The sequence below is a fragment of the Glycine max genome, chromosome 10 (genome assembly GCF_000004515.6).
Source record: "Glycine max cultivar Williams 82 chromosome 10, Glycine_max_v4.0, whole genome shotgun sequence".
Classification (NCBI taxonomy): domain Eukaryota; kingdom Viridiplantae; phylum Streptophyta; class Magnoliopsida; order Fabales; family Fabaceae; genus Glycine; species Glycine max.
The window spans coordinates 45,393,463-45,534,698 of NC_038246.2; the positions used below are offsets into that span (position 1 = coordinate 45,393,463).

The following is a 141,236-nucleotide window of genomic DNA, read 5'->3' on the forward strand; positions in this document are numbered from 1 at the left end:
TGTGATATGCTGATACGTCAGACATGTGTTTTGGATTCTGTCAAGAGTAACTGAATGCAACATTCAGGGATGGATGCATGTTGTATGTTGTGGGTTGGGGGCTGATTTTTGTTTTTCTAGTACAAGTGAATTTAATATTTATAGGATTACTTTTATTTGATATGAATTGATTTTAGAGATAATAATTATTTTATAATAATAATATTTAAGTATTATATATATCTTTTTTCATGATTTCGATAAGATATGTTATTATTTAATTTCCGTTTTATTGGAAAGATAATTGCATTATTTTCTCTTTTTAAACAAAAATATTGGAATATCATTTATTTTCTTTTATAATTCTTTATTATTAATTTAAAGATAATAAATTATTGCATTTAAAATCAAATTGACTTTATTAGTCTTTTATTTATACTGATTGAAAATTTAAAATTTTATTAACTCTTGATAAACTTACGAACACAAAATATAAAAAACTAGACGGCTTGAGTTTTGAAACCCGTAAATTAATATTCATTTTTTCTATCATTATTTTGAGTATATTTTCTTTGTTTTCTCCTCTTGTTCTTATCTTCTTATGGGCACTGTATGCGAGTCCATGACAATGATGTTTAACTTTCAGTGCACATATCTAAATACGTTGATTATAAACTTTGAGAAAGCAAATATAATTTAGTTAAAACAATTTACATTTTCGTTCTTAGTTAAATTTTTTTTAATGTGTTGGAATAATGCTTGTTATACTAAAAGGTTTAATATAAATTTAATGATAAATAATTTTTGTTTCACGCAAAAGCGATGTTTTGATAAATTATTTATTTAATTAATATTGTAAAAAATATGATCATTAATATTTCATATGAAAATAATACATATATGTATTAAAATATCTATGCCTACCATTTTTTTTTATTAAAACTAGGGAAGTGCTTCTCTAAAAATTTTAAATAATATAAAATAGAAGTTAAATATAGTTAATAAAAAAGATATAATAAAAAATAATAATATAAAAGTAATGAAAAACTAAAATAAGTTAAAATAAAATTTTGAAATTTAAAAAATGGTCTAAGGATAAAATTATCCAATGAAATATGTATATCAAATTGGATAATTCCCATGATTAATAGTTATATATATCTATGTAGAATTAACAAATATTTTTTAACTAAAATTTAATTCTATATTCAGGGGATGTTACTCTACATAATCAAGATTTTTATTATGTTGAATTGTGATTTTAGTCCTCCTAATTTTATAAATTTGTAATTTTAATTCCCTAATTTTCTATTATAAGATTCAGCCTTCTCAATTTCTTAAATTGGTGATATTGATCATTTCATCAATTGATTTTTGAATTCTCAATGTTGACAAAATATTATGTGACATGACACACTTATCTTTTGGTTATTAATGAATATTTGTGATTAATATGTTTATTAACTTAATACTAAATTAAAACATTTTATCTCTTTATTTTCTTAAATCTATGATTATAATTTTTTCATTTTTTAATTGAGACATTTCGTTTCATACTTTAAAAAAATTCATTATTTCAGTCTTTCATTCTTTAACTAAGACATTTTGCCTCCACTTTTAAAAAATTTATGATTTTAGTCTCTTTGATTAATTTCAAATATTGATATGTGTCTTTTGTCGATATTGGTAGATACATGTATTTTTATTAGTCTCACGACAATTTTTTCAATTATTTAGCTGCTTTTAAGCTTAATTTTAAAAAAATTAAAAAAACACACAGTCAACATTTAAAATTGGTTACACGGGAACTAAAATTATTTTTTTTAAAAATAAAATATCTTAATTAAAAATTAAAGAGATCAAAATCAGAAATTTTAAAAAATAGACAAAAATTACATTTAGTCATATTTTGTTAAGAAAGCAAAGAAAGCCCAAAATCAGGTCAGAAATGGGCCAATGGAGCAGACCAAGCCCACAAATTCCCATAACTCAAACGACTTCGTTCTCAGTGGCCCACACAACAAAACCCTAGCGTAGTCGCAGCACACACTATATAAAAGGGACTCGATCCCAAAACCCTAGGTTTCAGATCCTTAATCGGCCAGGACCAAACAGCATCCGCGGCAGCGACGGTAACCCTCCAACAACAACACTTCCGCTGCGAAAAATGGTGCGCTCTCATTATTTCATCGCACCTCTCCCTTCACAACGTTGATTGAAAAGAAAAAAGATTCAATTTTGAGGAACCCTTAATCGATATCTGATTTTTTTTTTTTGTGTGTGTTGCAGTCTCTGGTGGCGAACGAGGATTTCCAGCACATTCTGCGTGTGCTGAACACCAACGTGGATGGGAAGCAGAAGATAATGTTCGCAATGACCTCCATCAAGGGTATTGGAAGGAGATTCGCCAACATCGCTTGCAAGAAGGCTGATGTTGACATGAACAAAAGGTGCTTTTTTTTATTGGTTGAGTTCAATTGCTCGTTAATTCGCACATTTTTGTGGTTATTGTTGAAATTGGGATTTTTGTTTGTCAGGGCTGGTGAGTTGACTGCTGCTGAGTTGGATAGTGTGATGACTGTGGTGGCGAACCCTAGGCAGTTCAAGATCCCAGACTGGTTTTTGAACAGAAAGAAGGATTACAAGGATGGCAAATACTCTCAAGTTGTGTCTAATGCTCTTGATATGAAGCTCAGGGATGATCTTGAGAGACTCAAGAAAATCAGGTCTATCATTCACCTTTTTTAACTGTCTATCTATTCATTGTTTTGAGTTTTTTTTATTATCAAGTCCGATTTTTGTTTGAATCATGCTGACTGCTAAATCCGTGAGTTATCTATTGGTTGTGGATCTGTTGGTCGTTGGATTTGACGTGGTTTTGTGTTGCTTGTTAGTTTGTTTCATTTTTACTAGGATGATGTAATTGTTTGCCTGTTTCGTTTATCCATGATGATTTCATAGAGATTAAAGATGTGATTTTTGTTATCTAATAGCGTGTTTATCTTAATTGTGGTGTAATTTAATCTCTTTGAAAGAAGCTATTTATAAATCATAAGTGGTTTGCTTGCTTTCTTGGCAAATGACTAGAATTTGGTTTTGTTGTTAACCATTTAGTTGCAAGATGGCAGTGTAACATTGAATTTACAAATATTGCTCTGGTGTGCTCTGAGTGCATATTTACCTGGAGATCAATTTGGGTAAATTGTATTATATTTTTCAAAAGCTTTCTCAAGATGTTGACTAAAAAGCATTTAATTTTAAAAATAAGCTATATTGAAACATTCTCTATAACCATTTATTGTATGATAGATTGACATCATTGCACTCAATTGATGTAGGGATAGATGTGTAATGAAATGATCTAACCCAACCCTGCCATATATTTGTACTAGTCAAATTCTGTAATTTTCCAACTTTCACAAGGATTTCTCTGGAGAATGTGTGCATTGTCTTGTTAATAAAATCCTTGTTGCCCTCAAGCATTGTGTATGCATTGTTTGATTGAAAAACATTGGCTAACGAACTGAAATTGTATCCTTACTATTATGCAGAAACCACCGTGGTTTGAGGCATTACTGGGGCCTTCGTGTCCGTGGTCAGCACACCAAGACTACTGGCCGTAGGGGAAAGACTGTTGGTGTCTCTAAGAAGCGTTAAGCTATTATGTTTGGCTTGGAGATTAGATTTTGTTGAGAAGGAAAGTTTGAAGTACACTAGACATGTTTTGCATCATACCAACTTTGTATCCGTCGTTAAATGGCTTGACAATTTCAATTTTGTTTGTTATTTGCATCAAGATTCAGTTTAGTTAAATGATGTGTTGGTTTTCTTAGTTGTAGAGAACCCTGAATAGTATTATTGAAATATTACGAATTCAGTTTGATCCTGGAAGGGAAATCTCGCCTTTTCCAATACTATATTAGTAAATAAATTAGGAGACAAATTGAATTTGGTTGTGGTTTAGTACGTAGTTTTTACATTCGGAAATGCTGTTGCTTGATCACGGTAGATGTTGAAAAACTATATCCCAACTCTAATGGCTAGAGAAATGTTAAATGTTAGCAATGCTTTTTTTTTTTCTATTTTAGTTAAAATTGATTGAAAATTACCAATTTGTGGGTTTAATTAGTAATTATGTTGGTTTTATTAATTTAATTTTAAAAAGAAGAGCTAAAAAAATGTGTTTTTATGGTTAGAAATCCATGTTTTTAGAATTCGACCAATACTCTTTAAAATTTCAGTTAATTAAAATATATGCAAAAATTTGTTTAAAAAATGTTGTGGCCCCTGGGCAGTGATCAACATTATAAGTTGTTCAAATGCTACAAAAACTGTTTTTTTGTCACTAAGCTATAGAGGCGAAGTGTTTTTTGTCGTTAAGTCAATCATGCAAGACTTTTACCTATTCACCTTATATATCTCTGATAAAAAATGATTGGCCGAGCATTTGAGGTTTTTGCATGTGCTCTCCCTCACTCTTTCGACTATGAGCCCATTCAACAAAAGTAGTTTACTGGACACCAATCCAAAAGCTTGCATGTGAGAATCAAGTGTAGTTTGGCTTATAGGTCGAACAAACCATATTTCATCCCCTATAAGGACGAGATAATTGGAGAAATTGAATGAGGAAGCAAAGGAGTCAGGGTCCTCATAGTACTTCTCCACAAATTGTGATATATTTATTGTCCCATTCTAAGTACTTACTATGATTATCTAAAATTGTTTATAATTCAATATTTAAATAATTTGTTCTTGATGTTTGATTAGTATATATTGAGTTTTTTTTAATTAATATTTGGATATTTATAAGTTCTTTAAATAAAAAATTGAAGATAATGATAAATAGTATAAAAATTTAAAAAGGTAGAGAATAAATAGCCTTATCATGAAAGAGATGAAAATTTTGCATGGAACCTAGTCAGTCCTATGAGGAAATATCCACTGGAATTCAAAACAAGAAATAAAATTTAAAGAATTACAAATGATGTTGAAATAATAAGGTTTTAATTTAAAACAATTAAATACCTCCCTATAAATAATCACCTACCATCTTATGCTCTCAACTTTTGTAAATAAACCCCCCACAAAAGAGTGAATGCTGTGAAAGTGAAACTATCGGTTTTCTATTTTGTTGGTGGGGAGAGTGTGATTCAAACGCTCTTTTCCACCAGGCTTTGATGAGGCATTCCCATACCATATCATTCCAAACACAGCTATAACCATCCCTAGAACCACGTGAACATTGAGACCTTCCCTCCCAAAGAAAAAGAATCCCATTATTAGAACAAGTATTGTCTTCATGTGGCCTAGTACTTGGAAAGAGACAGCAGTGAATCTGCCAATACAGATAAATTGGCTGAGGTTGGTCCCAACTGCTATAGTGCATGACATAAATATGAAAATCTGCCAAAGCCAACACAAAATATAAGAAACTTGGTCAAGGTCAATATCAACAAAAGATCAATTTGTAATTCATTCTCAATTTTGTTCTATAGTTTTTACATCATTTTAAGTTACAGACATTTAATGAAATTAAGACTAATATTAGTTTATTAAAAATCATCACATATATCTTTTTTTTTATCAGAAAATGTTAGTTTATTAAAAATGTTAGTTGGGGGGATTCGAACCACAACCTCTACCCCCTCTCTTCACCCCTCCTCAACCAATGGTCCAACTTCATATCTCCTTCATCACATATATCCTATGCTCACAACATCGATAGGGCAATATTTCCTGGGATTACAGTATATATATCACAAAGCTTCCAATGCCAAGCAATTTTTTAGCACTATAAATAAATTTAAAAATTGAGGCAAATTAAGCAGATTATAAATCTAAAGAAATGAGGCAAATTAAGCAGATTATAAATCTAAAGAAATGAGGCATGCCCAAACACAAAGGCATGCAAACAAGACCATATATATCATATGCAAAACCATATTCTTTACATACATATGAAGGTGAAGTCAATATCGATTTAACACATCAAGTCATGCATTACATGCACATCCATGTGAATCTGCAAACGCATCTACTCATTTTCTCAGAGAAAACGAATCATGTAGGGTTTATGCGTTGAGTTTAATAGCATTGATATGTTTGTTTTCCAGCACTTACCAAAGAACCTGCATTGTAAGCATATCTGTCAACTCTATTGTTTGTCAACCAATAGTCTAGAACAGGGCCTAACAAAAGTAGTGATGCAGCTTGTGCAGGTGCTGTGTGTCCCAAAAGGTTGAAAGAACTTAGTGAATACTTTCGTTGAAGGAAATGAACATACTGCACATGAAACATTTGAAATTTCATTGATAAATCACTGAATAAAAAAAAACAATCAGATTGAAACACCTAATACCAATTTACAGAACAGGAGTGCTGCTTGCTGAAACATGATAACTTATGAAATACCAGAGTTTATCTAAAATGCATTCATGTGGACATATAAGCATAATATGTAACACTTTTAAGACACAGATACATCAAAATGTTTGTCTTATTGCATACCTCTCTTGGTAATGTTGCCGTGCAGGAGTATGAAATCTATTTGAGATTTACTTATGATATTTAAGTTTGAATCTTATAGTGGAATACTGGAATGTCACACTTACATATTGTTGCAGAGAAGTGCTCCACACTGCCATAAAGGCTGAAACGAAACCTTTTGTGTTAACACTCACATCAGTAACAGTGCAAACACCAACACCCAAAAGTACAACACCTATGCTCAGTTTTGTATCTCTTGAATACCGAATGTTGTCGAAAAAAACTTCCAACAGGCAGGATACAGGGATCATACTCAACTTAGCAATCTGCCAATGGTTAAGAAGAAAATTTAACTTCTGAATGCATTAATGGACCTTGGACCAATAGTGAAAATTCAATACAACTCACTTGATAGAATCCAACTGAGTTCCACATTAGACTGACATTCATTCCAACAATGGAGAAGTTAGCAAAGAAAACAAATTTTAGAAGCTCTGGTAAGGGTAAATGAGAAGGTTGGACATATCCCAGAATCCTTAGTAAGGTTGTCATCAAAGTTGTAGTAGCAAAATGAAGACCTGTTAATGTTGTAGCTGCAGGCAAAGGCAAATCATATTTAAAAGACGATAAGAAATTAATACCAAAGCATGATGATATATTATCTGGGACAAGATTATTAGAAATTAGAATACATGGAAACATCTAAAAATATCTTCTCATATCCTATATTGTTCTCTAGGATTAGTATCCTCATTAACTCTCAGGATTAATTACCATATTTCCATATCATATTATGATTTCTTAATTAGTAAGAATTAAGATTAGTATAAATAAGGGTAAATATTCTAGATTTATGAACATAACAAACAACACACTAGTACATTCACAGTTAATATCAATTAATGTTTCATTCACTTTTATCTCTCTTCCTCCCTCTATATATCAAATTCCATAATTCCAAAAACACAATGTAACCCAAGAACAGATATCAGTGAAAAATTGGAAAGTTAATTTACCAAAACTGAAGCCATAAGTGGCCATCAAAGCTTTGTTTACAATGATAACTCCAACAGAAGTGACAACATTGAACACCCATGCAGCTGCGTCCACTGTTGCCTTCTTCTCAGCCTTGCTAGCCGGAGCCATGTTCTTGTTTATTTTTCACAATTTAACACTAATCTCTTCTAACTAGCCTCCATAACATTCCATTGATCCATTCAAATGATGTTCAGGATTCAATCCATTTAAAATAACAAAGCCTGGTAAGGTGGAAGGTATGAAATTGTCATATTTAAAATATATAAAAATACAGATGGAAATGTGACCATAAAAAAACTAGGGTTGAACAATAAATATTCTCAATAAATATATATATATATATATATATATATATATATATATATATATATATATATATATATATATATATATATATATATATAACCTAAAGTCATCTTATGGGCATCAAAAGGGTCAGAAAGCAATTGACAAACAAAGGAATTGTTATGCATCTCATAATCTTCAACAATAACCCACGGATAATATTATTTATCGATAAACACATTGATGCATAACATCTAGCATCTACTTTGTTCCCTTTCTACTACTTGTGAAAATAGTCCACCTTGATAGAAAGTTCACATGATGATAAAATGAGAATCACTAAACCCTTGAGCTTAGATTATCAAATCAAATTTATGAAATTAAAAGTGATATGCAGCAGCAGATACCGTGAAGACTGAAAATCAGGATTCAGAAGACTTTGCAAATCCTTGATTTAAAGTTCAAAATAACCCACACCGTCCCTTCTCAGGACCTTCAGCTAACATCTCACCTCTATTCTCTCACCCAGCAATCACTGCTATTCTCGGAAAATAAAAAATAAAAATAAAAAAATCACCTTGGAGTATAGATTGACAACAAAAAACTATACTTATGTATTGACTAACTAAAAATTGTAAATTCAAGCGAAGGAATAAGGATAAATCTTCACCACAATCACTTTATAGTTTCTTTTAAAACAGGCCCACATGGTATGGTCTTGAATTCATCCCATCATGATATATATAATTCTGACATTTCTGAAGACAGTATAACTTTTTTGAATTAATGGCAATTCCAATTCCAATTTGGCTTTACTGGGTGATTCATGTCAAAACAAAACTCCTAAATTCAGCAGAATGCAATATCATCATAAACCAATTCAAAAAAATTGAACTCCAATTAATCCATCACCAAACGAACCCATAAGATTTGACAATGCAAAACAATTCCCCGCTCTATGGGGAAAAATATAAAATTAAAAACTCGTATTTTTCATATCCATCATAAACAGATCCCAAAAGGGGTCTCAGATCCAGAAGGGTGACACTAAAAAATAATAAATGACAATAATTTATTTTTCTAAAAGAGAGATCAAACACGGGTAAACTAATATTTACCAGGTTTCTATTTTTTTTCCTGTCCCCTTCAAATAAGAAAAATATAAGATTCAATTAATAAATTAAGAAAAGGGTAAAACTTTTGAAGGATTGAGAATGTGAGGCGAAATGGGTTGAGAGAGAATAGGGAAAAGAAGCTAAATGTGAATGAAGAAGGCACTGAGCGTTGGAAATGTTAAGGAAATGTGAGAAAATGGAAATGGAGTTTTGCAGCAGATTGAAGAGAAGTAGGAGTGGCACGCGCTACGCACGGAAGAAGAGGAATAGGAAGAGGAGCATAAGCATGTTAGTTATGGTTGAGTTGAGGAGTAACCATGTTTTCTGAATCCTTCATTCATTCATGTCATGTATCCTTGGAGTTAGTTGGTATGGCCCAACATGCACGTTCCTTCTCGCCTTTACTTTCATTTTGGAACATACATCACGAGTGTAACTGTTATTTGTTTTTTTCTTTCTTTCTTTTCTTAAAAAAGTACAATTATATTAAGAAAAAAACAAATTATACACTAATAATGTAGTATAAAATAATTTCACACGGTTATTTTTATTAACTAGTATTTTTTTAATAATAATAGTTAATCATTAAACTCATTATATCAAACTATGTCAACTAATGGTGTAATTAGGATGTGTTTGTTGTATCATTTCAATCCATCAACATGCATTTTGCATTATTTTGTGAGGAGTAATAATTTACTACTTTTTCTTGCACGTGTTTGGAGTTTGTTGAACGAAAAAATAAACACACTTGTTCCTGTTGACTAAGATATTTATTAAATTATAACAAGAGATTATTTAACTTTAAATTGTATTTATCAAGTGAAAGTGCCTCATCTTTTTGGAATAAAAAATCTAATTTCCATTAAGGAAATGTTCACATTTGGTGTTGGAAGAGAAAATTCACATTTAGTAATGGTAACTTGATGAGATTATTTTTATGGGTATCAACTTGATGAGGTTGCTTCTAATACAAAATACTAATAAGAAAATTAACCGGCTCACATAAAAAAATCTTTTAATTCCATTTATTGCAATGAAAAATTCTGTATTCTATAACTGATTCACTGTACATAACCTGTAAAAATTTCTGATAATACCACATGTTAATTTTTCCTATTAACTATATTATTTTTTTCCTTATTATTTCTTTCACTTGTAATGACTAATAACCATTTAACTTTTTGAGTTTTCTAACCTTAAACTTTTAAATAACAATCTAAGTATGTTAATTTTAAAAAAATTTAAGAATGATGCATAGTTTGTATATACATAAATAAAATTCCCTACAAATGATATTATTTTCACCAATTTATAAATTGTCTTATCAATTTTAATTTTGTTGTTCAGTAATGACTGAGAGTGTTTGAATATATCCCTCTAATGTAAGACCTTCATTAGTAAATAGTAAAATTGGAAGACATACAATATAAGTGTATAATTATTTATCATTGCGTTAATCCTTTCGGATTAACGTATGATTATTTAACTATCTATTTTTTGTATAATTTTTAATATAATTTAATTAATTAGAGCATGATAATCTTATTGACACATAAACCAATTAATTACCACATAAAAAACAGTTATTTTATCATACCTTATCAAGTCCACCACACCTTAAATCAGAGAAATTAAAAAAAAATTCTTGAAAAAGTAAAACAATGGCCACCACATCTAACTAAATTTTTTATTGGTGGACCGTTTATAAGTATGTCTAAAAGCGTGAAGTGGGCCTTTATGGAAGTTGCTATTTACGCCCCCGTACAGTTCTCTTTCTGCTCCGACTCACAGAGTGGGATCACAGTTGCTGAAGGCTTTTCCTTCTGAATTGGTGGGGACAGTTGAGAACTGTCATTCAAGTGTTGCAAGATGTTACCTCCGTCCTTTTCATGCTTTTTTCTTCAAATCAACGAGACCATCACGATGTAGATCTGTTTGCCTTTAAAGGGGTGAGAAAAAATTGGCAGTGAGGGTTAGTTAGAAGGGATAAACTGATAAAGAAATGAGGGTGGGAAAAATTCAAATATAGAAGATGAAAGTGGGGTGTACAAGTAAAAAGGAGGGTGCCGACACCCAACTCATCTCAATTTATTTTTTTAAAATAAAGACAAGGGACAAGCTTTTTATTACCATCCATCATCAAGTCGAATGTTTTGGGTGGAAACCGATGAAAACCGCAACACCCTTCCCTCTCCTCTCCCACATAAAACCCACAAGCCCCTTCTTCCCATTGGGTACCGCAGAGGCATGGCCAAGAAGAGAAAATCCATATCCACAAGCCTCGACGAGGTGGATCGAACCATCTACTCTTCCTTCTCCAGTGCCGCCAATTCCCTCTCTCACCTCTACACTCTCTCCATGAACCACCAGAAACTCTCCTTCCAAGCCGGTGAACGCCACTCCCTTGTATGCAATTCCCCTTTCCATTCCATCTACTTCCTGGACTCCTCATCATTCTTAAAATTAATAAAAAGCTATTAACTTTCTATTATTATTATTACTATTTTTTAAATAATTGTTCTTGAATGAATGGAATTGAGCTCTGGCAGGAGTCCTTGTGTTTAGGGTTAATTGGTGTGAGCTGTGTGTCTGATTTCAGGAAAAACTCTATCAGTGGGTCTGGAGGCAACAAGAGAGTGGATCAAGAGTTGCAACTGTTGATATACTCAGCTACATTCAGGTTGGTTTCATGCTTTTGGTTATTCTCTGTTTTTTTATATCATCGTGTGGTGAACATTGCAACAAAATTAGAGGGAGAGAAAGAGAGGGTGAGGACTTATAGCTGTGGAAGTTAGTGACAAGAAGGTGTGCATATGTGTTTCTTTGTGATGATTTTAAGCCAAGCATAACAAAATGATCAATTTTTGCCCAGACCTGTTTTTAACCGAGCTGAATGGTGTCGTGTAATCCATGTATCCGAGCTCACTTGGTGGTGGAATAAGGCTTTGTTGTTGTTTGCCCATACCACACTCGTGAACAATACTGCTGATGGAAAAGAAAAAAGTACAAGGAAAATAATCTATAAAATATTGTGTTAGGCTTGTTATCTTGACCGTTTTTGGTAGAATTGTTCTCTGGTGTTGATGCTTAATTGATCAGTTGTATTTTGTTTCCGTAGGCTGGTTAATGCAGGCCTTCTCCTTTTCTAAATTGCTTTCCTTTCTGTCCTCTGTTAGTCTTGCAGTTTTATCTTTTTATCATTCTTTCTTCTGTCTGTTCTCTGTGGAATGCCTAATTAGAGTGTTTTTTTCTTCTTCAATTTATTGGTGATTTTGTTAATGAACTGAAATTGATAAAGTGAGTGTTTGTTTTGTTTGCCTATATGTAAGTTGTAACAGAGACTGGTGGAAATTTTTTTTCTGAACGTGTTCCTTTATGCCATATTAAAGATTTGTAGGATAAACAACTTCCTACAAATTGAAATGTCGAGTATTATGATTTTGTTACTTGGATATTATTGTGGCAGTTTAATTTAGATATTTATCTTGTTTCTTGAAGTATATTACATCCTTGTAAGGGTGGCTGGGAAGGATAGGAAAGATAATAAAACATTTTTTTTTCATGCCATTTTAAAGATTTGTTGGATTGGCAGTTATTAAGTAATTATTTCTCAGAAACTTGTGTTGCACTTGTAGCTAGTTAGATATCTTGAAGTTCTGAAAAAAATGGTTGAAAACATAGTAGGTGTTGGGCTACATTTGGATGCCTTTGCACTTCAATAGTTCAATGTAATACTGGTTTATGTTGTTATTGGTTGCAAAGTGCATGTATGAAAGTTGAGTTTTCTGCTAGCAGAATGAGCTGGATTACTGTGGAGAGGAGCCATGCATGTCCCCTAGAGCTCCACTGCATCAACAACAGTCACAACCGGTAATGCAAGTCACTACTGGTGCAGGTTTTCCAGTAACTACAGGATTTTCTGGCCAAACTATTGTGGGGCAGGAGGTCAGACCTGAGCACTGTGATAATCAATCAAAGAATTCTATGTTTTCAAATGCTTTGTCAAACCCTGTTCGTCAAATTGGTGAGGGAGGGAACCACCCAAGTGGTCTTTCCATGGGGAATGGAAACCAGAGCACCGACTCTGCTGCTTTCAGTTCCAATGATTCTGCCATGGACATGCATGCAGACTAGTCCTGTCCAAGGTTTTATCTACTTAATATTTGTTTGATCATCCCTCTACATTACCTGCAAAAGAAGTGAATAACCAATGGAAGGGCATATCTGGTTTTGCTCGTTGCATCCTACAACAAATAGAGCAGTGTGGAACCAGTTTTATTATCTTATTAAATTAGTTAAAATGCGTATGTCATCCAAGTGACCGCTTGGATGTTAAATGTTCTTTGTAAAGTTTTTTCAAATAGTTTAAAGGCATTTAAATTTGTACCTTGATTGTCTCCTCACTCCTCTTTCTCAAAGACAACCTTTTCAATGTAGGGATTGCTTCTATCTGAAGTTTCCTCATGTAAATCTGTCCTTTTCGCAAAATTCTATATGCAGCAATTTACAACTTCAGGCATCTTTTGTATATCCCTTTGCTTTTCATGTCTATTGTTATTCCTTAGCTTGTTCATTGTTCACTGTTCTTTGCTTTGTATTATTTTTAAGGGTGGGTTTGGGATAGAAGAATAGGGTGGAAAGGAAGAGAATTTTTTTAAAATTAGTGAGTTCCACACCTATATCATTCTATTTTAATTTAAATATTTCTTTATTTTCTTCTCTATTTTTTTTTCCATCCTACCAAACTCAACCTATGAGAGGGAATAAAGACACCTATTTAGCTGCAATTCATACAGCTTTTTTAGGATGACTTTAACAAAGTTCCTCCTAGTTGATAATATTCATTATTGTATTCGCTTGGTCAAAGCTTGATATTTCTAAAACATTGCAAGGAAACTACATAAAAAAAAAAGAAAAAAGAAAAGGGTCTACACTTAAAGCACATATACAATTTTAAAGCATGGAATTGGAAAAGGAGGGGCAAAGAAAGAAGTAACGAAAGGTGTTTATAATTGGAGCCTTGGAAGGGACGATATGAAATCGCTTGTGCTGTTTATGTTTATAAGATGGCATTGGCTGGGAAGGCATCTTAGCATCAGAACACTTGAAGCTTAAGGTTGAGATTGTGTCCATGTGTAGAACAAGTATTATTGCCTGTACTACATACCGAGGAAGTTATCTTGAAATTTTTAATATTGATATAAAAAAATTGATTATTACTTTTTTCAGTTTCAATGTAAAGTTTTAACATTTAAAATATATATGTATGTGGATATGTTTACACATGTAATTATTGAATATAAAATATTAATATTGTTATATGTAGTTTTAGTCCTTTAATGTAATTTTGACGGATAAAATTAAATATTCTTATATTTTATTTACTGAAAAAATAAAAAAAGTAATTCATAATTTTAGAGAAAAATATGTTTAAAATAAAAAAAGTTGGTGGTCCTTGTTTTGCTTCCGGCTGATTTTCTTAAATTCCTTGATAGTGCAATTTATACAATTATATTCTAGTCTTTTATGTTTTTAATTAAATGCAATTTGATATTTTATTTTTTAAAAGTTTAATTTTTAAAAAAAATTAGTTAAAATAGTTCTTTTGTCAGTTTAGAGATCATACCGTCAATAATTTTAATATTGACAGTAAACAATCCCCACAAAATAATATTGTTCTAAAAAAATATTCTTACATATGTAATTAATATAGTGATAATTTTTAATTGTCATTATATTTTTTTTTAAAAAAATAAACTCACATTCAACTTATGCAGTATTTCCCCCGCAAAAATTGTCTTATCTTTCTTTCACATTTAGCTGGGTCGATGGAGTAAAGATTGAATACAAAGGGTGTTGCCTTTTCTTATTTATTTATTTAATCTAATTGGAATACAATCAACACATCCAATATTAGTATTTTTTTTGCTGAATGACATTCAATATTAGTATAATACAACATGATGTTTTGTTTGTTAGTAGATTGTCTTTTATTAAAAAATTATCCTCATGAAAATAATCTTAATGTACGTTTTCACAGGTTTTGTTTGTTAATAAATGACAAATTTTAGTAGATAACTTTTCTTTATAAAAAATGGTTACTAGATAGCTACTTGCAGGTGATATAGATTTTGGTTTAAGCTTAAGCATCCGGCGGTGTAGAAATTAATTAAGATAGTATAGAAACTAACATTGAAGCAGTCATATATGCAGAGTAGCGATCGAGATGATGGTAGGTAGAGCAGCCTAATACGATGGCTTTCTGTCATTGACACTTTCAAATGACGTCATTTAGTATTAATTAAGTCTCAAAAAAATAACATGTGATCATGATTTCATAAATATATATACTATGGTTAGAGTCTCTGCGAGGTGATGAGGTTATATGATGTATGTGTTACATTAGATTATGAATGCTAGTCCATTTCACTTGTGCTTTTAAATCCCAAATCATGTTATATGATATTTATTTATGACAGGTGATCAAGATCTAATATACAAATTATCGATATGCTTCTGTGTATCATTTTTTTATTACATAAACTTTAATATAACACTTTAAGCCTTTGAAATTATTTACTGCATCAAAAATGTAAACTGCATATGTTCAAAGTATTGCAAATTCTGAACAATCCTACTTTAAGTATTTATTTACTGCATCAAAAAAGTAAACTGCTTTGAAATTATTTCATAATTCATATGTTCAGAATTTGCAATACTAAAAGTTTTCACATTAAAATGATCCAGTTACACAAATTTTCATGTTGGAGAATTCGGTTTTTTAAAAGCAAAGTCTTACTGGAGTCTAAATTGCGTTTCATTATTTCAATGTCAATATTACACACTAATTCAAATGATAGGGTTGGGATTAAGAGAAAAATAACAGAGAAGATAAAAAATTTGGATAATGATGTCCTCTGAAGACAAATTTTTTTTCCCGATTTTGCCTTAAATATTTAATGATTATATATATTATATTAACCTACCAATAAAGTAAAACCAATAGAATTGATTCAATGGTGAAAGAAATATAGATGAGGTCATAAATTTAAACCTCAGTCCAATCATTACCTACCAGTAAGGCTTTGGAATTCAGATTCGAAGAGTCGGAACAAATCAATGGTCTCAAGATGGTGATTGTTAATACTTATTAATTCTCAATTGCCACTTCCTTGTTCCTTCTTAACCTTGCAATTTGCATCGACTTCTTTCCAATTAAAGGGGTCATTGCCTCTAATTGATTCCTGCTATCTCTTGAACAACATTAACTTGACCCCAAATCCAATATTTATTGATGTTATAGTAGTAATATTTATTTGAAAGCAAATGAACGGTACCGTATTAGCTTTTGACCACTCAATCATGCATGCAACAGGGTAGTGGGCTTCAGTTATGCTTTCACAATCATTACGGGGATGCATAAAAAGGGAATTCACGTTGGAACTTTCATGTTTCACGCTTCACGCGATATGATTTTTTTAGTAATGGAGTAGTATATTACAATAAACTTGATTCAACAAAAAATTATAGTGTTGCTACAAACTTGAATCGAGGCATATTTATAATTGTTTCGGATGGCTGAACTTACTTCTAAAATGAAGTTATCGATGGTGATTTTTCGCATTTCCACTTTGATTAGATACATAATTTAGAACTTGCATTTTGATCCTAGGGAACCATGGTATTTTTAGTTGATAAGTTCGCATTACTAAAAACGTAAGTATGCTATTGCTAGGACTCGAACATACAAGTTACTATCAGCCAGTGGGATTGAAAACCACGGTAATTTTTAGAGCATGTTTGAAAATCTGTTCGTCAACTTCAAACCATTTTTTTTAACATTTAATTCAAGTAATTCGTAAACTTAATTTGAACTAAACTTAGTTAAAAAAAATTGAATAAATTTTTATTACGGTAAGGTAAAACAGATTTAACTCAACTCACTTATTTCCATTATTCCACCAAAAAAAAAAAACTCAATTATTTCCAACTATAAAACATGTTTGGAAAAAAAAAAAATGAAAGAGTACCGATTTAGGCTATTGGTGTTTATTGTAACTGTTTCACAATCACAAAGACTGCTACTTTGTTTAATTAGGATTGTTACTTGCTTTATTTTTCTACAAATTAATCCCTGTCATTTAATAAATTAAATGGTATTAGATATTTGTTGAATTGATTAATTCCTAGTGTCAAGTAGGACAAATGCTCACCAACTTAGCAAACATTCAAGATTTTATTTTATTTTATTTAAAATCTGAGACTTTTATTAAACGCAAGATAGTTAAGACACTGAAGGGTGAAGGCCAATACACCACGTTGGATTAGGGGCATCTCTTCAACCTAGTACCTCAGTTCCCACGAACAAAAAAAACAAAAAAAAAACCATCTAACATGTCTGCAACAAAAAATTGCAGCTTATAGATCAAAAGACAGAAATTGCCTTCACTAGGAATCGTTTAAGGTGGTTATTACTTCAGCAAATGGTAAACTATTAGTTTGTGAATATATATTATATAAGATCGAAAATAAAATTTTTCATGTATAAACCAAAGAAAAAAATAGTTTCAAATATGCAAGTTACTATTTTTTTTCTTCTTAAAATCATTATACTGGAAATCTATATATATAATCACATTTCACGAAAACTTCATATTTGAGTATTTCTCAAATTCAGTAACACCATTATATTGGAGACTGTGGATCATATTTATTTATTTAGACATGGCCTTTTAAAATATTTTAATTTTCATATTCTAATAACACTTTCTACATAGTCAACACCCAATCAACAAGGAGCTCAGGAACTTAATTAAACATTGAAGGCTAACGTTACGTGGTCTAGTGGCCCATCAATAAACTCATTCAATTTAGTTGTTAGTACAGTACCTTATTAATTAGAGGTAGACAATGAACTAGAAACTAATTTATTTTATTTCATGAACTTGAAAGAATGTTTATTTTCTTTTCTTCAATTTTTTTCAGGACAAGAATGTTTCACTCTAAGGCACACATCGTTCTTTCCTAAACAAAAGGCACACGTTGTTTTTTTTTTATTTTTAAAATTAAATGTTTTCAAGGAATTAACCTTGCTTTCAGTGTTTACAATGATAAGCAGTAATTAATATTTAGTTTGAATTTTTTTTACCTTCTTTTTTGTTTTAAAAAGTTTATATAAAAACAGTAAAACTAACTTTTAAGGTCTGATAATTAATTTATGTCATAATTAATTATATTTTAGCTTTATGATAAGTAAATTATATTATAATACAATGTAATTTTTAGTTATTGATTATTTATTTAAAAGTAGTAAAATTTAATTTAGAAATAAAGATAAAATAATATATTAAAAGTATTAAAATATTAAGAAAAACTCCTAAAAATAGCCGTGTTCAATAATGTTTTCTAAAAACGTTTTCATTGGGCTTACTAAAATTTACGGGAAGAGAATGACGTCTTACTCCAATGATTTCTTTAAATTTATCCTTTAGTAAGCTAATAAACTTGAATTTTATAATATGCTTAATATATAAAAAGATAAATAAATATATGATTGTACACATTATAAAAATTAATATAATGATAATACAAACAAAAAATTAATATTTATACTTACTTATATAGATTGGTCTATTAGATCTAAAAGATTTTTTGAATTACCTAAAATCTAACCTGTTTAACTAACTAGGTTTTTATAAAATCTCAGCATAATTTTTTTAAAAAAAAAGTCTAACTCGGTCTAATATAAATTAGTCATAGATTCCAATCGGACAATTTGGTCTATATTTTCGCCCTGCTTAGAAGTGCTTATCATCTTACGGTGAATTAGAAAACTCTCTTATATTTGTTGAGTTTGTTTAAATTTATTTTTTGAAAGAAATATTTTTTTTAGTGTCTGGCTAAAATAGTTTTACTTCAAAAAACCATTTTTACTTATTTTGGTAAATAAATCCTACTTGCTTATTAATTTCTTTAAAAAAAATTATTTTAATTTTGTTTTTTAAAATTTAAACAAACCAGTCATTAAACATTTTAACAAATTAAACACTAAAGTCCCTAGCTATCCAGATGGTACTATGGTAGGCAATTGAATTATTTTCGTACAAAAATTCTGATTTCTCTCTTCATCAGATCACTATGAATCTTTAGATGAATTGATATAGACACTCTTGATTTTCCTCATATGCAATATGTATATATTAGTAAGTGTGATTTGGGTGTCATGATAATTTAAACCCATCATATAGACATTGAAGTATGAATGGGAATGGAAAACTATATTTTGGTGTCTTGTGTAGTAAGTTGTATTGCATGAAAATTGGCAACCATATATGTTTTCTGCCGAGATCTCCTCGTGGAGTGAAAACTCTCATGGAAGTGTGTGCTCATGGCATGGCGAGGAAGGAGGATGCTGTTAACGAGGCCAAAGTCTATTGATCACAACGTCGTAAGCGATAATTTTAGACCCTTGCTTTTCATTTCAGAATGCCAAATTTGGACCTTTGCTTTTCAGAATATATTCCACTGCTCGCCTCACAATTTAGGATCAGTGAGTGTGCCACGAACATTTTGTTAGCCTGCTTGCAAGTGCCAATAGATTGCATTGGTTTGGAACAAATGTACAAAAATTAGAAAAATATTCTCCAAGGAATCCTACCACTGCTTATCATTCAAATAACACTCTTGTGCACCGTTTTAGAAGCTAACATTTGTTGAGAAATTGGGTCCAAAGTCAAAAGCAATTTAGAAAGGTTTTGATGGTTGGAATTCAAATTAAATGATAACTAAATAGACCTAATTCAATTGGTTCAACATCATATATATATGTTATAAAATATCCTTTTTTCCTATATGATTAAAAAAGTAAGTGATCCAGTTATATGAATTACCTTCTATATTACACATAATGTCTACATTTATGCTCGTTATATTATATCTATTCGAATAATCTCACTTAAACTTTAAAAACAATTTCACTTCATCTGTTGCAATAATTGGTTCAACATACTTTTGTGACATTGAATAACAGAAAGTGTTCACTTTACCCAATGGGAATCTGTCAAATAAGATTACGAAACTAATTTGAAAAAAATAAATCCTTACGTATAATTTAAATATAAAAATGTCAAAGTTTATGGTGTACTTAGGGAGACGCTTTGTATCCAATACAACTTGTTCACTGGAGTTCTCTTTAGCAAACATATATTGACTTATCCTAATTCAGGAAGAAGGACATCTTTTTTCAGGTTGACCCCTCTTTCGTTATCAAAAAGTTACAGGCATCAATTTTCACATTTCAATTTTATCGTGTCTAACATTTTAGTTGACGTTTTATCTTCACTTAAAATTCATCACACAAAAAACATAAAGAGTTAAAAGGAAGTCTTATTACATTATTTCATAAATAAACAAATTATCAACTAATTTTATTTTATTTAATATTATTATTCTAAAAATGCTCTCTAATTAATTCAAATATACACATTCTCCAATTATTATAATTAACGGTAATTTAAAAATATGTTTTTTTTGTATAAAACTAACAAAATTAAATAAACTTAACTATTATTATTAATTAGTGAAAAGTTAGGTATTCATGTTTTTATTTGAGTCTCGAAAGAGTTTTTTTTTTCTAGAATTTTTCAAACACCATAATGAAACTAATTTATTATTCTTTACTAAAACATTAGATTTCTTGTTCAACTACTTAAAAGACATCATCCATTGTAGATTTCTTGTCACAATATTTTTTTCTCAAGAAAGAAAGGATAATAAGCAAGCAATTAAACTTAACCGCTCTTGAACTACCAAAGGAATAAATAACGACAGCTAAAAATTAAAATTTATGTTAGACAAATAAAATTAATAAATAAAAAACATAGCATGCCATTGCGCACATTGAAGAATGGGGTCACGTCGCTATCATGCGCCGTGTGGGTCACTATCCTATCCTCCTTTTAAATAATTGGAACCAGAAGAAAAAAAATATACATTACCGTTTTTTTCCCCTTCTTATTCGTCGTTCAGTTCAATTTCTCGCGAGTTTTTCTTCCATATGCTACCAATCGTTGCCGTTGATCCACGCGCCGGCGAATTTCAGTTTTGATTCTCCGCCACCGTTTTGGTACTATAAACTCGCTCCTTCTTCTTCGATCTACGATTTACCGTTTTGTTCCCCGAACGAGTGAGCGAAAACCGACACTTCGAAATCTCGCTTTGCGTTGTTCAATTTGAGTGTGATTTCACTGTGTTCAGGGCTCGGTGTTTCTGATTTTCTTTTCTCGTGCATTTGCAAGTAACTCAGAAGCTTTGTTTTATTTTTTTTTTCTTCCTATTTTTGTTTTTGCAATTTAATTTGTTTTCTCGGAGTTTAAATTGTGTTTGAGAAATTGCTCCCTAACATGTGTATTCGGAGTGATTGCATTGAAACAGAGATCTTACTTACTTTTTTTTTCTCTCTCGGTGTTGAATAAACAGAAATTGATTATCAATGTGTGTCATATGCATGTTCATTAGGTTGGTAATAAAATATACATGACGGTTTATATAAGATGGTTGGGAGTATTGATACAGTGAGTTATGTTTCTATCTCGAGCTTCTTTGTTTTTTCTTTTTTTTTTTCTGTACAACTAGTTTGATGATTTTAGCAAAAAAAACGTAATTCAATTATTTTCTGGCAATTTTAGCTGCGTGGGTTTTATTTTTTTATTTTTAATTTGAACAGCAGATTCACCACGTTTTGAGCATCTTGTGACTTGATGAGGAAGGTTTAAAGTGGTTTTAGTTCTGTGAGTTTGTCCTTGTCCTAAGTCCTAACTCTTAAGGTTTTTGAAATCTGTGTTTTTGATATGAAATGTGCTTTTCTTATCTTATCAGCATTGAGTTTGCTCAACCGAGCATATTTTATCTTTTCATAGATGAAAGGAATAAGTGCAATGGAAAGTATTGTTAAAAATGTTAAAGAAGATATGAGATGAAAAATTTGAAGCTACGGAATATCATTCTGATCTCTGATTACTTTTGGTTTAAAGGCTGTTGTTACTTTGGTTCTTCCGAGAGAAGGGAGCCATATATAGAAAGTATTTTATGGTGCGCCGATGAGCAGAACTGATGTTATTGGCAGTAGAAGGAGGAGGATTCTTCTCTGCTTCGGCTTCAGGGTATACTAAGGGCCTGAGCCTTCTCCTCTTGGGTCAGAGGAATGAGGATAAACCCATGAGAGTAGCGCCGTGGAACCAGTATCAGTTGGTAGACCAAGAATCTGACCCTGAGCTCCAGCTGGCTTCCACAAAGAATCGCCTCTCCCGCGGCTGTGCCTCCTTTGTTTGCTTTGGTCGCACTTCCGCAGGACTTGATACTCCGTCTCCTCTTAAAGTGGGCCCTGCTCAACAACATGATGTCTCACCAGGGCCACTGGTTTCCAACAAGGGAAAGGATCCTTCTGCACATGTAGATGATGAAAGTGATAACAGAAAGGCTACACTAAAAAGTAGCATAAAGAAGCCACAAAATAGAAAATCCGTTCCTGTTGAGGTTGCTAATGAACATGAAGCATCAAGTGGACAGGGGATTTGTACTCCTGGAGGTCAACCCGAAAGAAGGAAAGTGCAGTGGACAGATAATTGTGGTAGTGAGCTTGTGGAAATTCGAGAATTTGAGCCCAGGTATTTGAATAGTTTATCTTCTGTATCAGCTATTATGAAAGGAGGAATCTTTTTATTTTGTTTGATTGCAAAATTTTAACTGTCTTCTTTATCAGATTTTATCACTGGGAGCTCCTGATTCTTAATATTGTGTGATTGATACAAGTGAATCAGATATGCTTGGATGGCCTTTTTTGTTTTTCCCCATCTTTATTGTGATAAATAATGTATGAAACTTTTAGCATATTTGCTTGAGTCTGAGTTGAATGAAATAGGTTTTCATTTTTGCAAAATGAAGTTTTGAACTGAATTCTGATTAGAGATTGAGTGTCTATGGTTTCTCCAAGCCTAAGGTGTTTTACATTTATTCATTCCAAATTCTGTTAGGTCCAAATGGTATCTTGAAGGGTAAGCTGATAGTCTGTGCTTGGTTATTATTGAATGAAAATGTTTGATACATTCAAATACACTTTGTGTTGAAAGAATGTCATTTATGCCTTTCATTCTTGCCTTGCCAGGCACACCCTAAATAATCAAGGGGAAAAGATGTAAGAAATTGAAAAGCTCAATTTTCTTAAAATATGATTAGAAAAAAAGTCAGGATACATGGTTGAGTTCTAAGTTACGGGTTCTAACTTTTAGTTCTACGGAATCCTAGAATTGTCTAGTGCTCAGGAGGATATGACCTTTCTTGATGCTTTATATAAGGCTATAGCTTTCAAGTTTCAACATCAGTTGGAAGCAATGTTGTTAAATAACCGTTATAGTGCCGCCATTGTGGCATTTTTCAACCCCTCCGCCATAGGCAATTTGTGAAGGGATGCTCCCTATGGCTGCGTCATAGGCTGCAATGGCCTATTTATATTGGCCTTCTGCCATTGATAACCTTGGTTGGAAGTCTGATCTTCTTTTCTGGTCAGGTTCTGTCTGATAATCTACAAAATCATCATTTATGACAATTTACTGATTTTGTTAATTTAACTTAAAACCTCGAATAGGTAAATGTGTCTTCTTGTGAGTTTTCTCTCTGAACTTAGAGGCAGCTTCTATGTCCTTGAAGTCTTTCTTTTTTAGATTGCTGAAATCTTGGAATAGTACTAAAGATTTGTTGTAGATTAGGAATAGCCTAAAACTCCTTGTTGTGTCTCTTGCTTTACTGAATCTAAAACTAAAGCCATTTGTTTTTGCATTGTTTAGCCACTTTGTATGCTTTAATGATACTGGTGGTATGACTTAACTTTGTCTTGCAAATTTGGGCCCCATCTATTTGAGCTTTTTTTTTAAATGTGTATTTTTTTAATTAAAAGATCTGTTTTAAATTACTTTATAATAATCATGTAAGTTTCTTTTTAAGAAAAAGCAAAAACTTCAAAAAATCTGTTGTACTGCTTTTCTCATTAGCTAAAAATAATAGCTTCTGAAAAAATGTTCTAAAACAAGATGTATCCCATAGTCCCTTTTTTAAAGCTTAAACAAATGGGCTCTTGGATTGTTTTATTTTAAGCTATTTTTAGAGGTTTTTGATGGTGTTAATAGTGGCGGTGCTGTGGCAACCATCAGCATACCTTTATTGAAGTTTTTTGGAGTCTTGAATTGATGAGGCATGATAAATATTCAGGGAATTTTTACATTTCCTGCACTTGCTTTCCTATGGTCTTTGGATAATGGCTATTGTAATGTGGTTTCTCTATTTGAAGTGGATTTGGAAATTCAAAGGATTTGTTATGGTGATTTGATTTCCCCACTTTGTTTGGTTTTTCTTTTTGACCTTTTATAAGAGGATGCCTTACCATTGTCTTTAATACCATCATAATCAAATTTATTCTTTTGTCCACAGGAAGTATCAAAAATAGATTCCTGAATTTACTTTTTGTTGGAGGTGCAATCAATTAATTTCTGCTAATTTTAATTTCTTGCTCCATTGTTGATCTGTTCTGAGCTTGATCTTATCAATCATCTTTAAACACAGCTGGCTCTTTTCTAAGAGTATATGCACCTACTTATACAAGGTCCTACACCATATTCTTATGTTAGTTATTTATTTATCTTATTGAGCCGTATCACTTTCATGATCTTCAATGATTTTATTTGTGATATAATATGAATCAACTTCTTTTTTTCATTCTTCTCTTTCCCTCTCCTGCGAAACTCTTCATTGGCCCTCGTTTCAACTCCACTAAACAATCAAAATTTCAAATCCAATATTAGCAACTTCTGTATATTGAAGCTTTTTGGCTGAATACTTGTCCTATTCTGGTAAATGTATTTTTTTCAGAGCTGATTTGCTGCCTTCAGCACCATTGTTGTTGCCTTTATGGTGATGGAATCTGTCCACAACCCAGAAAATAGTATCCTCTAGAGTCTACATTTATAATGCTATTGCCTGGTAAACATCTCATAATTTCCTTCATTACCATTCTACGTCCAGCAGAATGCAATTCCATCTGTAAGGACAAAGGTCTTGTTTTTTTGCTCTTGTCATCTTTTGGTTCATTGGTTTCAGTTCAGCAATTCATTGCGTGTTAAGACTTTGGAAAGTCTATGTCCTTCGGTGACTAATGGTCCAATCCAGTGCATCTGTTTCTGGACCTGGTGGTCTTTGATATCACATTTTTTGTTTATTGGATATGGCGAATAATGCATCTATGGTGGATATACCCTAGCTGACTTGTTCTACTGGCCCTGTGAAATGGTTTCAGGAGATGATTTGGTAGTGATCTAATTTACAAGGAACTTTGCAAAGGAACGTATTCTGGTTGTTGGAGCTAATTAGCAGGTTTAGACGTTTAGTTAATTTTAATTGAGTGATGAAAACATTGAGTTCTCACTTGTGATGTTGACATGGAAAAAGTTAGCTGATGTGGACACGTGGCTGTTCACTATGCCACATCAGCAAATCTTGGCAGCTTCTACTTATGTCAGGATCATCAAGACTTATTTAAAATTGCGTGCAACTGCAGGGGCCACGTAAAGCATGTTCTAGTGATATGAAACCTTGAGATTATGTCTCTATTTCGTTCAATATTCCTGTTTATAACTTTATTAAATAGTACTACATCATAAATGAGACCATGCTACAGTTAGTTTGTCAATTACCTGTCTTGTACCCCGTAGGGATGACACACGTTCGGAGCTAGGGTGGGAAGTACCTCCCTATCCCCGTCTCTATTATTTCCCTATTCCTATTCCTATCCCCTCATTGTTCTTCTGTCCCCATCCTGATTCCCACTTAGGGTTAATTTTTTTCCCATCCCTGATTCCTTGAAGGTCCTTGTGGGACCTTGAAATTGTAAATAGTAATAATTATAATAAAGGTATTCAGGTCTCCTTTAACAAATTCAAAATTGCAAAAAATACATTTATATATTGTAATATATATATATATATATATATATAGAGAGAGAGAGAGAGAGAGAGAGAGAGAGAGAGAGAGAGAGAGAGATGGTGGGGGGGACGCTTGTCATTTTAAGAATGTGAGAATAATAAATCTTGATTATAACATATATGGGTGATTAAGATCAAAAGTTAGTAATCACATGATTATTTAAAAAAATCATGTGCACTTATCTTATAATTTTCACTATTCAAATAGTAAGATAGAGTCAATATTTATTATCCATTTCTCACAATAACAAGCATCTTTACGTGAATAAGAGTGATTTTTTTATTTTAAATACATGGAGACTCCTTGGGGTCGGCAGCATGATCCCAAATATACTTCCAAGTATCTGGATAGGTTCACAACCATTAAATTTATGTATTCTGCTGTGCTACATTTTATAATTCTTTCAAGATGAGTTGATTGGGAGGAAAGTTTATAACCTTTTTTCCTTGTCATATATTTTTTTTTTTTGTTTACATGTTTTATTACCTTCTTGTAATTGATTCAATACAATGCAATTTGTCATTCAACTGCAGTGAAGTGGATGGATCAGATGATGAATTTGATAGTGGAAATGACAGAACTTGTTCCTGTGCGATTATGTAAATTGGAGTTTCATTAAGTTGATAGGTTCATCGGGTCATTCACTGCTAACATCCATCACTCGATTTGAGACAAAAGAGGCAAAGGTTTCAGTTCTGTGGAGATATATACACAAACATCTTGCCTGAGTGATGTGTCTGTTATTGCTTGCTGCGGCTTTAAATTTTGCTCCTCTGCCCCTCATCAATTTGTATAATTCTTGTCATGTGTGAATTCTTTGCCTTTGATTCATCATTTTTATGCTACTTTATGTTCTTATTTTTATAAGGATTAACAAAGTTTTCTTTCTATGATCTGGCATTATCTTGAAAAAAGGTAATACAAGTGTAAGATTTTGTAAAAAAATCAGTGTGCCAACCTGGTAACAAACTTGTGATGAGACTAGGATTTGTTAAGGCTTATCTGTTGAAAGTATAAAGAAAGGCTCATGCTCGTGTAATTGCTTTTTAGGCTGTTGAAGATTGTTCGGGATTTTGTCGGGTAAAGTTAACGTTCATTCATGATGTCTAAAAGATGAACCAGTTTTCTTGCATTCGGGGTTGGATTTGGAGGAAAATTTCTTTCCTTTCCATTTCTTTTTCTTTCCACTTTTTTTCTATTTCTATAGTTTTGAGACAATAAATTATATTATCCATTTAATGTGTATCATTTGCATTTCATTTATTTTCTCAAAACTTTAGTAACGAAAGAAATGGAGAGGATCTCAACCTAAATTTGGAATAACGTTTTTGTACTATTTTTCTTGCCGGCTTTATTACTTTTCGGTGGTGTTAAAAGTAAAATTGCTAAGGACCTGTTTGGAGTAGTTGTAAGTCTTACAAATTTTAAAAATAATAATCAGTTTTTAAAATTTAATTTTAGTTTTTTTTTCTCTAATTTAAACTTCAAAATAAACTCTTGGGCAAATTTATGCAAGTTAATATTAGACAAGGTTGGGTTGGTAAAAGGAGACAAGTTACAAATACTATCACAGAAAGGTGATTAAAGAAATACTAAAAAAGTAGTTTTCTATAGTACTTCATAGGTTATTTTATTATTTTACTTTGGTGCCATATAAATAATATAATTTATACTTTGGTTGCTATTGTTTAATTTAATTTTTTTTTCCTGAAAATATCTTTTAAAATAAGCAATTATTTTAAAAATAATATTCTCAAACTTATTTGAATATGTTTAATTAATTAAAATTATTTATTTTAATGATTTATCATGAATATGAAACATATATAGCAAGTGACCCATCGAATGGGCAAGCAATTATACCAAAAAATATAAATAATTAACAAGAGTGATATATTGTGATAAAATGACCGAAAAGCAAAACAAAGGTAATAGGTAATTAATTCTAATATGATATTGGAAACGAAATTTAACCAACTTGTTTACTTAAATATAAGGATACTGTTTAAAGTCATAATCATACAACCAATAATAAACTTGTCATCTAAAAATTGAAATGTCTTATCAAACACATAATTTATAAATTTTAATATTCTCAATTAATTTAATCTTTTCTGTTTTTATAAATGATGGGAATATAAAGAGGAATTAAAAATAAAATGAGAGTTCTACGCTTCCTCTACCGCATAGTCTCTCAAGTCAAAAACACTAGTCAAGATCCAATGGTTGACGTTTACTCACTTGAGAGGTATAAAATATAAACACGACATTGATGGTGCAAGTTACGGCCCTTGCATCTCTCCTCATAACTGGAGCCACCTTCCAGTGGATACTTGGCCAATCCTTGTCCACAAACCCACCCTCTGATTTTGATAAGACATGTCCAACTTTAAGGTTCAAACAACGCCAATTGTTGTTGAAAAAGTTAATTGCATAAAAAAAATTCAAAAACTAACAAAAATAAAATCTAAAGGATTGAGTATCTGTATCACCAATCCAACAAAAAAAATGTCTGTGGCATCTTCATTCCCATGCATCAAAATCCCAGCTTGTTCCTCCTCTCCATCATGCACATCTTCATCAACTTCATCATTTAGATTTTCTTCTTCCAAGCCTTATGCTGCTGTTTCTATAAGGAACTCTCAGACTGAAGGGCCTCTGAGAAGACCAGTGGCTCCTCCTGTGAGAGAACCATCAAGTAGTGTCCCTCAGCCACTGAAGCCTTCACCTCCTTCTCAGGTTCCGCCCCAGAAGGCTTCTCCTGTTGCTGGGGATGATAATAATGTCATTACATTAGAGTTTCAGAGGCAGAAGGCTAAGGAGCTTCAGGAGTATTTCAAACAGAAGAAGCTTGAAGATGCAAATCAGGGTCCTTTCTTTGGATTCATTGGCAAAAATGAGATTAGCAATGGAAGGTAAAAAAACATATTTTTCTTTTGGGACCTTTTAAAGTTGGAGTTTTTCTTATGTGGGTTTATGTTAATTGCCTTTTTTTTTTTTAAATGTTGGTCTTGGTAGTTAATTTTGAGCTGCTATTTGGTTGAATGTTGGTGGTGGTGTGGTGTTGATCAAAATAGTGGCTGAACTTTAAATCTGTCTGTGTTGTGACGATTGGCTAGCAGATTTCAAGAGATAGTACTTCCAAATTCGTTACATTCATTTCTTTTCCCCCTCTTTGTGACAAGGCTTCAAAAGCAATAGCAGCGTTGATTGTGATGATAATCTTAGTTCTGTAGTTATGATGGAGGAGAAGGCAAATCAAAATGATAATAAGAACAACTCACATTTTGTGGTGTCTGCAAACAATTTTGGAGTTCTAGGTCCATTTTTTTGGGTCTTTTCTTCCATTAATTGGAATGGCAAGCTTGTTTTTGTCAACTTTGTGGGAGAGCTTTTGATAAATAAGCAATTATTTGTTACTCTGTTATAGTAGATTTTGTTACTGATATTGCTAAAAAAATAAGGAAGGGAAACAGATTGCAAAAATTCAGTAGTCTAAGAAGAAATTAGTGTAACCAATGGAGGACTAGATTGTAATGTAAATAAGAAAATATAAATTATTTTCATTTGGGTTCATACAGAAGTAAAAAGTATGAATTACCTGTATTTGTTGACACTTTCATCGTTATCTCTTGCAAGAGGGATAACTTAACCTGATCAAATTGTGTGAGTCCATGTAAAGCTTGCCCCTTTTTTCGTTATCTTACTTCCAATTTCCTTGTTGAAGGCCAAATTTCCTAATTAGTTATAACCCCAAATTCCTTTGGTGAAGAACTTTACCTGAACTCTGTCGGTCAAATTAACAAAGTAAGGTCATGAAGTGTTATGGAATTCAAGCAAAGATCACACAAACAAAGCTGATCTATCCTAGATTAACTTCATTCATGGTACTAAATACAACAAACATCCTCATATCTCACTGTTCCTAGCATAAACATGAGTCAAACAACATTTGAATGGTGATCAAGCATTAAGCATAGCAATTGAAACTCAAACAAGGGAAGGTGTTCATAGAATAACTCAATTAAAATAAGTTAAAGTATCATCAAAGCCAAATTAAATCATTACCCTAGAAACAAAGAAAAAGGAAAAGAAGAAACTCCATGAGATGAAAAGGGATGATGAAAGATTCTCCTTCTTCCACCTCCAAGGTAGTCAGAATGCTATTTCCGGATTGTGCATCCAGTGCCATCTATGGCTTCGTGATTTCAGCGCCATGATGCTATGTATCGAAAGGGTAATCCATGCTTATTCCAATACATTGACTTCAAGTATTCATTGTTATGGCATTGGGCCATGCTTTCTTTCTTCCCCTTGGTATTTTTGCTTACCTAAACAACTAAAAACACACATTAAATTCCTAGCATTAACAAGTAATTAACTTGATTGATTGCGTTTAATAATATGCATTCATTTTTATGACACCTTAGCTTTTTCATGGAATATGTGCATATTTATGCTAGTTCTGCTCTGCCTTTTTATTTGACTTTTTAATCTGGAATTTTGTTTCAACAGATGGGCAATGTTTGGTTTTGCTGTTGGATTGCTAACAGAGTATGCAACGGGATCAGATTTTGTTGATCAAGTAAAGATCCTTCTCTCGAATTTTGGAATAGTAGATTTGGAATGAATACCATAAGATTATATACTGTCAATAGTTTCATGTAACTACTCCTAGCGTAAACAACGTTTCATCTTCATATATAGCAACCAAGCTTGCATCTTTGTCTTCACATTAATGAAGTAACAATAATATCATGATTTTCCTTGTCCTTTATGCACAAGTCTTGCTATAAATATGGTTAAGCACCAATATGTTATAAATATGGTTAACCATACGCCTTATGTATGCGATCAGAAGTTCGACCGTCAAGATTGTGGGTATGAAGAAATATATATCGGAAGAGATCAATCTCTTAATTGAAACTTCATACTTCGAGAGATTAGTTTCTCAGTCACAATACATTGGGTAAAATAATAATAATAATAATAATAATAATAATAATAATAATAATAATAAATCAGTGCATTGCTTTTAGCATCAGATACCAAATGAAATGAGTAATAGTCAGTCATAATTTAAGCATAAACTATTCTTTATAGGAACTGCATTATTTATTCCCCTAACCTGAGGATCCTCGTTATACCACCCAAACCTGCAATATTGTCTCTTCACAAATCGAATCTCATTGCATGCCCGAGCATGGATTATCCAAAGAGTATAATTACACCTTGTGGGAGACTCAAAAAGTAGTAAAATGATAGTATTTTGAATGCAGAACATCTTATGCATTATTTTAACATGCAATTGCAACTAATTAAGTTTGAAAATATTACCATTGGATTAGGTGTCCGGAGTCGACATTGATAACTTCATAGTTAACCACACAAAATTATGTGGCTTTTGTTTTATTTTTAATAAAATTCTTTTGCTTGAATTTTATTGACATTGACATTAGACAATAATACATAGGGGGCAAGCATTGATAATTTGATGCCCATGACCTTGTATGAAATGCTGTAAGAATATTGGTTTTTGAGTTTACGTCAAATTGAGATGGATTAGCAAAGAATGAATTAAAAAGTAAATTTGTCAGTTCAGCGGTGATGAAAGACGACCTCTTGCTATTTTCATGGTTTTCTGAATGGTCACATACCTTTTAGAATGCTGGTTGCATGAGGTGTATCAAGTAACAACTGAGAAGGCACATTCGATCAAAATGGAATAATGTGTAGTAATAATTAAAGTAAAATATTAATATATTATTGTATAATCTATCCATCAATTCAAAATTAAAAATGATTTAAAATTACATAATCACTTTTAAAAGTTACTTGTTTTTTTTGTTTATATTTTAATTATTTATACAAAATTTAATCTTTCCTTTATCTATATAATTGATTTCTCATAATGTCTTTCTTTGGTAGAATGCCAAGTAAAAAAATGAACATAAACGTCGTATGTTATGAGTAATTACTAATGTAATTTTATATTTTTTTTCAAGCTATAACAATTTATCTCTAAATTAACATTAAAGAAATTTATCTCAATTGATTAAGAAGGATGCGTAAGTATTTATAAACCTTCTAAAATATCAGAGTTTGATTCTTAATTTCTTGTAAGATAAAAAAAAAATTATGTCTAAAACACAAACAACTTTGATGTTATATTTGGATGTTGTGAAAGGAGGATAGTAGATGAAAGAAGTGAAAAAAGTCATTTAATTTGAAATAAATACTTTTGTTTTTTAAATGATATTCAATGAAGTTATTATTCAAAACATTATCATGTTATTTTATTTTGTCAACCCCCCATGTGTGATAGTTGGAGTTCATTTAGAAAAAAAATCTTAAACATTGAAAAATATATTTAGATTGGATTTTTTTTTGGTTTGAAGGAAAGAGTTAACCAACTAAGTTATATCTCATTCATATTTTGACCAATTTCTTGAAAACTGTGTTATGAAAGTTAGCCGAAGAAATGCTAATAAAATGATCAAAGTTTGAAGTTCAAAATTGAAATCAAATTTGGTCAGATTTTGTCATAAAAACACAAATTCAAATATAAGGGTTCAAGTTAAGTGAAATTACATAGAGTCTGTTTATATAGGTTTATAGAGAATTTTGCAATCGTTTGGGGGAGAAAATCTATAAATAGGATCGTTGCTTCTGACAATTTACTTCATTTTCAAATTCACTTTTCAGTATATTTCTTCTTTATCCTTGTTACAAGTACTGATTATGCGTCTTGAATAATCGATTTTTTCCTATTTCTTATTTTTGTCAACCATCTTTTTCACTTTTCCCCCCTTCCAAACACACCTGTACAAAACTACATGAAATTTAAACAGAAATGTAGTATGATGTTAGCAAGCATGGATATACGGAATCTTGTTGGGTATCCGAATACTGAGAAGATTGCCGGCTGTGGGACCCAAGAAAAGAATAAAAGATCTAACATCTGTGCCAGAGACAGACACGTGCGCCCAACACACACACTCTCTCTCTCTCTCTCTCTTGCTGTCTCTGTGACACACTCCATATGTCTGTCATTGATCTTCTCACTTGCAACTTTCAAGTTTCACTCTTCGCTTTGCTTTCCACATACAACTCTCTCTCTCTCTCTCCCTCCCAAGCACTGCGCAGTCATTTTCTCTCTCTGCGGAAAACCCAAAGAAGAAAAGTTCCCATTGTTTTTGCCCGTGTGACTGTGAGCGAGAGTACCCACAGCAACACTCCAAATGTGCCGTCCATGGTCGGCTTCTCCCATTATTCCTTCTCTCTTTCTATCTTCTCCTCCTTTTCTTTGCATCCATAGTCCATAGAAACTGAACACCCGTTATTATGGGCTGTGTTCAGGCCAAGTCATTGGATTTGGAAGAAAGTCCCGAATACAGGACCCTAGACAGATTGAAGTTGGATAATGGCTATGTCCCAAGTACCGACTTTGTTGCTCATAGAAGATCCACCGGTCAAAGACATCATGAACCTAATAAGGAGTATGAAAGACTGCATCAGCATCAGAGAAGAGAACAACCCAGAAAGCAAACTAATAAACTTATTGAGTCTGGTGTTGCCAATGGTGAAGGGCTTCATCTTAATAAGGGCAAGGTGGTTGGTAGAGAGGGGAGGAGAGTCACACGTCGTGATGATAAGAAGTTGGAAAACAAGTGTTGCTTTGAGGATGAGATGGTTGATGGCTGGCCAAAGTGGTTGGTTGATAATGTTCCTACACAAGTGTTGGCTGGCTTGGTTCCCAGGAGTGCTGAATCCTACAAAATGATTGATAAGGTTTGTCCTTGTTTCTTAGTCCTTTTCTTTATGAGTTTTATATTATCATATGGATTAGGCAAGCTAGGATAGGAATAGGATAAAGAGTTGTGAAAAATTCTTTTTGGGTCACCATGACGTTAGTACAGAGGATCACTAGCTTTGCTGATGACTAATCTGGGTTGTGGCAAATTCTAAGTACAATTGTGTGTTTATAAAATTTCTCTTACAAAATTACTTGTTGTATTCAGTGCATAATTCAGGTAGTTCATTAGCTCTAGTCCATCAATAAATGTTCCACATCGTATTTGAAAAATTGCTTCCAGACATTTTTCATGATGTGACATCAGTGTTCTGCAACTTAGGTTTTTCTCTGCTAGAATCGAAGGAGTTCCAAAGTTATCTAGCCTTGCATTGAGAATAGGTCAGGCGATTATTGTTTGCAACGTAAGGTTGAAACAGATGGTTCTATTGTTTGTGCAGCGCAGGATCGACTCAAAGCATTATTAATCATAACCTTAATAGTATGTACTATGTTTGATATATTATGAAAACTTCAAGTATTCATGTAATCTTGATACTGATTTCTATCTAGATTAAAAAAGTTATGTTTTCCTAATTATTGAGAATCTACCATGCAAGTTTTGTTAAATGTTTAGATCATTTATGGCAACCAAAACTGAAGGGCTATCCTAACTGATAATGGCAGGAGAGAGCAAGCTAATTTAGTTAGCTTATGTTATTTATGTTTTGCAGGTAGGACAAGGAACCTACAGCAATGTTTATAAAGCTCTGGATCGAGAAACAGGAGAAATTGTGGCCCTGAAGAAGGTTAAATTCAATACATCAGAGCCTGAAAGCATTAAGTTTATGGCAAGAGAAATTATGATACTACAGAGACTGGATCACCCCAATGTATTAAAACTCAAAGGATTAGCCACTTCAAGAATGCAGTACAGTATATACCTTGTTTTTGAGTTCATGCAAACAGATTTGGCAAGAGTTATTGCTCGTCCTGAAGAGAGACTAACCGAACCACAGGTTAAAAGATTCCCTTTGATGCTTTGGTCATTTTAGCATTTGGACCCCTTTATTCTCCTTAATGATCTTAAAAAGTGAATGTAGGTCAAGTGCTATATGCATCAATTGCTTTCAGGTCTCCAGCACTGCCATGAAAGGGGAATTCTGCATCGAGACATAAAGGGGTCAAACCTTTTAATTGATAAAAATGGGATGCTTAAGATTGCAGATTTTGGTCTTGCCAATTTTTATGGTCCAGATCGTCACCGGCCTCTCACAAGCCGGGTTGTGACACTATGGTACAGAGCTCCTGAGTTATTGTTAGGTGACACAGATTATGGAGTTGGTGTTGATCTATGGAGTGCTGGATGTCTCCTGGCAGAAATGTTTACAGGAATTCCAATCATGCCTGGCAGAAATGAGGTGATGAAGATAATGGCCGGCTTTTTATCTTTTATTTTTGGCTATCTGTGAAATTCCTTTCTTTTTGTACTGTCATTTATTTCTGCTCTGTATAATTTTGTGTTAAGCCATCTGCATATCTTACTGACTTAAATTTTCTTGATCTGCTAATTATGAAATTTCCCTGCTTCCAGGTTGAGCAGCTTCATAAAATTTTCCGGCTATGTGGCACACCATCAGAGGAGTATTGGAGAAAATTGAAACTTTCTACAACTTTTAGACCTCCAAAATCTTATAGACCTAGCCTTGTAGAAACCTTCAAGGATCTCCCTCCATCTTCTTTAGGTCTTTTATGCACTTTGCTTGCTTTGGATCCTGCATTCCGTGGCAGTGCATCTAAAGCTCTTAAAAATCAGGTTAGTAAAGAGTAAAGACAACAATGGCTACTCCTTACTAAAGTTATTCTGACTCTGAAGTCTGAACCATTAAACTACACAGCTAGCGATACTTTTCTATAAGATTGATTTTTTTTCCAGTTGCAATTTGTTGGCTATGAATTTGCAATTTCCAGTTGCCAATTAATAGAATACATATCTTATACATGCACATGTGTGCTCTCGTTCTTGTGTGTTAATGGTTTAACAACCTTATACATTTTGATTTGACTAATCATTTTCATGATGAGAAGTACAATGTATAGATTTAATGTTCTCATGATATGATGATTCAGTAGTGGCTCATGATCTTGGAGCACTAATAGATATATAAAGTCACACACAAACATGTGGAATAACATTAAGTTCAGCATGCAATTCCTAAAGAACAGCTACGAAATAATTACATGCCTAAATTACACCAAATTTCCCACATACAAGTGTCTTTTGCGTGCAGTTTTTCATTACTAGCCCATTGGCATGTGACCTCTCTGGTCTGCCTGTTATCGTCAGAGAGGATGATGAGCTTGTTCAAGCCAATGAACAGATCAAGTAAGTCGTTTTTAGCTATTAAGGTTTTGAGAATGGCTTCGGTCAACTTGTTACACATATACATATCCTTATTTTTGTAGCATATATGATAGCGATGAATGGTATATCTCTTATTTTCATAATCAGAATCTCAGAATTGTGCCATATGGGTTATTCTGTTTTCAGAATTTAGCAGACTATTGTTTCATTGAAGCAGTATGTTGTTGCAACTAGTTGACTAAAGGATCCTTCTGTGAATTAACTATTCCATGCCATTTTTTTTGTCTTTTATAATGAGAGTCATTTTCTAACCTCTGTTGCCGTCAATAAAGTAGTTCTATTTGAATTTGCCAGATGTTGAATACAAGACAATGTCAAATTCATGTAACTCTATAAATCCTTTTTTTTTTATTATTACTGATGTACTAGAGAGTGGAGATTTTAGGCAACATATTCTGATGAGAGTAACTTCATATAACCCTTCTCTTGCCCCCAAAATGGATAACTTGATTCACAGTTCATACAGAAGTTGTTACTTGTTTCATTCCCCATATTGGTATTTGTGCTTGGGTTGGGTGATTTTGACTTATGTTTATGCTATGGAACTTTGTTCAACATGTGGCATAGAAAAATTAATCCAGATACATTTGTTCTAGAGTGATGATTATATAAAATATTAACTGACTGAAAGATTTAAATTCTTAATTTCAGTACTGGGGAAGATATCTTATTGTTTTGCTAATATTTACAGGTACATGAACTCTAAAATCAGGCGTTCTCGTACATATCTGGAGCGTCGTAAGAATTCAACATCTAAGAGACCAATAGAACATACTGTATCTTCCAAACAGGTATTAAAGCTTGTGCTTTAGGACATCCTATGACTAATGACAAATTGAAACAGTCCACTCTCATGCTTGATGCGGTTAAATTAAAAAAAAAAAATTGTCGACCTTGAATAGAACCAAGACTTCCCTGTTACGTTTCCTTCTATCTGGTTTCCCAATAGCTGTGGTTGTGTTGACTTGTTTCTCATTATGCAAGACAAAGTGTTTGCTTGGAACGCCTTTTGAGGTTAAGCATGCTCGTTACAGTTGGAATATTGTTCACAGTAGACCACATGATAAAATAAAGCTGGTGCTATGTCTTCAGGGACACAACAATACCAAAAAGAAAAAGAGAAATACATCAATAATTTAAAACTACAGATCTTGTACTGTGTTCTATGTATAGGTTGATGTTTATTCATGCTTTCTTTTTGTTATCATTTGGTTATGTAAATGCTACTATTACAACTAATTTCATGTATGCATGTTTCATTGATGTATTGGATTCACATATTATTTCAGGAATTGATAAGGAATGCGAAACCTGAAACTTTTGTTCCAATTGAAGACACGGATAGCACTAGTACCTCATCTAGTGTAAACCCAGGAGGGGCTAAGGACCAATCACCTTTTTTTCTATCTCCATTTGGAGCTTTAGATCAAAAGCTATCTCCAAAAACCCATCACCATGTTAATGGTGGTGAAAAAAACATCAAGAACCTTCCTCCATTACCCAAGTCAAAACCAAATGCTACCAAGAAAGATGATATCAAATACAGACCAGACCACTTTTTCAGGTCAGCTTCCACCAGAGAATTTAGATACTTAAAAAGGGAGGAACGTTTACTCTTGGAAATTGATGATTAGGCTAATACGAGAATATGTAAAGGCCAATATGGTTGTTTTTTATTTTAGTATTTGATGTATTCTGAAAAGCTCTACACATTCTTTGCACTCTTGGTGTGGTCTGATTTGTCAACCCATTCTCCTAACATCTTGATTCTTCTGTTCAATAAGCATCAGCTCAAGTTGCATGCTTGTCCAAATCTATTTGATTAGATTGTAAATGAGCTTTACGATAAAATTATACATTCATTTCGTACGCATAATTTTATGCACATGGTTCAATTCCATGATTTGAGCATCGAATAATTGATACCACAATTGATACTGTATACAATTATCTCTTATTTATCATTCACTTCATATCTTTTCGTATACACACATCTCAAAAATACTTTTCTAAAACTATAGGGACAGCAAATTATTTTTGTACAACTATGGTGGCTGTCCCTTTAATTTTAGAAAAGCATTTTTTATAGGTGTGTTAGGAAAAAGATGAAAGTAAGTGAAAGATAGACATAATTGTATAAATTGTCAAATATAATGTCAACTATTTGTTGTTTAAATAATAAAATTATTACGGGAAAAAATAATATTTCTTGCTACACGCATTTTAGTGCTTATGTTCAGGTGGGACTAAATACAATAAGATGTTTGTAAGTATGAACTGATGTAACTGCAAGTGATGTGTACCTAGCATTATTTTCATAGAAAATAAACAATCATCAACGGAAGAATTAAAGATCTAATATTTTGTTTAATTATTTTGGGAAGAAACTTACACTAAATTGTTCAATCTTTTGCTTTTGCTTTTTTATACAATCTGTAATGGAAGTTGTCAAAGTTTCACGCAATTAGTCACTAAATTGTCAATTAGGAAGAACGAAGAAAGCAATTAATGTAGAGCTAGAGACATAAAATTGGCTTTGGAACTTGTAATTGATCATTTTCCGCAGTGCTATCAATAATTAAAGTAAGTTATTTGCTTATTCATATCATTATAAAGCCTAGGAAATTTTAGTTGTCCACATCATACATGACGAATTGTGGGTTAAGGTGTCACATTCCATGTTAGCCTAGTCTAAATCTCTATAATCCTTCCTACTTGTTTGTTTTAATCCTTTGTCCTTTTCTGTTCCATGATCAATTGATTGAAAGAGTTCAGTCATTGAATTTGGATTCACAGATTTTAAGACATGCAGAGAAAATAGACTACAATGAGTAAGGAACCGTTGAGTGCTAATCACTGGCTTTAGAGTATCTTTCCTGGGACTGTTCAAAAATAAATTGTTGAATAATGAGTTGGAGTGTTAAAATTGTTAATATGAAATAAATAGATGATTATATTAAAAAGAGATAATTACTTGCACAAATAAATGTTAACATAATGAATATTGGACTGACACACATAAATTTGTATTATGGAGAGAAACTATGCAACTCTTCTTTAATTACAGGGTTTCTTAGAACCATGTGTGGTGTATTGAATATTGAAACTCCAACAACAAATATGCAAATTGCAAATTGTAACAGGGCATGTTTACCTTCGTTTCTTAGGCAAGTTTGGCTTGAATGAAAGGAAAATTTTTAGATTAGCTTCTTGAAAATACTTCAGTAGGATATGAAGTTAAATTAGGCAGATTTAAGCTAGACTTGTCTGCATCTTGAAAAAAAAAAAGTCAACAACAGAAATTGAAGCCCATAAAGTACCATAACAAACCTTTTGACAAGGAATTAAGAATTTATGTAAATGTCTTGGGAAAAGTGAATGATAAATCTAAAGTTGTCTCTTATATCATGTGAAGTAACGAATGTTTGGAAGTTACTTTATTAGCTGTATTAGCCAGGTCTAAAAAATTCGCCAAACAGAAAAGCTATAAACAATTATAAAATAGCTAGGCCTCAAATATCAAGTTTCTAGAATATGATATAAAGGAAAGATTCATTGTTAAAATTATAAAGTAAAAAACTATATTAAGATTTCTACTATTTCAGATCATTATAAAAGAAGTTAAGAACACAGCAGAACACATATCCAAGAGAAACGAAATAAACATAAGAATTAGAGTTTATTACTAATCACAATTTTCAGAAACATTTTTGAATTCTTGCATGTTTGATACAAAGCATGCTAGTTTGCTGCTCTCCCTCTTACCAAAAACCAACCAAGAAACCCTTGTTTGCAGAGCATATACATATTCCAACCCAGCTAGTACTCTCATCATTTTTTTATGCATAACATCTTACCTCACAATACACCACTGCAATATTTTCCTTTATAAAGGCCTTACCTTTAAAGTTGATATTACTGAACAACACATGCTAGCCCCAAGGCAAGCAACTCTTATGGTTGATCCTAGTTCACACACCGTAGCGAATGTCGCTGAACTTGTTCTTGATCCACTTGAAGCTGTTTCTGACATTTGTTTTAAGTTTTCCCTCCACTGTCAATACATTGTAGGCCTTGATCCTCTTCTTTCTCTTGATTTCTGGATCACTTGATGCAGAAAACCCATTTCCCTTCTGGTTTGGACCATTAAAATTATATGAGTTGGACCTTTCACTGAAGCCAAATTCAGTGTAGGAGCAGGAGTATTCAGGGAATGACTTGCTTTTCTCCATGACCAAATCCACTAAAGTTTCAGAAAGAAAGAAGAAAAAAAAAACCTTCTCTTCGATCTCTCAGTGCATGAAACAGGAAATATTTGTATTACATAAGCAAAAATGGCACAAGCTGGTTGAGGGTTTTTAGAGAGGGAAGGGCTACTAACATCAACATCATGATCCTGTGTGGTGGCACCCCATGTGTGGTGTTTGATAGTGCCCTTTTGGGCTTTGAGAATCATGAGGGTCATTGGTAGTGTGGGAAGTGGGACACACTTTGTAGAAATAGGAGATGCCACCATCTACACTAGTGATGACACAATATGAATTCTCATGGCCACCCTTTATAGTGGGGGGGACCCAAGTTGGTTGTTTTTATTTAGTTTTTGATACTGAGATAAGGCACTACTAGGCTGTGCCTTTGAACAAATGCTGAATTGCCATTTGCATGCTATGATACATTCACATTTATACTGTTTGGTCGTGCAGAACATCTTATTTCCCAACCATTTCCTAATGAAATGAAAATGGAAGTCATCTCTCTCTCTTTATGTCAAAATCAGTGGCTTAGTGCTGTATGGGGCCATGGATTTTCTTTCATGCAGATCAAAGATTGAAAATATTATCTTCAGCCGTTTGTTTTAAGTGAGAAATTATCTAATGCAATTATAACTGAATATACCATTAAACACGCGGATCAATTGACGTATGATTATTTTAACTTAACAAGAGGTTCTAGATTCGAGTTCTGAATATACAGTTACGTTAAATATTTGGAGGGACAACTTTGTTGCTCTTAATAATCATACTCGACTATGACTATAACATGATTGTCTCCAATAAAAAATATTTGTTTTCTAGAAAAAAAAATTTATGATCTTTTATATATGATTGACCAAATTAATATCATTATTTGTTGCACAAATGAGACAAAACCATCTGTGCTCCACATTTTCTGATCAAATTTTTCATGAATAAATCCGTTTCATTCGAAACTGTCCACTAAATCTTATCCAACCTAATAAATTTTTTACACAAATAATTGTGGGGGTCGCATGGTTGTGCTATCACATATCAAGTTGCATGCTCAAACCTTAACTTTCATTAATAAATTCAATTTAATAATGTTATGTAAATACAAAAGAGAAATCAGAGTGTCTGTATGACTTAATTAGTGTAGACTTGTGGTGATTGTAGAAGTTAGGAAACTGAGAATTAAAGACTTGGATACATGTAGACCCACATGTATTATGGTATGAGTACCAAATCAACTGGCCTATAAAAGCTTTGGTTCTCCCTATTCCTATAGACTACAAAATATATTAATAGCATCCAAATGGATCACTTGGTCGATTTGGTCCATATAGCGATCAGCATCTTCATGAATCTTCTCAAGTTGAAAATAAGAAAAAGAATGCAAAAAAATATATGCTAATGGTAAAGAAAAAAAAATGAGCCTCAATATAGTCTGAATTCTTTAATATTAAGCATCTTATCAATTTGTTGTCTGGAATCCAAAAATAGAAAACCTTGCAAGCCTCGACCAAAAAATATGCTGAAAAGGGACCTTGCTTATTTCTGAATACCATCATGGTTCAATTGGTGGATCGCATGAAGGTTTATGTTCCCCCTTAGCCAATGCTACTGAATATTCTAAATGCTCTGCCTCTGATTTTACACTTCATATACTAGGGATAAAATCCAATACTTTACATCTAAGCACTTTGTTCTTTATTATTGTTGGCAAATATTAAGGTTGCCTATAGTCAATATTAAATATTTTTTTAGAACAACGAACACTACATAATCTTTAAAGTTAAAAAATTATTTACAAATCGAACGTGTCCATTAGTTTTGCTTCTTTTATGATTTAATTAAACTATTTATATACTAAAATATATGATGACTTATAGCATGTTTGCTTCCGCATTTCTACAAAATCGATTCACGAGAATGAGAGGTTAATCTAGCTTCTACGCATTTTAAACTACGAACATGGAGAGAGAAGCTTGGATCCGCGTTTTTTAATCTTTTCCAAACACCCACTTAAACATTATTAATTTTAACTTTAAACAATTCAAATCGTTTCCATTACGTATTATTTTCCAATTATTATGTCAAATAATGATATAATCTGTTGTGGTAAATAATTATATTTCGGAGCAAATTTTTACAATAATTAGTGAAGCTTAAGTCATTTCTTAAAGTTATAGTCATTCGTATGATTGGAGGGCTTCAAGAGTGTAATTTCATTTTGACAAAATAGCATTGTCTGTTGAAGACTGTGTTGAGTGTGTCACGAAGAAGAAAAACCAAGAAGCATGAATAGTACGTTCACAAACTTTATAGTATTTGTATTTAAACTGAAAGAGGAGTGATAGCTATTAGCAATCACTTTTATGAAATCCTTCACGAACAAGGCATAGCACTCATTGGATGGGAACAATATTAATTCAGGACATGGGTAACAAATCATGAGTAGGTGAGGGGAAAAATAAAATAAAAGTGAAAAAACTGAATCACATGACACTTAAAATTCGTAAACCCATTTGTGTTACAATTTTCAATATTTTTACCAAGCTTAATTAAATTTTTGTTCCTAACTCATGATTTTCTCCCTTTTTATTTATTTCAAATGAGTACTCCGTGAACCTTTTTCTATCACATAATCTGATAGGAATGGGCTAGAAAATCCCAAATAGTCTACAAGATTTAAATATTATCTTTTTATATAGTTTAGTTTTATTTTATATTTCCTAAAAATACTAGATAATACTACTTGTGGGGTTGATATTCTTTGTAAACCTCTATTATAGGGTATGTACTTTGTAAGGATAATCAATGAAAAATATTAATTTTATATTTATCTCTTAGTTTTTCTTAAATGATAGGAGTAATGATAAACTAAAATATCTTGCGCTTATCATAATTTTGTAATTTTCTTTACAGTTGAAATTGTATAATATACTGGTCGATGCCAATTATTATTGCGGACCACAATTAATTCATCGATCCAAGTGAAGACAATAAGAACACTCCTCCGAAGTAGGAATATTTTTTCATGCTGAAAGCAAATTAACATACAACTAATAATTAACCTGGTTTTGCAATTTGCATTGACTAAAGTTGGGTGAATGCGTCCTCTCAGTCTCATCTAAAGTTTTTTACAGCAAAGCCTGCATCATAATAATGTTGATACCAGAAGCATTCGTTGGCATTTCAGTTTGCAGTACTTTGATTTTTTTAACTTAAATCCCTCAAATACAATGACTCATGCCAGTTATAACAATGATTGATCCACATTCCATCACTCAATTACCTATTCTGATCCAATAATGATATGCAATTATTTCTTTTTAGGTTAAATTAAGTTAGACTTTCCCCTTTTAGTCCCAGTATGCAGATAAAGACTTCACATGACACAAAACTGTTCTTCATATGGAGTGGAGTAAATATGCTGCAAACTGCAATCATATTTTTACAGTAGAGTTTTTTTTTTTTTTTTTCTTTACACTGTTATGATCATTACATAAGGGGAAAAGCTATATATAACATTAACAGTATGTGATCATACAGAATATGCTTGTGAGGATTGCAAAGTAATTTGTGCAAGCATCTTGGTGTGATGAATCTTTCTTAAGAAACATGCATATTCAATAAAAGAGTAAAACATAAAATTAGTAGTTAAAATAGTATGCATAGATCATTTTAATCTTTAAAATTATGAAAAACTGATTAAAAAAACTTATATGCACTTTGTTTAAGTACTTTCAGTATAATTTTTTATATATAGGAATTGGAGTTTCTCTTCGATAACTTCTTATTTTAATTTTCAATCACTGAATCAGATTTTCAGCTGTTTTTTAAAAGAAAAAAAGTTGTTTAAAAATACATGCTATATAAAGATTAATGTGGATTATGATAATGATAATTTCAAGCTACTTAATAATTTTTTCTATTTTTTAAAAAGGAAGAAAGAAAAAGCATATATTATAGTCAATTATTACATACGAAGGGTCAAAGAGGACTCGATAATGCACTTGTTAGTATTTAAAGCAAAACCCTTAATTAAGTTAGCAGAATATTGATTGAGTGGTTAAAAAAATAAAAGAAAAAAAAAGTCACTAATTTAATCTTTTACTAATAAAAAACTAACAAAATTAACAATTAAAATTTATCGATAAAAAAATTATCATGAAAGTATAAGACCGACCCAAAGATAAAACAATTAAAATCTAAACTTTAGGCTGATCAACATATGTTATTAATTTTGTTAAAAGAAAAAAAAAAAAGTCACACATATTAACTAAAATACCTCACATGTTACTCTATTATTTATTGGAAAAAAAATCTCTCAATTATTACTTGCCTCAGTTTCTTTGGTCCGGCCCATGTGAGAGTATAAGCCTTTATGTGGAGAAATTAGAATCTAAAAGTTAGGATGGTGCATTTTGGTGGATGCTTAAGGCATAGGTGGTTCTGAGGTTCGCGAGTGGAAGCCGTACACTTAGGGTGTCTCCAGGTCCCCTCTTCTCACTACAGTATCATTAAGCACAAAGCACCCCACCCTTCTTTGTTTCTATATGCCTTTGCACGTTTCCCTGTCTTCTATTTCAATCACTTTCCTTTCTTAAATTTCCAATCAAGATAATTTCTACCTTCACACCAATTTGGACACTAGTTCTTCCTCATCCAAACATGGAGGGCACTCGCATTAATTACCTTGTACCTAATTGGGTAATGGTTCACTCTAATAAAAATGAATTCATATGTGATATAAAATCAAATTGTCTCAGTTAGAAATTAGAATGTAATTAAGATATAAAAAAAATAATACACACAATAAATCGTATATTTAATATTGTAAAATAAACACACAAATGATTGCTTCAAAATGATCCAAAAATTAAGTCCAAGACTATTATGTATTGTTGATTATATGTTTGTTCAGAATTAAATATTAGTGCGTTTATTTTAAAGAAATATATAACTTTGAAATAGAACAAAAAATAAGGTAACTAATGACTATTGTCATAGTAAAATCTTCTAATCGAGCAACTGAGAACAATATAAGGACTAATGTGCAAAATGATTTTAATGGGTAAAAATTTAAAAATGGTAACAAAAGCCGCATGTGATGAATCCTCGTTATTCAATATTTAGTTAATAAATCTAACAGAAATTATTTATTTGTCTACCGTAAACTTGATAAATCACTTGTCCATCGTGGTCATGAAAAAAACATTTTGGGTAAATGATGAAGAGAGAAAAGAGAATTAGAGAGATATAAAGATGGAAAAAAAAAAAAAAGTGCCGATAGAGAAGTAATTGAGATGAGTGGTTTCCAAAGGAATGTTGGGTCTACGAGTGTGCTTATATATTGTTGAATTCTGGAGTATTCTCACTGCCCTGGAATTTGCTTGGCTGAAAGGTATTCATAGACTGGATTGAGAGTGATTCCCTTGCAGCAAATTCGGCTTGCTATTAATGGCTGTCCTAATCAGCACTCTTGGATTAACACGTGTTCACACGCTCCCTTATAATCTTCCCTCTGCGTTTTGTTCATCATCTTGCAGTTTCTTCTATTTTATTTAATTATTTTGAAATTGTCCCACTTTTTTTTATCATGATATTACGCTACTTTTCATTAAAAATATGATTAATTTTTGTCAAAAATTAAAAACACAGGATACATATATTGAATAAATATTTTTCTTTTAATATAATTTATTTCATATTTAAGATTAACTAAAATTTTAATCTTGAATCACTTAATTAAAAAACATAAATTATTATCAAATTATGTCAATTATTAATTATAATATCACATTTCCTTTTTAGTTAAGGCTCTATTACCTTGAAGAAAAAGAAAATAAAAAAAAAGAAGAAATAAACATAAAATAAGATATGATTCACACTTTTATATTTTATTGTATTTTTTTTCTTTTTCTTTCCAATCAACGGAAGAACGGTACCTAAGTTTCGGTTTATTTTGTGGCATGTATTTGCTTTGTTTTTTTTTTTTTTTGGTCAACAGTATTGGCATGTATCTGTTACGTTTCTTTCTAGCATATTTTCGGTTTAATTTGGACCTTTGGCCTTAACCAAAAACAATAAAAGGAGAAGTAATTGAGAGATTCCAAATTCGAAAAGTATAGCCGAAAGACATAGGCTCAAATTATTTTATAAAAAAAGTACGGACTAATTTTAACCATTTTTTTTATTTAAAAAAAAAAGTCATTTCTATTTGTGGATGTGCGTGAGAAATGGTAGGTGCAATAACTAGTAAATACACTATTATGTTGATCGGTTTTCTTAAATTAATAAGAAGTTTTTAAACAGTGTTTCCTTTCGTTATTTCTTGATCCATGTCATAGAATGGGATAGTAACTTTTATCTTAATTACCGTAATTTTCTGATAAAAAAATATACTTCTATGTACTTTTTTTCAGTTACATGCATGTTATCATGCCATACACACACACACACACATATATATATATATATATATATATATGGAACCGACCCATAAATGGGTTTCATGCCAATCATATGGACCGCGATGATCCTGCTAATGTAAAAAAGAAAAATATAATAAGAGGGAAAATTTATGTGTGATGGTAAGGAAGATTTGGTCTCAATGGATACACCAGCCCAATATGGCAGCATACTATTTGTAATATAGCCCTTCGAGTTAATTGCATGCTCAATCTTGCCACGAAAATATAGAGAGAATTAAGGCTTTTGTACTTATTTCTTGAGGATATACTAAGGGAGCATAGTTAAGTCGGTTAGTATGAATAAGTTGAAATTTTTTTGATATTTAAGTTGATCTGTACCGATAAAAAAACATATAAGTTTGAAGGTAAAGCCTATTTGAAATAAATAAAAATTAAAGAGCTTAATTTAATAACTTAAGTTTAATGAAATAAATTAAAAGTGCATAAAAAAGGTCATGGCCTATTTCCATATATAAGCTCAGATCAACTCTTTAATACCCTTAAATAATTCATGTTTGGAGAAGGTCGGCTATGAGGAAATTATGTAGAAAACATACACAGTACCCAAAATTGGTATCCTAATTAAGATGTTGTCTATTCAAATCAACAAGTTCAGATATTAAGGACTAACTATTTTATTTTTACCAAATTTATCATTCTAAACTTCTATTGACATATTTAACAAGAATTTAAATACGACATTAAGCTTACTAATTAATTTTTCCAAAGTTTGTGACAGTATAGTTGCAAATGAGAAGCTCTCATTCATATTTTTCCATTACTGCAGAAGTACAACTAGCTAGGGCCATTACACAATGGTTCCTTATCACCAAAAAAGACCTCTAGGAACAAGAAACAAGGGCTTATCAATTATTCATGACCACAACATATACAACACACATACACTATCGACCCAGTTACGTACATTACATTTCTATCAAAGTTTCGACCACGTCTTGCACCACAGAAGTCAAGAGGGACTTGTTATTGGCATTTCTAACGGAGCAATTGGCACGAATCTCCCCTTGATTCCCCGTGAGCACATTAAGCTGACCCATCTTGAGCATAGCGAACACAAACTTGTCAAAGAAGAGGCTCTGGTTAACGGCAAAGTCGGTGACAATGCCCTTAGTCCTCGTATTAGTGTAAAGGTCTTGGTCGGAGGTGAAGAGGCCCTGGCGGTTCATGAGGTCAACGTAGTACTTGTTGTCGAAGGTGTTGGGGGATCGGATGTCAAGAACGGTGGTGTTGTCGGTGTTGGCGGCGGGGCACGTGCGTCTGAGGTTGTTGCCGAAGGTCTTGTCCATGACGGGGTCTTGGGTGGGGTAGAGCCTGTTGGTGAAGGAACCGCAGTGGCTGATGCCTATGGTGTGGCCACCTGAGAGGGCTACGACATCGGTTGGGTCGAGGTTTTTGGTGGCGAGGGAGCTTAGGATGGTTGAGGCGTTGCTTGAAGGTGGTGGAAGGTTGTCCAATGTCACTTGTCTTGTGGCAAAGGTTAGCCCGTCTCTCCTTCCCAAAGGAATCTCATAGTCTGGTCCTCCTGACTGTTTTTATCAAATTCTTTAATTGTTTTTAATTATGTAAGATACTTCACAAGTTCCTTATAACCATAACTGAATCAATTCACTGTCAAAAAGTTTCTACAAAATTTTAACCTATAACCAAATAATTATTTGTACTTACAAGGAAAACAGCATCTCGTGCAGTGAGGGCAGTGATGTCGGAGCAGGAGACCACTCTTCCACAGCTCTTCTCTAAAAGACCACGAAGGTTTTCGATTATCTTAAAGGCCTCAGGTCTCAAAGTCAAGTTTGGTGGTGCTTCTTTCTCACCCGGCCCACTTGCTGATCCATCCAATAACACTGACCCATCACAACCCTACATGTTTCAATTTTTTTATCCATCCACGTTAATTAATTACCAGCCATAGTCATCAATGCATATGTCAGAATATTTGTTACTCCAAATTAATATTTGTATTATGTTTTCAATAATTGTGTTCTAATTTGGCCTAATGATAATTAAGAGACAGATTCAATTTGATTTGCTTGATCATCATTTATATAATGATTGCTTTGTTAACTTTTCGTACTTTAAAAAAATGTTTAGTGATGCTATTGTGCATGAGTACTAGAAGTCTTACGAGTGTTTGTTATTCGCTACTGCTGCTCATTCTGTAAACTACCCAAGTTAATTATAAGCATAAGTATCAAGTTTGGGTAGTAGAAAAAAATTGTAATAATTAATTGTATATTATATAGATGTTTTTACTGATAAGAGTGATCGAGCTCCTAGCTTGGCTATTTAGTTAATTATTATTACCTGAACAAAGCAGTCATGGAAGTGAAGGCGAAGCAAGCCAGCAGCTTGAGCAATGTCCTTGTTGAAGACCTTTTTGAGCTCTGATCTAACGATAGATTTAAGCTTAGGACAGCTTTTGTCGTAGAAGTTATATGATAGCCCCTTCGCTGTGGGAGGCTTGGCTTGTGCCTCACACACTTTGATATTGTAAACAGAAAGAAAGATGCAGATGAGAAGAAAGCTGAAAATAGCACTCCTACAAGAAATAGAAGCCAGGATGATATCAAAGTGGAAAAGGTAATGAATTTAGATGTACCTAGGCATCTCTAGTATTTAAAGATAAGGAGTGCCTTTCAACCTGGACTAGTGAATCAGAATATTATATTGGATCAAGTGAATATATTCGTTAATGTTTTTAGTAGTTTAGCGTGTTTAATAATATAAAGGTTAAATTAAAAAAATTTCTCTTAATTTTTTGAATTCAATATTTTTTATTCTTCTTATTTTTAATTATAATATTTCATCGTCCTAATTTTATAAATTTAGGATTCTGATCTTCTTAATAAATTATTAACTAATAATTATAATTAATAGAATTATTAAATTAATTATAAATAAATAATTATTAAAAATTTAATTAAAAATTAATAATCTTTAATCAAAATTATTAAAGTTTTTAATATAATAACTCATAGATTTTATTATTTTTTTTAATAGTTAATAGTTTTAAATTAATTTATAATTAAATTTATAGCTTTATTAATTACAATTATCAATTAATAAAAATTGTCAAATTTTAAAATTAAAGCAACTAAATATTATAATTAGAAAAATAAAAATCATAAATTGAAAAAATTAGGAAACAAGAAAGTAATCTAGCCTAATATAAATTGAGTTGGGGAAATTAACATGCATTATTGTTAAGAGAATTATAAGCAGCCGTGTGTGGTAGGTTCAAGTACATCTCTGGTGCAGGCTGCGGAAAATAAATAATTAGACATGAATGACAATGGTAGGTGGTTGAAGGAGCATTAAAGTTTATGAATTGGATTTGATGTAGGTAGGTCATTGTCATTGAATAAAACCCAATGTGTCAAGATAAGGAGAAGGTCACGTGTTGAGTACGAGGGTAATTAGGTTACTGCTTTTAATTAATGCAAGTGGGCGGCAACATCTTGAATTTTAATAATACTACTGTTAAGAGGGGCAGAGGACAGAGGTGGCTGCTGTATTTCAGTAACGTGGAAACTGGAATAAGTTCAGTTCAATTTTGATGCCTGCTTAATCCTCTTTGTTTTTTGCCACCATAGACATAAGAATTTTCTCTATGCCACGGTGATGCGGGAAATTTGAACTTAATTCATGCAAATTTCTTTAAAGTTTAAACTCTTCATTCTTCAATATTACTATTATGGCTAAATTACTTTTTTATTCTTCTAATTTTCTAAATTCATAATTTTTATCTAAATTTATGATTTTGATCTTTTTTATTTTTAATTGTAACCTTTTAGTCTTTTGAGCTTTACAATTTGATTATTTTGGTATACTTCATAGATGATTAACGGATAATTGTAACTAATAGAATTATAAAGATAATTATAAATTATTAACTATTAAAGACTTTAATAAAATTTAATAATTCTGATTAAAGATTATTAGTTTTTTGTTGAATTTAATAATTATATAACCTTTTTCTTTTTAGGTATCGAATTTAAAAGATAAACCACTCATTAATGATCGGATTAATTCGCACCTTTTTTCCCTTGAATAATGTTTATACTAAGATTTGAACATATCACTTCAAGTATACTACCTAATCTCTCATTATTAAGCTGATTCTACGGTTCATTTATTTTAAAGCAATATTGAACTTATTTTATCGTCAACATTGACAGTCAGTACTCTCCAATCATTTCTTAACATTTATTAGATTTTGGTAGTTATTCATGTTAATCTATTATTAACCAGAGGTGAGGTATATATATATATATGTATATATATATATTCATATCGTATTAGTAGCATGAATTATCTACCAACATAAATCATAAAAATTGTTGGTCGGTCATGCATAAGCACAAATATTTTTTGAAATTCACAAATCGATTATGAAAGTTAACGTTTGATCTGTTAATTAAAAGTTAAAAATGGTTTGCTTTTATTCATTGGTAACATCATTTATTATTTGTAAAAATAAAATAAAATGATATGGTACAATTTTAGTATCCATATCCTCTGTTTGAACTATGGAAGAATCATACATATTGTTTATGAAAGCTTTTCTGGCCATTATGAATGATCTGTACAATGATCAATCGGAGTCGTATCAGGTTATGTATAATTTTAATTTTCCGACACGTTGTCCTTCCATCCACTGAACTTCTAAAACCAACGTGCAGGATTTTTCAAACTTTTGAAAATCTCAGCCAACAAAAGCATACTGACTCTTATCTTTTTCTAAATCCGTCCCACCTCTACCTTATATTGTCTTTCACTTTTTCTTTTTCCTTCTATCAGATCAGCGTAATAGACCAGCACAGCACTTAAGATATATGTTAGGAATATTGAAGTAAGTCTATTATATATTTAGGTTAAAGTTAAGAAACTTAATTTTGGAGTAGTTTTATTTTGTAAATTGAATTTGTACGTAAAAGAAATTTTGGTCTTGTTTTTATAAAGATTTAGTTTCAGGTAAAATATAAATATGTAAATATACTTTTAAGAATAATAAAATATGTGATAAAACTGGATTTATTTTTCAAATTGGGTTTGAAGTGCTGCAAATTAACAAAAAATCAAACATGTTCTAATTCATTTCTCTACGAGAAATTACTTTCATACAATAAAATTGGACCAAAAAATTATACAATAATAAGAGAAATAAAACAGAAAAATAAATAATATTGAATAACATAAACTATGTGATAAAAATAGTTATCAAAATGTGTTATATAAATAATATAAGTCTTTTTATAATACCGAAGTTTTTTTTTATCTGCCAAGATACATATTCCATGTAAAAAAAAGTCAAATAAAAAAAACATTGGCCATTATCAAAAGGACAAAATACAATATGATTTCAATATACACAATTATATATGAATTACTTCATCACTAATTTATATAATATTATATATGAATTACTTCATCACTAATTTTATTTTATTTTTTTATAGTGACAGAAAGCAAAAGATGATAAAGACTCAACCATGACAACAGGCTATAACCCACAGACCACGACAACGTTAGCTTGAATATCGGCCCAGCATTATTAGGGTCGCGTTACAAATTACCCAGGCTCCTTAGTCAACAGGCTATATCCTTAATCTCTTTCTTTTTTATAAAAAAGTCTAGTGTACACCAGTGTCCGCTGATTATTGCTAATTACACAAGACTTTTTTAAAAAAGAAAAGAAAGAGATTAACTACACTTGACTTAGGTAATTGAAGTTTGTGACTTTTGTTTGATAAAAAGTATTGACATTTAATATGAGAAAGGAAATGGAAATGTTGTTGGACTTCAAGGCATGGGTTGAGATAATTGGATGCAAGTTTGTGTCATTGAATTTGATAAGTTAAGTAATTGTATTAAACTCAATGAGAGATCATCGAATGGGATGTGAGTAAGGATACTCATTTTTATAATTTTACTTTCCTTATATATTTTAAATAAATTATATATTAATTTTTTAATTATATTTTAATTCACATAATATATAAATATAATGAATAATAAAGAAATGTAAGTTAAAAAATTAAGAATTCAATTATATTTTTTAGTTAAATGTATATTTTTAAGTTTATTTTTAATTATTTAACTATTAAGCTAATTGATTTATATTTTCAAAAATTATAACAATAAAATCTTTAATGTATATTGTGTATATATATGTTGTGACAAAAAAATTATAAAAAAAATATAATTGTGACGGATACATATATAGGTATAATTTGACACCCATCACATTTTTCGCTTAAACAGGTCGGGTAATATATGTAACTGTACCCATATCCATCAAAATGGATATTCTTTGACAAAATTGGGGTAGGTTTGGGGGTATATTCACCGATAGAAGGTTATTTGCCATACCTAGATGTGAGAGTAGTAGAAATGAAAAAATTTAGAGTAAATTACGCTCGCACTCTCTGTGTTTTTTTCAAATTACACCTAACACTCCTCATTTTTGCATCTTACAAAAAAAATCTTAATTGTTTAGCTCACATTACATCCGGACCCCCTATTTCCTAAACACCTTTTAATAATTTAACAAAAAATAGATACATGTTAGTCACATGACTTTTAATGAAATTTTATGTCTAAAATACCTTCATCTTCTTCCTCACACTCACACCCCTGTATTTTTTTAAAAAATTGCACCTGAGACCCTCTTCTTTTGCACTTTACAAAAAACTCCTTAATTATTTAATTCATATTACACCGAGACCACCTCTCTCCTAAACATCATTTAATAATTTAACAAAAAGTAGACACATGTTGATCACATGAATTTTAATGAAAATTTATGTCTAAAATACCCTCATCTTTTTCCTCTTAGCTCCATAAAAGACATGACACAATTTTTAACCTGAAAATATTTTAACACTTTTTCTTCTTCTTTTTTTTTTCTCTAGTTGAACAGGAATCCAACTTTTTATTGGACATAAACACACCTTGTTGGTACACATGTGTTAACACCCTTCCTTCTTCTTGTTGGACCAAGTGGCCTCAATAACTTAAGAAGGGGTGAATTAATTTTCCACTAACAAACTTTTAACCCCCTTCTAAATGATAGACTCAAAATGCAGAAGAAGAAGCAGCAATCAATTTAATAATGTTCTTTAATCATGCAAGACAAAATTGATTGCAATAAAATAAATGAGATCAGGGAAGAGAGAATGCAAACTCAGTTTTATACTGGTTTGGCCACACCTTGGTACCTACGTCCAGTCCTCAAGCAACCCATTTGAGATTTTCCTTTTTCTTTGTAAAATCCTTTTACAAAGTCTGAACCACACAGGGACAACCTATCTCTTGTGTTCAAGAATCCTTATAACTTAAGAGATCATCAGTCCCTTAATCAATCTCTTTGATTGAGAAGAAGAAGAAGAAGAATTCTCTCTTTTAAGAGAAAGATAATACAATGAAGTTCCATGAACTCTTAATAAATTTATAAGTGTTTGTCCAAGAGTTGTTGAGAGAGCATTTGACAATGAAGTTTTCTTGGAATCTTTCTCATTACTTTTTGAAGTCAGACACACACATATATATAGGTCCTTCGTGCCTTTTCAAAATGGTTTGAAGAGATATGTCTTTTCAAAAAGCTTTTTCTGAATTTCTTCACTGGTAATCGATTACAGGTTTCTAGTAATCGATTACACAGTTATATTTTAAAGGATCAAAACTTTTGAATTTGAATTTTAAGAGTTTCGTTGCTGGTAATTGATTACACACATCTGGTAATCGATTACAGATTCAAAATTCAAATTCAAAATCCTCTTTAACAGCTATTTTCCAAACTTCCCTTCTGGTAATCAATTACCAGAGTCTTGCATGACTTTGAAACCCTTTGTTTTAAGGCAATGCTTGATCTTGAAGAAATCTTGAAGCAAAACTTTGTTTGTTGAAGCAATATTGTATTAATCTTGAAGCAAATGTAGTAGCCTTGTCAATCTTGTATTATTCTTGAAGAAAATGTAGTAGTCTTGTTTGATTCTTCTTTGGCATCATCAAAATTATGTATACATACATTCACACTTCTTCTTCCTCCTTTTTTTAGTTCAATTTTTTTGTGCGTGTTGGGCCGTTTTGTTACTGCATTTTTATTGGATGTGTTTCCAACAATATCTAATGATTAAATACAGTCATTTGCTACAAATTTTAATATTTTACTCATGCATTTATGTTTTTAACTCCTTTCTTTAAAATATTTATTTTTGATGACTAGATGTTTGATATAAGGTCTCAATCAAGAGCTACATCTTTTTCAAATGTTAACAATAATGAAATAAAAGTCAAATATTAAAGGAAAAACTAATATTGTCTTAAGAAAGATCCATTTACAAGATCAATTAATAATCTATTATTGAGTATTTAATAAAGATGTTAGTACAATTTTATCTGTTAACATATTTTAATTGACATTAGTTTAAAATATTGTATAAAAAGAGTATCGAGTGTAATTTGAAAAAAAAAACACTAGATACAAGTGCAATTTACTTAAAAACCAATGGTCATGCAAGCTAGCTAACCTAGGATTGGGTCTCACACATTGATTGTATCTTTCTCTCTTATTGAAAAATCCAATAGGTGGAGACAATCCAAACCCTTAACCAAGAGGGGCTCATTTTATAAAACTGTCCTTGAACACAATAACATGTCATAAAAAACATTCTAAACATAGAAATTAAGGATTGCAGGAATGCAGGTAGTAACACGGGAGAAACTCCTTTTATGTAACTGACGTACATCACATTACTAGTCTACTACGAAACATGGTCATTAATTTATTAACAAACAAACATTCCTTAATTAATCTCACATCTGAGCGCTTAAATCCACTCCCTCTTCTTCCACCACAGAGGTGACCACCTTCTTCTTGTTGGGGACGGAGCATTTGGCGCGAATCTGTCCTTGTTTCCCGGTCAACACATCCAACTGACTCAACTTAACAACAGCATTTGAAAACTTTTCAAAGAACAGTTTCTGGTTTTCAGCAAAGGAGTTAACTATTCCCTTAGTCCGGGCATCACCGAACAGGTCCTGGTCCGAGGTAAACAGACCCTGTCGGTTGGCGAGGTTAACGTAGTACTTGTTGTCGAACACGTTGGGGGTTCTCACGTCAAGCACGGCCGTGTTGGGGGACTGGGAAGAGGGACAAGTTTTGATGAGGTTGTTGTTCAAGGTAGGGTCGATGGGTGGGTCCGTCTGGTTGATGCGGCTGAAGAATGTGGCGCAGTGGGCCCGTCCGAAGGTGTGAGCGCCGGAGAGCGCGACCACGTCGGTGGCGTCGAAGTTTCTGCCGGCAAATCTGTCGAGGAGCTGGCCGGTTCGGGAAGACGGTCCCGGAAGGTTTCCTGTGCCGTCTATGCTGAAAGTTAGACCATCTTTTCTTCCCAGTGGCACGGGAAATATTGGCCCCCCTGACTACTCATAGTCAAAGAAGAAAAAAACAAGTCATAGTAAGACAATGCTAATGGCTATTGGCTAATGCGTGTTGCATTAAATAAATACTACTGGTTCAACTTTTTTAATTTATTATACATGTAAAGTGTATTTATGGGGAAAAAAGTTATTCATTTTTTAATTGCTATACTTGCTTTGTGTTAAATATTCATGGCTTTATTTCAAGTATAGTCATGGTGATCGTAGAAATATGGGGAGTTTGGAGAGTGATGATTTATATGAATAATATTTTATTGTTAAAGTGTTGTGATTTTTTTTTGCCAACCAATCAAAAAGAAAAAGTGTTGTGACAGTGGTACTACTAAAGGATAATTACCACCCCTTTTTAGGTGTTTAAAGTGATGTATGGCAAAAATTATCCTTTAGAAGAAGACTTGGTCAAACGGGATTTTTTTTTCCACAATTAAAACGAGGAAAAATTGGGTTTCTTTTAGAATATTTTAAAATATGTACGGAAAAAGTGATGAAAAATAAGTAAAAATAAATAAAAACAATTATTTAAAATATCAATCATCCAACGTACCTTCGTTCTAATTGCATTTTCTATATTACTATAGGAGTTAACTATGTGTTTTTTTTTTTTCAAGTATATAGAGTAAATGTTTGGATTTCGGTTGCAAATGGACAACAAAATGAATCTCTACAGTCCACTCTTTTTTTTTGTAAGATGCGTTTTATATATCATTGATTTAATCTCAAGATTCGTGCATAACAAGGTTTACTGATCGAATACCAAACATGCACATAGGTTTGATATGATTTTTCTGACTATTTACTTTTGAGATGAAAAGAAAGGAAGGGCACAAATTAACTGATTGATATTCTTGTAGAGAATCTGAATATAAGAGAGGATGCATGGATGAAATAAATTACCAGAGAAACAGCATCGCGTGCGGCTAGAACAACGAGGTCAGCGCAAGAGACGACCCTTCCACACTGCTTGTGAACAAGAGATCGAAGATTTTCAATGGTCTGCAAAGCCTCTGGCCTTATCCCTATGTTTGCCGGTTGATCCTTTTCATTTGGACTTCCATCCAACAATATCGACCCATCGCAACCCTTTATTTATCAACATTAAAATAAACATTATTTATACTCCTTAAAAGAACTGTTTATATCTATGAATATATTTTTATGAAAATAAGTACATTTTTAACACGACTCATGGTACACCACCACAGTTATAAAGATCACATGATAAATCTTTGTCAAACCATTTAGGATATCAGAATAAGAGAGACCGACAACTATATTACTTCATCAACATTAGTTGCCACTAAAGATAGTAGTTAAGTATATTGTTTTTGATGAATTAGGGTATTGTTTAGCCAAGAGTCAAGGACTACTCCTTCCACATGTATACTTAGATTTATTTAAAAAATTAATCTGATTTATTAAAATATGTGTTTTCATGCACACATGAACCTTGTAATCGAACTCCAGAGCACATGCATATTTAAGGGATAAAATTATTTGTCAATCACCATGCATGTATTATATATTACCTGAACAAAGCAGTCATGGAAGAAGATCCTGAGTAAGGCAGGAGCTTGACCATTGTCCTTCTTGAACACCTTCTGGAGATGCTTGCTCACTATCCCTTCAAGCATGGGACAGCTCGTCCTATAGAAATCCCATGAAAGTCCATCCACAATTGGAGGAGGTGCCTGGGAGGAGGCATGGGTGCAGGAAGCAAAAAGTAAGGAAGAAATAAAGAACAAAGAGCACAATAAGGGAGTAGTGCTACTGCCACTAACACCAGCCATCATTGTTTTGCTTAAGTGATACTTGGAATTAGTAGCATCCACGATTATTATTTATAGAACAAGGAGCCTTGTGGTGGCGTTCCACATTTTATTATTATTTTTACTATAAAGTCTGTTTCCCAGCAAATCAGAGAGCGACACATGTGCCTCCCACTTTGTTTCATGCACTTGAATCCTGAGCATTCAAATCAGATAGACACAACATGACATATTAAATAAATAAAAAGTATAAGAATTTAAACAATATATATATACGAGAACAAATAGTTTACATGAATAAACAGTAACACAATATCTGTAAGGAGAAAAAACTAAAGATCGAGGATCTATTTCCGGCCAAAATCAATTTTAAAAAAAGCTCATAAAACTTTGTGCATGCTAGTTCTCTACGAATTATATCAATGTATATATAATATTTTTTTAATAATAAGAAAAATTGCTTTTTCATTTGTCAAAAACATTAGCAGCGCTTTTTACAAGAGAAAAGAGAAATTAAAGAGAAACAAAACAATGAGATAATATGTGACTGAAAAAAAAACTAAAAATTAAACAAACGACACTTTTGAATATTTGTAATTTAAGTTCGTGTTAAATAATCATGCATGATACATGTGTAAGCACCAGCTTAATAAATCAATGATCCAAACATAATAATATTGAATTAACTACTTTTAATGAAAAATAAATTTGGTTTAGGCAAGCCTCCTCGGCCCTGGCCCAGGAATTAAGCCCAAAGAAATTTACATCATATTGAATTAACTAATTTTAAAGCAAAATAAATTTGATTTTAAAAAAATATTTGATTTAATTATGAAAAATCATGTAAATTTTCACATTTGAAATATGCAATAGAAAATAAGAAGAAGAAGAAGGCAGAATTATAATTTTTCTCCTAATTAATCTAATCTTTATATTAAATATTAAGTCCTGAAGCTAGTCTATATTAGTCTCTTTTTAACACAATATTTTTTTTTTCATAAACACGCTAACTACTGATTAATAATGATTTTTAAGTTGTTTTAAATTTTTTGTTACTCATATTCATTGTCCTGTCTGGTCTCTTTCCTGGCTTGAATTAGTTAGTAAAAACTGAATTAAAGGCACCTCCACTCCAGGACCATCATCCAATTTAGTTTTCTAAGTTGCAATTAGAATGCCATTTTTATTTAGCATCCACCTATTATACTCATCATGACACCACGCACATGCCTCCTTTTGGGACCGACACCTTTCCAACACTTTATTGCTTCCACTTGGGTTACAGACGCCAGTTACTATGCCCAGTGCTCACTCACATTCCTCTTTTCCTCACATTATAGACACTACACATATATTTCTCTCATCCACGCCACGCGATGTGGGACTTGTTGCATTTTTCTTCTTGGACAAAACACCACGTGAAAAAAGTCCAATTCACAAGGAAAGAAATGTGCTTATTCATCGGGATACGTTAGATTTCACAAACAACTGATCAAACGCGACAAAAGATTGTTTGTACTTTGTTTTGGAAAACTTTGTATTCATTGTGTTTGTGGAGGTATTCATTCCTCTTTCTTTCTTACTAAGATATTTTTTTAAAAAAAAATTGTTTATCTCTTTGTAAGATTTTTTTAAAATTTTTCTTATATATTCTTACTTAATTATTCTTTTTCTAAATATTAATCAGAAATAAGTGAATAAAGAAAAAAGAAGAAAGAATTTTAAAATCATAATATAAATAACTAATAATTTAATTTGATAATTATTTTTCTTAAATTATAAATTGATTAAAAATATCTTACAATTAATGTGTCTCCCCCAAATAAATATCAATTGCATAAGTGGGAGTCATGAATGATCTACCTCAAGCCTATAAGATTCGAAGATATATCCTACATGAAAATGCTGAACTCTAGTGTGTGTGTGTGGACAAGAGAGATAAGGAGTGCCTTTTGTAGAGTATAAACAAGTTCATTTGGGTAATTAAAACTGAATTTTTGGAGTATGATTGAAGTGGATGTAAGTTTTTTTTTTAAATGTTTTTTAGAATATATACATGTTTGGAGTATGATTTAAGTCTGACCTATTTTTTAATATTTTATTTTTGGCTACGTTTTCTTTCTCTTTTTCACCGTTTTTTCAGTTTGGAAATTTGTGGTGCCTATTTTGATTCTTGTTTTTGGTCACGATTATTTGACCAGGTCTTGTTTTTTTTTTCTTACCTTCTAGGCTTCTACAATCTAATTAGAATCAGAGAAATAAATGAATTTTCCTTCAAACATCGGTCACAAAGTCTTTCTTTTTCATTATGTTTGACGTTTTTGTGCTCATTTTCCCATTTATTAAGTCCCTTGTAGTTCTCGGGCTGCAACCCTTCACTATTAGTATAATACAAAAACGAAAATTCTAATTAACATTTGAAAACATACCCTCGTGCAGTGTTACCTTCGTTCCATTTGTATTGTCATGTCCATAACGACACTACTAACTAGAAAAAGTGAATAATAAAAAACAAAAAAAAAACTTGCTTGTATGGCCGTATCTGTATGCTATCATACTTCCAAACACTATATACAAGGTAGAAAGGGGAGAAATTGGGGAACTCTTGCATGGCTTCCGACCTTTGTAAAACCCTCATCTCGGAGTTCATTAATTGGCAACAACAACCAAAAAATGCGATGATTTTGATGGCATTTATTATGAAGATGTAAAGTAATTAATGTTATAGACTTACATACAGTGATAGAAGCGCATAGATACGTAGAAGAAGGTATTTACAGGAGATTAGTTAAAAGTTTCAAAGTGGCATGGAGTCCAACCATTGTACAACTTGTGGCATTTGGGGCCTTTCCTTCTGCATCTCACGTGTGCACTCACACGCGATGCGCACGTACTCCTTAACAGTCTCCTCCCTCAACCCTTCTCCTCTTGAAATATTCACATCCACCATCTCTATCTCCGCATTCTTCTCCTTCATCTTCCTGGCCCACTGGACCATACCAATGTCGTCCGGGCCCAATTTCATCGGCAAATTGGGCCTGTGACTCGACGCGGTCTCAATCATCAAAATCCCAAAACTATACACATCCACCTCCCTGTTAGCCACATTGGACCCTTCTATGCACTCGGGAGGCATGTAGCCAATAGTTCCCGCGAACTGCGTTGACACGTGGGAGTGCGTTTTATCGATTCTACGGGCCAGCCCAAAGTCAGCAATATGGGCCTGGAACTTAGAGTCCAACAAGATGTTGCTGGCTTTTATGTCGCGGTGAATGACGGGCTTGTCAAGGCCGTGGAGGTAGGAAAGCCCATGGGCCACGCCACGGATGATGTTGACACGTGTGGGCCAGGGAAGTGGGGAGAGGGAGAGAGAGAGATCGGGCTCGTGGAGCCACTGGTCGAGGTTTCCCTTTTCGATGAACTCGTAGACGAGGAGGCGTTCAGGGCCTGAGGCCCAGTAACTGAGGATTTTGACGATGTTTGGGTGGCGGAGGCGGCTTAGGGTTTCCATCTCGGCGGTGAACTCGCGGAAGCCTTGGAAGGCGTCAGGGGAGAGTTTTTTTACTGCGACGGTGGCGCCGCTGGAGAGGCGGGCCTTGTAGACGAGGCCGAAGCTGCCGTCGCCGACGATGAGGTGAGGGGAGAAGTTGTCGGTGGCGCGGGCGAGCTCGTCCCAGGAGATCTTGATGAGGTTGGGGTCGGAGGACCAGCTGGCGTCCACGGCGGAGAGGGAGGAGGAGGCTTCGCGGTGGGGGGCGGGGCGGGTTCGGATATGGGAGGAGCGGGCCCGGGTCTTGGTGGAGTTGCGGTGGTGCTGGCAGAGGAGGATGGCGGCGGCGAGAAGGAGGGTGACCACGAAGAAGCTGGCGATAGAGGCGACGACGGCTTGTAAGGCGTGTTCCATGGGGGGAGGGTTTAGAGAGATGATTGATTGATTGAATGAATTGAGAGAGAAAGTGGAATAGAAAAGAAAGAAAACGTGATTGTGATTTCGTGGAAGGTGTAGTGGGAGACCAGTCAACGGATTTGTTTAACTCCTAACTCTCTAACTCTAACCCAACTTTCCTTTTTCTCTGCTGTGATTGTGAATTTTTACTGTTTGTTGACTTGAAGGATTACATTATTATCTATTCTCTGTTGGTAATCCGCTTTTGTAGTAACTAATCTGCACTGTTTTGGATTACTACATGGATGCATCCATAATCACGGAGTGGGAATGAGACACTATGCAGGATTTGATTTGAAACTAATGCATGTTCCCGTATATCAGTTACAAATTATTTGTAGGAGAGTAATATTTTTAAAAAATTAAAACTTCAAAATAACAATAATAAAATTTTATCAAAAATAATGGGACATGACAACATTTCTTTGAAAAAGTTGACAAAATATAGAAAGTTGAAAAGAAAGTGTCAAAAAGAGAGGTCACTAACATTTCTTTTAACATAATATATTTTAAATTATTTTATGTATAGTTAAATAATGCATAAAATGTAATTAAATGATACTTTAATTGTATAATTTATCACTAAACATTACTTTTTTAATGAATTTAAAATTAGAAAAAAATTTGTGGGGGTGGGGAGTATTTTTCAAGAGTATATACTATATAGTGATACTTTGATCTTTCAAGATGTTTTAAACAACACTTTACAGAGGAATGAAAAGTAGTTTCCATAAATTTTCAAGAATAATTTTTTATTAACCGTGTCAGAAATAAGTGTCTTCCTCATGGATATCCTTACATATCCATGTTCCATACCTAATTAACAAATCGTTATATTGCATCCAGTCAACCCGACACTGAGTCTGGCAAATAAGTAATTTAAATAAGCTATCATTGATCTCTATGAGAATATCCCATCCTCTAGTCAAACTCATTCGAAATCTTGCTCACCAACAATGGAGCATCTCTTTTAGGCATGTCCTCCGTGAAGGAAATTCAAGCGCAGATAGGTTAACGAGATATGATTCTACTTATGAGGATTCCTTTTATGTTTGGAACAACTGCCCTATCATCTTGCCTCTCTGGTCTTGGCTGATTCGCTAGGAATTGTTCATTTTAGGAATTAATCTTTCTCTGTTTGTCTTTCTTTTCTGACGCATCAAAAAAAAAAAAATATCCCATCTGTGTTGTGCTGAAAGAATTCCTTGCACGGTGTATATGCTCAGAAAATACATTAAAAAGGCGACGACCATAATAATAATGGTAATAAAATCCTTCGCATACAGATACGGACAGAAGTTTGTCTTTTATCATTCCCACAATAAACAAAATAAAAAATCGACAGGCGGAAAAAGGCAAAATAAAATTATAAGGATTATTTCATCGAGTCTTAGATTCTCTATTTTATTTATGAATTTCAAAAAAGAAGTTTCCTCAAAGTTGCCCACATATTTTGTGACACTGTAAATTACAGATTATATATGGGGAGGGGTGGGGGAAATGTGATAAGAATTTCAACCTGTCAGGAGCTTAATTTCGTTTTCGTTATCAACTTCAGTAGGTTTTACTTGGCCAGATGCCCTTTGCGCAGTGCAAGCAACATTTTTGACAATGGATGAGTAAAGGTCAAACTCCGCCTTTAATTTCAGGCAGCAAGCCTGTATCCACTTCTCTGCTACAGTCGTGGATACACTGTCTTGGCTATCCCTCTCGTGTTCTTCAATGGCAGGCCGTATTTCATCATATAAGGAATCAAGAGCAGATGTAGCATCATCCTTCATTTTCTGCATGGAAGAGACCTTTAAATAAGAGATCAACACAAAACTAGACAAGCAAATACAAATGGCAATCATTTACTATAAAGCACCAACCCTCTATGACCTAGCCATTTAAAACAAGGACCCTCCAGATCCAAATCATGATAACTAAATTACTAAAGCTATCTTTGCAGGATATTTACCTAGCTAACTAGGCTTAAATGATAACAAAATCAAAAGCCATGTTATAATGTTCAGCAATCAGCAACAAGAAAAACTACAGAAAGTCATACCTCACAATTAAAAATCTCCTCTTGTGCTTCCTTGGATGCTAGGAGGGCAGCAGCAAACTTAACATCGATCTTCTTCTCTATGAGATTTTTGAACCTTCCACCATTATATGCCCTTGATCTTTTGGTAGACATGGACCTAGGTCCAAGGCAATAGTTTCTGCCTGCAGTATTACTTCGGATATGTGATATTGCATTCTTTTGAGAAAGGGTATGTTCACTATCCTGTGAATAAAAGTTCATATCCTCGTCTGCTACATCAGTTTTAATCTTCTTAACATCTAAATCTTTCATCTGAACTGAATCAAGGGGCTGAACATGGAAAGCAGTGGACTCCGATAATTGCTCAGCTTTAACTATAACATCCAAAGAGGGTTCGGTTCGTCCATTAAAATTTGACACCGGTTCATCCTCTGCAGAATCATATACAGGAATTTTCTCAACTGAGTACCTGTAAACAATAACATCAAAAAAATTATGCACCAAATCATCACAAGAAAAAGGAATCAAAGGAACAATGTAAAAAAGACAGTCAAAGAGATATTAATAGATAGATTAGACTACAGATTTGATGATTATAGTTAAGGCAGTTCAACTTCAGTCTTCAGCACAAGGTCAATTACTAAGTAATATGCAATGCTGAATTAGTTTGTAGATCACATGTGCTGGACTGCTGGGCTGGCATTATCCAAAACAAGTTAAATGCAGGATGGGCATTTATCCATCCCTGGAAATCAAATCAGTGAAGAATGCATGTCCCCATTCTTCATATGTTATAGCCCCAGCCTACAACACTAGCCCACAGCAGCCAGCATTGATTGCTATTGCCACAGCTTGACGTTTCCATGTCATTATAAGATGACAGATACAAGAACACTGGAAATTCTTAAAAATCAAGATATGATAAAGTTTAGATACGTTAACATGAATTTTAGAAACAAAAAATGCTAGATACAAATGCACAATTTGTAAGGAGGCGTTGATAATTTCTCATCAATATCTAACTATATCATAGAATGAGTGAAAGAAGAAAAATTGATCAAAGGAGAAAAAAAATACACATCTTTCCCTTGCTGCTTACCCTTATCAGAATACAAGCACGATGCATATACTTTGTCATTTTTTATTGTCTAGGTTTCACACACATGTATAATGACAGTAGAGAAATCTGATCATAGCAACCTACAAAAAGCTAAAAATACAGCTACAGATGCTAATTACATTGAAATGTTGTGTATATTTATATTTATATGTTTATACATAATTAGCATAAAATCTTTGGTGTTGCTTATTACAGTGGTGTGCAGATTCCTAACAGAGAAAATGAAAGCTGTTATTTAGATATGAATGCATCACAAAAAAGGAAAATTAAAAATTACCTGCCATCATCATCTTCCCATAGATAAGTATCCTCCTGCTCATAGTTTTCCCAACATTAGAAAAAATAGTTGACTGAAAATCAGTAATAATCAAAGAAAAGGAAAAAGGAAAGAAGAAAAAAAAAAAGGGATATAGCTATAGCTATCTTCCATTATTACAAGTGCTAACCCCCCCCCCCCAATAAAATCATTGGAGCAAGCATTTCACTAGATCAAAACTGATACAACAACAACAATCAAGCCTTTTCCCAATGAGTGAGGTTAGTTACATGGATCAAACAAAGGCATAGGATGTGTTTGTTTCAAGGTATCAAAAAGGATTCCTAGGAAAGTAAACTTGCGAATATCACATTCTCATGTTTGGTACAAGTTTTGAATAAATATTCTCATGAATTGTTGATTCTTAGGAATATAAAAAGTTATTTTCTATGATAACTAAATATCCCTATTCCCTACTATTCTTAAGCATAATATTCATGGGAATGTGATTCCTAGAAATACAACATAAAACCTTGAAAGAATGCTCCCATAGTGTTCCATAGACAAATCATAGACCTTAGTTAAAACTTAACTTACCTGAAAACCTCGAGATTTTGCTCCAAGGAATCCAGAACATTTTAGTGCACCACAGAGGCAACGAACCTTGGCACCACCAAACCATTCAAAATTATAATCATAAGCTAACTCAGTTCCAATAGGAATATCATGTTTTGCAAATATTCCAACTCTTATTTCCCCCAACACATTCCATTTTCTCGTCTCACAGTTCGGTTGACTGCAAACTTAAAAATATTCATTTGATATCAAACCTTGGACAATGTTAAACAAAGAGAACAAAAAGAAAAACCTACTATATTTGCATACTAGCAGGTTCAATTTACTTATTTTTCATATTTTTGTTTGAAGTGATTACCAGGAATGATTTATAAATCTAGCAAGGCTTCCTTTCCTGGTTGCATCAATAGATTCAGACACATTAAGGAAAATGATAAATGCATCTTTAAGACCTGCAAAGCAAACAAGAGTTTATCAAAAACGCAAAATTAAATACCAGTCAGATAGAAACATTGAATTAATTGACATATGACCTTGATTTTCATAAGCCTGGGATCTACGTTTGGCTTCTTTCCATGATATTACTTCTCCACAGTATTCAATGACAAATTGTCCTGCCTGTATGAAATAAATAAATTGAAGTATGGCACTACTGAACTAAAGGAATGACTAAATAATTAGCCATACCCATAACAAAACAGAAAATGCAATGACATTCATTAAATTTCCCTTTTCTTTTCCAAATTTCATGGAAATTCATTATATGATTACCTTAATATCCTCATCAGCCAAAAGACCCCATCCACGGCCTTCAGTTTTAAACAACTTTGTTTTTGCATATTCACACTTCTGAAATTTCTGTAACCATGACATATAGGACATGAATATAGTAATTAGTAATTGATGTTAGCTTCATCCAAAATAAAGTAGGCCAAAAGTTCAAAAACTGTGAAACAAAAAAGTTCTAGAAGGGCATTCTTGAATGCTACTGAGAAGTTTCTAAAATGGAAAAGAAAAATAAAAACAAGCGGTAATTATGTCAAGTTCCCTCAGACACAGGTTGGGAGCAAATAAGTAATAACTTCTCATGATCAACCTTTAACTACCTGCAGGATGGTTATAGTAAACAAAAGACTGTATCTTTAATAGTGTTTTGTAATTGACAGATGCATATGAAATTGAATTTACATAATATAGCAATATATATCATCACATACAGGACTAAACATGAATTCACCTGATTTTTGCATAATATATCACAATGACAATAACCAGGGGTGCATTCAGTGCTGGTTAATACATTCAGGCAGCTATCCCCACATGCATTGTCAGGGTCATCAGCATCATATTTGCATTCACATATAGCAATATCCTCCTCCTTCTGCTTCTTATGCCTGGAAAACAAAAAGAAAAGCAAATAAATCAATATCACTTATAAAGGTTAATCCAGAGTTCTGACACCTGATTTCATGAATTTAAAGACAACCAATCAAGATGCATGCTTTGTGTTAATAGAATTACAGTGAAACACCATTAAGCAATCAGTAGCCAATCAAATTCAATAATGCACGGGGTATGAATTCAATTTCATACTAAGAACAGTTTCCATCAAAATATACTATGACCACAAAAGAATTGGAGTTGAAAACAAAGAGGGGGGAAAGATGGAAGATAGCACCATTAAGGAAACTACTAACCTTCGTATGCAAAACTCATTCTGATTTATATGTATGTACTGAGGCAACTCTTCAGTATGAGGATCCTTCAAAGTAATAATGTCCTTGTTACTTGACTCAAACACACATTAAATAGAACAATATTTCTTTTCAATAAAATAATAGATAAAAAAATATAAAAACCTAGATATAGAGGAAGGAAGTGAAGCAAAAACTAAAATGAAGAGAAAAATTACCATCAGAGCAAATGGTTGTATTGTAACCTGTAAAAATAGAAAACATACATAATTTTAGAGAGAAAGCAAAGCACATAAATTAATATGTTCAGGACTCATCTCTGATAGCTTTATACTCACACACAGCAATCAACTAACAAATTAAACCAAACTTCAATAAAAATAAAAATAACCGTCATAATCTTGCAAAATGCCAACGTAGAAAAATAAGAACACAGCTTTCCATTCTCAATTTACTAATCACTATGGGAGGACGAAGTTCAATTTTTTTCCTTTTCTACATTCTTCAAGGAAGTTGTCAAAAATTAATCTAAGTTGTTCAAATTTTCCTTCAAAAAGGATAACAAGAACCGGCACAGTGAGCTATTTTTCACCATTAAAGACATGGGTTAGAAATCTCTTTCCCCATTCAAGCAACCCCAGAAGATATGTTCCTTATAAACTAGTTTAAACCTACAACTTCCCAATAACGAAATCGCAAGAGTGTGAATCCACTGAAAATAACACATTGTTAGTACAAGTTTCTCTAGCTGTCACCACACATAATACACAAATTGTCAAATTTGCATCCAGTTTTTTTACCCTTCCTTTTGCTTTTTTTCCTTTGTCTTGGATAGGGCGTTATCTCCATCACTATTAAACTAAATGTAGTAAAAATTAAGGGACACGAGGTAGTTGAAGGTGACCTAACATAAGAGTCACATCACATCTCACACTATTGAATCAAAAATTCACAATTCTAGTGCTGGTATCACGAATTAAATAGAACTGTTGGTATTAATAAAGAATTGAAATGGTTTAAACTAAAACCCTAAAACCTTGGAATCAGAAAATTTGAGCCAGCTATAACAATGGTAGGGCTAGATTTGCCTCCGAAAATAAGAATTTGGATTAATCTATAAAGAGAAGTCAAAGGTCATTGCAGAAGCGAGAAATGGATTGTGAGGGTGAAACCTGTACTGCAAAAATGCGTAATGATCAACAAACTTCGAATGCAGTTAGCGGTTCCAAGTGGAAAGAGAAGACCTCCGCCAGCACTGGCGGATAAATTTTCTGGCAAGGGCCAGATTTCCGGTTAGTGGTGCTGGTGAAGTACAGTTACAATGACGCCGAAGATGGCGGTGGAGTTGGTCCGTTGGACCCGCGGGACGGAGGAGTAATAGAAACTCAACTCATAAAACGTTTTTCCAGCGATTTTTTTTTCACAATATCTCATGATTAAAATCTAAAATGAATTTTAATAAAAATAAAAACTTAGTTAGAATGCGTATAAAAAATACATAATAATTTATTTATAGATTGTCTTGATGAAATTATTTATTTAAATTATTGAAAAATATTTTGCAGCTCCCTTAAAATATATATAAAAAATAACTTTATTCGTCTAATCAATTTCTTTTATCATTCATTAATTTTGTACTCAATGTAATTAGATATCTTTTTAATCATTAAAATATATTAGTTATATACTAAACCTTCCATGAAAGATCATACTGCATTTATCGGAAGAAAAAAAAAACATACTACCGTGTGTAAAAATTTGAATTTCTTTTTTTGATTTTTTTAACTAAAGCATAGTTTCGTGTTTTATATATATATATTCCGTGTTTACCCCTTTTTAAGCTAAGTTTTGGCTTCTCCCCTATATGTCTCACGTTAAAATATGCAGATTCAAAATAAAAATTGAATAATTTTCAATTTGCGTTGCGATAATCAGGATTTCTCTCCTCTTTATTGGTTCATTATTTGTAACTCAAGTTTTCTCTTTATTATTTTCTATTTGTGATTAAAAGGATGTTTTTCACCCATGTATTACTATTCATATTGGAATTGTGTGTTGATTTTTTTTAAAGGCAAAAAAAATTGTGGAACTATATTACTATACTATTACTGAAACCTTTGTTAAGCCAAAAAAATAACAAAATAGAAAGGAAAATGTTGTTTGTTACGAAAGTGAATTTCATAATAGTCGAACAACGTTTGATTTCAGTAAATCTCTTTTTACATGTTTTTAAATTTTTTTAATCAATATCTATTTTATAAAATCATAACCGTCTATTCTATGTTTCGTGCAAATTACATGTTTTTACATTGGTAGGTATTTTATTACAAATAGCATCACCCAAATAAAAAATATACAACATAGTTGGAATCTCGAAAGTATATATATATATATATATATATATATATATATATATACTTACCAAACAGATTTTTGAAAAACTAAAAAGTACCTCCAAACCCAATGATCCAACAAAATGTCCATTCTATAAAAAAATCATATTAAAATTAAAAAATAAATACCTACCAACCTCAAATAACGATAAAAATTAAAATTGAGTTTACCATTTTCTCTTAATTATAAATAGTTTTAAGTTGAATTTTATTGTTGCAAGTGTGTTAAATGGGTTACAATGGTGTACAAGGTAGAGATACTATTAGTTGGGTGGGGGATCCATCGGGTTAATATTGTACTTGCTGAGCATATAAATGGTTGTAGGGGGGATAATATGTCAGAGGAAAGACCTTATAGGAAGAAGGTTTGGAGGTGATAAAAGTCCACTTCTTTTGGCAACCCACGAATGCCCTTTGTCTCTCTGATATGGTGGGCATGGAAATTGAGGTGAAGAACAACCCTGGCCGCTGGAATATGTTGGCAGAATCATAAGCTTGTCCAAGGATATGGGCATGAGGGGAGTGCTACTGCGGCATGGAAGCTGGGATTTCGATATGTGGAGGTTGAGTCAGACTATGCTAATGCTGGATATCTTGAACTCCTGTGATATGAACTCCATTTCTATGCATGTCCATGTTTCCAAGAGTGGAGAAACAAAAGGAGGGTTGTGTAAGAGAACTCACAAATAATTTATATTATTTTGTTTCAAGCTCAAGATTACGTCTAATTTTTTACGACCACTAAATTTTCATTAACTTATCAAAGTTACAAGTATTATTCATTCTAGCTCTTATACTTATAGACTGTATCTCAAACTTGACTTAAACCATTATTTTTTGTTCTATCAAGGCACGTTTGACTCTAAACAAGTTAACAAGATTTGTTGAAAGATTGTTTATGGACTAAAATATGATTTTCTAATTGGCATATATATCACTTAACACTTTTAGTCCTTTTTTCACGGTATATAAACTGTTTTGAGAGCTTTGTATATTTAGTTTTCAGAAAACTTTATAATAAAAAATGAAAGAATGATTCAGATAGATAATTAGTATTTTATTTTTTCAAAGTTTCTTCTATATATAGTTTACCTTCAACTATATGTTGTCTCCGTTGAATTCTTCACTCAATTATTCTTCTAATATCTTTAAGACCTTTGGAATATTTAATGTTTGTATTAAATGCACCTTCTTTTTTGATACAACATGCTAATAGGATAACATATTTGGTACTTTAGTAAGAAAGTCACATCTTTCATCATGGTAAGTTTACAACAATAAGACGGTGTCTTTTTATGAGAATCAACGTTTTTTAAATTATAATTTTTTTTTATTCTTTGTAAGACTTTGAAAGATCCTAAAAAAATATTTTTTGAAAGAAAGAATCTCAAATATAAAAAATTAAATAAATATTTTAAATATATTACTTAAATATATTTATTTACATTTCGATCAAAATAATTAAGATTCATCACATTCAGCGTTATTAATGCATAGGAATTGAGAGCTGCAGCTTACTCTCATACCTCGTGTTGTTAATGGGGTAGCAGATAAGCTTGCTGGTTGGGGTGGGGTATGCGTCATCGGGATCTTGATCAATGTTGGGAATCTCCTCCTGACTTTAATTTAGAGCGTCTGTTAGTGGACTCTTCTACTTTGTAGTTCTTCATCCTTTCTTTACTTTACAAAAAAAAAAAGGATCCCACACATTTTTTTTAGGGTGTTGTTAGGTGTACCCAGTAATTTTTTATTTTTCGAAAATTGTCTTTCTTTAAAATTTTAAAATTTTAAATTAATGATTCAAGTAAAACTCAAACTTATAAATTTCAAGTTATTAGCACAACATTCTGACCAATTAAGCTAATGAATTAATTATGTTATAAAATAAATAATTTTGCTATACATAACATTAAAATTTCCAATGCATACGCGTATGTAAATATAAATAATAAATTTTGATATAAATCATACGAATTATTTAATTTGTATATTTTTTTAAAAATAAAAAATATTTATTTAATATATATTAAATTTTGTAATAATAAAAAAAATTAATGACCCATCAATAATATTTTTAAAAATAAAAAATATTTTCTATTACAAAATTTAATATATATTAAATAAAAAAATATTTTTAAAAAAATATATGGATTAAATAATTCGTATGATTTATATCAAAATTAATTATCATAAAATTTATTATTTAAATTTACATGCACGTTACTTTCGTAAGGATTTTTTTTAATGGAAGAACCTCTTTCGTAAAATTCTTACGAAAGAAATTTTCGTAAAAAAAAAAAAAACTCTTACATAAGAAATTCCTTTATAAAATCATATGAAATAACTTTTTGCGTAAGAGTATTTTGCTAAGTGCACCTAGCAACACTCTTTTTTTTATTGGTGCAGCCATTAAGTAAGTTATGCAAACATGTGTTTGTGTTGTGTCTAGCCTACCAAAACTTAGCATTATGAGCTACCTCATATCAACGTGTAAAAACCAAACTAAATCATCTTACTTCATCGGTTCAATCATGAATGAATTATGAAACTCTTTTTGTTTTTGTTCAATCGCTTAATTTGTTATCTAGTTTACTTTTGACAACTAATTGATTAAAGTTTCAACTAATTAAATTATGACTTAAAATATTTACTAATTCAATATTTATTTTTAAACATTACTTTATCATGAAAATAAACATTTGGGTGACCTTTGTGAATAATAACCCATTCGAGGTGATTGCTGTTTATAGGTTGTCACTGATTATTACATAAATTCAATATTTTTTTTAACTTAAATCACATATTTGTTTACTAGAGACAATTTCGTTGGAATAAAAAATATTTATAATATGGTAGTATTAATTATTTTAATATTTTTTCCACTCAAGACTTAAATTTGGCAAATTATTTTTAAAAAATTAAACTTGTACCACGTAAAAAATGTATGTACTTCAGGAGGGAAAATCTAAATTACAAATACAAGAAATCAAATTTACACTTTATTGTACAACTATATAGTTATAAAAGACAAAAGAAGAATAGCAAATTTGTGTTCACTTTCTTTTGCATTCGGATTCGTATCCACTTTAATTGATGCAAAACAGTGTAGTGGTAAATTAAAGGAAGGGGCGTGCCCTCTTTATTTTATCGAAAACATGTAGGTTTGGTGTGTCCAGATTGCATAACAAGAAAGGCACAATTAAGAACAAACACCTGCTGCTATGCTTAAAAAGCTGACTTTGTAAGGAGAATGCCTAGGTTTCGGTAATGCTTTAATGAACAACTTGGGCATGGAATATTTATCATTACTATTGTTATTAGGAAAAAGCAACAATTTTTGGTATGGGAGAAGCATTAAAGCATCTTAATCTGGCATGGTCAAGCCAAGACCAGCCAGGTTGGAACTTCTCTTTTGTCCATTTGTTTCCAATGCTTTTTTTGGACTCATGCATTGCCATTTGAAACTGGTATTTTTATTCTTTTAAAAGAGTGTGTAAGATTTGATGGAAAGAGAAAATGGAAAAGATTTGATGGAATTATAAAATGATATACTTTCAAGAATCCTCAATAAACAATCAGGTAAAAAAAACTAAATTTGTACCTACTTCCATAGACATTCAAAATTGATCAAAAAAAGTTTTTTTTACTTCAATCAAAACAGTTAAAACCCTATTTTAACTATTTTATATTAAAATTAAAAATTCACTTAAATAACTTACATTAATATTTAATAATTATTTTTATTATGCAAAGTTGCAAACTTCTAAAATAAAATTCTATTTTTAATTTTAAAATATACAATATCAGATTAAAATTTATCCCATTAAAATAAGTTTTAAAATTTTATTTTAATGAATTCAAATTTAAATTTATAAAAATGTTTAGTTAAATTATTCCTTCACACAACATAACAAATTTTCACTTAATCGTTTTATCTGGAGAGTCATCTAATAATATCTTTAATAGAGATACTTGTAAGAGTTGTTTAACTTTAAAAATATTATTTAATTTTTTCATTGAAGCATATAATATGAGGTTGCTTATATAAGCATTGTTTGTTAAATAAGCAATGGTCATTTAATAAAATTATATCATAAATAACATATTAATAAATATAATAGAACCCACCAAATTAATTCAAACACTCATTTTAATTATTTTAACATTAAAACAAATTTTTATTTAAAATATTTAAATCTATATAAAATTATAACACACAATTGTTTTTGATAAATAACTCTTAAATAAATTGTAGATGCTATAACCAATTCAATGAAAGATAAGGAAGTAGTATCGCGGTAAACAACGTTGGATCATGCCACTAAACCTTGGACCCTCCATGCTAACGTGTTCATGGTAAAATAGGTAAAAATATTTAAAAATATATTTCACTCATCACACCCATAGATAGTGACGTGAGAAGATGGAGTGAAACTCAATTTATTTATTTATTTTTTCTGCAAAGTTACTATATATTTTTGTATTATTAATAAAATTTTAAACTTAAATATACCTTTTATTCGTAAGTGTGTTTTAGTTTTGAGTTTTACAAGATTTGATTTTTTTTTATTCCTCTAAAACTTTAAAAATATTATTTTTAATTCTTATAAAATAAGTTATTCCTCTGAAGCTTAGTAATATTTTTATACTAAAATATTATTGATGGGTCATTAAAATTAAAAAATTAATGACCCATCAATAATATTTTAGGTCTCTAGTAATACTAAGTTTTACACTTATGGTGACCCAAAATTTATAGTTTTAATGTAATTTCTAATATTTTTATTTAATAATTATCTACCATTAAAAATATATCTAATAAAAAGAGTGTGAATAAAAAAAGAATAAATTACACTCACACCCTTCTGTTTTTTACAAATTGCACATGATGCTACTCATTTTTTGAGTTCTATAATAAATTTCTTAATTGTTTAGCTTAAATTACATCCAAATATTAACTCTCCCAAATACTGTTTAATAATTTAACAAAAAATAGACACATGCTGGTTACCTGGTCACATGATCTTTAATAAAAATTTATGTCTAAAATATTTTTATCTTTTTCCTTTTAACTCTATAAAAAATGTCATTATTTTTAACCTAAAAATATTTTAACATTTTTTTTCTTTTTTCTCCAATTCGTGAACCCATTTTTTTTGTTGGCATGAACCCACATTGTTGGTACTTATGTGTTAACCCCCTTAATTTTTTTTAGTTCAATTTTTTTTTGTGCGTGTTAGATATTTTGATTTCTACATTTTTGCTGGACATGTTAAAAAAATGTCCATTGATTGAATATGATATTTTGCTTCAATTTTTAGTATTTTACTCATACGTTTTGTGTTTTTAATTCATTTCTTTAAAATATTTATTTCTGATGACTAGATGTTTAATATAATGTCTTAATAAAAAATGACATCTTAGTGTTAGTAACAATAAAATAAAAATTAAATATTAAAGAAAAAATTAGTATTATCATAAAAAAAATCCATTCACATAACGAGTAAAAATAATGTAAAAAAAAAGAAAAAAAAATATCATATGCGATTTGAGAAATTTACTAAAAAAAACAAACAAGGGCACCTTCACCTTGAAATTTTGCATTTCATTATCATTTTCACTTTTTTCTTGCTACAATATATTATTGTAGCCGCGCAACTCTCACAAATTTTTCTTTTCATTTCCCCCGAAACATTCCTGAGTGCAAATCCAAAATTCCAAACTCAGAAACCGCCATCTCTGGGATCACAATCACTTCCTTTTCTCTCTCTCTCTCTCTTCTTTTTCTTTTCTGTGAAGCTTTTCTATCACATTACAAAGACAGAGCCCACAAATTTTGGCTCTCTCTCTCTCTCTCTCTGATTCAGTGGAATGTGAATGAGAGTGAGATGAACACTTGCCAGTTCCGGCTCTCGAACTCTTTCTTCATCTAGTGTGCCAGCCAAGAAGGACTCTTCATGGCTGCAAGGCGCGTGTACCAAGTTTGGAAAGGAAGTAATGTAAAGTTCAATTCTTTTCATCTTCTTCCTTGCAAATTTAGCCTCTTATGCTTGATGTGCCATCTGGGTATGCTCGTGGCTCCGTGATTTGCTTCGTGCGGAACGCTTTTGAATTTCCGGGGCAGGTTTGGTTGCTGGAATGTGCAAGTGGAGTGGGAAAATTTTATGCTCGGAGTTTTTTTTTTTTTTTTTAAATTATAAGTTTGGTGTGTGTTGAAAGTTGAGCTGGTAGTGAGGTGGGGCTATGTGTTATTTTTTGGGGATTCTTCAACTTGCTGAGCTGTGCTGTGTATGATTACAGTTGGTTTCAACTCAGTTGTGTAGTTTATGTTTATTAGTATAAGGACAAAGTACCTGCAACAGTACTTTCATGTTGTGCCTTGTGTTAACTAATTGTAAGTGTTAGGCTCAATTGGCTTGCTTTGACTTTTGGGGTAAATAGTTTATGAAGAAGCAGAATTTGACCTCCCCCCACCCCTAATTTTGCTAAATTTTTTGGTCAGGGTGTGTTTTTTAGTTTTGGGGTGAAAGGAAGGTAGAATTGAAGAGTATAATGAGTTTGGGCTTTTGATCACTTTTCAATTTGTGTCTTACAATGATACTATGATAGTTTTTGAACAAAATAAATAAACAATGTAAGATAGTTAGGACTTTGTTTGAATTAATTGGGTAGCTCCTTTTCTTTTCTTATTTATGTTTTTGACGTTTGTTGAAGAAGGATGGGATTTATTTCAGATATTTTTAGGTGAATTTATGCTTTGAATAGAGCTGTCATGGAGAATTTTTAATTCTCTTGGGGAAATGACTCCTGACTAAAGATAAATCGTAAAGTTGATGAATAGATTATTGAACGAGTAAGATATGATGTAGGTTTGATCATTGATTGTATTAAATTGGCTTAACATGGGATGGACCACTTGAGCAGCCTAGACAGGTGTGTACGACTGTTATGTTCGGTATGATGTCAAGTGGTTTGTGGTAGAACAAGCTTTGAAAGGATGAGAGATATTAAGTGTATGGGTGATTAACAGATTTGGGCATGGGGAATTTTCCATGGTCTAAGTAATTACTCTTGAAGATATGCTGACATTAATGTTTTGATCCACTGCTCTTGCATAGGTTAGTCTTGATCTTTGGTAAATTGATACCCACATGAAGTAATACTCTGCACAGCTACTGGTTACAGTATTTTTTGTTAGAGATGGATGATGGAGGGTAATATTTGCTGGTGTTGTTGGTTGGAAGATTGATGCTAGATAATTGGTTGGACTGAAATCTTTTCAATTATTCTAATCTGCAGCCTACAAGAGGTGATCTGACAAGTAGCAACAATGGATGATTATGTTTCATCATGCGTTTGGGGCTCGCTTGTTTTACCTCATTGGTGTAGAATACAATGAGAAACAAAAAAGATAATAACCTCTGAAGTTTGCGTGATATAAGTTATGATATGATCATGGACACATTCATCAAATGGTAGTTGAACTATTGAAGTTCATAAAGAAATAGAGACATCTAGGTATAAACATGCTAAAATAAGCTGATAATACTATAGGTAGGCCACTTTTGTGGTACACCTGCTGAATTGTTTTGGGGTTCCTAGCCAACAATGAGTTTCTCCAATCATAGGTTGGAGCTTTTCTCTTTACATGCCTTAAAGGTTTTGAAAGGAACAAAGAGTGTTAAATTTTATCGCATTGTGCAGTATATGTAGTTATCTAGTAGTGCATTTGGTTGTAATGAAATGCGTGTATTTTCAAGAGCACCTCTTTCCCTTTACAGTCGTCATAGGATAGGATTGTCTCTATGATGGTTCTTGGTTAATGGCTGCTTCAAAGAATCAATCATTTGTATGCGAAAATATTGGAATACTTTATTGCATTTTTGAGCCACTTTGGCTCATTGGGTTCTTTCTGTTTTAGATAGGATAGGAGTTTCTTTCTGTTTTAAATAGGAGGATTCATTATTCTCCTTATAATCTACGTTTGGGTCCTCTTGAAATGTTGTAGCATTCTGTTAATATTGCATTCTTTTGTCTAATTTCATAAGTGTTTTAGTTTTTGTCACAAAGTATTTTCTGCAGATTTTAAACTCTTAGTTTACTTTGTGGTTAATACTTTTCTCCTGATCTTCTGCAGAAATTCATATGTGGAGGGAGGTTGGTATTCGGGCCCGATGCGAGGTCCCTGTTTGTCACCTTGTTGCTGATTATTGTTCCAGTTATCATCTTTTGTGTATGTGTAGCAAGCCATCTCCGGCATGAATTTTCTTCGTATAATTCTGGATATGCTATTTTAGTGGTGGCTATTCTCTTTACTATTCATGTAAGTTCTGTTAATTTTTTCTTTCATTAATTGATGTTTTTATCTTTCTGTATGCATAATTAGTTTTGGCCTGGCCGGTTTTCAAGTTCTATAGTCCAAATTTAATGCAAGCTATCATATGCCAAAGAAAACATGCTTTCTACTGTTCACCACAATACATTCTGTCCATCTCTTCCTCTATACCTGTTATGAGCCCCTGCAGAGAAGTGCTGAAGTGTGGCTTGTTTAACTCAGTAACTGACAAGTCTGACATATCAAATCAGTTTATCATGCATCTATTAGCTTTATTCCCCCTAATAATTTTTGAATTTAATAATTAAAGTTAACAGCAGTTTTGATGAATGGTGATAGCATTTCATTATTAAGATGTTGATTTTCTTTAATTTTCTTTACTGTTCTCTTATAGTATTGTCACAATATAATCTCACAGCCTATGTTTCTAGGTCCTTGTGGTTCTCTTTCTCACTTCATCAGGTGATCCAGGCATCGTTCCAAGGAATCCATATCCACCAGAAGAAGAGTTTCGTTATGATTCTTCAGTTTCTGTTGATGCTGGGGGAGCTGGACGACAAACGCCAAGTCTTCAGTTCCCTCGAACAAAAGAAGTTGTAGTCAATGGCATTGCTGTAAGGGTGAAATATTGTGAGACTTGTATGTTGTATCGTCCTCCTCGTTGCTCGCATTGCTCCATTTGCAACAACTGTGTTGAGCGTTTTGATCACCATTGCCCTTGGGTGGGCCAATGCATTGGTCTGGTATGATAGTTGACAGTCATGACATGATTTTTTGATACATGTTTTTCTTCTTTATTGATGTATGCTATTTACTTGTTTTCTTTGTTCTTATGTATTTTTGTGCCTTTTCCAATGTGCAGAGGAACTATCGTTACTTCTTCATGTTTGTTTCTTCAGCAACTATTCTGTGCATCTATGTGTTTTCCCTCTCGGCTTTGTACATCAAGGTTCTGATGGATAATTATGACGGCACAGTTTGGAAAGCAATGAAAGAATCCCCTGCTTCTGTGATACTAATGGCTTATTGTTTCATCTCTTTGTGGTTTGTTGGTGGACTGACTGGTTTTCATTTATACCTTCTAGGCACAAATCAGGTCAGTCAATTTGTTTTTGACATTTCTGGTTTTAATATTTCATGGATTAGTGTACCTTTAGAGAGGGCGAACCCTGGTGCAGCGGTAAAGTTGTGCCTTGGTGACTTGTTGGTCATGGGTTCGAATCCGGAAACAGCCTCTTTGCATATGCAAGGGTAAGGCTGCGTACAACATCCCTCCCCCATACCTTCGCATAGCGAAGAGCCTCTGGGCAATGGGGTACGAAGTTTTTTTTAGTGTACCTTTAGACTAGTTTGTTACTGTGAATAAAAAAAAGGTTAAAAGAGATGATCTTCATGGTATTAATTCCACGCTGCTTTATCTAAAATACTTCTATTATTGTTTCTGGAGAGTTTTTGTGTTACATGAATATCTTCATCATTCAGGTTATTGCCTCTTGTCTTGCAGACTACCTATGAAAATTTCCGGTACAGAGCTGACGGAAGGATCAATGTTTTTAACCGGGGCTGCTTAAATAATTTTCTGGAAATGTTTTGCACAAAAGTAAAGCCCTCAAGGAACAATTTCAGGGCATTTGCTCGAGAGGAGGTACCACCGAGACCGCGGGCTCCGATCATTCCCCGGGATCGTGATGACTTGGGCGGAGATCGCCGCCCTAAGGTTGAAGCCGATCTTGATATTGGTGAAGACCTATTGAAGATATCACAGCGCAGGAACATTGAAGAACTTGACGAGGACATTCAGGGCAGAGGGAGCAATGGACCACCCGGCAATACATCTGAACCTGACTCAATTATGTCCTCAGATCATCGAGCTCCCACAATTCGATCCGATGCTAGGCACTTGAGTTGGGAAAGGAGTGGAAACTGGGAAATTGCACAAGATGTCCTTGCCAATTCAAATGTCACAGAAAGCAGAAACTATGTGACTTCAAAGGAAATGCGCCAATGAGGGGTGTGGTTTTGTCTCTTACGATATTTTAATGGCTTCAACCATATATGATGTGGGATTATTTGGATACTAAAGATGGAATAGGATATGGGAGCTGAATTGGTTTGAACTTTTGGTATAAAAACTTAGCCTACTTTTTTGTGGTAGCCCTAGTTCTTTGGGAAGGCATAGAAACGTTTGCTTGTAATTTGTTTGAGAGACAGTGTCCTGTTTTTTCTTCTTTTTTTTCCCTCTTATTTTTTAACAGTCCCATATATGGATCTCATCTTTATTTGGCTTTATTCTTTATGTAAATAACCAATTATGATACTGAAAAAGCTTCTCTACATAATAGTATAATACTGCATTTTAGGCACTGTAAAAATGCGTCCTCTGTTGGAAGTGCTTTACATTGCTATTAAATGTGATTGTAAGTGTGATTGGATAAATATATTAATAAAATATTTATTTACTCTCTCGGGTATTTTTTTTCTTTCGATAACACACTCGAGTTTTGAGTACAAGTAAAAAAAGTTCATATATTTTGATGTTAAACATAAATAAATTTTAAGTAACTTCACTATGATTAATAAGAGAATCTCTGGAGTATTTCACCACGGCACTTCTTCTTCCGCAAGGTCGAAGCAGAGCAACGACTGAGGGAAGAAGCATACTTAATAACACAATCTTCAAAATATCTTTAGTTTAATTTAATTGAGATTCTATTTTTAATAATTTATTTTTATTTTTAATATAAAATTTTAATAAAAGATAATTTGAGAAGGAAACTTATTTTCTACGTGGAATTAACTAAATTAAATGATGTTAATTATTTTTTTTAATTTATGCGAAATTATTTTTTAGTTTAATGATTATGTACTATTAAAACAATTTGACACTAATAAATTATTATTTATATGAATTTTAAGATAATTATTATAAAATTTAATAAATTATTATTGATTGTACATACTTCTTTATTTTTATAATCATATAATCAAGATCAGAGGAAGTAACTTAAAAGGAATATATTTTGTTAAGCTTTTGAAACTTAAATAAACAATGTTTTAAGAATATTATAAGATATTGCTATATTTAAAAATTAAAATTCATAAATATAATAAATAAACGTATAATATAATAATTTTTTTTTGTGAAAATATAACATAATAACTGATGAATGAGTGTCAAAATTCAATACACAACATCATTAAAATCTATTATCTTTTTCTTAATATCTACTCCAATTAGTGTCCGATTTTTTTTTTTTAAATATTACTTTGAATTCAAATGTGCATTTATATGAGAATATTAGAAAATCTTCCCGTTTTTATTAACTGTCAATTTTTTTGAAATAATTTGTTTCTATATTTATATTTGTTTTCAGATTTCAAGATAATATTAATTATTTTTTCTCAACTATACCCTTATCTCCATTAGTTATTTTATACATTTTTTACAAAATTAGATAATAGATAATTACAAAATTTAAGAATAAACTGATCATCTATATTGTCCAAAAGCTAATGGATGAATACGTTGGAAAAAGTTTCCATATTCATTTCTTTACTCTCAAAAAATCAAGTGAATTTATTCTAGGAGAGAGAAATCAGCGTGGCAATTTGAAAGCAGAAAACGGAGTCATGGAATGAGTGCAGTAATATATAGGAAATGGAATTGCAAAATGCTTTAGAATCAACAAATTTAACAATTTGCTTGGTCAGTGCAAAATAACCTTAATCAACAAATTGTGTATTTATTATATAGATTGAATTCAAATTTCAAATTATAGTAATTAGAGAAAAAAAGTTTATTATTTAATGTTGAATTGACAATAATTGTTGACTAATTTCTTATCTAGAAAATCCAACTTATAAAAAAAAATGTTTTTCACTCCATGGATCATGACCAATGGTTGTACATTGCTATAAATATGTCTCATTAGCCTAAATCAAACACCAACTGAGGAACTCTTGATTAAAACTTTCTCTCACAAAATGAATTCTTCAGCATTATGTTCTCTGATGCTCACCCTTTGCTTGATCCTAATTTCTCATTCTCTTTTGCTAGCAAATGCTAAAGCCAATGGTCATCGTGGCCTACTTGGAAATAGTCAGAAGCCGATGATTGACCAAATTTGCAACCAAACCTCAGAGAATGAAAACGAGTGCCTTAACATTTTGAAAGCAGATCCAAAAATCGTGCAAGCAAAAGACTATTTTGAAATTTCAAAGGCGATCCTAGAGTTGGCCATAACGAAGTCAAAAAAGGGGCAGGAATTCCTCAAAGGGTTGGCACAAAAAACTGGTTCTCCAGCCATTGCTTTGTGTGCAAACCAATGGTATCCTTACACCGTTGGATCGTTAGGGAGTGCCCTAGCTGAGTTGAAAGAAAGTCCTGATACTGCCAGTTATGATGCCAAAGTTGCTGGTGATGGACCTGTATACTGTGAGGAAGCCATTGCTAAAGCACATATTGTTAACCGTGACATTTCTGCTATTAACCACCAAACTTCGTTGCTTAGCTTTGTTGCATTCCTAGCCACAAATTATCTTCCAGAAGATTAAAGGGAATTTATGGTGTCAATTTGCTTTGTAAATGCATGCATATGTACAAGGTTAACCTAAGGTGTGACAATCATTAAAAAAAAAAACCAAGGTGCGACAACTATTATGTTTTAGGGTCTCCTTTGGTGTGGAGAAAGAATAATTAATAATAAAATGGTAGTTTACTGCTATTTGTTCTTGGAGATTTCACCAATATCTTTTTTGGCTTATGTATGGCATTTTATTTATTGAGATTTAAGCCTTTGTCTCCCTTTCACAGATTCGAACTATATATCTATCATGTGACATTTGTAACTCCACCTTAGCACTTGTTTTATGTGTAGATAGACAGAGTTTGCATAAGTTTTTTTTTTTTTTTGGCTTTAAAATTATTATCGCCATCCTGTAAAAAAAATATAATATTTTATGAAATATAGTGTATGCAATAATTTATGCATTTAATGCTATTAATCTAATAAATAATAAATATCTTGTATCATTTGCCGTGAATAGATATATTTGATTATATTATTAAATATTTTATACGTATTAATTAATAAATGTAATATATATAAGGAGTAATTCTTTTAGAGTTATATTATATTCTCACCATTTATTTTTTTTTCTATAAATTTAATAGTTATAATAAGTTATTAATTTTATCTGTTAAATTTTTAAAAAATAAATAATAAAAATGAAGAATAATTCTAAAAAATTACTTATGTAGGTTGATCCTTTTTCATATATGTATGCTTATTATACAAGGCTTTTCATCCCCTAAAAAAATATAGGACTTTTTATATCTTTTTAATGGAATTATTAGTCGTGTAAAATATTTTACACTAACAATAGAGTGTTACTCCATATTTCTTCCTCTCTCTGCAACCTTAATTTCAATTTCTTCTTCTCTATTTACGTATGGAGAGTTGAGGTTTTGAGATGAGTGAGTGGGGTGGAGGATGGTAGTAAAAAAAAAATGAAATGTTGAGATTTTAAGATGAGGAATTATAACTTCTTTCTTAACAGGAATTAAATAATTAACGTATAGGTTTACTGTACATAAAATAGATAAAAATTAATATATTTTTAGTCCTTCCAAATTAGTATTTTTTTTTTTGCCTTTTGTTCTTGCAATTTTTTTTATAAATTATGTTTATTTTATTTTTTAACCTTAAGACAGTTTAGATAACGCTTGAATAATGAAAAATATTATTTAAAATATTATAAGGATAAAAAATAAAAATATATAATTTGTGAGGATTTTAAAAAAATTATAAGGATGAAAAAAATATTAAATTACAAGGACTAAAAAATATTTAAATATTAAAATGTTCTACTTTCGATCTTTTATTTGAGAAATAAATGATACTTTATTATTTGCTAATTATAAGAAATATAGGACTAATATCAAACATATTAGTGACTATTTTTTTATACCCTTGATTATTATTTTTGAAGCAATACCCCTGATTTATAGTCTATTAATGACATATTATTGATCATTTTTTTTATAAAAGTGAATATATTTAATTAGTTATTAACAGTATAATTGCATTGGATATTGTCGATCAGTATCATTATATCTAACAATGACTTTAACCAATTAATTGAATGATTTTTTTAAAAAAATTTAAATTTATGACAATGTTAATTGTAATTTATTAATTTAACCATTTCCTCTATCTCTAAATATAATACACTATTTTAAAATTTTCTTGTCACTCTTTTCTAATTATCTCTCGCATTAATTATTTTTAACAAAAATATTATTAACTATTTTAGTAAATAACTAATAATTGTTATGAATTATCTATTTTTCTCTCTTGTGAGGATTTAAAAATTAAAGAGTTTATTTTAAAATTTTAATGATCTCTTGCATTAATTATTTTAATTTTAATCAAAATACCCTTAATTATTTTAGTCAATAAATAATAATTACTATGAATCATCTATTTTATTCTCTCATGTAAGGATTGAAAAATTGAAGAGTTTAGTTTTAAAAGTTAAAATTCTATTACTATTATTCTCTCCCATACATTAATTATTTAAGAAAAATATTACAATTACAAGATAAATTTAATACAAATAACTAAATTAATCAGCTTTTTAAATATATGTTAATCTTAATGAATTAGGTATTTATTTCATATATAAAATGAAAGTAACTTTTTTATTGGAAAAATATTTTTTGACATAAGCATCAATGCTTAAATAAATGACCAATAACTTAAAAAAATTGATACAGTAATATAAGATTATATTGTGTTTACATGTGTGAAAATAATTCATTTAACTATAAAAAAATTTAAATGAATAATAACCGGACAAGTGATATTAGTTTTTGTGTGTTCACAACATTTATGATATAAAATAATACAAGGAAAAAAAAAAGCCACCATTGCATATTTATCTTTTCTCGGTACACTTCTCTGATGAGAATGATTACATAGAAATTAGTGCTTGTTAAGAGTTGTGCCAATTAAGCACCGTTATGGTTGCTCTAAGTGACCTTAATGTTGTGTTTGTTTGTTTCCAACGAAGGAAACAATTTTGAGAGGATAGAAATGAGTATTGTTTGTTTGGTAAGGATGATAAAAGTGGGAAATAAATTTAAAAATGATAAACTCATTTGTATTGTTTTTACTTATTTTAACTCATTTCTCTATTTCTTTTTACATTTCTTCTTTATTTTTCTTCGACAAAACAACATTTCTCACATATTTTAATTCTTTTGTTTATTTTCATCTATTTTATTTTTTTCTCTCAACCAAACATAAAAAAAGGTATAGAACAATTTTAGTACTTTTCTCTTAAAAGTAGTGCTGTAGTTTTTTGAATTTACGTGATACTATTTGCTTCATTTTAGGAACAGGTTTTTTCAGAATTAATTCAAATAATAAAAAAATTCTTTCAATTTACTACGAAATAATTGGTGAAAAGTAAAATGAAATGTTTTTGGTAAGAAATAAAAGCTTTAATTATTAATTGTGTAATGTGAGCACACAGCATTCACTTTAATTGATAGTATAAATTTAGTACTGTACTAATTTTTTATTTTTTATTTTACCGACATGAGTGGTTATTGGTCCACTTAGCAACCTTGTAGTGCCAACAAGTTTTTTAACGTAATTTTTTTTTTCTGGTGTACAAGTGTTTGAACGTAATCTTAGCAGTTTGTTAGTCGATGAATTTTAACCACAATTGTTGACTTGAAATTCTAAAAGTTCAATCTAAACCTAGTAAAAAAAAATACACATAAGCATTATTATATTTAAAGGGTGAATTTGTTACATGACTTTTTAACCATTGAAAACCCATGCCAGTCGCTGTACATTCCTATAAACATGCATCATAAGCCAAAATTAGGGTTTGAGATACTATAAAAGACCCCAACCCCTTGAACAATGAATCCACCCCTCCCATACCAAACCACCCAAGGCACTTAAAACTCCCCACCAGAAAAAAAAATGAATTATTCTCTTGCCCTAGCCCTAGGCCTAATCCTCATTTCTTGTTCTCCTTTGCTAGCAAACGCTAGAGGCCACCATCATGCAGGTGGCCATCATCTAGGGTTGGTAGGGCAAATCTGCACGGAACTCATCCAAAACCAGACGACTTGCACGGACCTTGTAAAGGCAGCAGATCCTAAAATTGCACAGGCAAAGACATTCCAAGAGCTTGCACAGGCAGTGCTAGAATTTGCCGTGAACAAGGGAATAGAGGGCCAAACCTTCCTCAAGGGCTTGGCACTGATTGAGCAATCACCAGCCATTAAGGAATGTGCAAACTTTTTCTATGATGGGGTGGTTGGATCCTTCCGTAGTGCCTTACGTGAGTTGAAAGAAGATGCTCAGACCGCTAGCTATGATGCCAAAGCGGCTTATGATGGCCCTGACGGTTGCAATAGAGCCTTGGCCGCTGAAAATATCAATAACCCTGCTATTACTGCTCTTAACAGCGAAATAGCGTTGCTTAGCCAAATTGCATTCGAGGCCATATGCAAATATTCTAATTAAGACAATTTATGTATATACCAATGCAAATATTTATATGCATGGGTATGGGGGTTACTATTCTTTTTGAATCTCCTTTGGTGTGGTGGGGGAGTAATCAATAAAACCAAAGCTATTTGTTCTCTATTGATTAACTTTTTACTTTTTCCTTTTCTTTGCATATATATATATATATATTCTTATTATTATTGAATTTGATCAATGGAATACAATCTTGATAATATATAAATATAATTTAAAAATTAGATAGAAAAAAAATAACATTTTATATTAAATTACTAAATAATATAATATTAGTTGTTTAAATTATATATGTATAATTTGATTTTTCCTATCTTCATAAACTGTTCGTAAAATAATTTGTGCAGCTGTAACAAACTCCCTTTATAAAGTTCCTTTTCCCAGAAGTTTTCTAGCGCAAGAATTTTAACTTAATTTGTTTATGCAACGTTCAAAAGATTGTAGCTAACGTACGTGATTGTGATATTGTGATGAGTGGGACTGTGGGACAGTGGGAGAGGCACGTTAGCAAGAGCATTTGTTGGGGCACATCGTCAAGCGCTTCAAAGCATGCTTTCTATATTTATATGTCATTGAACAAATTAACTTGCAAACTAGTACGATAAATACTTTTCAGTTCTGTGGTGTCTTTTATTCAGAGTCCGGTTTAACTATTTTTGGCTTCCTTGTATGTATATAGACATTAGACCATATGCAAATTAATGTAGCTAGCATTATCTCTAGGTCCAGAACTAATATTAATAGGGTCACGCACCATAGATATTAATTAGTAATAATCCTACTATTTTTTGTACATAGTAATAATCCTAACTAGAAGTTTCTTTGATTTCTCCTTCCACATGGTCCGGGTTTTTGTTCATTTTTTTTTTGACAGAATGGGTTTTGGTTCATATTCCCACATGTTTTTGTTCATATTTTGATTTTTATATATAATTCCTATATTCTTTGCATGCCAGATTTCGTTAAAAAAATGGAAATGGGAAAGAAAAAAAAGGAACGATATGTAGAGAAATCAACGAGAAATTATATTTTTCAAGGATTTAGTGTCTTTGGTCATGCACCATATATGTGATTTTTGACATCTCTTTAAAATGGGCTGGTTTTAGGTTTTGCATTATTTCAACATTTGATGTGATTATTTCAATTTTCCATTTTGATTTATTATAACACAATAACTGACTTGGAGGACAATGAAAACTACTGTTGCATTGGAGTTTTCTCTGCACCTTTTGCTGACAATGATATCTGCTGCAAGCCTTGTAAGTGTTGATTGGTGCTTACCCAAATTATTGCCTGTTGAGATGTCTTTTTGCATCTGAAAAAACATCCAAAGCAGTTATCAGACTACAAAATTAAATGGATATTTAGCTGCTTCTGGGCCCAACTGGTTTCCAACAGATTTCCAATTACTTATTTAACCGAGAATTATTCAAATTTTGATATTCGTTTTGTAACACACTTTTTACATTATTTTTAATGTATTTTTTTATTATTGATTAAAAATTATTAGAAAATAAAATTTTATAATTTTTTATTTAATGGGTTTCACCTGTAATTTTATATTTTTAATAAATTTTAATTCATTATAAATGTTGTGTGAAAATACATAGTGTTTTTTTTTACTTCAGTATTCCATAGTGTGTTACTAACCGTTTATAACTCTTTATTATAATGTAGTGCAACTTGTACTTGATCATGTTGCAAGCTTGAGCTTAATTAAATATCAATATCAAAATGACACGCGTAATGAGGGGAGTTAATCTTTCTTTCTTATTTATTTATGGTTGAATGATCAAAGATTAGTTATTCTTTCAAAACGTTCTCTCTCTTAAGTGTGTGTCTTGGCATCTTATAACTATACTTTGCTGCCAAGAGACAGTGAGACAGTACTGTAAAGTGTCAAATACTGTCTGTCTGTAGAGCACAAGCAATTTCACGACAGAGGAAGAGGCTCAGCAAAATATTCTTGAAGTGACAGAGAAAACACACTGGGAAGATATCATGAGAAGAGATTGTTAAGGTTTGTCTTAAACTAACATTTTTATCTCAGTATCCATTTGTTGTACGTAAATTTGCTTAAAATATCATTTCTATTAGTCTCTCTGCCTTTCAGAAATGTGACACAGAAAAATGCCAACAATGAGAGTTTTCACCTGCAGTACAAAGTCCACCGAATCAAGGTATTTCTAGAGGCTATCCATTGAGACAAAGGGTCCCGGTAACCCCTAGTTTGGTTACATTTTAATTACAATGTTGTATAGTAATGTTACAATCAATCCCCTTGTATTATTTATCTTGGCTAGATGAGATGTTCTAATTTTTCATTTTCTGAAGGTGAAATTACCATTACCACTCTATTAAATTGTATAATTGATTTGCCAGCGCAAGTAATGATGGTTATCTAAAGTACCGAAGCTTAATTTGCTATTCCTTCTAATGGATACTTGAATTTGGCCTAGCAATTGTTGAACTTTTGTAATCAAATAAGTTGGAGTATTAATTTATATCGTGAGAATACTAGATAATTAACCGAATATTTATTGCCAAATTATGCATGAAAACGCATTAAAACATATGATTGTAAAAATAGAATTGATGAAAAGTGGGAACAAATCACTAAAACATAGACAGTTAATATTTAGATTTTTTTTCATTTTCTTTCCGACCACATAAAAGAAATATTTCATAATTCGTATATTTTTTTTAAAAAAATTCTAACTAAACATACCATAAAGCAAAAGAAAACAAAAGAAAATTAGGGCTATTGCCACCGCAAATTAACTTTGAGAAGAGTACTCTGGAACTTCTTGTAAAGTGTATATAGATTTGTTATTTTGCTAGCTAGATAGTCCACTCAGGCGATAAGTGTTATCCAAAAAAAATCATTGTCAGATAGAAATAGTAAATCTTACATCATTTTCTAATTATATTATCATAAGGTTCAAACATTGTTCACGCGTGATATCAAATTGAGATGCACATCATGTTCAATACTTATCCTGTTGCAGCTTATATGATGACTCGAACGCATATTATATTTCATTGGAGCCAATTGTCAAACAGTTACAAACTTACTCAAGTTTTATGATGGCCTTTCATTAATTTAATAACTCATCCAAAAAAAAAGTGAACAAATATGCCACATTTTTCTGAAAGTGGAAGGAAAAAAAATGCCATACCCCAACTTGGCATATGGAACAAGCAGATCAAAACACATGTGGATGATCCAAACCCTGCCGTGATGCTTACCCAAAATGGTAGGCAACCTAGCAATACAATCACCACTCTCAAACTCAAAAGCGACGAAAGTGATCCACTCCACTTTAGATGGATTTTTTTTTTTCCCTGTAATCAAAATGTGTGAACGGAAAAAGTTATGTTTGAGAACGTCAATGTCACTTGTTGAGGCTTTAATAAAGAATTTTAATATCTCATTCAGACGAAAACAAGTAGGGGTAGAGTAGGTAGGAGTGTGTGGTTGCCCGTAAGTAGGTGTGGCCAAAATAAACTGAATTACACTGAACTGTAGTTAACTGAACCAAAATTAACTAAAAAAAACTGAACTGCTGTAGATAAAAACTGAACTGAACTATTTTTCAGTTCAGTTCTAAAGAACTAAACTGGTAAATGAACGATTGAGTGAACTGCCATGAACTGCCAAACTGTTACCAGAGTTGGAAAAAAATCAGTTTCAAAGAACCTGGGACTTAATTTCTGAATATATTTATGTTTCTCGTAAGTGGTAAACCAAAGTTTTGACTTGATTTTGTTTTTCTCTTTTAATTATGCATGTTCATTGATGCGGTTAAAATATTACAGTTGTTTGTGTCATTAAACTTTTGGACCCAAAACTTAATTCTTAATTTCTTATTGTGTACAAAAGTCTGCATTTTATTGTTTTATTTATTTATTTTCCTTTAGGGAAGCATAGTTGCATTTAAATTTCTTATGTCGTTCTTGTTATTCTACAACATAAAGGGATAATTTCTTATAACATTTTTATACTTTATTTTTTATTTATCATATTACTTATCTAATTCTATTTTTTCCAACACAAAATAAAAATGAGAAGCAAAATTAAAATGTGGTATTTTTGTAATTAAAAGTGAAAATAAAAATATTTTTTCAAAACAAATGGCCCTTAAAAACAATTTGGTACAGTTCAAAAAAATTCACATCAAAATGGTTCAGTTTACCTACGGAACAATTTACTTCTGTTCGCTTGAACTGTTTAGTAGTTCAATAAAAATAAATTACTTTTTCAGCTTGAGACAATTCATGACATTTCAATTCAATTCATTTTGAATTGAATAGCCTTACCCATAAGAGACCTATGGTTCAGCCGGATTAAGTAGTAGAACTTGTTTAGCAAAAATGTTATACTCAAGTTTTTTAAAAATTCTTTTTAGTTAAATTGGTTGGAACATAGGTCATATAAAAAGTCAATTAAGCTTGACGGGCTATTTCAAACAATAATTTTCAATAAAATTATTATTATTAATATGATATATTACTATAATTATTTTAATTAAATTATAAAATTATTTTAGTGGTTTAAAAATTTGAATCATTTATTGTTTTGAAACATGTTAATTCTTATAAGCATAAAATATGTTTTTTTAGTGTGACTTAAAAGACTTTGGTAGTTTGTGACATGTAATATTTGTAAATAATTTTTTTATAACCTCTAATGGTTTAAAATTGTCTTACTATTTTTAATGAAAATAATAGACTTAAAAATAAAGTAAATGGAAATTCAACACATCCAATTTTGTTTAACATAGGAATAACATGTAAGTCATTATTTTACACGTTAATATTTTAATGCATAATAATTTAATTATTATACAATAGTTTTTTAAACAAGCCTTTAAAAAGTTTAACGGATCAAGTCAAACTCATAAAAAAAGGTCATATCTAAAAAATAGATTTGTGATAGAAAACAAACCTAGGCTTGAATTATAAAAATATAAAATAGATGAGTCAAATTTAGGTATAGTTTGACCTAATTCAATCCATTTGCACCCCTAAAATTAATGTATAAATAAGATTCTAAGAATATAGAACCTTTTTTGACACCTTTTATATATATATATATATATATATATATATATATATATATATATATATATATATAAATTTCATTAATTGAATCTCATTTAATTCAAATCAAACAACATAAACTATTTTATCAACATTTAAGTTAATCCAAGTGCAAATGTGCAATAATCAACTCGAAGTTTTGAGCAAGTCTAGAGTTAGCTGAGTCTCATTGTGATTTCAGTTGCAATTAAGTTTGCGACAATTGTCAACAATGTGCAAGCAGTGTTTGAATAGAAAAAAAATGATTGAAAATAAAAACTTTATTAAAAGTAATTTTCTTATAAATATTAATTCTTGTTAAAGTTGATAGATATTTTTTTACCAATAATATGATAAAAAAAAAGCAAAAGTAAAATAATTTTTTAAAGAAAGTTAATGTATTTTTCTTTTCTTTTTTGCACAAGACTTGGATGCACTCATAAATTTGTTGATTTTATCGTGACAAGTCTGAGAAATAACTTTTAGCATTGGTTTTTTATACGACTTTAGCATATTGATTTGCATTTACAAAAATGAAATGTCATTTTTTTAAATAAAAAAACATGTGTTGTTTAAATGAATAGAAATAAGAATCCTTCTGTTTAGATAAATAAATTTATATGAAAATATTTTATACTAGCAAAAAAAAAATTAGCCTTTTAACTTATTTATTTATTCTTTATCAAAAATAAGTTATAAAAATTATTTAATTTTAAAAAAAATAGAACAGTGACTGCAACGTGACTTTCGGATCGAGGTTTGAAATAAAATTTTAATATTATCTTAATTTACATTATGAGGTTATATATATATAATTTTATATAAATGTATTTTAATAGTAAAATTTTGCATCGTCGTACTCTGCCACATGTACGATAACACTTGGAATGTTTGTTTGGTGAAAGCCTGAAACCACGCGGCAGGTGATGCCACATGGTACCAAAGCAAAATTAAAATAGAATAATGAAAGGAATATGGACAAAGAAAATGAATTTAAGATATTTTTATTCCCTCTCTCATTTTTTACGTTGTTGGAGATGGAAAAGCGAAAGTGATGTTTGCCGTTTGGGCTTGGTACTTCTGACGAGACGTAAACCTTAATCTCACGTAATCTCATTGTGATCAGTATTATAGCATTTCTCTTGGCCAAGGTATTATAATAATTTCACAATCTTCTACGAGATAAATATCATAAAGAGATGCACCAAGCAACTAGCTATAGCAAATTTAATTTTCATCTATTAATTTACTACAACACTCTTTTTGTCGTTTCATATTACATCCAGAGTGGGGTTGCTGTTTCGCAATTGATGCTTCATGCTTTGGATTCTAGTTGGTTAAATGTTTTCATGCACTACTTACTACTCATTGCATATTTTCAGCCTTTAAAATGTGGAATCTGGTATGGAATAATTAAAGTTTAGGTGGGTTCAGTATAATTCCAGAATTAAATACCTACAAATTTAATAACAAATAAAATTTAATGACTATTTATAATAATTTTACACTATCATTTAATTATAAATTATCATTTAAATTATTTTAAGATATTTTTTAAAAAAATTAATAAATTTATTATATATAATAAATTGTGATTAAATGATTATATAAAAAAATTTACATTGTCAATATATAATAATTTTCTCTTACAAACATTGTCGTATTGAGTGATTAATTTAGGTTATAAACTTATAATGGATTAAACTTGTATTAGGAACATTTCGTGCTTAGTTTAAGTTTTTTTTAATCAATAACCGTTGGTTTAATATTAATGAGAAAAATTACTATGCATAACTAAATGTCTATCTAAAGAATGACTATATATACAACTCTTACTGTACCATGATACATGATAATGTGCACCTTTCATCATAATGGCAAGTTGCGGTCAAGCAGCCTAGGCAAGTATATCTTTTCATATTTAAATTCTTATATACGTTAGTCATTGAAATTAGATGTCAAATCCACTAAAAAGAATATAATTATATCATTGTAGAAATCAACATGAAGGTATACGGCGACATATTGTAAGTTGTAAGGAAAATTCACGAAAAATCTTAGAGATTAAAATCACTCATTGGTTGGAAATCGTAAAATAATATTAATATTCTCTAATACTAAATAAGTTCAATTGAGTATGCATTTTTAGGATTTGTAGCACCAATTAAATCATCAATCGAATTCTGTTTTGGTGTTATTAAAGAGTTGGAAGTTTAATAATCTGTTCACCCTCCACCATATCCTCTCCCTCTTCATGTGCAACTTTTCTGACAACGTGGGAAGGGAACATTGTCTTTTCCTGAGCACAAATAGAGTGTAAATGGAACTAGCTAGTGAAGTGAGATTGTGAGAGTGAGAAGAAAAGACAAAGTGACTGGTAAAATTAGAAGAGGAGTTTCTGTAGAATTGCTTGAGGAGAACAAGAATATAGTTTTGGAATGATAAATGGAGCTTGTTGTGGAGGGGAACCCAAACAAGAAGGTGGCTAGCTTTTTTTTTTTAGAGCTAGAAAGGTGGCTAGCGTTGGTGGTATGAAAAACTGATGTTGAATTTAACAAATGCATCAGTTTTGTGGGTTGAAAACTAAATGCTAACTTTAATCAAATTATAGATGCAAGTTTTGAGAGTTTTAAACTGTAAAAGAATTGTTATTTAGACTGTCACAAATTTTGAAAGTTTGCCTCATCAACATTGTTGTTTGTGATGACGGACTAAATTTACACACACACACACACACACACACATATATATATATATATATATATATATATATATATATATATATATATATATATATATATATATATATTAAAAAATAAAAGACTAATTTGATCAATTTATAAATATAAGGAAAAAAATAAATTTGCGAGAAAATACAAGGACCAAACATATATAAATATGTCATTTTACATTTATTAATTAATTTATTAGTTAATTAACCTCATCAAAAACTTTTAATTCAATTAATTCTTTTAATTTGTGCAACTATGTATATCTTTCATAGACAATCATATTTGAAATAATTCAGATCATTGAGAACAATAAAGCACCTTTTCCAAATATGTAATGTAAGTTGCATGAATTCAAAATCATTAATTAAGTTAAACTAATTTTACATCAACTTTCCATACATTTAGTAATTTTTAACCAGTTATTTAAAAAATTTCAGTTTTTCAAATTTTAATTTTTAGCTTATAAACTACCAACTAGTTTATAAGTTTTTTAAAAAATTCAAGCACACTTTAACTTACTTTATTTTCTCATCAAATTTTTATAAGGCATTACGTGAAGATTTTTTTTTTCTCTTTTCTTTCTCTTCCAATGAAGCCTAATCTTTTAAAGAGTATATTTCTCACGGCACCCACCACGTAAGCACTTCACCTAATTAATTATATGACTAGTTTACTTTAACTTTAACAAAAAAAAATATTATAACTGTAATTGTTAATTTTTAACAAAAAATATAACCTTGCTTATATATATAAACTTTATGTTTTAAAATAAACTCAGATAAAGTCATAGCTTGCCAACATATGCATGTTGTCATGTTGGCTTCATATTAAGTCAGAAACGCAGGGATTGAATTAATAATTCCCATTTTTAAAGTCGATTTCCGTAATAGCTCAACAATTTTTTCAGCAATAATCTCCTTATGACGTTGGTCCAAAATTTGTCAAAAATCCAAATTAATTTTGATCTATTCAACAGGACGCCTTGAAACGTAGCAAACTTTACGTTATTCAGAGTCCAAAGTCCAACCAAAACTATGTCAAATTGATTATATATTTAGTAAAATTCTGTAGAACTATCAGAAATGTTCGAGACTATTATTCCTTTATACCTCAATGATATCAGAAAACGTAAGATGATATTAGTTAAATTTAAAAATAAAAATTACATAAATATAAAATAATTATGGTAAAAGCATGCATGTCATATAGTTCTGCGTAGCGTGGCTATATCCGAGACTAATATATTGTTTTATACCGCATGAGATGAGATGAACGAATGACGAATAGCGCTATAAGAAAAGTAAGATAACATTAGTTAAATTATATGAATATATAATAATACTAATACAAAAAAAAATAATGGTAAGTATTCAATATTCTTGATATTCTGTATAACTTAATTTTTATATTGAATTTATATTCTTGATAACATTAGTTTATATTGAATTTTTTTATATTAATTTTTATAAATATAAACTTAAAAAAAATACTGATTAGTGTAAATATTTTTTACATTATTATTTGATTGTTGTGATGATAAAGTTACTGACTTCTGTAATGATTCTTTTAAAGTTTATATTTATATGAGTAATGTTTATATCTTATAATTTTTGTTTTACAATTCTTCCTAGTATTTTATAAATTTTTTTAATAAAATTAAGTATATTTAATATCTTAAATATATATATATATATATATATATATATATATATATTTAAAATTTACCAAACAAAACAAGTAAAGAATTAATAAAAATATTATAAAATGATTTAGAATTATTCTATTTAATTGACAAAATAAAAATCTTCATACTAACAAATACAGTATATATTTTTTATCTTCTAAATAATGTCAACTAATCTTTATCCTTAACTATTAATTTATTCTTATCAAATATAAGAATGTCTTGATTTCATGTTAACTAACCACTGCTGGTTTATCCAGCTGTCAATTTAATGGCTTTGGAGGCGAGCTAGGTTGTTTAATTAATGACAGAGAATAATTGCATTATTCTATCTACTATCGACTTTAATTAATAACCACTTAATCACCCTCGCTCAAAATAAAATTAAAAATCACTTAATCAGGATTCGTATGGAAAGGTTGTTCCATTCAAATTGTTCTCTTTTTTGTGTCAATTCATTCACTAAATAGAAGCTATCATAAATAAATGAGGATTTCGAACTATTGTTAATATAATTGTCCATAGCATAAGATTTTTGCACAAAACTATTGAAAACTGAGGCCAATGATAATAACGAGTTTAATTATTGACAGTACTAGACTCCAACTTCTATTCTTAACACATTTCCTACAAGTAACTAATACATTCTCAATTCGTATTTTATTTTATTGCATTTGGTGAAGGATAGTGTCTCCTGGGTTAATGCATCTTAGAAGATGTTGTAGAATACTTGTTAGAATGCAATACACACACACATATATACATATATATAAAATTAATTTACATATATGTATTTATTATTGTGGAGTAAAAATAAAAAAATAAAATATTTTTTGTAATTATTTTATTATATTTCTTACTTTTTATATAAAAAAAAAATTTGATATATTTCCAAATTTTTATAATAAAAACGGAGGAAATAAAGTTGGTTTATTGGGAACAGGTTTTGTAAAAGATATTGGTTTCTTCACCTTTGCGTGGATCGTTGACAAAAAGTTAACATCAAAATCAAATCGATTGAGTTGAGAATTTGGAATAAACTCAGCTTCCAACCTAAATGCTGTTTTGTCTTTATCTCTAAACTAGGCTTCAAAGTGCTGCCTTGTACCACTTAAACTCAATTTGAATTCCTATCTAATACCTCTAACCCTCCCTTTTTCATGCATCCAACCTCCCCCACACTCTTCAAATAATTTTATTTAAATAACACCTGCAAATAATAGTTTAACCCAAAACCACATAAAAATTCAGCAAACTGAACTCCAAGTAATTTTAAAAACAAAAACGGATTAATTAAAATAAAATAAAGTAAGAAAAAAAAAACCTTGTTCTTTCTTTAACCGAAGAAAGAGAAAAAATAGTATAAAAAAGAAAAAAAAAAAAAGCTGTGTATTCCAATTTCCATGTCAACCAGGTGGTGGAGGAGGATAGCCACTGGTATCTGACCAAGTCGAAGGTAGAAGCTCTGTGAACCCCGACCCGCTACCACCGTCTTCTCCGCCGTGACCCTGCTCTCCCGGCGGCCGGAAAATCCCCATTTGCTGGCTAGAAGAAAACAGAGGATACGAAGCAGAGGAAGGCAGAAACGCCGGCGGCGGCGGTGATGGCAACAACGAAGACGGCAAAGAAGATTGAAACGCTGCCATTTGCGAATCAAAGAACCAGTGGTCGAGTCCATGGAACTCCCCTGTACTCCTCAGCAGCTGAGAATACCCCCAATAGTCTCTCAGAAAATCAGAGGAGTCCTGAAACCGCGTCCCCTGCATCACCGTCGGCGCAAAACCTGTCACAACCGAACCGGAACCGGAACCAGCAACCGCACTTGCCGGTAAATTTGGAAGCGGAGGAGGAGGTTGAACCTGTACAACATTTTCGGGGAAATTAAGTTTGGCTCTGTTACCTCTGAACCTCAATGCGGCTTCATCGTAAGCTCTGGCTGCAGCCTCGGCAGTGTCGAATGTCCCAAGCCACACTCTCGCCGCTTTGTGAGGATCGCGAATCTCCGCCGCCCATTTCCCCCACGGCCTCTGCCTCACTCCTCTGTATCTCCTCCTCCTCTCGCCGCCGCCACTTTCATTCCCTTGTGTTTGTGAAGAAGCTGCTGCAACAACACCAAGACCCACACTTGCACCCGCACCCGTGTCGTCTTCACGGGCTCTCTTGTGGCCAACGCCAAACAGAGGAGACAATCCTGGAGAGGAAGGAGCATTCATAAAACGTGACATCATTGGAGAACCACTTGCCGGGACCCACTGATTATTGGTTTGGGCCGAAGCTGCAGAGACCACATGGCTCGGAACCGAACCTACAGTACTCTCTTCCGTTTCCTCATCGCCGCCTTGTTCCGCCGCCAAGAACTTCCCCGAACCTGAACCTAAACCCCTCTGGTGCGCCACCGTTAGAAAGCACGTGTGACTTTACTAATTAACCTTTTTTATGTATTGATCCACTTCTGAGAAAGAAACTGAAACACGTTATTATATATATATATATATGTGTGTGTAAGAAGATGAGTAAGAGAAATCGAACATGATGAGGAGCTGGCTATAGCCCCCACAACAACAGTGATCTTGTTGCGCCTCTATTACTCTAGCTTCCACCATGCATACACATAATTAACACACACACATACTCCACTACCACTACCTTCTATTTCTCATACAATTTCTTTTTTTAAATATTCTAGGTTCTGCTCTACCTTTGATTCTTCTAAAAAGAAATATATGTTAATCAAAAATGAAAAAATAAATAAAGACTGTACCAATAAATAAAGAATATGTGGTTGCGGTTGTTGGTGTCTCGGAGATGATTTTGGCTTGTGGAATTTCACACCTAAAAGAGGTTTTGTTTTGACTGAAATTTAATGGAGGGAGGGAGGATGCAAAATGGAACTAACTAGCTGCACTTTCTGCAAATCCTTTGAGTTGTCGGTTTCCTTTTTGAGATATACAGAAACAAAGAAACAGTGATCATCTTTGAGTTGAATATTATGTCCAGTAAAAATAAACAAAGAGCAGATATATATATATATATATATATATATATACTTTAATAATTTTCGGGCTCCCTGAATTATGATTAGCCCATAGTTAACTGAAGGAAGGTCTGGTTGAAAAACAAAGCACAAAATAAACTCGGGATTAATAAGTCACAACTCGATCACTAATGATTTGCTTAAATATGAGATAAGGCTTAAGCTCTGAACTGCTGTAGATTAGGTTGGGAATCACTGCTGAAGTTTATATATACAAACAAGAATTATTTAATGAGAAAATTATTTTTATATAAGAATAAGAAAAGTAAATCTGAACCTTATAACTATTTAGGGAGTCATTTTTTTAAAAAAAAAAAATCACATAACTTATACATTTTAGTCTTAACCATTTATAAAAAGAACTAACGATCAATATTTAATCTTCTCTCTAATAAAAAAATGCCTAATTACTAGATAGCATATACGTTTCATATATTGCAATCATTTAATACATAATTTTATTTTAAATTTTATTATTAATTTTAAATTTATTTTTACATCAATTATATATACAATTTTTTTTAAAATAAAATTATTTAATATTTCATTCATATATTATTTTTTCAAAATAAACTAAAATATAAATTATTTCATTACATTTTTATTATCATTCAATTTTGAAAAAAAAAATTGGCACAAATAATCAAACTAGATAAAGTTATAATTTAATAGTTGAATTGATAAATTTACATTTTATATATTATTAATAATTTAATTGTTGCTATAAGTTACAATGATATAATTAAGTTATTAATTTATTAATTTAATTTCTTTGTATATATATATGTGTGTGTGTGATTATCAAGCTTAGAAACTTTTTAAAGTTGTATAATATTTTTAAAAAAAGATGTTATATAACTCGTGTGTTTTAATTATTTATGATAAGATTTATTAATATTTATTTTAATCATTCTCTTATAAAATATTTATCATTTAATACATGTTTTATATATACACGCACGTCTGCATGCATAATAATCTCACAAATGAATTGTTTGGAATTTTATTTTGTCCAATTATAATTAAGATGTTTGGAATTTATTTTGTCCAATTATAATTAAGATTAGATTGTTCTCGCAAGGAAAAAAAATTGTTGAAGGAATCTCATTGTATGGTCAAAACACGGCTCTGTGGGAACTTAATTAGACAGCAATTCCATGCGTGACTGTTATATTAAGTTACATTAAATTAAATCAAACAGAATAACACAGCATTTGACCTAATATTTATATTATAGGTGCTAGCTAGGAATATAAAAGAGGAAGGGGAGGGTGAGGGTTAAATCTAAACATCTAAGTTAGGCATGAATTCAACGACCGGTCGGATTGTTGAACTTTAACAGAAGGTTATTGAGAGGTACGTAATGTATGTTACGCATCATCCAAACACAATAACAAGATAGTGAAATTACAGGGGAAGTGTATAAAAAATAAAACGAAATTAATTGTAATTAGATAATAAAGATTATACGGATATAAAATGAGATGTACTAAATATTGTGTGGATTATATTGTTTTAGAGTGTTTGTTTCGAATTATATAGATGGGTGGGGTTTGTCCTTATAATGAACCCATCACTCAAAAAGATTAAAGACAAATTCTCGTCCTCACCCTATTTTTCACCCAAGTTTTTTTTTTTTTGCGCAAGTAGGGTTTTACATTACTAAAAAAAATATTTTCTATATCAATTATTTGACCCATTCTATATCGATTATGACACGTCATCATAGCAGATGATGTTAAAAGTTTCATGTCTTTCAACATCGGTTATCGGACCAATGTAAAAAGTGAACATTCTACATCGATTTTATCAGATTTATTGTTTAAAGACTATTTATGGAGGAATATATTGAGTAATTTTAATGCAGTCGTTAATTTATGTTAGTCAAATTATCTTAAAGTTAAACAATTTGATAATATTATTGAAATAAATTGAGTTAGAGTTTTTATAGAAGAATAATTGATTGTATAAACAAATACAAGCAAAGTTGATTAATCATTTAAAAGCATTTTTTAAGTCGAAATGGGAGAATTACATACTAATTAATGAACCTGAGTTTGAATGTGAGGATTTAGAATTATTCTATTTAATATATTGAATTTACAATAAGTTGATCAACGTTACACTTATAGTTTTCATAATTTATATTTGCGAGTTTAATTATGAATTAGTTATTTTAATTATGTTAATTTTGCAATTAAATGATTCTGTTTTTTTCAAGTACTAAACATATACTACGTTTTAAAATTAATTAGTTTATATATTGGAATACAGTTAAATATCTTGTTAATTTTATCATGTTTTATAATTATAATAGTAAAAAGTATTTCTTTTTTATTTATTTAAAGTGTTACTAATAACTTTAGTTATGAATATCTAGATATATCCGTAATGTATGGGAATGAGTAATAGTACTCCTCTGTGTCTTTTTTATAAGATTTTTTTTTTTGCGTATTTTTAACCAAAAATTGTTTCTTATAAAAAAAATGATTGAAGAGTTATTATTATGTGTGAATATAGGAACAAGTATTTCTTTTTTATATTGTGTATATAAAGATAAATATTATATGCTACCTTATTCAAAAAAAAATTTATGCTACCTTATTCAAATTCACGTATCATTCCTACTCAATTTTTTAAGGGTTAAATGGTTAGTCTTACCGGCCGGCTAATAATTTTTCTAATATCTAATTAAACACCATTTTATTTAATTATGAGATAAAATATCCTTTTGTTGCTATACTAGAAGTTATTAGTGAGGTTCTCTGAGTTACATTAAGAACCAAGATGAGTGATAATACAAGTGCTAAATTAAACTCAAAAGAAATGGGGGTGAAACAAGGTTGATTGGTTGATTCAGTAAAAGACTTTTGCCCTAGCTAGTACATACGTTATTTTAAATAACTATCATGATTACTAAAGTGCATGCATCAATAATAAGTTAGGTGATAAATACCATTACCTAATTGATATGAGGGGTCATGAAAAACAATGGCACGGGAGCAGGCATGAGTGAGCTTCTCTACCTTTATTTTCGTGGTGGGTATTCATTTTACTGTATGATTTTTATGGGGGTAAACAAATATTTATGGATATACTTGTAAGTATATAAGGAGTTAACATAAAAGGAAAAAAAAAATACAACTCACATCTCAAGCCTCTACCATACGTTTAATTAATGATTTAGAATTTTCAAAAAAATAAAACAATATATTAAATAATCTTTCTAATTTAATTTTTTATACAGGTCATTCATATTATAATTAATTTAAGTTTTATAATTAAGTATTTTTATCCAGACCACATATATCTTTTATCAAAGATAATACTATTAAAGTCAATTAGAACTACTATGAAATGACAAATATTTAGTTATATGTATTTGACATAATAACATGACTAAAGTTCAAACTCAGAAATTATTGATTAAACCGGAAAAATCTACACTAGTTCATCAATAAATTAAACAATTAAGTGGTTTTATAAATAAGTATTTGATATTCCGATTTAATTTCCATTGTTTACTTTTGAAAAATCCCAGTCATTCGAATTAAAGTGGCCAACTTTAAGTCTAATTTTGGGTAATTTAATGGATAATGTTCAGTTAGAGGTTTTGATTCAGGGACCATGATAATTCCATTAAGATATTTGATAAAGAGTGTGTGGTAATATTATTCAGGAATCATGATAATTCCATTAAGATATTTATATTATACAAAAGTGATTTATTAAGAAGTAAATAGAATTTTATTTTTTTTAAAAATAAAAACATTATTTCTTGAAATATAAAAGCAGTCAAAATTAGTCTGGATCCGTCTAAATGATAAATTGTCTTTGTTTTTTTTTTCTTCTCTAAATAAATTATATACTGTCTATAATTTCAAAAACTAAAATAATAGTTTATTGTTAGATAAAAATTTAAGAATTAAATTAATCATTTATTCTAAATATAGTTAGCAAAGATTTTATTTTTTTATACATATCATCAAAAACTCACTCACCTACTAATTTTACCGGAGATGTTGTTAGTACATACACTTCTTATTCTCAATTAAGTTTAATTTTGATGCATTATTGTTGAAAAAAGTTACACTTTTAACTATTTAATTATTGTTGGTATATGACTATATATAATCAAATAATAATATAAAAACTTTAATACATTATTAGTATATTTGAAATAAATTATTCTCATTGTGATAAAAAAAAAGTTGAATTTAACCTTAAAAAATAAATTTTTATATACTCATAAGAAAATTATATATCATGAATGATTAAAGTTTCTTAACTTTCTCAAACAAATAAATTTATCTGATTTTCCTAACCCTAGAAAGATTTCGAAATATGAGGAGTGATGAAGGTGTTTGAGAAACAAGTAGCCAAACAATGTTTTCCAAAATGGCTGGTATAACCACCCAAACTCTAGCACCAACTGCTTGACACGTGTGTATCGTTTTCATCACCACAGACCATCGTGCGGGTTCATTTCATTGCAATCTGTATCATCAATTAATCATTCACTATAGTATATGCTTAGCTTTAAAGTTGAATTTTTAGGTTCCCGTCCGATTTAGGCACGTGTTTTATATTTTTGTCTTGTACTTCCAAAGACACACGAATGCATATTTCCATATACTTTAAAAGAATCTAGCTTGATCTATATATTTAAAGAATTAGATATATAAATTTTATTTTAATCAATTAATGATAATGTGTTTTATTGATAATGTGTTTTTTAACAATTATTTTACTTGATGTAAAAACCAATTATTTACTTAAATTATCTACATATTAATTCTTTTATTAAGGAAAAATGTATATGATTATGTAAATTTTGACTTGAGTTATAAAAATATTTATGTTCATATTAAATTAGTTTTTATATTAAATTATAAAAATTTTGAAAAGCTTAAAAAGTATTTATCCATAGACGGAGAAATAGTTTTATGCATAAAAGTATTTATGTACAAATTAGAAATAAAATCTGAAAGTATTATTTCCGTAATACTTTCAGTTTTTATTTCTAATTTGTCAAATACTAATAAAATCAAGAGTTAAAAAATAAATCATGACCATGTTTGTATATTTATATGTATTAAATAAATTAAAAGTAAAGTTATGTCAATGCACAAAATAAAAATTGTTTGGGAATATTTTTTTTTACATTTTGGAGATATATAATAAATTACCTGTGTATTAAACTAATAATTTTTTTTATCAATTCTGTATTCATATAATTAATTTCCAATGATATAAAACAGGTTAATTTTGAGAAATTATTAATAAATTAATAACTAAATTAACCTAACTTTTTCAAAGTGTGTGAAGTAATTAAAATAGTATTATATTTAGGAATAAAGTTAGTGAATCATTTAACCGTAACCTAAACCGACTCATTTGAATCATCCAAAAATTGATTGAGAAATTCCTGTGACTACATGGTGATATTATTTCTATAATACTTTCAACTTTTTATGTATTAAGATCATATTTGGCATGAATTATTTTCTTAATATTTAAATCATTTCAATGCATTCATTTTTCTATAAAGATATTTGTAAAACACAAATATAACTTGATATTATCAACATATGTGTTAAGCTCTGACAAAAAGATGTTCCACTTATTAAAAAGTCAAATTTCAATTTGTTACAAATACTTTTTTATTTATACAAATAAAATACACTGAAGAACCAGAATTTGATGTTAATGCAATCATTGAAATTTTTATTTTCTAACAAAACATTATTCCTTTCTAAATTTTACACATATTTTTAACCTATTTAAAAACTGAATTTTTAACTTTATTTTTATGTAAATTATTAATTTGTTTATTTTAACAATTTAATATAAAATCTAAATAAACAATATTTTTTACATATCCTCAATAAAATCGTATAAACGCCATTCTTCCATCGCACTAGACAACATACTAGTTTACTATATATTATAAACCTAGCCGGTACAATACACATGAGTATTACTACTTCATTATATTTTAAATAGCACAGTGCTTGTTAAAAAATGACATATTTGTTTGTTTGTTTAATTTGTAACCTAAATCTTCGTACAAGCTGCTACTTAAATTTCTTACTACTAGTATTTGACCGACTTTATTTAATTATAGAGTAACGTAATTAAATGCTAATTAATTATTCAAATATATCAATTTTAAAATTTTATAAACTTGTATATTTTGAGATTTTTAAACTTAAAGATTGTTGATAAAAATACTTACTTATATATATATATATATTAATTTAAAATGTAATGATTTCCAATTCATTATTATTTGATTCAATTCTCTTAGTAATCTAGCTAATATAGGACATTTACTGGCTCAAAAGACCATCATCTTATTAACAAAAATCCTGGAGTCATATGTCATCCCATGTCTCCTCTCATCGTAAATATTGCAACTGTTCCAAAGAAGTTTCATAAGGAATAAAATATAACAACTGAGGTTTATTTTTTTTATGAAAAGTACTATCTTATTATATAGTATTATTATATAATACAAAATATTAAGCTCTGTAGGTTGAAACAAGGAAAACTAGTCACGGTCTAAGGCTATTGTCAATTGGCCAAAATCACCAAATTCATCCAACGAATGATTCGCTCTTTTTTGACTTAGTATGTTTTTCGGCTGATTACAAAATCGAAATCTGCATTGCAATTGGGTGGGATCAGTATTTAACTTCCTAATGACTACATGTTTTGAATTTATAATAATTTGACCTTAGTGTTATCATTATATAATAGTGCATTTCTTTGATTCCTTGTATTTTTGTTTGCGTAACGGAACAGAAGACTTTGTGATGAATTTTTTTCTTTTGTTCAATCAACGATTAAAATTATTCTCTTCTGCCAAACCAACGCCAAAATGTATGATTAATGTGATCTAAGCAAAAAATTATTAATTTGCAGGGTACATAACAAGGTGTGTGTAAGCTTTAGAAAATAGAAGAAAAAAAATTTGAAAGGCCAAAGGTGATAAATTAAAAATAAATAAAATATATACTACTGAGTACTGACTTTTATACTGGTCTTTAGTTACAAACTGTATTTATGATTGATTTTTATAATTATTATCTATAAAATTTTGTTAATAATAATTTCTGATTAATTAAAAATGTAAAAAAAAATTCTATCAAAAAAATGTAAAATTTTTTACATGCATATGTATATTAAATTAAACTCATAAATTAATATAGAAAAGGTTTAGGTTTTGATGCTTGTTATATTATTTTTTTCGTAAAAAATAGAAATATTCTAAGGGCCACGGAACTCTAGAAATTAATGATCATATACATAATATGACATGGTAAAAATATATTATTGTGATAATCATAAAAAATTTAAGAGTTAAAAACCTTTAGATTTTAATTTTGAAAAATATTAAATGTTATGAAAATAAAATTCATGCATCTCACATGAACGAGGTGAAAAACATATTTGTTTCTCCTTCTGCTTATTTCTCTTAATTTTTTTTTTTTTGAGTTGTTTCATCATTCAACCACGTACTTGATGTATGCAACGATCAAGAGAGAAACAAGTGCAGAAACACATGCTTAAGAATATGAAATTATATGCAAGTGTCATGATAACAAGGAGGGCATGTCATGCATGGTGGAAGGCAAGTGTGAGAAGCACAATTACATGGTTTTGATTGTTTTGTTGTGTATTGCAGTGTGAGAGTCAAATAATATAATATCATGTTTTTCATTTTATTAATAAGTTTTTTTTTGTAAAAAATCATTTTTTTATTTAATAAATTGTGCATATAATTAAAATAAATCATTTGTGCACGTATTGGAGAAAGATATACATATTGTTTGTGCATTTCATGTTTGACTGATTCATGATTTTAAAGAAAGTGAAATTTAGATTAAAATATATTCTTTAGCACGTATAAACCCATATTTGGTGGTCACTAAGGGAGATTTTAACTCAATAAGAAATATAAGTTATATTTATTTTTTTAATACACTCAAATATGTTTGATAAAGTAGATTCTCACTTAGTAAGAAACATAGGTTGCATGTATTTCTTAATATATAATACACTTGTATTTTGTGGTTAAAAAATCTTATATTTTAACAAAAAATATGAATAGACTACATGTATTCCTAATATAGCTATTCTTACAAATTTTATGATGATCTCTATCTCTTTAAGAAAAAGAACTATATCTATGAATTTTAGTATATATTATCAAGTAATATCATTAGTTGATGATAAGACAGTCATTTGACTTGCAAATTTATTAAAGAGTGTGAGGTGGTTACTCACATATACTTTTTTTTTTAATTGTGTCTTTGATTCCTTATTTATTCAAACCAATTGATGATACTATAATAGTTAGTGAGAGATTAAAAACATAGTTTATTAATAAAAATATTTACATGTGATCATCTCATGAGATCCCTTGTGTAACTAGTCAATCGAATATGATAGGAATCATGATGGCGAGACCAATAACTTTTGCAAATCGATTTAATTGTAAGTTTTTGTGTAAAAGGTCAATTTGATAATCTACTGTTTTTATATGGATTAAATTTATGTTTAAATAATTAACATATAATTTAAAATTCAATCTAAATCGATAATCTGAACTACTAATCCAATTTTATTTTTTTTGTTTAAGTTAAACTGATTGGGTCATTAGATCAAATTACACCCGTAACCACCTAGAAGGAGGTTAAATAAAACATGGTTTATTTCCAACTAAAAGTTTATACCAAAATGGAATATCCTCCTTATAATAGATATACATAAAATAACATTCTTTCTCCTTACCCTAACCAAAATGATAAAACTCTACTAACTTTTTAGTTGTTCATAAAGTATCAAAGGGTAATTCTCTTCCACTTTAAGAAATAACTTTTGATGTGAATTTCAACAACATTAACTTTAATCCAAACTTGCATGTGCATTCTATCAGTTGTCTTTATATGTTATTGTCTTCCTCATTTATCATGTCACGTTAACACCATTACACCAATCACAATCATCAACTTAACAACAATTGATATTTGAGACTTGAGACCATATATGCATGTACTTTTTATGTTTGTTGTAAATGTGGACATGAACTCTTCAACAAATGAAGGTGTGAGACTATTGAGAATAGTAGATGGATTCATCAAGACATTTGTCTGAGATCTATTGAGAATGCAAGTGTAAATGTACATTACAATAAAATAGTTGTGTTATATTTGACTATTTTAATAAATAATTGGAAAGAAAAATAAATAATTGAAAGGTGTGAGACTATGGATTGCAACAAACACACATGCACATATTAGAACAACTTCATTATAAAACATTAATAAATAATTTTGTAGCTTAAAAATCTAAAAAATTAATATAAAATTAATATAAAATTAATAATCAAGGAATATTATTTTAATATTTTTAAAATTTAGTCATAGACCTCCTAATATACCTAGACACCTAAGTACATATTATAACTAACAAAGAAGATAGAAGCTTCGAGCATGTATCATGGCACATACTCGTTAATTACATAGATGTTGCTCTCTTTATAAAAAAAATTGTGACAATATGCTGAATTAAAAGTGAATGATTATTACAAAACATTAAAAATCATTTCAATTACTGTTAGGAAAAGATTTTCAAGGCTAGCTTCTTCTTAAGTTTAAGAATTGATGATTTTGTGATTTCTCATGTAGAATTTTTTCAAGAATATTAAAAGAAATGAGAGATACAAATTGACACTCATAAGTTAAAGAGACAAATGTATAATATAATAATGATAATTATTATAATATTTTTGGCCAAGAAAATAATTATAATTTATAACAAAGAGAAATATCATACTGGCTACATTATTTTCCTCTCAAAGTAACATTTTATAGTTCATAATCAATGGAAGGCTTCCTTTCATGTATGAGGAGAGAAGAAATGAGTGTTAATGATTTCGTTATCTTTCTTCTTTGTTGTGCAGTAACGAGTCTAGAGAAATTTTGATTTGGGGGAAATATTTATATAAATTAGTAATTTAATTTATATATTAATAGTACATTGTAATTTTTATATAATTAGAATTTAAATTATAATAAATAATTTTTAATTTAAATTATATTATAATAAAAATTTATAATATATATATTATATTGGATTAATAATGAACATTTCAAATTTTGATATAAAATCATTTTTAACTAATGATATTTTAAAAAAAATATTAAATTAATTTAAAATAAAGATAAAAAGATAGTGTAGATTGAAAATTTAAGTAGTTAAGAAAAAAAATACAAATAAAAATACAAGAAAGATTATTTGAAATGATTATGAGTGAATTTTTTTTTCAGTTTTAGGAATAGTACGAAAATATTACATCAAAGAAAAAAAAGAGAAAATATTAAAAAATGTCTAATTAATAGAGTAAGAATACTGATATTAGAAGTAAATTTGTGGGGGTAATACTAATATTGTAATTAATTTTTTACTACATATCAAATTATAAAAATAATTTCTAATTATAAATTTGTATTATATTTACAAATTTTAAAAAGTTAATAGGAGTAAGTGCCCACACACCATTGCATGTAGCAGGGGCGTGTATAATTAGGTATTTTTAGGCCTAAGTTCAATTTTGTTAAAAAAAATTAAAATTTTAAGTTACAAAATAATTTATTAATGATTTATAAACAAATTGTTCTAATACGTGCCTATTTGTGTGTGCCTTTGTGTATATTGAAACCGATAGCCGTACATGTTTCAATTTCACTTTCAATTATTTATTTCTCTCACCAATTTATGATTAAAATGGAATTTAAATCTTGAATATAAATGAAACAAAGAAAAAACATTAAAGTAATACCATCATTTATACCCAGGATTTTAAATTTCATTTTTAGTGTCATATATTTGTCTAAGATTTTTATATTTAATATTATACCATCACACATCACACACAAAAAAAATACTCACCCCCACATATATATTTAATCACACTTTCAAATTTAACACTACTACACATTTTCTCTTATTTCTATAGACACCTTTTTTCCATTGTTGCCCATATATCAGGAAACTCATTAGGAGGTAACGCTTGGTTTTCATCACTTTCTTTCAAGTGACCCATTTGTTTAGCTGTTCAAAGAAATCGAAGTTTTTCTAATATTTTTCCAATGTCGATGTTGGTGAATGCCAACAAAGGGCTCCAGCAAGACTTGAAGAAAAAACAAATACAACAACTAGAGAAAAAGGAAATAAGGTGAAAAGATATTTGTTGAAGATATGACATTGGCACGATGACTAAGGAGAAAAATGACTTGAAAATCCTGTGAGGAATATCATTTTGAGAACCAGTTTCTTTATCTTTTAATCAAAGACAAGGCAAGCGGGGTAACAACAACAACATATTTGTTGCGCCACAATACCAATTAACACTCCAAGTTTATTCCAAATAACATTTTATGTGGACTAACAATAACAATAACATGTTCATACTTGCAACCAATTTGTTTGGTTGACCACTACTCAACAATACATTTTCTTCTTAATATAACTTTACTGTTAAACCATGTTTGGTGGTCATAATATGTATATGTGCGTATCTTATTCATACATCAACATCTTAAAGAGAAGATGGAGGTAACATATATAAGGAATGTTGAAGTTCTTATTTGGCCACTGGCCACTGAACATATATATATTTTTTATCCCATTATAGGCTAAACCAGATGCTGATCTTTATAGTGCAAAGTGGTAATACCTACTACAACTAATGGCAATGACAACTCTCCACTCAATTTGCCAAAGAAATCCAAACAAAAATGAAGTTGTGCATTGTGCAATATTACTGCTACAAGTGACAAAGGGTTGAACAACCATCTTCAAGGCAGGAAGCACAAGGCTAAAGAAGCATCTGTAAGATATTAGCAAATTAATGAATTTATTTTTATTTTTAAATAATGAATTTATATTTGTATTTCTAATTATACAAAGACGACTGAAATGTTTTTATTTATTTAACTCTAGAAAAAACTTCACAATATTCAATTTTGAGGGAGAAGTAGTCAAAATAAGATCACATTCTCTAGGGAAGTTTGTAAAGAGGTTGTAGGCTATGATATATGTTGATGGTCCGATGGATTTTGCTTTTGTTATCCAAAATTAAAAATGATAGTGACTCTGGTATTAATACTTTTCATTTGATGTCTCAACCTGGGTTCATTTGTACTTCTGTTATTCTTTTCAATGCAGCAGTCACATTACACAATCAATGACATTTTTTTTAAGATTTTGTTTGGATTTTTCTTCGGTTTATGTTGATATCCTCATTTTTGGATATAAGGATACATGTTATAACTATTTATTTTGGTATAGTTCATTAATTGCTTTATTGTGTCTCTAAAAAGAAGATTGTAAAATAAAACTAGTGTATCTCAATGTTAGAAGGCTTCTCACTATGTTATGTGAATGTATGGAGGAGTGTTATTTTACGCAACTTTACCATCTTTAAGCTATATTCTAATTAGTTTATATTTTTCATTTGTCTTCCTTGAGAATTGTCACTTTGATACTTCTGATGAAATAAGTATTGACTATTGGTAATAAGCTGGGAATAATTTTGAATCATAATTATCACATTGAGGATTGAGCAACCTGCTCAGCAAGGGGTATAAAGGGGTTGAGAAAGAAGGAGGAGAAGAAATAATGAACATGTTCTCAATCCATATGCATGCCAAGAAGAAAGAAGAATAAGAAATGGAGTTGTTAGAGGAGGAGGGAAATATGTAGCTGCAAAAGGGAAGAGTAGACCAATTGATAGATACTTCAAAAACAAATACAAAAAGTAGCTTCTTAATCAATTGGAATAGAATATTTTTGACATGGATTGAGAATACAACAGAAAGGCCTACTTACTACTCTAGCCTGAATTACAAAACATATACAACAATGATTTATAAAAACGACTATAAGAAGGTAGTGAATCCCCCTCCTTTCTATTCCCCAAGAACCTATCCTCAATCACAAAAATGTACACCTCCCCACTACATTATGTTAGCATCCTACATAACTAGCAGAGCAATGCAGATGAGAAGATAAATGATTAAAGATGAAAAATGAAAGAGTAGATATTAAGAGTAAATAAGTTAGAAAACAAAGCAACCAAATACAAGATAAGGAAGATGATCATCATCAGCATAAGAAATATCCTTCCCAAATTCAGAATCCTTGTCCACAACAACTGTTGCTCTGGTTGTCCACAACTCCTTAACAAAGACTCATATATTCTGTAACTGCGAAAAGGAGATACGGATTACTGAGCCAGAAAGTGTACTTGCATGCTTGCACACAAGGGCTTCAGTAGCCTGCTCCTCATTTTCAAACTGAACCAGAGCCTGCTTTTTCCCGTTCATCTCGAAGACTTTGCTGTTGACAATGATTCCATGTTCCTCTACAAGGCTCACAATCTCCTCTTCAGTGATGTCTAGTGGAAGTGTGGACAAATGAATCATCTTTGTTGGGGGGCAGCAATACCGATAGTTTTTGGCTGCATTACGGTTGAAACGATTGAGATTTGAACTGATGTATTCATGTGTGTCAGCACCTGGGGTTATTTTTGGATGCTTGGAGAAGTTGACCTCTAATCGTTTCTCAAACAACATGGCTCCCTACATCTCAAAGGTGAAAATGTTTATGATCAGCTTACAACCAGAAAAGAAGGTATACAAATTAATTCCAACAAGCATGCAGTGTGAATGTGAATGTAGTTCATTGTTCTTCTATTTTCTCCCATATGCAACACAAACCATCAATTAAAATTGAAGTGTAGGCGATTCAAATTTGATGAGATTAAACAATGTCAGCTCATTAGGATATTCAACTATGGTTTTCATCAACAGTATATTTAATGCTACTGCATGTCAAACAACACAAGTAAAATTACAAATGAAAAAAAAAAGTATGGGGCGCACACTAACATTTTTTAATAGTGAAAAAAATCTTTAGATAAAAAAAATCCTCTCATAAAATAGATCCTTCAATTTCAGTCCTGATCCATACAACATACAGAAGCATCAGGAAAATAAAACCATCAATAAATGAAATTAATTTTAAGACTTGGGTAAAAGATTTTCATTGACTGTTGGAGACAATGTCAGAAGGCATGGTAGAAAGTTCCCTGGAAGATGTATTTAGAAGTAAATTTATCAACAGAATAATCAAAATATGATAAATTTTCGGGGAAGTTTATATATAGATTTAATTAAAAACTGACAACTAGAACCTCTGGAAAAGATATTTGATTTTGCTCTCCCAAAGTTTCTTCATTTTCTTTTAAAATTGTACAAAATCACTAAGCAAACTTGTGATGAATTGTCAAATATATGCATTGAAATTGTGGAAAAAAGAATTGAAGTAATACAATGATATATCACCGAGAACAATAATAACATATGTAACAAACAACAGTAACTTCTCATTTGAGTAAAGATATCACTGAAATCTACAGCAAGGTATATCTGAAACACACCCTCAGAAAGTGTACAGCCAGTTTTGCTTGAAAACCATCTCCCATCTGGATAAGTGCATGATCTGGCTTATTTCGGAGAAGTTTAATTCTCATAATGTTCCCATAAATAGAGAACAAGTTGAATAGTTTATCCTCATCAATTCTCTGAAATAAACATATTTGAAGCTAAATAAGCTGAGAAATGGAGAGAACTTTCTAGATGAAACCAGACACAGTGCTTACATCAGGATTAAGATTTGATACAAGAACTGTACACCTGTCATTTGTCCCAGTTATTCCAGGAGGCAGACCTCCCCCAAAGGCAGCTGCAATGGCTGCAGCATTTGCCATCTATAATTGAAAAAAATAATAAGTAAATTGTTTTTTCAGGAAGAAAGCATCTCATTGTCATCCATGTCTGTAATCATTTTACTAAAAATTAAAAGATGAAAATAATGTGTTCATATTATCATGTCTTTTGTCTCAAAATGGAAAGAAATCTCTCACAGTTCAAAAAGCAAAATCCCAACACACATACTCCTCTCTCTCTCAATTAAACCCCAATTTGAAAAGTGAAATCAACTTAAAAACAAAGCTCTAACATATTGTGAGATAAACAAAAATTCCTACAAATTGGTTTGCTACAATCATACAAACTTTGTATGCTGTACCTTTATATTTTAGAAAGATCAGTAAAACAAGAGATTAGTCATCACATGTCTCTAATTCTACACTTTCACAAGATACAAAATGAATGATGATAATTTCTTCATATATTCAACTGTTCAATAATATCAAATTGGGACTTCAACTGGACATGAAAAATACCCACCTGTGGAAATCCAACTGTAAAGAGGAAAAAAGACAATCGTCAGTACATTAAAAAATAACACAATGTGATAAACAAACCAAACCAAACCAACCAAAGCAGTTTAAAATATTTAGCACCTGCCCTGGCTCCTGAACCCTGGGCAGCATACATGTTTCCTGCATCACCATATCCAGGCTGCTTAACAGAAGATGAAAGGAAAAATATATATATTAGAATGGACTTCACAAAGATCAACAGATTTGATTCATAAATAGACAAATAAAGAACCAACAGAACATACTTGTGAAGGTCTGCCTTTCTGCTCTGTGGGGAGATTTGGGTTTGTGAAGTCCCTGTGAAAGATGCAACAAAGTCAGCAGCAATGTCATAACAAGATGTCAAAAAGAGATTAACTAGCAAACAAAAACAGAAACACAATAACTGACTGAATCACCTTGAACGGTCATTATTGTAGTTCACTTGTAATTCATCAAGGCTGAAAAATTAAGATGAATTAAATGTCCATATAAGAAAAAAGTAAATAAAAAACAATTAGAAAATGAAAAGACAGTTTTTTTTTTGTTGGGGGGATACAAGTGGGTTCAGCATAAGCTCTATAAACCCACAAGCCAATACACAATGAAATTGCTTAAATAAATTTTAACATACTTTGAGAACTGAATGTCCAGCTGACAGCAACCATCATAAATATTGCGTCCCTAGAAATTTCCAAAAGTTCAATCACTATTCAGAAACAATAATAAAATTAACAAGGCAAGTAAAGCCTGAAAGGAATGCTAAACAACCTGAAGTGTACTTCTTGCTGCAACAGCACTCTGACGTGATTGATACTGGATGAGAGCCTGAAAGCCTACAAAGTTTGCAAGTACATAATAAAACAATTAGTGGAACATATGGTACACTAACATGCATGCATAAATCAAATATAACAATAATTTTTTGCCATAAAGGTTTTATTAACAATCCTCATAACTGATTACAGGACAAGGGCATATGCATTTTGCTATGTAAATATAAATAGGAAAAGAATGTTAGTTAGTTAGTCATCTAATGTTAGTTAGGATTTTATAGCTATTAGGTAGCTGCCTATAAATAAAGCATGGCTGTTATATTTTAGATAGACAGGAATAATAATAATAATAGAAGTGCAGTGCTCAGTTCTTTGATCTCTTTCATTTGTCATCTCTGATCTCTCTCTCTCTCTGTTTTGTTCTTCTTCCCTCTCTTTCTCACCTAAATCCCATATCATTGGTATCTAGAACCTACCTGTCCTTGGCCACCAAACCAGAATTTTTTCACCCAGGGGCACAGAAACACGATCACTGGAGATGATGTGCAAAATGGAAGAACGCTAAGATCAACCTGAGCATAGGCTTGCAAAGGTCGATACACCATTAGACATGGAGGAGGGCATTTCAAATCAGCTTCAACGGCTAATGAACAAAAGAGTTGATGCCTCTGACAATCTTGAAAATGGTTGCAAAGGAGGGAGCCATGATACGCACAAAGAAAATAACATGCGTTTGAAACAACATGGCACCTTGGCAGATTTTAATGATGAATTTGATGCAACTTCCTGTGAACTTTGCTCTTCTGAAGAATACCTTGTCAGTGCTTATATGGCTTGTTTTCAGGAAGAATACACTAGCCCAGTCCATTTTTTTCAAGCGAAGAACCATTAGAGAAGCTCACAGCTTGGCACATATGCAAGAAACCAAGCTGCAAAAGTAGGCTAAGAGGAAAATGTCAACCAAGAACGTGGCTTCTGGGAGCACTAGCACAATAGCAAGTACATAAGATAAGTGAAAGTTCAGCAAGAACGCGATAGTGGGTAGTAGATCCCAGCCAAAAGAGAAGTTAGCAGCTGGGATAGCCAAGAATATTCCTTTTTCCCCCAAGATTTCTTCAAAAACATTGAAAACTTTAACTTCAGAAAAAGAAGATAACATAGAGCCCAGAATTTTTGTTTACTGCCATGGCAAAGATACTATTTGGGTCATCAATGATCTTATAAGAGCAAGTATGCCCATTTTGTTGCTCTTTCGAATCCATATACAATAGCAACACTTGCTCAACACTGCATGAATCAGATCTTCAGATTTCATGGAGCACGAGTTGAGATAATAAGTGATAGGGATCCTCTTTCTGTAAGTAGTTTTTGGAAGGAGTTCTTTGATCTCTCTGTTTTTCTCATCTCTTCCAATCCTTTCTATTCTGTTTTTCCCACTTCCCTTCTTCCCTTTTATTTCTTTCTCTTTCCCACCTAAACCCTAAATCACATACTCACATTATGCATCGAAAATGGAGAAGAATTCCACAACACATTAGAAAAACAAGAGCCATTAAAATTCATTAAACTTAAAGAACCTTGTTCTACTACCTCTATTTTCCCATTTACACACAACAACAACCAAGTTTTATCCTATTATGGGGGTTGGCTACATGGATCAATAGACAACAACATTCGATACTTTCCAATACAAAACTTTCAAAAAAATATTAAATAAAAAAATAAAAAAATATATTTGCTTATTTAAAAAAAATTGCATGACAAAAATATAACCTCAATCTACCTAGTTAAAGTCCAGAAACACAAAAATGTTAATAGGATGGAAAGAAGAGAAAGGGAGAAATCTGACAGAATCTGACCAGCTGACTTCTGAAATGTTACAATCTTTTCCACAGATCCATGGGGAGAAAATACTTGATACAGCACATCCACAGTCATAGGATACAACATGTGATGAACTGTGACTAAGAGAATTCGGTTTGGCTGTGCATCCAGAGAGTTCCAGACAGCAGGACGGCATAGAGAAAGCGAAGAGACAGAGAGAGAAGAATAAATAGAGAAGTACATGATAAAGAGAAAAAGGAAAGTACAGAATATAACAATTTAACACACTGACCCTACTGAAATGGGACAGTCCAAGATGACAATTCAAAGATATGGGGAGGAATATCATACAAAAAAAGAAAAAATACAAATGCCAGAAAGAAAAAGGTCAACCATTTCTCTCTGCTTTTGTAAGCAACTGACTGAACAAAGCATGCAGTTTTCAATCCAAAATATAAACACAAAAAGGCCAACCTCATCTCCTCGTCCTTGACTTTGATCCATTGTTGTTAATTCCTGATGTGAGGAAAATTGAACATAAACATTCCTCCCCCTAGAATAAAACAAAAGGAGAATTATATTGTTAAGGAATCTTAATATCAAAGGGAATAAGTGGAGCATTAAAAATATCCAAATTTGAAACCAAAAATCAAATTATGAAAACTATAGTCAATGTAATCATTTACACCCTTAAAAGACAGAAATAAACAAGTCATTTGTACCTTATGCTTGGCTGAACATTTGCATAAAATTGTAAAGCATTAACTGCAGAAGGAACATCTTGCATTTGGATAAGAGCCTGCAAGTATAGCACAGATTTTACAAAAAAAATAAAAATGAAATGAAACAACCTTAAGATTCTAAGACAAACAGTCAGTCTTGTTTAAAGTCATGAAAAAGAAAACCTGATTTTTTGCACGCAGCATGACAAGCTTTGTTATGACTCCAAAAGGCTGAAACAGCTGAAGTAAGTCATTCTACAATCAAAGGAGGAAAAGATTATTAATCTTTCAAGAACTTGTGAAAGTAAAAACTCTGCTGGTAAAGGAAGCACTATTCGTTCTCTGCTAAGACAAACTATGAATAGAAATGTTCATTTCAACTCCACTAAGACAAGATAGCCCTGCAGCTTCTATGATATACTCTGTATGTGTGTACATGTGCATGTGTTGTTAAAGCCAACAAAAAAGGGTTGCGATCAATAACTAAAAATCTAAAATGGAAAGTGTAGAACCCTTTATAAGTTTCATAAAAGTGATATTTCCTGAGTGGGCTTGTTTGATTTCCTTTTCACTTTTTGATTTTAAAAACTGTTTTCTAAAACAATTCCACACTATTTATGAATTAAATTCTCATCCAAATTCTATTAAATCTTGAAAATTGTTTCCAAAACAAGTGTTTAAATCCAAAGGACAGAAACAGTTCAGAGATATTTAGATATTTTCTCATCTTCTATTATCATCTTGTTCAACATCTCTCATTCTCTCTCAATTCCAAACTCAGCTCTATGTCTTGCACCACCGTCCACCATTTGTCTAAACAACCTTGTTTAGTTGTATTTTGAAAACCAAAAGCAGTTTTTGAAAAATAGAAACCAAACACACCCCGTTACCACTCTCTTTTCATTCACCCTTTTGGTCAATTTATAGTTCTCATCACGTCAAAACAAAGCTAATGGTATGTTTGCTAGGAGGGAAAGAAATACAGTGGATGGAAATAGGTAAGAAATAAAGTGAATTTTAGAGGTGTTTGTTTTGAGAGAATAGAGAATAAATAGGAAGAAAGAAATCAGAAAAAATAAATAATCTATAGATATTAGATAATCGATTTTCTTTTTTACATGATTATTTTTTAGCGATACTTTTCTAATGGTTTTTAACTGCCAGAAAACATGGAAGCCCGCCCAAAAATGTAGTTGGTCACGCAATTTTTGGCTGTTTCTAACGGCTACAAATAAATTATCACAAAAATGTCAAACACACAGCCTTTCACTGTTCATTTCCAATCCACAGCAGATTTGTAAAGAAATAAAAAAGTTATGGTATCCATACCTTTTAATTTTCTCCTACCCTATTTTCACTCTACCAAGCACACCCCAAAACTTATCTCTCTATTTCCTCGCCCTCTACCCTATTTCCCTTCTATTTCAGTGCTATTTGCTACCAAACACGCTGTAAAGCAATTGAATCATAGCTTAGTAAGGCAATGACATAATCATAATACCAAAACAAAACATGTGCAAACCAACCAAGAAGACAGCCAACAGAGACAGAGAGAGAGAGAGAAGGTACTTCAGATATTTCGTGGCCCACATTTCGAACGTGAATGACCTTGGAAGGTTCGGTCATTGCAAATTAACCTGTAAAAACCAGAAAATAAAAATAACGATGGCAAGGACGATGAATCACTTAAGCTGTTTCTGTTTACTTGTTCAATTTATGGATAGCATCAAACAACCCCAACAGTTCTCTAATTTGAATCAGTCTATAGCAAAAAGCAAGAAACTGGAGTAAAAGCTCGCAATTGGCATGATCCAAAATCCTCACTTAAAACTGAATAACAACTGAATAAAGCTAAAAAGGTATCCTCAATTCCAATTTTTCACAATACACAATTGGACTAAATCACAATCGATGCCAATAAATCATAATGCAAAGAATCGTGGGGCTTCACGGACGAAGCACACAAGTCACGAAAGAAGGTGAAAAAACAAATTTTTTATATCACACTCAATCAAACTCGAATATCCAATTGGAGACCTGAATCAAGGGACGAAAAGCAGTGCAGAAAATCTCGAAGAAGAAAAAAGGGTAAGTCCAAATTCCAGCTCAGAGCCCTAAAGTTGCAGCAAATCGTGACATCTCAGCAAACAAAACACGCAGCACGTTCCTTCATTCAAAACGGAGAAGCAAATAGAGAGAGACAGAGAAATAACTTGCCTGAAAGAGGGTGACACGGAAAGAGAGAGAGAGAGTTTTAGTCTTAAAGAGGAGTGGCACGCATGATGTCGTGAACGGTTACCCTATGTCATGTTTTATATAACTACCTTCCCTTGGAGCATTATATTATACACTAGAGAGATTGAATTTAAGGTTGCAAGTGTGAAGATTTGCTCGTGCTTTTTAGGTCTCTCATCACACTCAACAACTACCAAAACTTATCCATCTGTTCTTGAGTTGCCATTTCATGCTTATCTGGCCTACCCAACCAAAATATTCATTTCATGTAAATTAATTCGGTATTATTATCACTGGGATATTAAAGTGAACTATAAGTGTATATTTATAACTAACAAATTAGAAATTATAAAATTAATTTGATGGTTGAAAAAAAGGAATGAAAGAAAAATATTGAGTTCAAATTCCTTTTACTAGAAACAATTAATAATTAATATTTATTAATTAAAAAATACTAGCAAATTAACACGTGTCTCTTCCAATTGTATTTCTGAGTTTAATTTGTAAATATTTATTGAGTAAAAGATCATATTTGTGATTATAGATTTTTTTACATTGTCAATTAATAAAAAATCAAAAATTATGTTCGGAATAACTTTAAATTAGTACTGTAAGAGTTAATAAAATTATCATTTTGATAATTTTTTTATTAGTTGACTGCATAAAATTATCATTTTGTACTTTTATTTTATAATGTAAAAAAAATGAGATTTTATGAGCTTAGACCAGGAAGGAGTACGGGATATGATAATTTTCTCAACATGTTTAATAAACTTGAGCAAAATCTAGTCTGCGGTCTGCACTTCAAATTATGGATCGGTTTTTTATTCGGCTGAAATATTTCGTTAGCTATAACATTTCTCTTTTAATAATATAATAGCAACATTTTTCTGGTAAAAACTAAATAAAAGCAGCATTTTTGTTGCTTTTGCAGTATATAATCCCACTTGCATAAGTATTGTCAAAAGTATTTTCGTAATTCGATATGACGATATTGATTTGATATTATTTTTCATATCATTATTGATGAATGATGACTGCACATCAGTTTTTATCAAACTATGAAAACATTATTTTGCTTTTAATCAAAACTAATTCTATATCAAAACAAAGTTTTAAAACGTTTATCCAATCCTTTCAAAAAAAAAGTTTATCCAATTCCACACTGAATGAGGAAATTTACATTTGTCCAAATCCAAATATCAATGCAATTGCAAAGAGACTAGCTATCTTATTCATCTGATTAATTGGAACGACACATCCAGAGTGTGGAGCTACGTATAGGACTATAGGGTTATTGGGCCATGCCGCCCATGCTCTTCTAATGCCTAGATTACTGGATAAAGGATAACACACTATGGGGTGATGTTATATTGAAGTTAAAATCTGCATCATATTTCCTCTATTTCATAAAAAGACAGTAACACCTTACAAATAATGGAATAATTTTTGCATATTTAAATTTTGTTGCGTAAGTTATTAAAAAATGTAATTTCCTCATAATACGCTAATAAAGAAATTTGAACTAATAATGAATCGATACTAACGACTCAATTCTCCTTTTCATATTTCTCCAGCTTCATGGCATGAACCATCCTTTAAAGCATGGAATGAACTATAGCATTTTCCAGGGGCCGGCCCCTTTTTCTCACCAACGAAAAAACTATAGCATTTTCTTAATCCTTCAGTCAAATAGAGATCACAATCCAAAATATGTCTGATCATTCAGAATGCAACCAACAGTACCCAATCTCAAAACCAACTATCATGTCGATCATGAATTTTGTTTCAACAAAAGATTAAATAACTTTGAAATTCATTAAACACGGATAATATAGATAAACTCATAAACAAAATTTGAAATAAACGATCAGTCTTCCCTGAAACAAAAGTTTGGCCAACTTAAGGAGAAAAAAAACTCACTACCCGAGAATCCATAATATCAAAACAGAAACACTACAAAGTTTATAAGTGATGGCAACCAAATAGAATTCCAGCATTTCCATCCAATTAACATAATTATGCTTTGAGGCGTCCAAAGAACTTCTGCTTCTCCTGTGTGGTCTGGAAGCGACCATGCCCAAACTTTGAAGAGGTATCGATAAACTTGAGTTTGATCTCCTCAAGAGCAACACGAGAAGTCTGCTTAAGGAGGGATTGACGCAATGTAATGACCCTCTTCTTGGGACCAACACAGCATCCCTTGACCATGATAAAATCATCCTTAACAACACCATAGTGAGGGAAACCACCCATTGGGGTAATGTCTTTCTCGGTCCTGGATCAGAAAACAAGTAGAGGGTTAATTTGACTTACAACCAAAGTACTTCCTGCTGTTCAATAATTTACTGCACAAAACCATAATCAAGAAGACAACACTAACCTATCAAACTCAGTAAGAGCAGAGTGAGATTCATCTCCAGCTTTGCCAAGCTTGTAAACCTTCTTGTTCAACTCAGTTCGGTGGTGGTATCCATTCTGACCAGCCCTGGCAACAGTGAATGAAACTCTTGCAGGATGCCAGGCACCAATACAAGCAACCTTCCTCAAACCTCTGTGAGTCTTACGGGGAAGGCGGGTAACACCCCAACGAGTGACAACACCCTCATAACCTTTACCCTTGGTCACACCAATGATGTCAATCATCTCATCCTTCTGGAACACTGCATCAATAGGAACCTGTTTCTCAAAGAAACTGTATGCAAAGTCCACCTTTTGTGCAATACTACCACCATTAACCTGAATTTCCATGATATGGGCTTTCTTCTGCTTCAACCCTTTCATTTTCCTGATCTGTAAGATTCAAGGCAGACAGACTATTAGGAATAAATCTCAATCATGATAATTTGTGATAATTGGAAGTGACTCTTAATTTGGAATTAAAAGAACATAAAATAGAAGGAACAGATATTAAATTTCTATAAAATTTCATTCCAAAATAGTGGACAAAAAAAGACAAATGGGAGTCAGAAATCTCGTGTGGAAAGTGCCGCTCATAGCACCTAATTCATGGTGCTGCATTTGCACAAGAACAAGAATTTCATCATTCTCAGGACACAAGGCAAAATAAACCCATAAAATGGATAAATGCTTGAAAAGAAAGTGCTAAACTATCATTATATATGTAACAACCATTATATAAAATGAAATCAGGGAAACAAAGAAAAGGTATGCAATCACATTAATGTGGGGTTAGTACCTGAGTGTGAGCCAAAACACGAACCACAGTAGCATACTTCTTCAGTTTCTCCAGCTGCGCCTCAATGTTTTTCTTTCCCTCCTCAGTTTCATACTGCTTAGAGTACTTGGTGAAGGCCTTCTTCTTGGACTTGCACCAGTTCTTGTAGAACCTACGTTTCAATTCCTCACTCAAATGCTGAGCCCAGACAGTGTTCAATGTTCGGAGACCACGTGGAGTTTTCACATAACCCACAACACCAACAATAACCATTGGAGGGGTCTCAATAATTGTAACAGGCTCACAAGTTTCCTTCTTGTGAAGCTCTGATATAAAAAAGAAATATAGTTAGATAATTAAATGATGCTATAACAAGTAAGAGAAAGTTTCATGTAATAGTTAAAGAATTCAATACTATTAGCTTCATAAAAATCAAAAGCAACATTAGCTGAAAACACGCATTTTAATATTGTCAAAATACATTGAAAACTCAGATTTACTGCAGTGAGATAATTATGCAAAGCAAATGCAGGTATGGATTGTGTTATTCAAATTACTAGTAATCTCAATAATCAGTAATCAATAATCCACTCTGGTAATTTGTGGCAAAACACTATCACCAATCACTGTAATTTGCTATCAAATAAATAAATGGTTTCGGGATACAAAAATCTGGGAAAACAGTTCGGTGAAAAAAAATAGGAAAATAAATCAAACCAATGGCAGTCCTGCTATTGGTGATCAAGTAAGTAGCTGAGTAAAACACATGGTTGACGACATTATATCATTTAACTTCAATTAATTAGCAAAGTATGGAACTCACTTGATCCTGGCTTCTCGACCTCTCTAACAATGTGAGTCATACCGGCCTTGTAACCCAAGAATGCAGTGAGCTTGGGTGCCTTGGATGGGTCATCCTTGGGGAATGCCTTCACTGCACGAGTAATAATAAAACACAAAGTAACAGAGTTATAACTGACATGACAATCCATTCAACGAAAAAAAAGACATAAAAAATGTTCAGGCCCATTCATTAATCAAAAGTTATTAAACCCCAGAAGCTCAAATTAATGGATGAAAACAACAACATTCTAGGTTTACAATAATCTTAATATCGTTATATCAGATCAGCGGAATCATAATTAGCATAAGAGCGTCTTCTTTGACTTTGCAAATTCACAACAGCTATTCATGATAATTAAAAGAACTCACAAGACAGAAAACCATGTAATGAATACTGGATAATTTAAAAAATAAATTACCTTTTCCCCTGTGACGAGCAGCACGCTTCCTGGGAAGAAATCCCAGTGAACCGTGCCTTGGGTGCTCGAACTTCCTGTGAGACATCCTTCTCCTCCTTCAAAAACAAAAAATAAAAATAAACGTCAGTAATGAAAACGAGAGACAGGTGATAAATTTTAACACGACAAAATGAGGAAAGAAATCGTTGTTAATATTGTCACTACTATCGCGTTCGGATTCGGAAATGTGACAACGAAAACAGACATGAAACTGCATCGTCAACAACATCATTTTTCCTACGAATCTCGAAATGCAAACGAAGAAGAGAAAAGGAGCATGAGCAATTGCTAGAGAGAGTGAAGATGGGAGAACCTGAGGCTGCTCCTCGTGCTGCGGCTAGTTACAGTCCCGAATGGAGGCACTGAACTAAAACCCTACCTAGTTTCTGGCTTTTATAGGAGCACCCCTTTTCTTATTTTTATTTTATTTATGGGCTAGGTTTTTATGGGCTTCCCTTCTGAGTTTTTGTTATAAAAGCCCACCCTAAAAATTAACCAATGGGCCAGATTATGAAAAACATAATTGAGAAATATCTAACCCACCTATCCGGATGGATTTTTTTTGAAATTTTAGTAGTATATATATATAGATGTTAATTATTTTTTTAATATAATTAGTCTATTGGTTCAATTGGTTAGAGCATTGTATTAATAACGCGAAAGTTATATGTTTGAGATCTATATGAACCATTAATTTTGAATTATTTCGTAAAACACTCCTACCGATTGAATTTTACTTTAAAGGATAAAGTTAATTTTTTAAAAATAAGTTGGATGTAATAACCCCTATGACAAAAGTCTTAAACAAATAGTTACTTCCTGCCCAAATAAACATGAATTTTTTATTTTCATTCCATTAACCCACTTTATTTTTTAAAATGTAAACAAGTCAATTATCCATGCATATACACGAATCGGTCCGCTACATTCTTTTTTTTTAGTATTGAAATTGTACTTAGTTTAAAAAGAACAATATGCCAAAAAGTATAAAAATTGTAAAAAAAATATAAAAAATCATTTGTATTTTTTTCAAACTACTTTTTGATGAATAAAAGAGTTGCATCCTTTCTGTTACTGAAAAACATGGACATCTCCATTTTTACTTTCCTTCACATAACGCGTGGTTACTACACTTACCTGATTCGCCATGTCCCATGTATCCCTGCTGCTATTTTCTCTCTCTTTTCAATTTTCAAAATTTCCAACTTGCGGCCTGTCAACAATATAGGACAACTTATTTATTTAAAAAATAAATGAAAATGACATAAACTTTGATAGTTTTACCTTATCCAACTATAATTTTATTCATGCATCTAGCATGCACTTTATTTTCTTGGAATCACTCCATGTACAAAAATAAGATGGACACTCAAGCATTCAATAAATCAATTATTTGGTCATTGGACAATGACAGATTCCAGAAAGTATTATCAATGATATCTTGACTATTAAACTCATGGTACTGAATAGCAGGATCTATACTTTAAAATAAAATCTAACGAATTAACATTAACATAAAATTAACTCATAGTATTAATTTAACTATTAATTTAAAAACAAAATATTTGTCTTTCCCTCCCACTTCCTTAAAAACCCAACTCCTAATCAATCTTATAAAACGAATATTGCATATATTTTTAAATAATAAAATATACTTTCTTTTCTAATAAACCTTTTTAATTTTGCATTTTCAATAACTTTTGAATGTTGAATACCATTTTATTATGTATTCATAGAGGCACAATAAAAAGCCTCAGTAATGGAATAAGCCTTATAAATAAATCTTTTCCTTTCCTATCTCCATTTCACTCTAACAATGCACTATCTAATGACTAATGAGCAGTAATAGGAGTAGCATAAAAATGACTTGAAATTAATTATGCAACCGAATAACTGACGTGTGTGGTTGCACATCTTCTACAAGTGCATAGCAAATTTTACGTGTCAAAATTTTGAAACTTAGAAGCTAAACGATGTTGTTTCTGAATTAACGCGAATCATCTTACATCAAACATTATAGACAAAACATGCTGCAAGAACAAAACCACCACAGATCCCATTTTTTCTATTTGGATTTCAAACACAAGGAACTAAATTTTATTACAAAGATGATACACTTCATTCAGAAGGAAATTATAAATTACAACACCTCACTGATCTCCAAATTCAATCTTCTAAAGTCTTAAACTCACAGAATGCACACGTAACAAAGAATAATGCTCTAAAAACAAATGTTTATGTGTCAGACCATAGCCATCTGTATCTACACACACACCCTCTACACTACAATTGCCCTTTTGGCAGCAATGCCTATCACCAATAGACACTCTACTGCATGCACGGATGTCTTTGACCAAAAACTGTGCATATTGCAGTCATTTTCTGTATAAAATAAAAATATATCTAACCATCTAGGACTTGAATTTCCTAGTCACAATTCAAGCCACAAAGTTCCAACACAATGCCACCTTTTGACAAAAATGGGTTGATCCTCACCCACAGAAGTGAGAAGATTGAAGCCAGAAGAATAGCCCAAACCAAAATGATGGTGGGAACACCTTCCTGTTTTCCCATGACTCCCTTGAGGAAGGGGTAAAGATGGACAATGACCCAAAGAGCAAAAAATAGCTTACCAAATAGGGGACCCCATGAATCATAGCCGTTGTTTATTGCATCTGAAACACCTACAATAACTCCTATTATGTTTATGATGAGCAAGGTCAAAGGAGGGATCAACAATGATGTCCACTTGAAGAGGTAGAGTTCAGCAAAGTCTCCGCCGTCCGCAGCTTTTGATGTGACTGTGAAGTTTGTGTTAACTCCTGCCAGAACCTTGAGCAAACCCTGGAAGAGAGCAAAGAGGTGTGAGGAGGCACCACCAATGACCCAGAACTGCTCATTCCTCCACCAGTCATGTATGCCAACACCTCCCCACTGCATTTCAAGGATGCTAGTCACAGCTATGGAGATGAAGAGTGCCATGAAAATGATACTGGCATAGTTGCTAATCTGGTAACAAGAACACAAAGCATCAGCTAAAAGTTCTACACAATGCATCAAAAACATTCTATATTTATGGATTCCTAGAATATAAAATTGCTCAAATGGCATGAAATGTAATTGATTAAAGTTTCTATTTCATAGTTTGGGAAGTGAATGGAATGATAAGGAAACTATTAAACAATAAATTTATTCCATCCTGCATTGGATGGAATAGAATGGAATACATTCCACATTGTTTGATTTCATTTCATCCTATTTCAAGCAATCTAAGCAATAACAACTAATATCATTCCATTCCGTTTCATTTCATCTCTTTCCATTAATTCAAAACATAAAGGGTAAATGAAATAGAACTGATAGTGGATTTGATCCTACCTCAGGGACTATGAACTTTCCAGTGAGAAGACAGACAGCCGGCAAGGTGCAATAGGCAATTAAGGGAAGTGATGTCAAAGGATAAATGACCGAGTTTATGTAAGAAAAACGCTCCAGCCATTTCAAGCCACAACCATATCCATACCATATAGGACAATGCTTACTCAACAGGATCTCAACAGATCCAAGTGCCCAACGGAGAACTTGATGCAGACGATCTGAAAGATTTATGGGAGCAGAACCCTTAAAAGCAGGCCTTTTAGGCATGCAGTACACGGATCGCCAACCATGACAGTGCATCTTGAAACCTGTTAATATATCTTCTGTAACAGAACCATATATCCATCCAACCTGAAAGGAAATTGGAATTTAGTACAGTTATACAAACATTTGCATATAAATATAATAAACTCCAGCTTAAATAAGTAGCCAAGGGATATGTCACACCTCTTTCCCCCACTCTGTCTTATCTTCATAACCACAACTGATGACATGAATGGCTTCTTTCAAGAGTGATGCAGAAGTTGCTCCTTTTAGAATACCCCCATCTTCCATAAGTGTTGAGGCTATGAAAACAGCTGATTGCCCAAATTTTTTCTCAAATTTTAGTTGTGACATTAACCATGACTTCTCACTGTCAATTCCTGTGATTGGGATTTCAAGAGGAACGCAATAAGTCTCACCTACTAAGAAAATTAAAGTATGCAGCATATATATATATATATATATATATATATATATATATATATATATATATATATATATATATATATATATATATTAATAGTAGCAAATAATGCAATCACCTATAAAGAGAGTATTTTAGAATAATTTAGAAATGTTCCCAAATGAAAGGCAATGCCAATTTGAGGAATTGTGTACCTTCAATTCCCTCTTCAATATTTTCTAGTGCATGTATTTGCTTTGTAGCATCCTTGTTTTTTATTTTCTTTCTTGGACCTGACTTCACTTTCCTATTCTTGTTCCTAGATCCACAACACAGGCAGCACCATTTGGGCCAACAGTTACAGGTTTTCCTTGGTGGTTTCTTCGTAGCAGGGGCATCATATCCATAGAGCGCCTGCCGCCTAAAGACACACCCAGTTCCCACATATATTGGTCCTTGGATGCCATCTAAACCTTTCATGTTTATCTATATAAATATAATGAAACACAGATTAGCCTTTCCTCCAAAGCACAGTAAAATATATGCAAGTATAAATCCACTACAAATTTTTACTTACATCAAAGAATACAACATTTCTATTTGAGTATCTATCATGACGATCAATCCCATCAAATCTTTGAGGAAATTGTACATAGCATATTTTTTTCCCTGATGTAGGATCCATCATGAAGCACATGGCTTCACGAAGTGCTTTGCTGTTGTTTATGTAGTGATCACAATCAACATTGAGTAGGTAAGGAGCATTTGATATGACTGCTGAGACTCGCACCTTGACAATTAATCAGCCAACACATCATAAAAATTGGTCAGTAAAATGGAAAGACACAAGAAATATTAGAAGTTTATGTAAGCAAGAGGGAAGGGACTCTACTAAGGCATTCATAGCACCAGCTTTTTTGTGGTGTTCATATCCTGGTCTTTTCTCACGTGACACATAGACAAGACGAGGTAACTCATTCCCTTCAATATTATGAATACCATTTTGACCAAGGAAAACCTGTGCAAGTGCATCACAGTTGAACTTATCAAAACTGGCACAACATTTTCACAACCTAGAATTCAGACCAAAATGGTACTCACCTGAATCATTCCAGGATGATCTCTGACACTGTTCCCGGGCCACGGAGTCCCATCCTGCATTGTCCAGCCATCCTCAGGAACCTTTTGTGCCATTGCAACCAATGCATTGATACGCACTTTGAACTCTTCATACTCCCTCTGCCAACATTGAAACCACGAAGTAAAATTTATCATTGGCTTTGAGATGATAGCAACAAAGTAAAACAAAACCATAATGAGAATTGGTTCAAAGTTCAAACCTTAATAGCACGACGCTCCCTGATGAATGTTGCATCCACTTTGTCTTTCAGATAGTCAACCTTTTGAGCAAAATACCACTCAGGAGCCCGAGGTTCAATGTTGAACTTCTTACAGAACGGAACCCACTTTCTTGCAAACTCTGAAGTCTCTGAAATGGCTTCAAATGTCAGCATAGCTGCACCATCATCTGAGACATAACATGAAACTTTCTCCACTGGATAATCTACAGCAAGGATGGATAGTACTGTATTTGCAGTTATAAGTGGAGGTTCTTTCATAGGATCTACTGTACTAACAAAAACGTCTATATCAGCTAATTCAGATGGCTTTCCTTCTTTCTCATACCTGTTAAGTTTTTGCAAAGAATTAGCTGTTGAATAATTAAGTAAAAAAACTCCAAGGCACACAGAAAGATGCATACCTCGATGACAAACGATCAAGGTATGTTTCTCTCTCAATTGGGCACCATTTGGGAAACTGATCCAAAATCCAAGACACAGCAAACCAGATTTCACATATTACTGATGTTAGCCACAATGCATATGCATCATTGACCGGGTGGAGAATTCTATAATGGAAAAAGAGACCAAGAACAGCAATCCGGAGTACTATTATAATTCGATAGGGATTAATCTTGCTTGGGCTAATTGGCAACTTCCTCCACAGTGGCTGTCTGCCTTCATCCATTCTGTTAACACAGTTTCAAATCAAATATTTTTAAACCAAACAGAAGGAAAGGATATGATACAATAGAAATTGATGCATATTTAGTTGCAGATTAAGTAATCTAAAAGATATAAGTTCATGGAATAGCAATGATAAGAATTACATAATAGCACTTACTTTGGCAAATCTGGATCATCAAGCTCATCACCATTTTTCCCACCATCATTACCCCCTTCATGCTTAACCACCTCAATTTTTTCATTCTGCCTTTTCTTCCATTCCTCCATTCGTTCCTTCCATGCGACACTTCCATATCCATAAACTGCTAAATCTTTTTTAGGATCCATAGGTCTGGGTTGAACTGCATCACCACCAGCCTTATTTGTAAAAAAAGGAAAAAGATATAGAAACTAGGTTGAACATAAAACAAGTTATAATAAGGCACATCACATAAACTGTTGTGCACAAGCAAACCAAAACAAAATAAAACGACTTACCTGGCACAGATGAATCAGGAGGCATTGGATGAACCCGTTTCCCATGATGCATGAATGGGGGAATAATTAAAGCATGTTTATCAGCAGAAATCCCAACATCCTTAATAGACAAAAATCATAATTAGACATCCAGAACCCAGAAATGTCATTTACAACCATGAGATTTGAAAAATTCAATTAACCTCGTGATCATATGTCAGGAGAGGAATATCAGCCGCCACAGAAGCTGCATCAAACTCTGATGGTGTGGTGATCCCTGGAGCGTTCATTTGTGAACCACGGGCAGCATTGAGGCGAGCCGAGAGCAAGGCCTCAGCAACGTGATGAGGGTCATGCCTGATATTGCTTCCAATGTCAAACTCATTTTCCAAATCATCAATGTCCTCTTCTTCCTCATCACCCTCAACTCTAGGACTACCTGATGTTGGTTCCATTGTTACTAAAAGTATATGTCCCCAGGATATATAATATATATAACAAAGAGATCAAAGTAAAAGTTGGTTGAAACCTCACCCTTTAGGCGCTTGTATATGGTTTTGCACTGAGGGCAAATTTTGTTTCCCTCTCTCCTTTCATACTCATAGCAAGGTCTACACACAGGGAATGCACATTCATTGCAAGCAACAAATGGTTCACCATCAACAGTAACCTCTATCTCATCCCCACAGATCTGACAAATTTGTCCACTCAATTCTGTAACAGCATTCACCTGCAAATAAGGTGCACAATGTTAGCCTCGAGCAGATCATGCAAATTAGACAGTTGAGTTCACTAATAGAAGATGGAAGGTGCACATGATAGGATTTTCATTCATGCAGTTAATTATGAGCTCTGAAATTGAGAAAAAAGTAGCAGAACATAAAAGGAGCAAGAAACAAGAGGAGAAAAATAGGGACCTAATTGACCCTCGGATACCCAATTGGGTGAAACAGTTTTTCCTGTTTCTTTCACCATGAAGCTGGAGGAAAACTAAAAAGCAAATGGAAGATTCTTCGAATATCAATACATTTTATCGCAGCTTGAAACTCTCATTGTGAATAGAAAGAAAAAAAAACACATAAGAAACTATTTCCACCAAAACAACAGAAAACTCATTATGAGAATAAAATGAAGTACTTCAGAAAGGAAATCCATGAGAAAGAAAAGAGATTTCCTTCTTTTTTTTTCAAACTCTTGAGGTGGCTTTGTGTAATGAGTTACAGAGCAAAGACAAAAGCAGAAAAAGTAACACATTTAGAAGGCTACACCCACTCTTGCAGTTTCATCAGCATTGATGAGAACAAACTCATTCCTGTTATGTGACCCTGCAACCAGTCTCCCCTTGGTATCCATTGAAATCACCACTCACCACCACCTGAATCTTCAAATAGCACAGCTTCACATTAAAACACACACCCTCGGGTACCCATCACATTCACAGGGAACACCCATCCCCACACTACTATTAAGCATAGTACCCAAACAATGGCACGGAGAGAGAGAAGCAAAGATAGAAATTTAAAGGCGTGGGGCGTTGGATAGTAATTAAAGGCAGCAGGTTAATCAGGAAAGCGATTTACTTTGGTGGGTGTAATGAATGAAGTAACGAGTGAGTGAATGATTCTTTTCTTGAAAAACTGAGTTTTACAAATGGGTGTGGAACTGTGACAGACACGACACGAGCTTCTTGTTGCACACTGCAGGTTGCAACAACCAAAAACAAGGTAAAAATTTGAGTGTGAGAAAAAAAAAGGAAGAAGAGAATCTAGGCACGGGTTGGAAGTTCAACGGATAACCAAACATGGCGGGATGGGATATAAATAGTGTGTGAGACACTTCTGTTTGTGTCAGCCACTTTGTCCTTCGAGTAATTAGGTCCATTTTATTTATTATTTTGTCATATAATTCTATTATAATAATAGATAAAATTGTATTTTTGATCTTTCAATTTAACTCCAATTTCAGATTTAGTCTCTCATTAATTTAAAGTACAAATTGAGTCCTTTTATTTATATAAAATTATTTTCATTGATCAATCAAAACATGAAACATGACCGTCATCATCTAATAAAATTATGACACATGTATAATGATCAACGTCAAATTATGATCCAAAAATATTGTATAATTTTATAAAATAAGAAGACCTAATTCATAAATTAAATTATAGCATCAAATTCGATTTTCAATTTGGCCATAATAATACGGGGGAAACGTGTCATGTCTGGATTAAACTCTCTCCACGCTTTTTAGTAAATGTTAGACTAGGTAAACTGAATATTAATATGCCTCTAAATTGTATTTGACATTACTGCATTAAGTATGGTTCTTTTTATAACCCATTGCTTACTATTAATAATAGTAGTATTAAGCAATATAAACCATGCCTTCTAAATTGTATAAACTGCATTAATGTGCTTCTTTCTGGGACGTTAACGAACACATACAATAAATAAAAGGTAAAATTATAATTTTCGACAATGAAATTTCTTTCAAGTTTTAGTTGGGTGCTATGAATATTTTTTATACAATTTAGTTCTCCAACTTATTTTTTATGTCAAATATTTGTAATTATTGTTATTTAATTTGGTTTTTCAAGTAATATTTTATTTCCAATTTAATTAAAATTTCCTAAATAACAATATTTTGAGTTTGGTTTTTTTCTCTTCCTTTAGGTATGGTTCTCTATACCTAAGATATTTTACAATTATTACACTTTAGTCTAAAGTGATAAGACATAAATTTATAAGTCTTATTTTCATTTTATATTATATTATGTTTAATTTTTTTATTTATATATAATGTGAGACTTCATTTTATATTTACTTTAACTATTTTTTATAATATTTATTTTTATTTTGATGTAGGCCTAATAAGGTCATGGATAGTACAAGGCAATTCAATAGGCCTCTTAATTTTATTTTATTTTACTTGTTGTTATGTAAGCTTTTACTTGAATCCGTTCTTATTTTTCAAATTGCAATGTGTTCTATGATTGGAAAATTGCCCAAAAGTTAACTACTTGTCTTAATTAACAATTAAAGGTGAAAAAGCTAAATACCAAAATCATATATATAATTGAAAATTGAATTTGTAGCTTATTATAATAAATTATGCCGTTTATTAGGAGCGTGATTATTAATGTTAGAGATAATTTTTTTACATTAAAGACTAGAAATATTGATGCATGACTTATCAGTTGTTTTACTTAAAAATAACATTTATTCAACATTTTCATTGTTTCTGTATCTTTTTTTCATATTTTTTAATACCTTAATTGATATCAGATTTTTAAAAAATATTTTATTTATATTATGTAGTGCTTCTTTATTTTATTTACATTTTGTAGTAATAGGAAAAAAATCAAATAGAAAGTAGGAACTTGATTTTTAAAACTTAAAATAAAAAATAAAAAATAAAAATTAATTCAATCTCAATATACAGTACTCTTGATAAATGTCTTAATATTCATAAAAAAAACATATAAAAATGAGTTTAATTGATAAAAAAAGTTATAATTTAAAAAAAATAAAAATTTGAGAAATAATTTATATAATATTATGTTTCTTTAAAAGTTTGTCTAAGGCCCTAAAGTTCCTAAACAAGGCCCCGAGGCCTAATTTGCATTTTTCATAGGGCTCCTGTCGATGAGAATCATGATCGCTGTGAAAAAATAAAAAGCTTAGAATACAAACGGAATATCCAGTTATATAACTTAAAGTGACATTATAAGTATTATTAGAATAAATCTGGTGATACTTTTTTAGCTTTTATACTAAGGTTAGCCCTATTAAAGTAAATATTGCCATGATCTTGATAAGCTCATAAGCCTCAAGTTTTCTATGTCCAACAATATGTGGCCTCAAGCACAGCAGGGTCTGCAATTAACTGAGACTTTTTAATTAAACGAGTTTAATTTAAGAATAATTTATCTGCATTATAATTACTTTCATTGGTAAAATTATCTGGGTTTTTTCCCTTTCTAATTTTATAATACGAAATCTAATCTCTGTACATTCCATGAGGGACTTTAATTGTTGTTTTTGCAAAGCTAATTAATTAATTTCGTTCTCATGACTGAATTATTCAATGTGGAGACCGACAGCAAGAATAATGTTCACTAATGTACAAAAGAAGAAAAGAGATGGAAGAGAAAAGAAAAGATAAAACACATACAAATAACTGCATAGTATTTCTGTTTTGACTTGACTATGGCTTGTGAAAGTGATTGACCAACCACAACAATAAACAAGATCTTGTTCCTTTTATATTTTTCCTGAGAAACAGGCAAAACATTATTTTTAACATCATCTGACAAACCTTTGACTTGAATGTGCTAGAACAGTATAACATTAACACTATCGCTTTCTATATACCAAATATCTAAATACCTAATAATATCCTTCTTTCCACAAAACATGCACCTTGCATAACATTACCCTCTTAGAAGTAGTATATCTTTTGAAAAACAAAATGTACTTTATTTTTATATTTCTTTTGAATGAAAAAAATATAATTAGTCGGTTCTCTAACAAAAATCAATTATTAACAAAATTAATAAATATTTTTTTAAGATATCACGGTGACAACAAAATACAAACTTAGAGAATAAAAGGGGGAATTTCACATATATTTTCAACTACGAGGGTACGTCCCTAAGACATAAGTTAGGGCAAGTGGGCCAATTTAGATGACCCCTTTATCCTATAGCAGGTTGTACCCATCTATTGATGTCTTGGATATTTATTAGCATCAGACGTATGGGACATTGCCACTATCTTGAGAAGGAAAACTGTGGAATAAATTATGAAAGACCCAACAAATCTTCTAAACTAATCAAATTTCATTGTTTGAGCTCTACATTGATTTCAGTTAAGCTTTTTTTTTTTTTTAATGGTTGAGATCAGTTTTGGTATATATATATATATATTATTGCTTAAAGTGCACCTACCACCCACAAAAATTTTGGACTTAGTTAACTACTTATATGTGCTCATAATAATACTATAATAGTATATATTAACGAAAGAACTATATATTCTAATGTAGATAGCTTAACTAATAAGTTTTTGGTGTAACATACGCAAAGTAATTATTTTGATAAGCATTAGCTGATGAGTGAGTTTGGTTAAAAGACAAAGCAGGGGGACCATATGGTCTTTAATGTTGGGATAGGTCACCTTCTCCTAGTCTATGATTGCCTTTCTTAATTAGGTGGTAAATGCAGAACAAAGCTTTCGGATGGGGCACCATTGAATTATGTCATATAAGTTACACGTATGGTCCCTTTCGTGGAGATATATATGTAAACTTAGAAGTATGAAATAGACTAGCATTCTTTCAATTTTCTATATTCATGAAATGACGGGACATTTTGTCTGCAATATCATGCTCTGAACTTAGATTTCATGCGGCTTTGGTTTTCATAGTGATTACGTAAATCAGAAATTGAAGTACTCACTCTTTTTATTTTAACTACATCATAAGCGAAGAGAACACTTTTATAATGCTAGCTAGTAACCAGGGCTAGGAACGTGAAACGAAACACGCATATACACTTATTAGGCCAACGGTATAATTAGCAATTACAAAAGAGTTTAATTTTCAGTAATCTTCTAATCCTCCCATCCAAGATAAATACATGTGAAAAACTATCAATTCCATCTAATTTTCTTTTTTCCCATATCGATCTTTCTAATCCTAGCCTCCACTTATAACTTGGATTTAATATTAAAGTAATTACTAAAGAAAGTCATATGAGAAGTACGATTTCACTTTTGAAATTCACCAATCACATATAAGGTTTTCCCCACCCATAATTTACTTTTCAACCTATTATAGTCCAGTAAAGTTAAAATCAAATTGCTGAATCAAAAAACCGGCCTAGGAATTCCAAGTCACACGTTAAAAGTTAATTTCGATATATTGAAAGTATAGTAAACAAGGGCCACTCAATATTCCCTTCTTTTACCGCCCCCTGCTTAATTAGATATACTCACTTGTTGCATACAAAAAGAGACTACTTCTCTGTATCAGAAAGTTATTTCTCATAAATCATAATTTTCCTTTTGTAATTGTTCCCTCTAGGAAGTCAATTTTCAGGTGTATATATAATATACTATATGCATGTGCAACAATGCATATGAAAAACGCGTTTCCATGATCGCGGCTCTGGCTATATTTTTATTGAAGCACTTGCACTTGGTAGAAAAGGCAAAGGTGGAAAAATAAAGGTTTAAAGAAGCAAAGGCCAAAGGAACAATAATTGTATAGTATGTTCACGATGACCATGAGAATGTGGATTGGCTTTTTGGTTTCTTTTCTGCGACTCAATTCATCTAGCTTTGTTTTTCAAGGAAGTTTCAAGTGCATAGGGGAATATGAGAGAGTGAGCAAGTTTCCACTGAAAGGCAAGGGTTCAGTTGTTGGACGTCCAAAGAGAGAATCAGTTGTAAGCTTTTCACAATCAAATTAATAATAATCTGCTTTTAATTGTAGAAAATCATCAAATGGGATTGCACTAGCAAGGATCTTATTATAAGTCAATATTTATTTATGGTAATGCACTTAATCTCAATCCCAACCCATAAAATTGCAAGTGGTTAAACTTGGTAAGATGATTTAAGTTTTATTTTACACAATAATCAATGAGTGATTGAACAATTGGCCTCACCTAATCAAAAGGATGAAGAAATTGTGATAATTTTAGAACATCATCATATTAATTCTGGTACTCCTCATTATGCTATTGTCCACGTGGCAAGCATCAAATTCATATGGTAATCTTCTCCACGGGGTTAGTCCAAATTAAGTAACCAACCATGTTTTCAATAATAATAATAATAATAAAAACCAATTGCCTTCAAGGATTTTCCTAACAAAAAAATTTATACACCTGGAACGAGACCCTGTCTCACCCCAAGGTTATCCTACATTAGTCTTTATTACGGTTAACTAGTTTATTCCTTTTATTTCATTTTATTTGTTTAAAATATTTGATTATATCAATTTTATGATAAAATAATATTATTTAATTTCAATATTTTTATTCTGTAAATGATTAAACTCACTACATAGTTATAACCAAACTATACATTTATTAGTGTATTTTCTTCTTGAGTGTACTATTGAAGAAAAAATAATTCTCTGTCAATATTTTAACGTGATAAATAATCTCTGACAAAAATAATAAATGAAAAAAAATCATAAAAGTCAGAGCCCATGTTTCAGGCACCTGCACACACCACGTGGCTTGAAGGAAACAAGTTTCACACTGTTGACTGTGGAATGCTTTTCCAGTGAATTAGGTCATTACTCAATACTTAAACTAAATAGAATCCGTATGATGATTAATAAGTCTGATCAAATACTAGTTAATTAAAAAGATAATGATTGATAGTTATGAGTAGCATTTGTTTTGCAGGGGCAAGATATGCCACCTATGTTAAATGTAGAAACAGGTACCTGGTGGTGGGTCCCATTTAGAATTGTGAGTGAGGACGTGATGTGCATTAAGGCTTCATTCACAAGACATTTCTGAAATAATAAGATAGTGTGTATGAGTTGTAACAAGTATGGAGAAGCCTTCTGTTTTCGTCGGTAGAAAGGCAAACTTGTTATCATCATCGTGTAAGAGTAGAAGAAAGAACGAATTTTTTTATAACTAAAACCAGCCTAAAAATTGAAATATTTATTATATGTGTGAAAGACTTTTATTAAAAAGACAAATCTCACTTTAATTATTAATAATTTTTTTTTTCTGAAATTTAGTATTTTTTTATTTTCATTCCTACAAATTTTTTATAGTCCTTATAAAATATGATTATTTTATTTTTCATCGATAAACTTTTTTATTATTTAAAATATTTTTTTATGATTTAAAATGATATCTAAAATACTTTAAGAATAAAAAATAAAATAAATATATATTGCGAGGAATAAAAAAAATTACAGAAACAAAAATAAAAAATGATTAAATTGAAAAAATAAAAAATATATTTAACCCATAATTCTATGTAGCCAACTAAATTAGCTTCACTCTCAGCTGGGAATATGGTCGTGCACTGGAAAAAAAAAATGAGTGTGCAGTGCTTTATGTGATTTTTTGCTGATCCATGTCTTATAGTTTTCGGCTGCGCAATGCAACACAAGTTGGGCCGAGGTACTGGGTCTTTTTATTATTATGTTTGTTCTAGGATCTTTGGACAAAGAAAAAAAAATGACCACCGAGTAACTAATGAAGCCAATGTCATAAATGCCAAAGCACATTATAAACAAAACGGTTTAATTAATATTTAGCATTATGATTTATGAATATGAAATAGCCACTAAGTGAGCCGTGTTGAGTCTTCTCTGTTTCTTGATCTTTCTTTGCCCAAATGCTCTTAATTCACATTTAGCCATTAATATTTAGATACATAACTTTGGTCTTTTACACTGACTCTTCTCTTGCCTAGCTAGCTCTATATAATATACAAGGCCAATCTGCATATATAAAGCCTATCCATAAGAAATGTGTTCCACTCAAAAGAGTCATTGCTGTGACAATTCTTCTTCTTGCTGTGATCATGGCTTCACCATCATCATCCAATACGAGCCTTGTTGCACGGTTGAAGCTAGATGTTGAGTCAGAAAAATGTTGGTGAGGTCGTAATGTTCTTCCTCAACGGTGAGACGTACTTGGGCCCAAGTTGCTGCCAGGCCATAAAGATTTCGGGCCATGATTGTTGGCCCAACATGCTTGCCTCAGTGGGTTTCACCTCTGAAGAGGGTGATATTCTTCAGGGCTATTGTGACACTGAACAGGAACAACTCCATTCTCCTCCATCTCCCACGTCACCAACCACTGTTGTTCATGGTTTTGATGATGCAACGACCAAAGTCCTGCCTCCTTAATTAATGAATAGAGCTAGTCTTGTGCCTTGGTTTGGACTTTGGTCAATAAAAGATATGTACATGAAAAAAGAACTGGGATACTTCAATTCTCTGCTTTGTTAATAAAGATATAGTTTTGATCTGAAAATCTGTCTTTATGCTCTGTGAGTATTTCAAAAGTTTTAGTGTTCACTATTTCACATTGAATAAATGAGAAGTAACAAAAAAGACAGAAGAGAAGTACTTGTATTAAAAATGATTTTATTTTTTAATTAAATAAAAAACCATGATGTAGTATTTTTTTTTTATGAGATTCGTCTAGACTTGGTCAGACACTTATAATTTGATTGGATCTATTGGTGTTATTTTCTTGGTCAAATATTATCCATGATATACAACGTGATTCTCTCAAGTCTCAACTAATTTTACTTTTATTTCTTTCTACAAGTCTCCTCTACATTATTAAAAATCCATGACAGTGTTATCACTCTCCAGTCTGCACACACTACATTCATGTATAAACATTGCTTGATGTTGATGGAAAAGGCTTAGAAGTTAAATATAAGAATAAAGTACATGGTCCCTAATTTTTTTTAATTTTCGAGCACGATTTTTATCTTCTTTTTTTTTGTTTAAAAATATGACATGCTATTGTTTGTTAAAAAGATCAATAATCATTTTGTATGATATAATAATCACAACAGAATTACAGAAGTGTATATATTTCGTTTATTATTATTGAAACTGATATTCTATTTAGATAGTTGTTATCTAATCTAATTAGCAAAACACAATATTTAATTACAATTATAATTGTTTTATTTAAAAAGAAAAATTCATCAAAACAATAACAAATAGAAAATTTTCAATTTTTTTAACTTAAATAATTTGTCGCCACACCTTTCCCCAAGTTCTTT

At 31.4% G+C, this 141,236-nt stretch overlaps 18 protein-coding genes and 2 long non-coding RNA genes across 31 annotated transcripts; 9 read left to right on the forward strand and 11 right to left on the reverse strand.

Moving 5' to 3' along the window:
* Nucleotides 1-1,986: 1,986 nt before the first annotated feature.
* Nucleotides 1,987-3,870, forward strand: LOC100306646 (uncharacterized). Of its 2 annotated transcripts, NM_001251171.2 has the most exons (4): nt 2,068-2,149; nt 2,269-2,429; nt 2,517-2,705; nt 3,531-3,868. In NM_001251171.2, the coding sequence occupies exons 1-4, from the start codon at nt 2,147-2,149 to the stop codon at nt 3,634-3,636; spliced, it is 459 nt and encodes a 152-aa protein (NP_001238100.1). In that variant the 5' UTR covers nt 2,068-2,146; the 3' UTR covers nt 3,637-3,868. The 2 variants fall into 2 exon arrangements, with proteins under 2 accessions (XP_040861481.1, NP_001238100.1); XM_041005547.1 differs by having other exon boundaries at nt 1,987-2,149; nt 2,269-2,705; nt 3,531-3,870.
* Nucleotides 3,871-4,880: 1,010 nt separating this feature from the next.
* LOC100776319 (UDP-rhamnose/UDP-galactose transporter 6) lies at nt 4,881-9,282 on the reverse strand. 4 transcript variants are annotated; one of them, XM_041005894.1, is made up of 7 exons: nt 8,907-9,274; nt 8,196-8,326; nt 7,482-7,724; nt 6,874-7,058; nt 6,591-6,791; nt 6,100-6,261; nt 4,881-5,382 (listed from the first exon to the last, which is right to left on the reverse strand). In XM_041005894.1, exons 3-7 carry the CDS (start codon nt 7,609-7,611, stop codon nt 5,092-5,094), a joined length of 969 nt encoding a protein of 322 aa, XP_040861828.1. In that variant the 5' UTR covers nt 7,612-7,724; nt 8,196-8,326; nt 8,907-9,274; the 3' UTR covers nt 4,881-5,091. The 4 variants fall into 4 exon arrangements, with proteins under 4 accessions (XP_040861828.1, XP_006589487.1, XP_006589486.1 ...); XM_006589424.4 differs by lacking the exon at nt 8,196-8,326 and having other exon boundaries at nt 9,220-9,282; XM_006589423.4 differs by lacking the exon at nt 8,196-8,326.
* A 1,759-nt stretch (nt 9,283-11,041) lies between these two features.
* On the forward strand, nt 11,042-13,469 carry LOC100801119 (uncharacterized). Its single transcript, NM_001255327.2, has 3 exons — nt 11,042-11,312; nt 11,506-11,586; nt 12,702-13,469. Exons 1-3 carry the CDS (start codon nt 11,055-11,057, stop codon nt 13,038-13,040), a joined length of 678 nt encoding a protein of 225 aa, NP_001242256.2. The 5' UTR covers nt 11,042-11,054; the 3' UTR covers nt 13,041-13,469.
* Nucleotides 13,470-20,878: 7,409 nt separating this feature from the next.
* Nucleotides 20,879-26,779, forward strand: LOC100801666 (uncharacterized). 3 transcript variants are annotated; one of them, XR_005886715.1, is made up of 4 exons: nt 20,879-21,030; nt 21,938-22,570; nt 24,825-24,935; nt 25,249-26,461. XR_005886715.1 is itself a non-coding variant. In XM_041005897.1 (3 exons), exons 2-3 carry the CDS (start codon nt 22,017-22,019, stop codon nt 24,868-24,870), a joined length of 600 nt encoding a protein of 199 aa, XP_040861831.1. In that variant the 5' UTR covers nt 20,879-21,030; nt 21,938-22,016; the 3' UTR covers nt 24,871-26,779. The 3 variants fall into 3 exon arrangements, 2 of the variants coding, with proteins under 2 accessions (XP_040861831.1, XP_040861830.1); XM_041005897.1 differs by having other exon boundaries at nt 24,825-26,779; XM_041005896.1 differs by lacking the exons at nt 24,825-24,935; nt 25,249-26,461 and adding an exon at nt 26,468-26,779.
* Nucleotides 26,780-28,131: 1,352 nt separating this feature from the next.
* LOC100802195 (uncharacterized) lies at nt 28,132-30,711 on the forward strand. Of its 2 annotated transcripts, none has more exons than XM_041005606.1 (2): nt 28,132-28,849; nt 28,953-30,014. In XM_041005606.1, exons 1-2 carry the CDS (start codon nt 28,314-28,316, stop codon nt 28,954-28,956), a joined length of 540 nt encoding a protein of 179 aa, XP_040861540.1. In that variant the 5' UTR covers nt 28,132-28,313; the 3' UTR covers nt 28,957-30,014. The 2 variants fall into 2 exon arrangements, with proteins under 2 accessions (XP_040861540.1, NP_001241030.1); NM_001254101.2 differs by lacking the exon at nt 28,953-30,014 and adding an exon at nt 30,450-30,711 and having other exon boundaries at nt 28,337-28,849.
* On the reverse strand, nt 28,549-30,144 carry LOC121172904 (uncharacterized). Its single transcript, XR_005886716.1, has 3 exons — nt 30,003-30,144; nt 29,536-29,721; nt 28,549-28,701 (listed from the first exon to the last, which is right to left on the reverse strand). It is a non-coding gene; the product is annotated as an uncharacterized lncRNA (long non-coding RNA).
* A 1,984-nt stretch (nt 30,712-32,695) lies between the features above and the next one.
* LOC100776854 (probable serine/threonine-protein kinase At1g54610) lies at nt 32,696-37,997 on the forward strand. The gene is made up of 7 exons (XM_006589425.4): nt 32,696-33,725; nt 34,461-34,745; nt 34,830-35,147; nt 35,321-35,542; nt 36,018-36,112; nt 36,843-36,942; nt 37,441-37,997. Exons 1-7 carry the CDS (start codon nt 33,279-33,281, stop codon nt 37,783-37,785), a joined length of 1,812 nt encoding a protein of 603 aa, XP_006589488.1. The 5' UTR covers nt 32,696-33,278; the 3' UTR covers nt 37,786-37,997.
* Nucleotides 37,998-39,812: 1,815 nt separating this feature from the next.
* LOC100527753 (uncharacterized) lies at nt 39,813-40,528 on the reverse strand. The gene has a single exon (NM_001364722.1). The coding sequence runs from the start codon at nt 40,381-40,383 to the stop codon at nt 40,123-40,125; it is 261 nt and encodes an 86-aa protein (NP_001351651.1). The 5' UTR covers nt 40,384-40,528; the 3' UTR covers nt 39,813-40,122.
* A 7,081-nt stretch (nt 40,529-47,609) lies between these two features.
* On the reverse strand, nt 47,610-49,487 carry LOC100777390 (peroxidase 12). The gene is made up of 3 exons (XM_003535516.3): nt 49,191-49,487; nt 48,552-48,746; nt 47,610-48,412 (listed from the first exon to the last, which is right to left on the reverse strand). The coding sequence occupies exon 3, from the start codon at nt 48,170-48,172 to the stop codon at nt 47,792-47,794; it is 381 nt and encodes a 126-aa protein (XP_003535564.3). The 5' UTR covers nt 48,173-48,412; nt 48,552-48,746; nt 49,191-49,487; the 3' UTR covers nt 47,610-47,791.
* Nucleotides 48,519-51,459, reverse strand: LOC121172976 (peroxidase 12). The gene is made up of 3 exons (XM_041006223.1): nt 51,431-51,459; nt 49,191-49,425; nt 48,519-48,746 (listed from the first exon to the last, which is right to left on the reverse strand). The coding sequence occupies exons 1-3, from the start codon at nt 51,457-51,459 to the stop codon at nt 48,519-48,521; spliced, it is 492 nt and encodes a 163-aa protein (XP_040862157.1).
* Nucleotides 51,460-55,494: 4,035 nt separating this feature from the next.
* LOC100804126 (peroxidase 12) lies at nt 55,495-58,153 on the reverse strand. Its single transcript, XM_003536365.4, has 3 exons — nt 57,857-58,153; nt 57,225-57,410; nt 55,495-56,312 (listed from the first exon to the last, which is right to left on the reverse strand). Exons 1-3 carry the CDS (start codon nt 58,118-58,120, stop codon nt 55,704-55,706), a joined length of 1,059 nt encoding a protein of 352 aa, XP_003536413.1. The 5' UTR covers nt 58,121-58,153; the 3' UTR covers nt 55,495-55,703.
* A 2,617-nt stretch (nt 58,154-60,770) lies between these two features.
* LOC100802728 (phytosulfokine receptor 2) lies at nt 60,771-62,210 on the reverse strand. Its single transcript, XM_003536362.5, has one exon. It carries the CDS (start codon nt 61,998-62,000, stop codon nt 60,894-60,896), a length of 1,107 nt encoding a protein of 368 aa, XP_003536410.1. The 5' UTR covers nt 62,001-62,210; the 3' UTR covers nt 60,771-60,893.
* A 1,210-nt stretch (nt 62,211-63,420) lies between these two features.
* On the reverse strand, nt 63,421-69,151 carry LOC100804657 (histone-lysine N-methyltransferase ASHH1). The gene is made up of 11 exons (XM_003536366.4): nt 68,890-69,151; nt 67,936-67,962; nt 67,721-67,785; nt 67,261-67,417; nt 66,795-66,881; nt 66,557-66,641; nt 66,382-66,475; nt 66,045-66,243; nt 65,469-65,503; nt 64,093-64,540; nt 63,421-63,826 (listed from the first exon to the last, which is right to left on the reverse strand). Exons 2-11 carry the CDS (start codon nt 67,936-67,938, stop codon nt 63,557-63,559), a joined length of 1,443 nt encoding a protein of 480 aa, XP_003536414.1. The 5' UTR covers nt 67,939-67,962; nt 68,890-69,151; the 3' UTR covers nt 63,421-63,556.
* A 6,524-nt stretch (nt 69,152-75,675) lies between these two features.
* On the forward strand, nt 75,676-80,764 carry LOC100805189 (putative DHHC palmitoyltransferase family protein). Of its 2 annotated transcripts, none has more exons than XM_041005614.1 (5): nt 75,676-76,234; nt 78,248-78,433; nt 78,877-79,188; nt 79,308-79,541; nt 79,950-80,734. In XM_041005614.1, the coding sequence occupies exons 1-5, from the start codon at nt 76,157-76,159 to the stop codon at nt 80,451-80,453; spliced, it is 1,314 nt and encodes a 437-aa protein (XP_040861548.1). In that variant the 5' UTR covers nt 75,676-76,156; the 3' UTR covers nt 80,454-80,734. The 2 variants fall into 2 exon arrangements, with proteins under 2 accessions (XP_040861548.1, NP_001242156.2); NM_001255227.2 differs by having other exon boundaries at nt 75,761-76,109; nt 79,950-80,764.
* A 1,665-nt stretch (nt 80,765-82,429) lies between these two features.
* LOC102664122 (uncharacterized) lies at nt 82,430-82,999 on the forward strand. The gene has a single exon (XM_006590138.4). It carries the CDS (start codon nt 82,430-82,432, stop codon nt 82,997-82,999), a length of 570 nt encoding a protein of 189 aa, XP_006590201.1.
* Nucleotides 83,000-86,390: 3,391 nt separating this feature from the next.
* Nucleotides 86,391-87,116, forward strand: LOC100305627 (PMEI_like superfamily protein). The gene has a single exon (NM_001251246.2). The coding sequence runs from the start codon at nt 86,446-86,448 to the stop codon at nt 86,992-86,994; it is 549 nt and encodes a 182-aa protein (NP_001238175.2). The 5' UTR covers nt 86,391-86,445; the 3' UTR covers nt 86,995-87,116.
* Nucleotides 87,117-88,729: 1,613 nt separating this feature from the next.
* LOC106794923 (uncharacterized) lies at nt 88,730-89,336 on the forward strand. The gene is made up of 2 exons (XR_001382991.2): nt 88,730-89,032; nt 89,126-89,336. It is a non-coding gene; the product is annotated as an uncharacterized lncRNA (long non-coding RNA).
* A 7,675-nt stretch (nt 89,337-97,011) lies between these two features.
* Nucleotides 97,012-99,726, reverse strand: LOC100777915 (ethylene-responsive transcription factor ERF110). 2 transcript variants are annotated; one of them, XM_006589426.4, is made up of 2 exons: nt 99,272-99,726; nt 97,012-98,962 (listed from the first exon to the last, which is right to left on the reverse strand). In XM_006589426.4, the coding sequence occupies exon 2, from the start codon at nt 98,736-98,738 to the stop codon at nt 97,917-97,919; it is 822 nt and encodes a 273-aa protein (XP_006589489.1). In that variant the 5' UTR covers nt 98,739-98,962; nt 99,272-99,726; the 3' UTR covers nt 97,012-97,916. The 2 variants fall into 2 exon arrangements, with proteins under 2 accessions (XP_006589489.1, XP_014618826.1); XM_014763340.3 differs by having other exon boundaries at nt 97,012-98,974; nt 99,272-99,697.
* Nucleotides 99,727-112,631: 12,905 nt separating this feature from the next.
* Nucleotides 112,632-120,641, reverse strand: LOC100805732 (polypyrimidine tract-binding protein homolog 3). Of its 2 annotated transcripts, XM_003536368.5 has the most exons (16): nt 120,421-120,641; nt 120,241-120,317; nt 119,773-119,840; nt 118,387-118,458; nt 118,204-118,280; nt 117,956-118,034; nt 117,517-117,640; nt 115,653-115,717; nt 115,516-115,565; nt 115,301-115,342; nt 115,148-115,199; nt 114,984-115,041; nt 114,868-114,881; nt 114,279-114,386; nt 114,057-114,200; nt 112,632-113,196 (listed from the first exon to the last, which is right to left on the reverse strand). In XM_003536368.5, exons 3-16 carry the CDS (start codon nt 119,827-119,829, stop codon nt 112,807-112,809), a joined length of 1,332 nt encoding a protein of 443 aa, XP_003536416.1. In that variant the 5' UTR covers nt 119,830-119,840; nt 120,241-120,317; nt 120,421-120,641; the 3' UTR covers nt 112,632-112,806. The 2 variants fall into 2 exon arrangements, with proteins under 2 accessions (XP_003536416.1, XP_014618827.1); XM_014763341.3 differs by lacking the exon at nt 120,241-120,317.
* Nucleotides 120,642-122,273: 1,632 nt separating this feature from the next.
* On the reverse strand, nt 122,274-133,233 carry LOC100806786 (60S ribosomal protein L3). 2 transcript variants are annotated; one of them, XM_003536370.4, is made up of 20 exons: nt 132,718-133,233; nt 131,980-132,175; nt 131,649-131,884; nt 131,467-131,566; nt 131,147-131,330; nt 130,725-130,991; nt 130,303-130,648; nt 130,064-130,201; nt 129,855-129,980; nt 129,540-129,752; nt 129,178-129,448; nt 128,743-128,939; nt 128,296-128,646; nt 127,551-127,926; nt 126,055-126,130; nt 124,879-124,973; nt 124,440-124,550; nt 123,638-123,942; nt 122,822-123,231; nt 122,274-122,716 (listed from the first exon to the last, which is right to left on the reverse strand). In XM_003536370.4, exons 1-20 carry the CDS (start codon nt 132,796-132,798, stop codon nt 122,458-122,460), a joined length of 4,338 nt encoding a protein of 1,445 aa, XP_003536418.2. In that variant the 5' UTR covers nt 132,799-133,233; the 3' UTR covers nt 122,274-122,457. The 2 variants fall into 2 exon arrangements, with proteins under 2 accessions (XP_003536418.2, XP_003536417.1); XM_003536369.5 differs by lacking the exons at nt 126,055-126,130; nt 127,551-127,926; nt 128,296-128,646; ... (10 more) ...; nt 131,980-132,175; nt 132,718-133,233 and adding an exon at nt 125,231-125,297.
* Nucleotides 133,234-141,236: the final 8,003 nt, after the last annotated feature.

Bases quoted from the DNA above. Each gene is read 5' to 3' on its own strand.
- LOC100306646 (XM_041005547.1), top strand. The intron at 2,706-3,530 runs GTCTATCATTCA...ACTATTATGCAG, and splicing joins GAGAGACTCAAGAAAATCAG to AAACCACCGTGGTTTGAGGC.
- LOC100776319 (XM_006589424.4), bottom strand. From the start codon at position 7,611: ATGGCTCCGGCTAGCAAGGCTGAGAAGAAGGCAACAGTGGACGCAGCT. The intron at 6,792-6,873 runs GTGAGTTGTATT...AACCATTGGCAG, and splicing joins ACTCAGTTGGATTCTATCAA to ATTGCTAAGTTGAGTATGAT. The intron at 5,383-6,099 runs GTAAGTGCTGGA...TGGCTTTGGCAG, and splicing joins CTTACAATGCAGGTTCTTTG to ATTTTCATATTTATGTCATG.
- LOC100801119 (NM_001255327.2), top strand. From the start codon at position 11,055: ATGTTTTGGGTGGAAACCGATGAAAACCGCAACACCCTTCCCTCTCCT. The intron at 11,313-11,505 runs GTATGCAATTCC...GTCTGATTTCAG, and splicing joins CCGGTGAACGCCACTCCCTT to GAAAAACTCTATCAGTGGGT. The intron at 11,587-12,701 runs GTTGGTTTCATG...TTCTGCTAGCAG, and splicing joins ATATACTCAGCTACATTCAG to AATGAGCTGGATTACTGTGG.
- LOC100801666 (XM_041005896.1), top strand. From the start codon at position 22,017: ATGTTATTGGCAGTAGAAGGAGGAGGATTCTTCTCTGCTTCGGCTTCA. The intron at 22,571-26,467 runs GTATTTGAATAG...ATTCAACTGCAG, and splicing joins ATTCGAGAATTTGAGCCCAG to TGAAGTGGATGGATCAGATG.
- LOC100802195 (XM_041005606.1), top strand. From the start codon at position 28,314: ATGTCCAACTTTAAGGTTCAAACAACGCCAATTGTTGTTGAAAAAGTT.
- LOC100776854 (XM_006589425.4), top strand. From the start codon at position 33,279: ATGGGCTGTGTTCAGGCCAAGTCATTGGATTTGGAAGAAAGTCCCGAA. The intron at 33,726-34,460 runs GTTTGTCCTTGT...TATGTTTTGCAG, and splicing joins CCTACAAAATGATTGATAAG to GTAGGACAAGGAACCTACAG. The intron at 36,113-36,842 runs GTAAGTCGTTTT...TAATATTTACAG, and splicing joins CAAGCCAATGAACAGATCAA to GTACATGAACTCTAAAATCA.
- LOC100527753 (NM_001364722.1), bottom strand. From the start codon at position 40,383: ATGGAGAAAAGCAAGTCATTCCCTGAATACTCCTGCTCCTACACTGAA.
- LOC100777390 (XM_003535516.3), bottom strand. From the start codon at position 48,172: ATGGACAAGACCTTCGGCAACAACCTCAGACGCACGTGCCCCGCCGCC.
- LOC121172976 (XM_041006223.1), bottom strand. From the start codon at position 51,459: ATGGCCAGAAAAGCTTTCATAAACAATAT. The intron at 49,426-51,430 runs GTATGATTCTTC...TATTTCTTGTAG, and splicing joins AAAGCTTTCATAAACAATAT to GAGTGCTATTTTCAGCTTTC. The intron at 48,747-49,190 runs GTAATAATAATT...TGAAACATGTAG, and splicing joins TCCATGACTGCTTTGTTCAG to GGTTGTGATGGGTCAGTGTT.
- LOC100804126 (XM_003536365.4), bottom strand. From the start codon at position 58,120: ATGATGGCTGGTGTTAGTGGCAGTAGCACTACTCCCTTATTGTGCTCT. The intron at 57,411-57,856 runs GTAATATATAAT...TGATAAATAAAG, and splicing joins TCCATGACTGCTTTGTTCAG to GGTTGCGATGGGTCGATATT. The intron at 56,313-57,224 runs GTAATTTATTTC...GACTATGAGTAG, and splicing joins CACGCGATGCTGTTTCTCTG to TCAGGGGGGCCAATATTTCC.
- LOC100802728 (XM_003536362.5), bottom strand. From the start codon at position 62,000: ATGGAACACGCCTTACAAGCCGTCGTCGCCTCTATCGCCAGCTTCTTC.
- LOC100804657 (XM_003536366.4), bottom strand. The intron at 66,642-66,794 runs GTAATCATATAA...TATTTCATACAG, and splicing joins TGGCTGATGAGGATATTAAG to GCAGGACAATTTGTCATTGA. The intron at 66,244-66,381 runs GTAATCACTTCA...TTAAGTTTGCAG, and splicing joins AGATTTATAAATCATTCCTG to TCAACCGAACTGTGAGACGA.
- LOC100805189 (XM_041005614.1), top strand. From the start codon at position 76,157: ATGCTTGATGTGCCATCTGGGTATGCTCGTGGCTCCGTGATTTGCTTC. The intron at 76,235-78,247 runs GTTTGGTTGCTG...GATCTTCTGCAG, and splicing joins CTTTTGAATTTCCGGGGCAG to AAATTCATATGTGGAGGGAG. The intron at 79,542-79,949 runs GTCAGTCAATTT...CTTGTCTTGCAG, and splicing joins ACCTTCTAGGCACAAATCAG to ACTACCTATGAAAATTTCCG.
- LOC102664122 (XM_006590138.4), top strand. From the start codon at position 82,430: ATGAATTCTTCAGCATTATGTTCTCTGATGCTCACCCTTTGCTTGATC.
- LOC100305627 (NM_001251246.2), top strand. From the start codon at position 86,446: ATGAATTATTCTCTTGCCCTAGCCCTAGGCCTAATCCTCATTTCTTGT.
- LOC100777915 (XM_006589426.4), bottom strand. From the start codon at position 98,738: ATGATGTCACGTTTTATGAATGCTCCTTCCTCTCCAGGATTGTCTCCT.
- LOC100805732 (XM_014763341.3), bottom strand. From the start codon at position 119,829: ATGACCGAACCTTCCAAGGTCATTCACGTTCGAAATGTGGGCCACGAA. The intron at 115,042-115,147 runs GTATGTTCTGTT...TCTGTTAAGCAG, and splicing joins AGAAAGGCAGACCTTCACAA to CCTGGATATGGTGATGCAGG. The intron at 113,197-114,056 runs GTGTGTTTCAGA...TTTGAGATGTAG, and splicing joins TGGCTGTACACTTTCTGAGG to GGAGCCATGTTGTTTGAGAA.
- LOC100806786 (XM_003536370.4), bottom strand. From the start codon at position 132,798: ATGGATACCAAGGGGAGACTGGTTGCAGGGTCACATAACAGGAATGAG. The intron at 131,885-131,979 runs GTGAGGTTTCAA...AACCAACATCAG, and splicing joins CATATACAAGCGCCTAAAGG to GTAGTCCTAGAGTTGAGGGT. The intron at 122,717-122,821 runs GTTAGTGTTGTC...TTTCTGATCCAG, and splicing joins GCTCTTACTGAGTTTGATAG to GACCGAGAAAGACATTACCC.